Source organism: Mesoplodon bidens (assembly GCF_964165515.1).
Source record: "Mesoplodon bidens genome assembly, chromosome: 4".
Taxonomy (NCBI): Eukaryota; Metazoa; Chordata; class Mammalia; order Artiodactyla; family Ziphiidae; genus Mesoplodon; species Mesoplodon bidens.
In genome coordinates this window covers 100334306-100478484 of record NC_138160.1, presented here as the reverse complement: position 1 = coordinate 100478484, position 144179 = coordinate 100334306, and the positions used below count along the sequence as shown (strand labels likewise).

Below are 144179 nucleotides of genomic sequence, written 5' to 3'. Positions count from 1 at the left end.
ATCAGTTGAAAAACTCCATTCGAAAAATATATGATCTATCAATTTGAATACTGCTATCAACTCTGTCTTTCCTCAGAGTTGCAAGATATCTGTCTTATAAATCAGAATTTTGGAGTCAGCCAAAAAACTGCAATTGTCAAATAGGAAGCAATAAATGACAAATAAATGAACATTTTAAGAACTTTACCTTCTGAGGATCAAGCTTGCCCAAGACTACTTCCATGAAATCTTCATCTGAAAGCGAGATGGTTACATCAGCAGAATCTTTTGCAGGGCCTTGATACACTTTTCCAGAACCATTTTTTAGGTCAATAGCTGGGAAAAATAGGAAGAAACAAATGTCTGTCATTTTTTTCCTCACAATATGAGAATAAAATAAACCAAATAAATGCAGAGATTTTTATAGTTTCCAAGTTACTGTGGTACTTATTCTGTTGGGCTGGCCAAAAACTTGTTTGGGTTTTTCTGTAAGAGATGGAAGACCCGAACAAACTTCTTGGCCAACCCAGTACATTATATATTACCTATCACTTAGAAAAAAATTCTAAACCCTTGATTTTTTGAGATGTCCTCTTTATAAAGAATATGATCTTCAAAATAGTCAAATCCATAATAGTTTTTCTTCATTGAAGAAGTTTACACAACAGAGATATTTGAAATGTCAATCAATGTAGAGTAATATAAGGAAGTTAAGTGGTTGGAAGTTATAGGGTTAAGGCCTTTAGATTCAAATAAAGACTCTGTAGTCAACAAAGGAAGAAAACTGAATTTTAAAACAACTGCATATTGGTTGGCGTGGGGGAAGGGAATGCACACTCTAACTACCTTTCAAAAACCTGAATTCATCAAAGGTTCTGTCATATGAATTAAACGCCAGTCAAATTAAATTTTAAAAAGTATTCTAATTAGTTTGCTATAATTTATTTATAAAATGTTTATTGCCCTAATTGTTGTGAAGAAACGTTAAAATTAAAATCTTTTCCCTTAAATGTTTTTGACAGAAGGATTAAGTCTCCCAGAAACAGGCTGGGTAACTGGAAAAACTATTAAAAATTTGCCTTCATTGCTCTCTATACAACACTTACAGAGCTTTATGTGAAAGTTACATTTTAGAAAGTTTTAATTGTCTCATATATGACTGAGACCAGTCATCCAGGAAGGTAATTCCCCTCATCCAGCTTCAGCCTCTTGAATGTGCTTTCTCTGCTACTGCGAAGGAGCGATGATTGCATCACTCTCCCTAAGAGTGTCAGGAAACTCCCAATTTAGGATCAAGGAAAAGCTACACACACGTAAGCAAAACCATGCATTCTGCTTAGCCAAGCCCTACTCCAAAGAGAAAACTAAGTCACTCCCACTGTCCACAGAAGAGAATCTTGCCAACTAAACTAAAAAATAATAACATGACTATGACGGTTACCTGGGAAGGAGTAAGAGTGACAAGGAGACCTTTTTGCTTTTTATGCTTCATTCACTCATTTCATTGTTAAGTTTCTTCTGTGGGTGTCAGACAATGTACAAGGTACTAAAAGTAAGGCATGAAGAACAAAGGCTCTGTTCTTATTGGTACACACATATTACAAATGTGTTTTATGTATTATTTGTATAGCTAAAAAGAAAGGTAGAAAAAGAGAGGGACGAAGGCAGGCAGGGAGGGAGCAGGGAGAGAATAAGGGGCGGGGGTCAGAGGGCAGAAAGGAATGACTAAAGAAAAGCAAACCTCTGGTATTCAACAGACATGATTTTAATTCTTCACAAGTAAGCGTAAGGACCACTGTATGTACTAGTCTTGCTCAGGAATAAAACTGGACTCACGCGTCTTAATACTTCAGTGTGGAATAAGTCTGTTAGCTAATGAAGGCCCTTCTAATGAAGGGCTGTCTACCTGCCCTCTCACTCACTTGGTTTTACATGCTGCTTCACAGCCATGACGTTTATGAAACAATAAAACATTATTATTATTTTTTTTTTTTTGCGGTACACGGGCCTCTCACTGTTGTGGCCTCTCCCATTGCGGAGCACAGGCTCCGGACGCGCAGGCTCAGCGGCCACGGCTCACGGGCACAGCCGCTCCGCGGCATGTGGGATCTTCCCGGACCGGGGCACGAACCCGTGTCCCCTGCATCGGCAGGCGGACTCTCAACCACCGCACCACCAGGGAAGCCCAATAAAACATTTTTTCTGTGGAAAGCTAATAACTAGTGCTGGTAAAAGAAAAGAAGGCTAAGAAGGGGGAAGTTCTTAGCAAGAATACTGAAATTTGGGGTAAAGGAGTGAAACTCCCCATTCCACAGTGGCTCAAGTCATGGTCTACAAATGGCTCCTGCAGGAGGATCGTCATCCACCAACATCACTTTAGGTTTACAGACACCTGTTAGGTCATGGGTAATCTAAATGAAATGAAGAAACAAGCTATATGTATTTTCTTTTTGTGGCAGAATGTATTTTTAAAGCTTTATGAATTATTTTAGCTCAGTATTTATATAATCATTAATGCACTGAAAAAGTCCAAAACATTTCAGTTATACTTTACAGAATTTAATGGGGGAGGGAAAGGTGTTAGATGAGAACATATATTTGGACTTAGAGATATGTGAAGGTTTTAGAATATATACCTTACAAATTACAACACTCTTACCAAAGTGGGTATACAAGGAACATACCTCAACTTAATAAAAGCTATTTATGACAAACCCACAGCCAACATAATATTCAATGGTGAAAAGCTGAAAGCCTTCCTGCTAAAATCTGGAACAAGACAAGGATGACCACTCCTATTCAACATAGTACTGGAAGTCTATTCGGCATTCAGACAAGAAAAAGAAATAAAAGGTATCCACATTAGAAGGAAAGAGGTAAAATTGGCATTATATGCAGATGACATGATACTAAATACAGAAAACCCTAAAAATTCCACACAAAGACTACTAGAACTGATAAATGCAGCAAGGTAGCAGAATACAAGATTAACATACAGTTGCATTTCTTTACACTAACAATGAAATATCAGAAAGGCAAAGTAAAAAAAAAAAAATCCTTTTTAAAATCATATCAAAAAAATAAAAAACTTAGGAATAAACCTGACCAAGGAGGTGAAAGGTTCATATGCTGAGAACTGTAAAACACTGATAAAGGAAATGGAAGATGATTTAAAGAAATGGAAAGATATCCCATGCTCTTGGATTGGAAGAATTAATATTGTTAAAATGGCCATACTACCCAAAGCAATTTACAGATTTAATACAATCCCTATCAAATTACCCATGACATTTTTCACAGAACTAGAACATATAATTCTAAAATTTATATGGAACCATAAAAGACCGAGAATTGCCAAAGCAATCCTGAGGAAAAAGAACAAAGCAGGAGGCATAACCCTCCCAGACTTCAGACAATACTATAAAGCTACAGTAATCAAAATGGCATGGTACTGGTACAAAAACAGATATTGGATCAGTGGAACAGAAGAGAGCCCAGAAATAAACCCACACATCTACGGTCAATTAATCTTTGACAAAGGAGGCAAAAATATACAATGGAGAAAAGACAGTCTCTTCAGCAAGTGGTGCTGGGAAAGCTGGACAGCTGCATGTAAATTAATGAAGTTAGAACACACCCTCACACCATACACAAAAATCAACTCAAAATAGTTTAAAGACTTACGTATAAGACATGACACCAGAAAACTTAGAAGAGAGCATAGGCAAAACATTCTCTAACATAAATTGTACCAATGTTTTCTTAGGTCAGTTTCCCAAGGCAAAAGAAATAAAAGGAAAAATAAATAAATGGAACCTAATCAAACTTACAAGCTTTTGCACAGCAAAGAAAACCATAAACAAAATGAAAAGATAACCTCCACACTGGGAGAAAATATTTGCAAACAATGCGACAGACAGGGCTTAATTTCCAAAATATACAAACAGCTCATATAATTCAATATCAAAAAAAAATTTTTTTTAATGGGCATAAGACCTAAATAGACATTTCTCCAAAGAAGACATACAGATGGCCAATAAGCACATGAAAAGTTGCTCAACACTGCTAATTATTAGAGAAATGCAAATTAAAACTACAGTGAGGTATCACCTCACACCAGTCAGAATGGCAATCATCAAAAAGTCTACAAATAATAAATGCTGGAGAGGGTGTGGAGGAAAAGGAACCCTTCTATATTGTTGGTGGGAATGTAAAATGGTGCAGCCACTATGGAGCACAGTATGGAGGCTCCTTAAAAAAACAAAAATAGGGCTTCCCTGGTGGCGCAGTGGTTGAGAGTCCACCTGCTCATGCAGGGGACGTGGGTTCGTGCCCCGGTCCGGGAAGATCCCACATGCCGCAGAGCAGCTAGGCCTGTGAGCCGTGGCCGCTGAGCCTGCACGTCCGGAGCCTGTGCTCCACAACGGGAGAGGCCACAACAGTGAGAGGCCCGCTTACTGCAAAAAAAACAAACAAAACAAAACAAAAAAACAAAAATAGAGTTACCATATGATCCAGCAATCCCACTCCTGGGCATAATTCTGGAGAAAATTCTAACTGGAAAAGATACATGCACCCCAATATTCATAGCAGCACTATTTACAATAGCCAAGACATGGAAGCAATCTAAATGTCCATCAACAGATGAATGGATAAAGAAGATGTGGTGTGTGTATATACACACATACACACACACACACACACACAACAGACTACTACTCAGCCATAAGAATGAAATAATGGGGACTTCCCTGGTGGTCCAATGGTTAAGACTCTGTGCTCCCAATGCATGGGGGCCGGGTTCGATCCCTGGTCAGGGAGCTAGATCCCGCGTGTCACAACTAAAGATCCCTCATACTGCAGCTAAGACCCTGTGCAGCCAAAATAAATAAATAAATATTAAAAAAAATAAAAGAGTGAAATAATGACATTTGCAGCAACATAGATGGACCTAGAGAATGTCATACTAATTGAATTAAGTCAAACAGAGAAAGACAAATATTATATGATATCATTTATATGTGGAATCCAAAATATGAACTTATTTACAAAACAGAAACAGACTCACAGACAGAAAACAAACTTACAGTTACCAAAGGGGGAAGAGGAGAGGGGATAAATTAGGAGCTTGGGATTACCAGATACAAACTAATATATATAAAATAGGTAAACAACAAGTCCTACTCTTTTGCACAGGGAACTGTATTATGTATCTTGTAATAAGCTAGAATGAAAAAGAATATGAAAAGAATATATATATGTGTATATACATATGTATATGTGTAAATATATATATATATAACTGAATCACTTTGCTGTACACCAGAAACTAACACAACATTGTAAATTAACTGTATGTCAATTAAAAAAAAAAGTATAGATCCAGTAAACAAACTAACCTAGGGATGTCATGTATTAAATAAATAAATAAATAGATAAACAGATAAGCTATATATCTATTGTATACATTGTACAACACAGGAAATATATTTTATAATAACTATAAATGAAATATAACCTTTAAAAATTGTGAATCACTATGTGGTACACCTGAAATTTATACAATATTGTACATCAACTATACCTCAATAAAAAATTTTTATTTTATAATAAATAATAGATAGTGTTACTGATTTTACTCAACAGGATGACCTTGCTACAATGTTCTGATTTCAGCTCCCAAAACAGCTGAAGAAGTCTACAATGTTTCTCTTTCTGCTTCTTTTTTATTTCATTAATATTTTGCACATCAGTATGGATAAGAAGGTGCAAGTGAGCATTCCAAGATCTGGGCTTCCTTCCCAAAAGCACCTCACTTTTTTTTTTTTTTTTTTTTTTGCGGTACACAGGCCTCTCACTCTTGTGGCCTCTCCCATTGCGGAGCACAGGCTCCGGACGCGCAGGCTCAGCGGCCACGGCTCACGGGCCCGGCCGCTCCACGGTATGCGGGATCCTCCCAGACCGGGGCACGAACCCGCGTCCCCTGCATCGGCAGGCGGACGCTCAACCACCGGGCCACCAGGGAAGCCCTCAAATTGTTTCTATATGTCTAAATCTACAATGAGAAGTCCCACTTCTGAACACATTTAAATTTGTGATAATCATGCTTAAAACTAGGAATATCAGGGCCTCCCTGGTGGCGCAGTGGTTGAGAGTCCGCCTGCCGATGCAGGGGATACGGGTTCGTGCCCCGGTCTGGGAGGATCCCATATGCCGCGGAGCGGCTGGGCCCGTGAGCCGTGGCCGCTGGGCCTGCGCGTCCGGAGCCTGTGCTCCGCAACGGGAGAGGCCACAACAGTGAGAGGCCCGCATACCACAAAAAGAAAAAAAAAAAAAAAAAAAAAAAAAACTAGGAATATCAGAAGGGGCTTATATGCATTATTATTTTACTTAAAACAGCAATAACCACCACGAACATTATAAATCACATATTAAGTATTTACTGTTTGTCAAAACTATGCTAATCACTTTACTTTCATTTTCTCATCTAAACCTCACAACAGCTCTGTGAAGAAGGTACTATTTTTAACCATTTTACAGATGGGAAAATCAAGGTAACTGACACCCAGTAAGTGTCATGACTGACTTAAAAGCCCACACACATCCTCTGTGCTATATTAACTTGGAATTTTAGCAATGAGGAGAAAAGAACTGGTGTTATTTATGTCACTACGAAGTGATTCACATCGGTATCTTGATGGCAACTGCTCATATAAATTATTTCAATTTAAGCCAACTTCATCCTCTAATTTTACCTTTTAGGTGAACAACATTCCAGTTAGGCATACAGTTTTGGCTGTAAAACTAATTTGCCAATGTTAATAGAGCCTTTAGTATGGTCCAGGTGCTGGTCTGAGGTAGGTGTTAGTTTTGTCAACCCTACTAAACCCCTAAGGGGTATAGTTTATACTGCTAGTGAGCATGAGAGCTGGGATTCAAACACAGGCAGTCTGACTCAAAGGCTCCATGTTACTGCTCTATACAGCCCTACAATTAAAACAGGCTAATGAGGGGCTTCCCTGGTGGCGCAGTGGTTGAGAGTCCGCCTGCTGATGCAGGGGACACGGGTTCGTGTCCCGGTCCGGAAAGATCCCACGTGCTGCGGAGCAGCTGGGCCCGTGAGCCATGGCCGCTGAACCTGTGGGTCTGGAGCCTGTGCTCTGCAACGGGAGAGGCCACAACAGTGAGAGGCCCGCGTACCGCAAAAAAACAAAAACCAAACAAACAAAAAAACAGGCTAATGAGCCAATAATGATAATCTTGGGCCTTGAGATCTGAGGGTCAGAGCAGAGTGCCTTGGGGGCCCAGGAGTTCCATCATTTTACAGCATAACATTTCCTCCTTTGGAGCTAAATATTATGTCAGAATTAGGCATCGGAGAGGAGAGGAATGGCCATAGCTATTCAAGTGGCCTAGGGGCCCACAGTATCAGCTCCCACTTAGTGCCACACACTTCCTAAAAGAGCAGCTGGTAAGGTTCACTGAGGGCTTGTTATTTACAGTTTGGGAATAAACATGAAAATCTTCAGAAAAGATAAATTTCTGATTGCCGGTCATTTACAGAATATCTGCTCCTCCTGTCTTACTGAGTCCATAACCTTAGGTAGGTTCAATGCTCTATGCTTGCTCATCTTTGCAATGTCTTATTAATGCCTGAGTGGAAGGCACACTACTAATACCAAATATTAATTATACTTATCTTCAGGATTATAAACGTAACTACAGATTTTAATGAGGTGGCATAAATTATTAACATTTATTTAGGGCTTTAACTTTTCACAATCTTATTTAGAAGGCACAATTTGTAATGTCATTTCCATGTCTTAGTTGCAGAAACAAAGTAACACTTTGGCAAAGTGACTTGCTTAAAGTTATGCAGCATACTGATAGTGGATATTCCTAGCCTGGATAGCTCTTTGACCAAAAGTTCTTATGCCATTGGTGATATAATAACAGTAGCAAAAATGTAACGAGCACTTAACATGTACCAGATGCTGTGCTGAGCACTCTAAGCACATAATCCAATTCTTACAACAACCCCACGACGAGGTTATTATTATTCCTATTTTACAGATGAGAAAATGGAGTCTCAGAGAGGTCAAATCATTTACCCAAGATTGCACGCTCATTAAGTGGCAAAGAATCAGGATCCAAACTCTAGTCTCTCTGACTCCTAAGACTTCCCTCTAAACCCTGCAGAATAAGAGTACATGTGTAAAATATTTCCCTTACCTAAAATTTTTTAAAAAGTGAGAGGATGGGAGGAAGGGTTGCACATCTGTGCCATGAACAAGGAAGTATGGCTATTAGCTTAACCCTCGAAACCTAAGGTTCAAAAAAAAGAAAACAGAACAAAGGTATGACATGTTCCTGTGTCTATCATTAGATTTTACTCTGCTTATGTTCTAAACAAAAACCTACTGGGTTCAGAGCATTGAACTGTAGTTCAGCTGATTTAACTGTAATACTTCTCTCCATGTACAATGTTTACTAACAACGCTACATAGCAATAATAATTAGGAAACCATTAAGTGACAGCATGTAATGTTGGTTTTAGGTTGTAAAAGGATACTACAAAAATGGGAAATGATACTTGTGGGTACACGTATACAGATATATGCACATACACAGACACACAAAGGTAAATTTGTTATTCAGGTATAAGAATATTGGCCAAGTCTAAAAGTCGCTTTGTGCACTTGAATATCAGAATATGACTGCTTTTCAAATTGAATAACATCTGGTTAAAAGTAGGTACATTTGCACAAATTTATGCTTGTCCAGAATGAGGTTTCAAAAATCTGCAGCAACTAGATTGTGGTAGGAGAAGGTATATTTTGAACATGTGGCGTAATTCTTTTCTTAAAGCTAAGTCTTAGGGCAGTTAAAAATATAAGTAAGACTATTTATCAGGGTCAAGATATATTTGTAATAGTAAAAACAGAAACTTTCAGGTAAAACACCCAATTTATTAATCAAGAACTATGCTTTTACCAAATTGCTTCCTTTCCTTTAAATTGCTTTATTCGAGGCAGGGATCAGGGTACCCACATTTCCCACGATAAACTCATCTCTTATTTCGGTCAGCCAATTTTTCTAGCCACCCAAAATGCAAGTCCTTGTGTAACAGGGAAGAGCCAAATCTGACTACATGTTGGATCTGTTTCTCTTACTTTAACTTTCGCTTCCTGTTACTTTTGATCACTACAAGGATACTGTCTATACACCATGGTCTGCCTCAGGGAACCCTGCCCCTCTGCCTGAATGTTAAACCAGAGTGCCTTTGTTCAGGGAACATCCTGACCCTGTCCACCTGTGGATGGCTGCAAGAAAGAAGAAATTAACACATTCCCTCCCCTAGGCCGGCCATTCCAGGGGATATTTGCAAATCTTATGGCCTTTTTACTTTACTTCCTCATCTCCTCCCCTTCTCTGTTTTATAAAAGAAACTGGCATCCAAACCCCGATAAGATGGTTTTTCGGAGACACTAGTCTACCATCTTCTCGGTCTGCCAGCTTTCCGAATAAAGTGGCACTCCTTGCCTCAACACCTCGTCTCCGATTTACTGGCCTGTCATGCGGCGAGCAGAGCGAGCTTGGACTCGGTAACAGAAGGAATGTAGCAGGATTTAAAGTATATATTATAACAATCATCAGAAATATGTAACAAAAAATGTAACAGGATTTCACAGGAGGTAAGTTTATTTACGAAGAACTGTGGTGTGTTTTCAGTGAGAATCAAAGATTTTACAGTATGGAGGAACATCGGATTTAAAGGGGGTCCCCCTAATAACGTGTCGATGTTTCTACTAGATTAGCTGCTGTGACTACTGTCGTTAGACAAAGCACAGTGGGAAGCTGATTATAAATCACAAAAGGCCCGTTCATGTTTAGGTTTCAAAAGAAGAGGTTTCCTTACCAAAGACTTAGTTCATAAAGCTGCTTTTAACAGACGCTATTCAAAGACGTCATTATTTCAGAAGAGCTGGGAATCCACTTTCTGAAAAAGTCAGTGCCATCTAGGATTCTTCGTAATTGTCTTTGTTACTGGCCTGGCAAAGCTTTGAACAGCCTATAGTCTGCCAGGAAGAAAGGGTTTATCTCCTCCGGATATATTATGTCCTAGCTAAAGAACTTTGATAACATTATAAATTCTCTTTGGGAAACTTACAGCGTTTCTGAGCTAAAACAGTAAGTAGAGAGAATCAGTCTTGGGACTTAGATCATCTTTAGAAGACAACAAAAGGTCATCCACATTTTGGTTACATGTAGAATCACAGAAATTTATAGTCTATGAGGTCGTGGTTGTGGAATTGTGAAAAGCAAGAGTGTACCTCTGAAATTCTAAGCATAACTGTCCAGGATAATTACTGATTTTCCCAGGAAAAGGTAAACAAGCATTAACTATTTGATCTAGAGGAAAATGTCAAATGGTGGAATTTCCTGGGAGAATCATCAACTCATCAATAGAAGGTATCGAACAACAGTTTACATCCCAAGACTTGCCCCCAAAGCCTCACCTTGCTGTGTCCACTAATTCTAAACTATAACATCCATGTAATTCATATAATGATCCATGTGCAATCCTAATCAACTCTCCTCTCCGCCTAAAGTTAAAAGACCTGCCTTGAACCAAACTTCAAAATCTCAATAAATATCCCAACTTTGTCCTCTCTCTGAGACACCATTAAGACACTTTTGTGGTAGTGTTCTTTCTTACTGCAGTAAACAATAAACTCAGCTTTGTCGTATCCACAGACTGTTTAGCTGATGTGGGGGAACGAGCATTTGACTGTCCCTGGAGATTAAGGATTATGTCTTATTTATTTTTGTTTTTTACAATACCTAATGAAACTTAAGATACCCAGTAAACACTTTAAAATGTTGCAACTTAATATTTGCTGAATAAATGAATGATTGAAATATTTTTTTTTTTTTTTCTTTTTGCGGTATGCGGGCCTCTCACTGTTGTGGCCTCTCCCGTTGCGGAGCACAGGCTCCGGACGCGCAGGCCCAGAGGCCATGGCTCACGGGCCCAGCCGCTCCGCGGCATATGGGATCCTCCCAGACCGGGGCACGAACCCGTATCCCCTGCATCGGCAGGCGGACTCTCAACCACTGCGCCACCAGGGAGGCCCTGCAATATTTTTGAATTCTTGAATGTTAGACAAGTTGGCAAGGCTCTTTCTAAAAGGAGGTAGTTCTCATGAATGGTGGTACCACCCCTCTAGGGAGACTTTGGATTAGGATTGCCAGATTAAGCATTTAAAAATACAGGGAGGGGTTCCCTGGTGGCACAGTGATTAAGAATCCGCCTGCCAATGCAGGGTTTGAGCCCTGGTCCGGGATGATCCCCCATGCCGTGGAACAGCTAAGCCCAAGCGCCACAGCTACTGAGCCTGTGCTCTAGAGCCCAAGAGCCACAACTACTGAGCCCACGAGCCACAACTACTGAAGCCCGCGCACCTAGAGCCCATGCTCCACAGCAAAGAGAAGCCACGTCAATGAGAAGCCCGAGCACTGCAATGAAGAGTAGCCCCCGCTCACAGAAACAAGAGAAAGCCTGCAAGCAGCAACGAAGACCCAACACAGCCAAAAATAAAGTAAATAAATTCTTAAAAATAAATAAATAAATAAAAATTTAAAAAATAAAAATACAGGGAGCTGGAGCACAGAGGATTTTTATGGCAATGAAACTACTCTGTAAGATGTACGTACTACTCAATACATGTCATCATACATTTGTCCAAACCCATAAAATGTACAACACCAAGAGTGAATGGTAATGTAAACTATGGTCTTGAGGTGATAATGATGTGTCAGTGGAGGTGCATCAGTTGTAGGAAATGTAACTTTCTAGTAGGAGACGTTGATAATGGGGGAGGCTATGTATGTGCAGGGGACAGGTGTATATGGGAAATCTCTGTACTGTCCTCTTAATTTTGCTGTGTACCTAAAATTGCTCTACAAGAAAAAAATCTATTAAAAAAATACAGGAAGCCCAGTTAAGTTTCCATTTCAGACAAACAATAAAGTATTTTTAGTATACGTGTATCCCATATAATATTTGGAACATACTTACATAAAAATTATTCTGAAATGATATGAAATCCAAATGTTATCTGACAATCCTATTTAGGATATGTACAGGGTATACTTGGTTGACATGTTGTGAGATGGGGGGCAGTGGGGTGTGTGAGCCCTGTTGGCAGAGGCCAGGAACACTTAATGTCCTGAAATTATGGGACAGTTCCATGCAACAAAAAACTGTCCCACCAAAAATGCCAATAGCACCATTTGTGAAAACTGGCAGACTTGCTGGGTAGGAAAAAAACTTTTCCTCTACCCTCTTCCGTATACTAATTGGGGGCATGCAAATTAAAGTGACAAAAGACAGATTAACAGGAGAAAAACAGTATATTTGTATGCATAATGGAACTAACAAAAGAAGTAGCTAGCTCATTAAGTCGTTGAAGTTAGAGGCTTATATACCTGACTCAGTAAGAGAAAAGGAGAGAGGAGAAAAGACTTCTTTGGGAAGAATTATAAGTTTATTTAAGAGAGACAAATGGGTTTTAGGAGAACAAAGGAGAGATAGAAGTTTGTGATAATGTTTTTCTAAGCAGGTACCCGTGGTCTTTCCTCTTAAAGGTTATAAATCTCACCAGAGAGGGGATTTATAATAGATTTACTCTTGGCTTCCTTCCTGGGAGTAAAAGCTGCCAGAAGAGGGAATTTATGGCAACCTCATTACCCAAAAGTTTCTGCTTTTAATAAAAGAAGCTCCAAGGCAGCTTCTTTCTTTATCTGTTGAATCTCAAATGTCTTTAGTTTCAAATAATCTTTATACCACCTCTGGGGTTCTGAGTGGATCCCCATAGACTCTTTTGTTTGGGCCGTGCCGTGAGGCATGTGGGGCTCAGTTCCCTGACCAGGGATGGAACCCGCCCCCTGCAGTAGAAGCTTGGAGGCCCAACCACTGGACCGCAAGGAAAGTCCCTTCCATAGGCTCTTATTTGTGAATTTTCTTTCTTCTTTAATGTCTTTTGTGTACAATCTTTGGAAAGAATATTCTTAATTATAAGCAGAATCTGGTAATAACTTTTCCTACTTATCTTTAGAGGAAGTCAGCTGTGATACACTGGAAAAGACAGAAATTGAAGCCTACGGTTTGAATGTGTCTAAATAACTTCTTTTCTATACTATAGACTCTCATAATAGTGCATAGGGTACTCTTTTTAATCAGTCCTGTATTTCCTTTTTTTTTTTTTTTTTTTTTTTTTTTTCTTTTTGCGGTATGCGGGCCTCTCACTGTTGTGGCCTCTCCCGTTGCGGAGCACAGGCTCCGGACGCGCAGGCCCAGCGGCCATGGCTCACGGGCCCAGCCGCTCCGCGGCATATGGGATCCTCCCAGACCGGGGCACGAACCCGTATCCCCTGCATCGGCAGGCGGACTCTCAACCACTGCGCCACCAGGGAGGCCCTGTATTTCCTTTTTTAAAAGTAAAAATCCAAGGGTCAATGTACTCAAAGTTAGAATTATGAACAATTTCTTCATTCATTAATAACATTGAAAAACCAGTGTGGTTCTTTTTCTCAATTTATATAATAAAAAGGTACTGTCAACTGAAAAATATTGCACAACCTAAAAGTTTTTGCCCCCCCCCCAAAAAAAAGGTAGTTGGAACACGAAGAGATTACTGCTAATTAAAGAAAATCAGACATGTCAAATTAATGAATTTAGCACTTTTCTATATATGGGAAGATGCAAGAGTCTGGGCTTATTGAAATTGTTCCTTTGATATGCACCTTAACTATCTAGGGCCAGTATCCTGCTTTTCTCCATCCTGAATCCCCTCAGGGTGCACAGTCGGGGACAGCTGCAGTGGCTGATGGCTAGATGGCCTCAACATCTTTGTTTACTGATATGGCAGGCCCTCAGCCACAGTACAATGAATATTCTTTGAGTTAGGAAGTTACTAATTAGTAGTACTCCTTCACAACATATGACATGGTCACAGTCTGAACGAAAAACAGTTGTTCTGTTTTTCTAAGTTTTTGAGTTTTGCAGGGATCCAAGGTCTGAAAAATTAGGTTACACTTTCCCAAATATCAGCACTTTTTTAGTGTTTTACTTAAAACCTCATTGAGAAGTATAGAGATGCTTAGTGTGACCCAATTCAAAACTGAATGAAAAGAAAAACAAATATCATAATTAGGAGTAGTTGTTAGAAACACTTTCAGCTAACTTATTTGGGATAGAAACATCCATGCCTTTCGTTCCCTTAGGTATATATCTGGGGGTCATACAGGAGAATTCCAGGAAAAGTTAGCTGCTACTACAAGAAATCTGTAGTTCTCCCAAACTGACTGGAATCCAAAACACAAAGCTACCTTAAACAGTTTTATTTTCATAAAATATTTTCATATGCTCATGTTTTGGTTTTTGAAGTTCTGTTTGCTATTCAAGTCTGAGATTTTTCTTGTCTTAGTCCTCAGTTTTTGAGTTTTATCTCAGTTTAAATGAAATCTGCTCATATTGGAAGTTCCTCAAGCAAATATTTTCTGGTTGTATTACACTTTTTCCCAGTGAATAATGTAGCAGACCGTTTGGTAGCCTACCTAAAAGCCATTTCCAGTCCCCTCCTTTCTTGTACTTCTCTATCTAAGGCTAAAAAGCCAGTTATTCATTCACTTCCCAGCCTCCCTTGAAGCTAGGTGTTAGCAATGTGACCCAATTTTGGCCATGGAAATACAATAGGAAGTTTGCTTGGTAACTTCCCAGAAAGATTTTCCTCACTGGTAAAAGAAAAGTAGAAAGTGAGGACAATGCCTCTTTCCTTCCCCATCCTTCCTGCTTTGTTTTCTGGTGAGGAAAAATCTGGAGCTGCTATAGTCAACGTGTGCCCATCAGGAGAAATCCCACATTTTGTTGCTGTACCATCCTGGAACTATTTTTATTGTATGACACACTTATATGTCTTTATTATTTAAGCCACCACTGGCTGCCTAGTCTGTTAAGTACAGCCTAAAACAGACTATATAAATATTATTTATGTATTAGAGTATTTACTATATCTGTCATGTTTACATTTGTTGATAAGGAAACATATGGTTATGTTCCATTTGTTCCTCCCCTGGAATGACTGCCAGAAAGTTGAAAAGGTTCTGTGGAAACCTTTGGAGCAATCTAATATTTCAATAAGAAAGGAAGAGGGGAACATATAGACAATTGCAGTCGCTCTATATAGAAACATCATTAAAGGGATCCCTAACTAGGAACTGCCATATTAATATGAATATGACTTCTAAAACTCAATAAGTTTCTAATCCTATCCCATCTCTTACATGTACTCCTTTTTTAAATAGCTTTATTGAGACACAATTCATATATTATAAAATTCATACTGCCTCTTTGGAAAGGATTAGCATCCCACTTTGCAGAAAAGGTGAAAACTATCAGGTTGAACATTTCTTGCCCCGCCTCTATCCTCTCTAACCAAAGGTCTCTATTTCTACACTTACCATTGACCATTCCAACCCCTCCACCCTGGATTCCTTATATCCTTGGTTTTTAAACTCCATCAAGAACGTTTAATGTCTTTACATTTATGTAAGGAGGTAGCTCTTAGATGGGCCTTTCCAAAGGAGCCATAAGCAATAGGGCGTGACCCAAATGGGGTTAGCTAAGCAGTGTGGTCAGACAGCAAGAGGCCTGGGCAGGGCAAGATTGCTGACTAGACTGACCGCAGCAGGGCTTGGCAAGCTTAGGAGACTCAACAGGCTTTAAGGCTTCTTCAAAAGGTAGCAATCAAGGTCAGAGAAGCAAACTAATTAGACCCTTCAGGACAGTGCTCCAGAGCCAGTGCTACAAAGAACTTGTTCTCTGACTGAAGCCTAGGAAACCATTGCCCTTTTGTCAGTTGTAGTCTAAGTATTCTCCAGTCAGCATCTTTCCCTGTCAGAGCTTTCTAGATATTGGGGAAAACTAAAACAAAAATTAAAACAAAAAGATTTTAAAAAGAAGTATGGGGGAAAGGAAAGAAGGAAGGAAAGAAAAAAGAAAAAGGAAAGAAGGCAAGGAAAAAAAGGAAGATACTGTCTTCATCTATTATAGAGCTCTCAGTGTCCAAGTCAGATTCAAGGCTTGGCTGAAGGACTGAGTCCCTCATGGTGGGCTAATTCTTCCAAGCCTTGTAATTTTCTTCATAGTTTTCCTTTCAGTTTCTGCCTTGAGAAAAGGACAATAAGTACAAAGGCAAAGACAATTTATAGATATTGCTGCCAGTTGATGCCTCCTTATGTCCTTTTTATGCATTTAGAAGGTCACCAGTGATCTAAAATCCTAAATCCAATACCAATGCTCTCTTCTTAGACTAATTATTTTCACAATCTGAGAAGCATACTGTTTTTCAAGCAACATGCTTCTTAAAGTCCCTGCTATGTTTCCTTGATGCCTCTCCCATCCGCCTGACTACATTAGAGGAGCTGACCCCTGATTACTACTATTGGGTAGTCACTAAGCTTTAGTTTTTGGTTCTTCATTCCTTGCTTTCTTCACCCTCTCTCCTTAGAAACCACCTTTCTTCCTGAGGGTCAACTCCTGATACTTTTAATGTCTCTTTCTTGGTTTTATATTACTAGCTCTGTAATCATTCCTTAGCTCCAATCCCATTTCTCCAACTATCTTCCACTATGGGTGTCCCACGATTACTTCTAACACTGAAATTAGTCTTAGTCTTGCCTACCCAAAATGGCTTGTCCTGCTATAGTCTCCTTATGTTTCACACATTAGTAAAACACCAGTCATCTAATGCTGTCAATGAGCAGCCTGTCTCCATTCCTACTCTTCTATGAGAAAAGTTCAAAATCTTATCTCCCTTCTTTTCCAAGATAACAACTTTCTAGGAAGAATAGTAAGCAAACAAATGTACCATGTTCGACACCATACGTCATTATCAACGAGAGAAATTTAGAAACAGGTAAAAAATAACATCCTATATATTTTTAAATTTTTTTGAAAATCACAAACTTGAGGATTTTTTTTTTTCAGAAATAAATACTGTTAAAGTGACCTTTTCATGTAGAGCAAAAGGGCATTTCTTTTATCTACCTCTGGCTCTTAAGATTTAGAAAGAAAAAAGTCCTGTTTACTAAAAATCCATTATTGGTTCAGACAGATGTGCTTTAACTGAAGCACTGTTTACAACCTGGAACTCTCTCTGTGGATGCTTTTGATCCAGAAACTATAATCAAAAGCCTCTGCACTGAGCATATGGCAATGTACTTCTAGAACACAGGAAAATTGTGGCCATCTGAATTCCTGGCAATTTCAGCTACAGAAAAGTGTTTTTTTTAAGAAAGCTGCTTACTGAATTTCCCTCTTAAAAAGGTTCTCTTTTTCTTTCCTCTGTTGTATGGAAAGGAAAAATCAGCAGGTAAAGTCAGAATAAGTAATTTATTCATTTTTCAACTCTGTTTTCTTTTACTTGCTCAGAGCTCTATTATACATTTTCTGTGGAATTAATTTTCTACCTGGTGTCTATACTTTTATTTTTTAAAATCCTACAGGCAAGAATTGAACCAAGTTATGTTGAATTATGTAAAAAGCACTTTTCAGGAATGGTATTCTTACCTTTCTCCCATAGTTAATGCTGTTCCCTCTGCTACTTCACATGTTAATATTTCCCAAAGATTCAGGAAAATTGGAACTCTCGTGCTGGTTGGACTATACGTTACCATGTATTAGCCTTGTGATCCAAAGTGACAGAAACAGAATTAAAACTCAAACTAATTTAAGGGTTGGGGGAAGCAGGTGGGGAAGATTTTGGTCTTACATAATTGGGTAAGATGGGCACTACACAGGACTGGACCAAGGGTTCAAGTGAGATTGTCATGACATCCTCTTATTCCCAATCAAAAATGAACTTTACTTTTCGGTCTTTGTTCTTCCCTAAAACACTCAGACATCATTCTATGTTCAGAGATGGTGGTCCTTTCTTTCAAAAATGTAACTGTTCCCTGCCAGCTACAGCACAGAAATCCCAGAGAAGGGTTCTGATTGACCCAGGGGTCCATCCCTGAGTCAATCACTGTGGCCAGGGAACCTAAAATGAGCAGTATAGCCTAGAGGTTAATAGCATGTACTCTGATGGAATTTTGTAGATTTATGTAATCTCCTTTTAGTGTACTCTCTGATACTTGCCAGGCTCATAATCCCATTTTCATGGGAAGTCCCACTGCCATTTCCCCAGTTCAGTGTAGGGCCCTGGAGCCTAAGCGTTGACCAGTGAGAGGCAGCCCAGGTTCTGGCTGTTCATTGCTCTTTTCATCCATCCCTATATAACAGCTATTTCCACTTCCCTAGGTAGAAGAGGAAAAAAAGAAGGATATACTCTCAGTCCACTTCTCTCTAAATTTGGGATTATTTGTGAGAATTCTAATGATTTGATTTTAACTTTCAAGGATTGCTTCTGGTAAATACAAGTAGAGCCACACTAAGCTTCAGCAAAATCTTCCACTTGTATATTGGTTGTAACTTTTTCTGGTTTATCTCTGTTCCTTTCCTAACGTAGCTGTTACTAAAAAAATTTTGCTGGTAAAAGATAATAATAATAATTTATATTGGGACTTCCCTGGCAGTGCAGTGGTTAGGAATCCGCCTGCCAATGAAGGGGACATGGGTTCAAGCCCTGATCCAGGAGATCCCACATGCCCTGGAGCAACTAAGACTGTGAGCCACAACTGCTGAGCCTGCGCTCTAGAGCCTGAGAGCCACAACTATTGAGCCCACGTGCCACAAGTACTGAAGCCCGTGCTCCTAGAGCCCACGCTCTGCAACGGGAGAAGCCACCGCAATGAGAAGCCCATGCACTGCAACGAAGAGTAGCCCCCGCTCGCCGCAACTAGAGAAAGCCCATGTGCAGCAATGAAGACCCAACGCAGCCAAAAATAAATAAATAAATAAATATATATATATATATATATATATATATATATATATATACTTTTATTTATATATACTTATTTATATATATAAATAAATATGTATGATTTATATAGAGAGTGTTACTTAATTAGATATTGGTGGACAGAGTGTATGACTCAACTTCACTCCCCCATCTTCATGCAGAATTAGCCTCAGCTTATATTGCACAATTAAAGGAGCCACTCAAGTGACTCTCACCTAGACATAGATTGCTTCAAGGGTACTTGCTATGTTGTCCTAGGCAGAAAAGAGGCTGGCAGTTTCTTTTATGGGAAAATTTTGTGTCCTGCCTCATCAGTTATTCTATAATACATACATGAGTGAGTGCAAGCATAGATCTGATAAGCTTTTTTTATAATCTAATTGGGTAAAAAACCTTTTTCCCCCGTGCACACATCTTCTGTTTTCTTTGCTTTCAGAATATATGTCTTTTGTAATTATTCCTTCCTATGTTTGAGAAACATTCCCCAAATGTCTGTTCATTCATTTACCTCCCTATCTTGTCTTACTGTTTCAGCTAGGAGGAAGTGGTAGGTTCTGATCATTTACCGAATCATAGTACCCCCTCTTTTTTTTTAAAGACAGTTTCTTTAGAGAAGTTTTAGCTTCACAACAAAATTAAGAGGCAGAAGCAGAGATTTCCCAAATAGCCCTGCCCTCACACATGCACAGCCTCCTCATTATCAACATCCCTAACCAGAGCGCTACATTTGTTACAACTGATGAACCTACACTGACACAGCATAATCACCAAAATCCATGGTTTGGACAAATGTAGAATGACATGTACCCATTTTGACAGTACAGAGTATTTTCAACACGCTTTTAAAAAGCCTCCGTGTTCCATCTAGTCATCCCTTACCGCCAACCCCTGGCAATGACTGACCTCTTTACTGCCTGCATAGTTTTGTTTCTTTCAGAACGTCGTATAGTTGGAAATCATACAGTGTGTAGCCTTTTCAGGCTGACTTCTTTCACTTAATAATATGCATTTAAGGTTCCTCCATGACTCATCATGGTTTAACAGCTCACTTCTTTTCAGCACTGAATGATATTCCACATTCCTGATGTACCACAGTTTATTTACCTGTTAACCTACTGAAAGACAGAGTGTTTACCTCTAAGTTTTGGCAAGTGTAAACAAAGCTGTTATAAACATTTGTGTGCATGTTTTTGTATGGAAATAGTTTTTAACTATTTTGGGTAAATTCTGAGGGGCATGATTGCTGGATCGCATGGTAAGAGTACATTTAGTTTTGTAAGAAACTGCCAAACTATCTTCCAATGTGACCGTACAATTTTGCGTTCTCGGCAGCAATGCATGAGAGTTCCTGTTGCTCCACATCCTCTACAGCATTTGGTGTTGCCAGTGTTCCAGATTTTGGCCATTCTAATAGACATGTAGTAGTATCTCATTGTTGTTTTATTCTGCATTCCCTCATGACATATGATGTGAAGCATTTTTCATATGCTTATTTGACATCTATATATCTTCTTTGGTGAGGTGTCTTTTAAGGGCTTTGGCCCATTTTTCAATCAGGCTGTTTGTTTTCTTATTGTTGAGTTTTAAGAGTTCTTTATTTGTGATAACAATCGTTTATTAGAAGTATCTTTTGCAAATATTTTTTTCCCAGTCTGTGATTTGTCTTCTCATTCTTCTGACATTGTCTTTCACAGACCAGAAGTTTTTTATTTTACTGAAATTCAGCTTATCCATCGTTTCTTTCATGGATCATGCCTTTGGTATTGTATCTAAGAAGTCGTCATCAATCCAAAGGTCATCTAGGTTTCTCCTATGTTATCTGTTACGAGTTTTATAGTTTTGTATTTTAATTTTGGGTCTGTGATCCTTTTTTTTTTTTCTTTGCTGTACGCGGGCCTCTCACTGTTGTGGCCTCTCCCATTGCAGAGCACAGGCTCCGGACGCGCAGGCTCAGCGGCCATGGCTCACAGGCGCAGCCGCTCCGCGGCATGTGGGATCTTCCCGGACCGGGGCACGAACCCGTGTCCCCTGCATCGGCAGGCGGACCCTCAACCACTGCGCCACCAGGGAAGCCCTGTGATCCATTTTGAGTTAGATTTTGTGAAAGGTGTAAGGTCTGTGTCTAGACTAATTTTTTTGCACATAGTTGTCCAGTTTTTCCAGCACCATCTTTGGTCCATTGTATTGCCTTTGCTCCTTTGTCAAAGATCAGTGGACTATAGATCACGGTCTATTTCTGCATTCTCTGTTCTGTTCCAGTGATCTATTTGTCTTTTCTTTCCCCCAAACCACACTGTCTTTATTACTGTAGCTGTACAGTAAGTCTTGAAATCAGATAGCATCAGTCCTTCAGCTTTGTTTTTCTCCTTCAATATTGTTTTGGCTATTCTGGGTATTTTGCCTCCCATAAAAATTTAGAGTCAATTTGTCAATGTCCACAGATAACTTGCCGGGATTTTGATTAGAATAATCCCTCCACTTCATTACTGTCCCAGAGCCCAATGCTCTCAAGTTGCTCCCGGCTAAACAAAACTGCCTGCTGCTGTCTTCCACATGGCCTCTCCTTTGCCTTTCAAAATTACATCTCTTGACTTCTGCTTCCCCCTTAATGAAAACTCCAGTAGGTGTTAGAAGACCCATAATCTGATGCATGTGACTTATTGGTAGTTCCAAAACATTCCATGAAGTATTTGCCTTTAACCAAGTGAACACCTATAATTGTCTGTGTATCAGGGAGTTTTCTGGTTGGAGATGTTTATTTTACCATTTGATAAAACCTGCCCTTTATAGTCTGGGCGTGGGTCAAGGTAAGGAGGTGAGCTTTCCTTCCATCTTGAGGAAGGAGGAGAAAATTGTTTTGGGAAGATGGTTCTTTTTACCAGCTGATCACTGAAGACTCAACTTAAAGAAGTCCTGTCTCTTCTTATCTTGCCAGCTAGGGAGTAAATAGTAGGCCCTGACTGAATTTGCTTTGGGATTCAGGGGGCTTTGGGGAACACTTAAAGGGCCTTTGCAGCCCAAGAGATCTGAGTTCAAATCTTTGGGTGGCAATATGACCTTGGGCAAGTTATTTAATTTCTTTGAGTTTAGGTTTCTTCATTTGTAAAACAGAGATATTACCCTTAGAGTGTTGTTGAGATTTAAATGAGATAAATAAAATACCTATTACAGTGCAGAGCGGGTGTTTAATAAACACTAGCTTTTATAAAAAATTGCCCTTTAATTGTTTATGGGTGGAAAACCCTCCAGTTGAGCAAGTGAGGGTGAGCCAATAGTATTTAATGGCCAATAGTATTTAATCTTCAAATATTAGAGGTATTGGAATTAATTTTTCTATAGTAACAGTATTATAAATAATGGCTAGGGTCCTATACCATTGCTCAAATATCTATTTAACCTGTAACATTCTTGATGGAGTTTGCTATAGTAAGGTTGCTGTTGGCAATACAGGCAGGCTTCTGGGGCAGTCAATATCTTAGATGCTCAGAGATCCTCATTATTTTTGTGAGATAACGAGTTCAGAATACTTACATGAAATTCCAGCAACACAGTCCCCCTGATTCAGCCTTTGTTATAGGATTAGGAACTCTTTTCTTCTGACCTCCCTCATCTGTTGGGTGTTGGCTGTGGGGATGGAAGCCCCTCTTGGTGGGTCCCTTGGCACAGGTCCTAGGAGGAAAGGGATTTATATTAATGAGTTTAGGATGGCAGGGAGGAGGGTAATGACAGGGATGTCAGTAAATAAGCTAGTGAGAAAGAGGCATGATTACTTCTCCATCTGAGCTGACTTCCTATATGCTCCTCCCCCACCCCAAAAAATCTCAGAGTTTAGCCTGTTTGCTTTTCCTTACACTGTAACCACCCCTCAAGTCTGATAAAAGTCCCCTTTCCCTTTAAGACCAGCACTGAAGAGAGCATATCCCTTTGTCCTGCCAGTCCCCAAAACCACAGTACTTTGGTTTTCTAAGAGATTTTGTTGCTAGCAATAAGGCAAAATAAGGCAAAATTTTATTTTAAAAAAGACTTCCTTTTTCAGACCCATCCTTCCTCTTTTATTTCTTAGAAATAAAGCTGAAGAATAAAACTAAAGAAACTACAGGGAAAAAAAGAATGAAAGAAACTAAAGGGAAAAACCACAAAGGCACATAGCCTTTGAGCATCCAAAGAACAGAATAACAAAATTCAATTACAGTTCAGGGAATAGTTAGATTCAAGAATTCCCCTGGACTTTTTGTGTTAGGAGGTGGACTTGTGGCCTTTGGGCAGAGGGGACAGGGAAGGGAGGATGAAAGACATAATTTACCTCCATCTCTTCCATTTCCTTATCTTACTAATTTTGCTACAAGATCAGAGTTATGCTCAAGTTGCATAAGAAGTCAGGACTGGATTTAGGATTGAATAGAACCTTGTTAAGCGGGAGGTGAGTGACATTACAGGCTGATCTATGAAGAGCAGCAGTTTGAAAGTAAAGGGATTGTCTATGGCCACTTCTCCAAGGTAGTTCTTCAGGGACTCTTTTTATATATATGTAAGTCAGGTCCTGTCTATATTCAGGGTTCAACTATTAGTGAGGATCTACTCTGTGCTATGATAAATATTGGGCAATCAGGGATATAATACATGTATTTAAAGATGCTTGTGTAATCATCAACATGAAATGTTTTACTAATTAAGCTGAGTGGTCATGCAGTACAACAACCAGTCTGCACAGCAAAAACTATTTCATAGATCATAGAGCAGTAGAGGATCCTTCCTATACATCAGGGGTCGGCAAACTTTTTCTCTAATGGGCCAAACAGTAAATATTTTGCTTTGCAGGATATATAGTCTCTGTTGAAACTACTCAGCTCTGCAGTTGTAGTGTGAAAGCAGCCATAGACAATATCTAAATGCCTATGCATTGTTATGTTCCAATAAGTTTTACTAATGGACATGGGAATTTCATATAATTTTCATGTATCATGAGATATTTTTCTTCTATTGATTTTTTTCAACCATTTAAAAATGTAAAAAACATTCTCAGCTAAAGGACTATATAAAACCAGACAGCAGGCCGTAGTTGTAGTGGAATAAATAGATATAGTAAAAGGATTTAGTTGTTTCATTGAAACAGTTCATCTGCTAAACATCAAAGATAGGTTGTTGAATGGGCATTTTTTTCTGAATAAGAGTAAAAGGAATGTCCTCACTTTTCATTAGTTGTTGTACTGTAGTCCCATAGTTTTGGATACAGACTGGGATGGCCTCAGAACATTTGTGGCATCTCAAACATCACTGGAAAATTTGATTTGGACTGAGGTTTGACACTATATGGAAAACTTTAGAAGGAATAAGTATATGTCAAAAGGTTAGATTCAATTTAATAATAATAATAATGAGTAGCTAACATCTATTGAATTCTGACTATGTGCTAAACACTGTGCTCATTTAATCTTCATGATAATTGTATGAAGAAAGTCTATTACTATCCCCACTTTATAGATAAGGAAAGTAAAGCACGAAGAGATTAAGCAACTTGTCTAAATGACTGATTAGGCCAGGAGTCAAACTCTTGTTTATTTCAAGGATGAAGGAATTTAATAAACACTAACAGATGTTTGTATGGAAATATGTTAATATAAATGTTTCAGACATTACATGAAATTTCTAAAAATCTTATATGTTCTGGTATAAGTCATAATTCTAGTTATTACCTTAAAATGTATATCTCAGATAACTAAATTTCCTTGTAAATTGCATTATTATGAACTTTCATCAAATCTTTAACCATGGTCATTTTAAAGTCTTTTGTCATTTACAGACAGTTCTGGGTGTACTCTGACGCTTTTGCAAAAATGTTCCTATAAAAGGGTTTCATCTTCAAGGAATTCATGGAAAAGACTCCGACAAGTACAGGTTTCTGGTAACTGACTATACTGCTGAACTGAATGAATAAGCATTTTCAGAACTCTAATGGAAAACTGATGAATTCATAAAAGTGCTAACAAAAGATCAAGATGAAAAAAAATTAATTACATGGGACTGAGTGAACTGATGAGGATGATTATAATTTTTGTGACTTTCTGTTTGAATAAAAAAAAAAAAAACGAACAGATGTTTATCAGGAATAAAAATGCCAAGCAAAATGTGTTGATAATCAGGTTAAACTTGTTAATTTTACAGACGAAGAAAACAAAGTTTACGAGACATTTTCCACGGTCACACAGCAAACGACAGATCAGGAGTAGATCTCAGATTTTCTAACTACTAGGTCCCTTAGTTTCTTTTATTCTGCTAAACAGTATGCCCTTCAAAACCAAAAGATAGGCAGAATAGAATGAGTAAACATGTTAAACTTTGGGCTATACACAGAATTTATGTGGAATATAGAAAAAGCTTGATTTAAGATCTAAAATATAAAATTAAGTTAAAGTCATTTAAAATAAAATCTGAATTAATAATTAAAACACAAATTAAACTGTAAGTATGTTAGACGTCAATAAAATAGGTTTTTTTTTTTTTAAGACAAGTTAAGTTTTAAATCCCTCATTTTTATGAGGAGGCTGGGATAAATAATGCAATTCATTTACATCTTTCAAATTAAAAAAAGGGAGATGGCTCTTAAATTTATTTTTTAAAAAGTTTTTATTAGAGTTGATTTACAATATTGCATTAGTTTCTGCTGTACAGCAAGGTATATCTGTTATACATATATCCACTAATTTTTAGATTCTTTTCTTAAACTTATTTTTTAAGTAACTTTTTTTATTGCTAAACGAAGTATATGTACACTGCAAAAAACTTAGGGAAAGCAAAAGGAAATAAAATTACCAGTACTCCTCCTATCCAAGTAATAGTGTGAACTTTTTGGGGGGGTGTTTGTTTTGCTTTCTGTTTTTTGTTTTTTTACCACAAGAAAAGTGTATAAAAATCAAAATCAGTTCAGCAATTTTTTTTAAAAAAACTACTTTTATTTTTGGTGGGTGGTTCCTATTTACATTCACTCATTTAACATTTTCTGAACACCTAGGTTGGAAAGGGCACTGCGCTAGACACTTGGGATACAGGACAGTTTGTCCCTAAGAGGGTACCTGGGAGGAGACATAAACAGACGTTTATCAATAATAATACAAATCTTGTGTTAAAATACAACTAGAGTTGAATCTCACAGTTGAGACTGTGACACTAAACATTCTGGAATTGTTAGGTTTTTCCAAAACAGCTCAACGCAGGGCTGGTGCAGTACTGTTAACAGCACTACTTCAAAACGAATGTTAAGTTAAACATTGGTGAAAACCCTTCATTTTAGTACCTGTCAAATGTTTAAACCTTTCAAAATTTTCCTTTTTAGCGAACTGGAAAGGCGCGTCCGGCCGGGGTAACCATTGCGCGGGGACAGAGACACTGCAGGGTTCACATTCACTTGGAGTATTCGCGCGACTCCTAGGGGAGCGGTGCTTGTTGGGGCTTGTAGTCTTTACCAGGACCGAAGACACCGCAACTGCATTTATAATGCACTTCTCCCTTTTAAGCTTTCTGGCCCAACAGTCAGATTAAGCCCTAACCTAAAGCATAATTTGACAACACTTACCACTTCCAAGGCTCTCTAGGTTTTTACTAGGTTCCTTACGTTCAACATTCAAACGCACACCGTCTCTCACAAGCCTCAAAGAGATTGGTCTGTCCTCAGCAGTGGGCGGAGCCTTAGGTGGACTGGATCTCTGGATTGGCCAACATCTCACTCGAAGAGGCGTTTTCCACTTGCCGTTCTGTAGACTGTGGTAAAAAAGTCAACCCTTTCCCGCAGTGTTCCTTTTCGCCGCGAGAATCTCGCGATATTTCCGCCAAAGGGACCTAGCGACGCGTAGAGAGGCGCCGAGGCCAGTGGGGGTGGCCGGCTCCGGAGCAGGGAAGAGTCAGGTCAGGGGGGCGAGGACGAGCGGGTGCTGCTTGCGCCGCTTGGGTTCGGTCCGGGCCAGCCACCCAGAACCCAGAGGAAGTGTTGTGGACGGCGTGTCCCTCCTGGCCGGTGAGTCGGCCCGGGGTCGCGGCCGCTGGGTCGACCCCGAGTTTCACCTGGGCCCGCGCGGGTTGTGACAGGTGCGCGGACGAGCGCGGCGCTCCGCCCGCTCGCCGGTCCGCCCCCTCCGGGCCTCGCCCGCGGGGGCTCGGGATGAGCTGCGGGCCGCAGCTGAGCGGCTCCCGCTCCTGGCGCCTGGCGCTGCCGTCGTCTCCTCCCAAGAGCGGCCGCCGCCCGTGAGGGAAAGAGGGAGGGAAGCGGCCGCTGACCCCGGGCATGAGCCGGACGCGACATCCGTTGCTGGATTAAGGCGCCGACATGAACCTGCACCAGGTGCTGACCGGGGCTGTGAACCCCGGCGACCACTGCTTCTCCGTGGGCAGCGTCGGCGACCAGCGCTTCACGGTGAGTGAGGGAGGCTCCCGCGTCGCCCGTTGCGAGTCCGCGCCCCTGAGTCAGCCGGGCTCGGCCCAGAGTGACGGGCAGAGGCCGAGAAAGCCTCGTCGCCCTCGCGGGGTGTCCCCTACGGAGGTCCCAGCTCCTTAGGGCCGGCGGAACTGGCCTTTGAGAACGAAGGAGGCAATAACGCTTCGGTCATTGAGTTACTTAATGTACAGAGGCTAAACTCGGAAGTTAAAATGTTTTGTAGGATTTTTAAAGTTTTTAATCTGACGTCGTTGGGCTGGGGAGGTTTACTAAAATCGTTTATCCGAGAATCGTTGGTGTGTAATGTGTGGGGGGGCTTTTTATTGCCCCACTCCATAGGCTCTAATTGTCAAGTTGAGGAATAGTTGGGATTGGATTCATTTCTTCCTCTAAGTTTAGGTCAAGTGTCTTTGTAGTTTAAAAGAGTGGGTGTCTTAAAAACAGGTAGCTGTCAACAACTAGCGCTGAGTGAAAACAGTGCTTTTCACTTATTTTTCTTTAAATTCACTGGGAATAACTTTGGAAAGAAAAAACTGTTTTTCGTAAATGGTTCACTCCTGCCATCCTTTGAATTCCATATGTAACAGTTCAGTAGTCCTGGGAGGCTTATATTTATTTTAGATTGTTCACATTAATTACTAAAAGTTGCATTACTGTTTCTCAGTAAAATTCCTCTTTGGTGTGTAGTGGTAATTCCAGGTTAAAGTTTAAATGAAAGTGTCTTGTTTTTCATTTGTTTTCCCCAGATAGTGAAAGGAAGAGGGCCCCAAACTTTTGCTACTTACCAGCATATTGACATTTTCTGCCTTAACTATAGCGTTTTTTTAAAAGAATTAAGTATAGTTTTTATAATAATTTCAAGCTATAAGTCAGTATTGCACATGATAGCCTATATCTGAATATATGTATAGCGCTCATGATTTTTGCTACAACTTGAACAGCTATCTCTTAGTTGTGATTAAAACTTAATTTTGCATAAAAAAGTGAAACAAAATAAACACCTTAATAGATGCCCCAGGTTTTCTTCTCAAACGATTTTGACTTTTTTTGGTCATCTTTATCAGTCGGAATAAATAATAGGAAAAAAATAGTAGTCATTATTTAACATGGCGTAGGCATTTAATACCTGAATTGTGCTTTTAGATCTGTGCCAACCAAGTACTTTGCTTTCGAATAGAGTCTGTACCTCCACTGTAGAGTGACTCATACACACCTTAACTTGCACTTGACACTAGCAGTTTTAGAGATTCTAATTCTAAATGTTGACCTCGCCTCAATGCTCAAGAGGAGAGTGAACTCTGAGGGTCTCAGTGGGCAACCATAGTCTCCCTGCAGTTGAACACTGCTCACTGCTCTTTCTTTATTTAGAAAATAAAGATCATCCTAAGAAGATTTTGCTAGTGGGAGATTATAGGATGGTAACATTACATTCTCTGCCATCTCCTAAAATTATATGAGTGCTTCCTCAAATGTAAGTTCTAACAGCTTTTTCTGAGAAGGCATTCAGAATCTGTGTAAGCAGTGGTATGAACTTCAAAGCATATACAATATGATGGCCTATTGATACATCTAGATGATCCTTCTAAGTGTATATAAAATCTTGGTGAATGCTTCTGTTATTTTAAAGGAGAGATGAGTTAATGTACCAAAGATAAGGCTACCCTACACCATCATGTAGCTTGTTGCACAGTTCTACTGAATTTTAGAGTCTGTTTCGATAGACCAGGCTTTAATCATCTCCCACCAAGCCTACTGTAGATTTCTTCCAGATCTCAGGAAATAAGGTAAAAATAAACATTTTGTTGTTATTTAGTATAAAGAGATCCCAGGTCTCTGTAATTTTGGTGATAGTTTATTAACGATCACCTTTTTTCCTTTGCAGCTAATCCATCCCTGACTCTCTAACATTAAATTGATATTCCGTTATAAACCAAGTTTCTTGCCCTCAGTCTACTGGACACTATATACATCTTAAATTTATCTCTCTTGAAATTACTGTCTTTGCTAAAATGTAGAATCTATTGTTTACTCCTTGAATTTTGTTTTTAACCTCTTTTGATTTTGGCTTCTTTTTCTTTTCATAGAAAGAGAGCAAACATTAATGGTAGATGGTATGTGCAGACTAAAAAACTCTCTCCAAATTCCAGTTTTACTTGAGCTAGGGACGTGAAATCTTCCTCTTGCAGGCCCACTTGAAGAATTACTTTGTTTGTCCTGTTACATTATGCCTTCTCTAAAGACAGACTTTACATTCGTAATTCATCTCTTTGCATGTTTGCAGATAACTTATTTGTTCTTGTTTTGAAAGATTACAAGAGATGAGATCCTGTTTTCTGAATACAGTCTGATAGGTTTTAAATTGAAATGAAGTTGAGTGCCATTTCTCATGGATTCTTGATTTTAAAATATGAAATTACTAATATAGTTAGTATATGTAAGTATTAGATACTTTTTTACTACTTAAACTGGCATCAAACAATTTTGACTTTTCTCTTAATAAGAAAGCTTCTAGTAGGCAGTGACCTTTCCTCTTATACTTTCAAAGCACTTTATTTGCACTTTCATTACATTAGTGACCTGTCTTGCCTTGTGTATGTCTTCCACAGTTTCATTGTGAGTGCCTGGAACAGTGATTGAAGTACTGGTGTCACCTAATAGTAGAGTCATTACCTGAATTTGATGTCCAACTTAGTCCTTATAGTTAGTTATGTATCCGTGGGCAAGTTCTTTTACATTCTTTGAATTTCTTTTTTTCTTATCCGTAAAGTGGGGCTAAAGAACTTATTCATAGGGTTGTTACATGAGAAAGTGCTAAGTTCATTGCTTAGTACCTGTAAAACCCTTAAAAATGTCAGTTATTATAAAGGCTAAACTCATTATAATGCATAGCACATAAAAAGTGCTTGATAAATACTGGTTGAATTGATGACTAATAGATAAAGAAGGCTTATTGCTATATAATTAAAAATTGTGTTTTTTAAAAAATGTTTTTAATAATTTAGATTTGAGTCCAAATAAAATACTTCAATTAAAGTTTAAAATTTTTTTTCCAAAGTCATTTATTACGCATTTTGCCATAAATATCAGGTGAGTAACCAGGAGAGATGTCAGATATCTAAAGCAAAAATTCTTTAATTTTTCTTTATTTACATGAATTTTTCTCTCACTCCTTTTCCCTTGTTAATCTCATACTGTCTTTAGAGCGAAAGTATATGAGCAACCTGGTCCTGATCTGTTGACAACTTTTGTTTTTAGAATAAAAATTTTATTTGTAAAAGACAAATAATAAGTTAAAAACAGGCATAGTTAGTTAGAATCTGGATTTTCTAATGTTTCTGTGCATGCTAGTGACATGTGCTTTAATATACAATAGATTATCCATACTTGGTGTTGAAATTGTGTTTTTACTGAACTGGAAAGGGAGATAATTTCCAAGAGACAGATTGTGTTAATATTTAGGACTTGTTGTCTCTAGTTTGGAATTCAAATGCCTTTGTTATACGAGGGATAACAAACATGTAATAACTCCGGACTCCCTTTTGTATTAGACAACTCTGTGTTCCCAGCCAAGGGGACCCAGATTAGAAGTCAAAAGACTGACTGCAGCTATCTGGGTGTTGGTAGAGAAATGGAGGCTGAATTAGCATTCTCCTTCTTTCTGTAATAGTAAGCATCCTTTAGTTTAACTTTTTGTTTTGTTCACTGTAGGGAAACCTTTATAGGAGGTTCTTTTTTTGGAGAAGCACGTTAATGTTTGTGGATGGAGAGATACAGGAGGGGAAAGTTTGATACTGTTTGTATCTGGAGAAAGAGAATGATTTTTGTGGTGCTCATATGCTATTACGAGTACAAATTGGACTTCTTTTTAAATATTTAGCCTATTTTAAAATTTTATGTTTTAAATAGTATTAACGTACCTTTAAAATTATTGAAGTAATACGAATTCTTAATGTTGTGTTTAAAAAAATGAGAATAACGTTAATTACAACATGCCAAACATAACTCATTTAACCAGGAAGTATACCAGGAAGAAATTCTTTGGGATATTTACCTGGTGTGGTTGGTTAAAACAAAACAGTGAAAACAGGAAATCTAAGTGTTGTACAGAAATCACAGGATTTCCAAATTAGAATGCTGACTGTTGCAGCCTTGGGTAATTTTTGAATATTGGAGAAGGTTGTCTGCCAAATTTAAAGTTAAAAATCATGTTTCAGTTGTATGCTTGAAAGCACACATATGAACTCAGTTCTTTCTTTGCACCTTGTTTGGTCTCAAAGTTAGTAAACCCAATATTATATATGCCTAGTAAAAGGATTTTCATTTCTCAATTTAATTTTCGTTGCTTAGTAATAGGTTATTCTGATTACAGATCTTTTGAGAGAAGCAGCTAGTGTACCAATTACAATATATACATATTAATTTTGAAGCTTAGGTAGTGTGGCAATTTATTTGATAAACCAGTGCTGTTCTTATTGTTTTGATAGTAATAGGGCACCTTGAAATGAATTTTTCAGAACAATTTATTTTGGAAAAAATCTATAAAACTAGTTTTAGATCTTGGTTTAGAAAGTTATGTATAGTATTACATCTTAGGTTTTTATTTAAAACCAGGTAGATGGGTTATTTTTATTTACGAATTTAGTAAAGATGGATTATTTTAAAATCACACACAGCCCATTTTGTTTATTTTTCTTCTTTATTTTGTTTATGTGTGACTTACATTGATTGACTTTTAAAATTGAAGTACAGTTGATTCGTAATACTGTGTTGGTTTCAGGTGTCCAGCAAAGTGATTTGGAGATATGTGTGCGCGCGTGTGTGTGTGTATACACACACACACATATATATGATTATGTTCTATTATAGGTTATTACAAGAATATTGTTCCCTGTATTATAGTAAATCCTTTTGCTTATCTGTTTTATGTATAGTAGTTTGTATCTGTTAATTCCATACTCCTAATTTATCACTTGCCCCCCTCCCTTTTCCCTTTGGTAACCATAAGCTTGTTTTCTATGTCTGTGAGTCTGTTTCTGTTTTATATATGGATTCATTTGTATTATTTTTTAGATTACACATATAAGTAATATCATACAATATTTGTCTTTCTCTCTATGACTTCACTTAGTATGATATTCTCTAGGTCCATTCATGTCACTGCAAATGGCAATATTTCATTCTTTTTTATGTCTGAGTAATATTCCATTGTATATATATACCACATCTTTATCCATTCATCTGTTGATGGACACTTAGGTTGCTTCCATGTCTTGGCTGTTGTAAATAGTGCTGCTATGACCTTTGGGTGCAGAGCCCATTTTGAATTAAAGTTTGTTTTCCTGGTTTCATTTGGTGTATTTCCATGCTTATTAACTCATCATGTTGTATAAACTCTAGAGATTGAATTAATTTTAATAATCTATTAATCTATTAAAAATAGATTAAAAATATCCATAAGAAGATATGTTTTATTTCAAGTGATTTTTGCATGATATCCAGTTTGAATTTTCTGTACAGATTCATCTCTCTATTTTTCCCCCCAAGCTTTATTGACATACAGTTTACATGAACATTGTGTAAGTTTAAGGTGTGCAATGTGATGATTTGATACACATATATTGTGTGAAATCTTTACCACAATAAGGTTAGTTAACATATCCTTTAACTCACATAATTACCATTTTGTTGTTGTTATGATGAGAACATTAAAGCTTTATTCTAATAGCAACTTGCAACTGTACAATACAATATTGTTAACTATAGTCACCATGCCGTACATTAGATCCCTGGAACTTATTCATCTTATAACTGAAAGTTTGTATCCTTTGACCAACATCTCCCATTTCCCCCATCCATAGCCCCTGGCAACCACCATTCTATTCTGTTAGTACAATGTTTCTATTAGTACAGTGTTTTTATATTCCACATATAAGTGGGATACATATGTACATTATTTGTCTTTCTCTGTCTGACTTAGCCTAATGCCCGCAAGGTTGTCACAAGTGGCAGAATTTTCTTCTTTTTTATGACTGAATAGTATTCTTTTGTGTTTGTGTGTGTGGGTGTGTGTAAAACATATTTTCTTTATCCATTCATTCACTGATGGACACTTAGGTTGTTTCCATATCTTGGCTGTTGTGAACAATGCTGAAATGAATATGGGAGTGCAGCTATCTCTTACAGTGATTTCATCATCTTTGGATATAATCCTAGAAGTTGGATTGGTGGAATATATGGTAGTTCTGCTTTTAATTTTTTCAGGACTCTTCCATACTGTTTTTTACAGTGGCTGTGCCAATCTACATTCACACCAAGGGTGCACAAAGATTCCCTTTCTTCACATCTTCACCAACACTTATCTATTATCTTTTTGTTGATAGCATCCTAATGGGTATGAAGTGATATCTCATCCAGTTTTGATTGGCATTTCCTTGATGAGCAGTGATGTTGAACATCTTTTCATGTACCTGTTGGCCATTTGTACGTCTTCTTTGAAAAAATATCTGAGTCTTCTGTCCATTTTTAATTGGATTGTTCATTTCTGGTATTGAGTTATATGAGTTCCTTATATATTTTAGATATTAACTTTTTTTTTTTTTTTTTTTTGCGGTATGCGGGCCTCTCACTGTTGTGGCCTCTCCCGTTGCAGAGCACAGGCTCCAGACGTGCAGGCTCAGCGGCCATGGCTCACGGGCCTAGCCGCTCCACAGCATGTGGGATCTTCCCGGACCCAGGCACGAATCCGTGTCCCCTGCATCAGCAGGCAGACTCTCAACCACTGCGCCACCAGGGAAGCCCTAGATACTAACTTTTTGTCAGATAAGGTTTGCAAATATTTTCTCCCATTTTTAGGTTGCCTTTTCATTTTGTTGGTGGTTTCTTTTGCTGTGCAGAAGCTTTTCATTTTAATGTAGTCTTACTTATTTATTACTGCTTTTGTTGCTTGTGCTTTTGGTGTCCAAAAAGTCATCACTAATTGTCAAGGGCCTTTTTCCCTATGTTTTCTTCTAGGAGTTTTGCGGTTTCAGGTTTTAGGTTTAAGTTTTTAATCCATTTTTGAGTTGATTTCTGTGTGTGATGTAAGACAAGGGTCCAATTTTATTCTTTTGTATGTGGATATACAGTTTTCCCAGCATCACTTTATTGAAGAAACTGTCATTTCTCTGTTGTATATTCTTGGCACCTTTGTCAAAGATTAGTTGACCATATATGTGTGGGTTATGTCTGGGCTCATGATTCTGTTCCTTTGGCCTATGTGTCTGTTTTTTATGCCAATACCATACTGTTTTGATTTTTATAGCTTTGCAACATAGTTTGAAATAAGGAAATGTGATGTTTCCAGCTTAGTTTTTCTTTAAGATTGCTTTGGCTATTTGGGGTCTTCTGTGGTTCCATGTGAATTTTAGAATTTTTTTTCCCTATGTGAAAAATGCCACTGGAATTTTGATAGAGATTACATGGAATCTATAGATGTTTTTGTGTAGTATGGACATTTCAACAATATTAATTCTTCCAGTCCAAGAACAGAAGATGTCTTTTCATTTATTTGTGTTGTCAGTTTCTTTAATCAATGTCTTATAGTTTTCTGTGTATAAGACTTTTCACCTTGGTTACATTTATTCTTAAGTATTTTATTCTTTTTGATGCTATTATACATTGGATTTTCTTAATTTCTTTTTCGAATAGTTTATTGTTAGCATATAGAAATGCAGTTGATTTTTGTATGTTGATTTTGTATTCTGCAATTTTGCTGAGTTCATTTATTAGTGCTAACAGTTTTTTGGTGGAGTCTTTAGGGTTTCTATATGTAATATCTTGTCTTCTGCAAACAGACAATTTTACATCTTCCTTTCTGATTCGAATGCCTTTTATTTCTTTTTCTTGCCTAATTGCTCTGGTAGGACTTACAATATTATGTTGAATAGAATCGGTGGGAGTGTGTGCATCCTTGTCTTTTTCCTGATCTTAGAGGAGAGCTTTTAGCTTTTTATCATTGAGTATATTAGCTATAAGCTTGTCATATATGGCCTTTATGGAACCATCCTTGCATCCCAGGGGTAAATCCCACTTGATTACGGTATCAGATCTTTTTAATGTGCTCTTGAAATCAGTTTGCTAGTATTTTGTTGAAGATTTTTGCATCTATATTCATCAGGGAAATTGGCCTATAATTTTCTTTTCTTATAGTGCCTCGTGTAGCTTTGGTATAACGGTAATGTTGGCCTTGTTAAATGGCCTCTTCAGTTTTTTGGAAGGGTTTGAGAAGGATTGGTGTTAATTATTCTTTAAATGTTTGGTAGAATTCACTGGTAAAGCCAACTGGTCCTGGGCTTTTATTTGTTGGGAAGTTTTGATTACCTTATCAATTAGTGTATTATATTTTCTCAGTTTTGTGAAAGAGTAAATATTGATAGTGATAACCCACACAAACTAAAGCTCTTGGGGAGGGGGAAGCTAGGGTGGTTGTCCTCAGTATTTCCTTAAGTGTACAAAGGATTACTGAAACCAGAGAGTTTGAGAACCATTGCTTTATAGTATTCCATTGTATGATTATACTGCAGTATTTTTTTTAACTTTTTATTTTACATTGGAGTACAGTTGATTAACAATGTTGTGTTAGTTTCAGGTGTACAACAAAGTGATTCAGTTATAAGTATCTATTCTTTTTCACATTGTTCTCCCAATTAGGTTGTTACAGAATATTGAGCAGAGTTCCCTGTACTATACAGTAGGTCCTTGATGGCTATCCATTTAAAATATATATACTACAGTTTATTTATGCATTCTATTATATGTTTGAGTTTGTTCTGCTTCGGAGCTTTTATGAATAGCTATGAATGTTCTTGTACATGTCTCTTAGTGTACATATAGACACATTTCTGTTGGGTATAAACATAGAGGTAGAATTGCTGGATCATTGAGTGTGCCTGTGTTTAGCTTTCCAAAGTAGTGGCACCATTTTATTTTACATTTGTATCAGCAGTTATGGGAATTCTGGTTGCTTTACATCCAAAGAAGTCATTTTTAATTATAGGAAGAAATTAGGGAACAGTTATTAAATTCACATCATGTTTATTTATAAGGCATTGTATGGCAGCATAGCAGAAGGAGTAAGAGTATGTTCTTTCCCATTAGTTATAACTTGCTTTCAGTCTCATTTGTGTCTGATACTAGCTCTGAGACTTGAGCCAATTACTCAGTCTAAGTTCGAGTTTCCTTATCAGTAAAATGGATTGATGAGAGTAAATATCTCACAGGATTTGTTGTGAGGATTAAATGGGATACCAGTGAAAAGCACTTCGCATTTGGCCCTGCCAAAAAGAAAAACTAGGCTCAGATGACTACAGTGAATGAACGATAGAGGAAAGCACAAAAAAGTGCCCCCCTCCCCGCCCCATCTCTTTTTCTGGCTGTTTATCTGTATCCTTTATCACACTGGTAAACATAAGTGTTTCCCTGAGTTCTCTGCACTGTTTTAGCAAATAAATCCAAGGGGGAAGAGGTCATGGGAACCTTTGACTGGGACAGAAGTTGTGGGTAATCTGAGGACCTACTGCTTGTGATTAGCATCTGAAGTGGAGGGCAGTCTCAGTTAAGGCTGAGCCCTTAACTTGTGGAATCTGATGCTATCTCCAGGTAGATAGTGTCAGGACTGAGTTAAATTGTAGGATACTCAGTTGGTGTCACAGAATTGCTTGCTTGGTGTGATTAAAACCCCCACACATCTGGTGTCAGAAGTGTTGTGAATGTGGTAATAATGTGAGAGCAAAGGAGAAACACGGGAGGAAGACTAGTTTTTTCCTTCTCACTCTCCAAGGCTGCAAACATATAGTCAAATTCTGTGTTCATAAGTTACTTAGTTCCTTTCTGCCTTCTTTCTTTCAGTGTAGATATAGTATTTGTTTGAAATGTACTTAGTTCCTTTGTTTCACCTCCCCCCCATTCTGATTGATTTAAATCAATTTTTTGAATATGTATGACGTTAACATGTTTCAAAAGTCATAACTAGTGTCCACTGGTAGATGAATGGATAAAGGGGTGTGTGTGTGTGTGTATACATGTATACACACACACACACAGTAGAATATTACTCAGCCATAAAAAAAGAGTGAAATCTTGCCATTTGTGATAATATGTGTGGACCTGGAGGGTATTATGCTAAGTGAAGTAAGTCAGACAAAGACAAATACCGTATGATTTCACTTATATGTGGAATCTAAGAAAACAAATGAACAAACAGCAGAACAGTAACAGACTCATAGACACAGAGGACAAACTTGGTTGCCAGAGGGGAGGGAAGGGGGAGGTGGGAGGGATAAGTGAAATAGGTAAGGGAGATTAAGAAATAGAAACTTCCATTTACAAAATAAATGAGTCATGGGGATTAAATGTAGAGCATGGGGAATATAGTCAATAATACTGTAATACCTTTGTATGGTGACACATGCTAACTAGACTTAATGATGATCACTTCATAATGTATGGAAATGTAGAATCACGGTGTTGTGCACCTGGAACTAACAGAGTGCTGTAGGTCAGTTATACTTCAATTTTAAAAAGAAGTCATAAGTATATAAAAAGTTATACCCAGAAGTGTTATTCTTTGCTTCCACTCCATCTTCTCCCCCTTTGTAGGTATCCAACTTCACTTTTCCCTAGTTTTATTCTCCCTTTGTTCCTTTTTGTAGCAAGCCAGGTACATGTATTTTATTTTCCTTTTTCCTTACACACAAAAAATTGCCATATGTGCTCTTTTCTACTTTTTTTTTTTCACTTTATAATATCCCCTAGAAATCACTCCAAGTCAGTTCATAGATTTCTTCCTCATTCTTTTTATAGCTGTTTAATACTCCATCGTGGCTATGTACCACAGTTTATTCAACCAGTATTCTGTGCACAGCAGGATTTTTAAGGAGATGTTTATACACTCTTGAAAATGATTAAGAAATGGAACAAAACACAAATATAGTTTGAGTCTTTAATGCATTTTATATTTAATTAATTATACAGTCAAGTAAACTATAAAAGTTAAAATTCTGTAGTCAAGAAAACCAGGAGGTTTTTTTATTATAAGCCCCAAGGATAACAGTCAACTGATGAAGTGTGAACTGCAGCTGGTTATATTCTTTTTTTTTTTTTTTCCCCATTTACCAGTTTATTGCCATCCATTAGTTATAACTCTGAAAGAAGAAAGTGAGGACTGAATGACAGAAATATTCCAGATGAAGATCAATAATTTTTATTCAATTTAAAGTTTACCAAAACTAGGGATAGATAGTTTTGCACCTTCTAGTACCGTCACTAAGGAAAAATTAACTGACAGGCAGTGATAGTATAATAGCAGCAGCAAAAGAACAAGGGTAATCCAGAACTGGATAAGTCTTTGAATGATCAAGGTTTATTTGTATTATAAGTTGGCATCTTTCTATAGGGATAGATGTTTATTTCTGAGGTAACTTTGCATTTATCAAGTTTATAAATGTTTAATACTTGTTGAATTAAACAGTAATTTTGTGAGGTACTTCAGGATTCATGTAGACTCAATTCAGGAAAACTTAGAGTCCTGATTGACAAAAATAGGTGCAACACAATATCTGTAAGTAGATAGATAATTGCAGGTAAACAAAAAGAAGGCAAAGTTATGAACACATTTTTTAAAAAAAATATATATATATTCTAGTTAATGGAAACTGAAAAAATTTTGTTTAGTGATGAGGAAATCTACATTGTAAACATTCCAAATTTAATACAGTATTTTGGTAAACAGCGGCAATCAGTATTTTATCAACATTTAATATTCAGGAGAAAATCAGTTTCTAAAATATTAAGGTATTTTAGAGTATTGTTAATGACATCTTTCATAAATTAGTTTTTGGAATTTATTCTGGCTGTTAGTCTCGTGACAAGCCTTATGATCCTATTGTGGATATTTACACCTAGGTGAGCAGACCATCATGAGGTTTTTTGTTTGTTTACTGAGCCAGTTTTTTCCACTGTGTGACACTAGTAGAAACAGACTTGATTTCCCCTAATTCCTTTTAGGAAAATTCCAGACAAGCATGCTTAATTAGGGAAGTTCTGTTCTGCCATCAAAATAGCACTAGATCAAAAATCAAGAGATCAGAGTTCTCAAGCCCACTCTGCCACTAAGAAGTTGTCAGCCGATTTGGGCCTCATTTTCTTGTTGGTAATGTGAGCAGATTTATTTGTATGTTCTTTCAAGTCCCTTTTCTAATATTTTTTGGTAGCTTGTACAGAACCATTTTGGCTTTGGTAGGAATTACGGTCATGAAGTATAAAGTATAATATTTTTTACATTAAGTAAGGTGTATGTATATGTGCAAAAGTGATGAGAAAGTAAAGAATTACTAAAATTTTAAGAACTTAGGATGGAAAACAGTTTGTGATAGCTATTTTATTTTCAGAATTATGCTGCATGTAATTTCTAGGACGACAGCCACGTACTCTTAAATGGAAGAAACTCCTGTGATCTAAGGGCAGAGAACAAGATAAACTTGAACCCTACCTTTTCATCTTGGACCTTAACTTGTAGTAATGGAAATGGATAACAAGCAAGATATTTACAAATCGTGGTATATGCTATGAAGAAGAAAAAGTAGTGTGATGGAAAGTAATTAGGGGAGGGGGGAAGAATATTGATCAATATGAGTATATTCAGGAACTGAGACATGAATGTTGAAAAGAAGCTAGTTAGACAAAGACCAGGCAGATAGAAGGAAGGTAAACCACTTTGAGGTGGAAAAAGATTGTTATGCCCAAGAAACAGAAAGAAGGGCAATGTAGGGGCAGGAGCCAATTGAGGGAATGAAAGAGTAGCTTGAGATGGATTTGGGGAATTAGGACAATCATTTAGGGCATTGACATTGGTAAGAAGTTGAGATTTTATTCCAAGTGCAATGAGGAAACTATTGAAGGGAAAATTACTTGGTGTAATAAACATTTTTCCAAGATCATTCTTGTCTGTGTGTGGAAAGGAATTAGAGGGAAGCAAGAATGGAAGCAGTCAGAGTATAAACAATAATGCAGGAGAGAGATTATGGTAGTTTAGATAAGGGCAGTAGCATTCAGTGGAGATGGAAAAAGTGAAAGGAATTGGTATATATTTTGCAGAAAGGACTGACTGATGGGACTATATATGGGAGGAAAGGGGAATATTCTCAAATAATAAAGATCTTAAAAAATATTTAAAATGAGTCTGTTAAAACATAATATTTAACGCCAGTGTTCTACATGATAAATATTTTCTTGACAATTTTATCATTTTTATTTTACTTTGTTCTTTTTTTTGTTTGTTTTTAGGCTTATGCATCTGGATGTGACATTGTTATACTGGGAAGTGATTTTGAAAGACTGCAAATAATCCCAGGAGCTAAACATGGAAATATTCAAGTAGGATGTGTAGATTGTTCAATGCAACAAGGCAAGGTTTGTAATCTTGTGGTGATATGAGATTTGTTTTGAATATGGTTTTTGTAAATATAGTCTCTGAAGTATCTATTTCCTATTGAATTAGAGACTTGCTGTGTTTCCAAGACAATGAAGCTACAGATTTCTTTGGCTCTCTAAGATGCACTCTAGAGAACAAAATTCCTGACTCAGATGTATCTTAGAGATTGTCAGGAATTCTGTTCTCATATAATCTTGAAATATAGCATAGTTTTCTCCATGAATTGACAAACAAATATAATATTTATTACCTGTAGAATAGGTGTAAAGCTTACTTATTTAAAAATTGATTGGATTGAGGGAAAGGACTGACAATAAACTTCAGTCTATTTAGAAATAAACCCTGAAAAGAAATTCTTGTTAGAGTCCTTTTTTGTCTGTAAACAGGTAAGTTATCTCCTTGTAACTTCTAGATAAACTTTGTACAAAAATGAACATAAATTGTATAATTTTTTAAATAATTTACTCCCAAGTCTATAAGAAAAATGAAAAATTTAATTTGAACTTCTGTTTACACATGGAAAGTATAAAGTTACCTTGAAAGTAAAAAAGCAACAAAAACAAAAGAAACAGGGCATATGATTTAACATCAGGTTAAATACGGTTCTATATAGTACCAGAGTTGGGAGAGTTATAACTTATAGGCAGTATAGCATATAGCTTAATATAGCACCATATAGGTAGGCATGGATGACCAGGCCTAGGTACAGTTGCAGCTAGACTAGGCTGAACTATGCAAATTTAATTTTTCTGCTAGATACTTAATTAATGTATATTGTTTGATGCTATGATTCTACCAGAACATTTTGTGTGAGAAATCAAAATGGGCCCAACCTTATTTTTTTTTAATGTAATCATTCCTAATAAGCCTGCCATTCTGAAAAGTTACTTCTTGGGACCTAGTTTAAAGATACTCGTAACAAAGGAGTTTCAGCTCTTGTAGTCTTTGCCTACTTTTTGGACTACTGTTCTTTTTGTTATTCCTATGTTCCTTCCTTTCAGTAGAGTTACAGGTATTTCATCTGTCTCTCTTTTGTTCATGCCTTTCATTCTCACTGTACTACAAAAGTGATTTTTATTATGGAATGCTAAAAATCCTTTAGAGTTTTTTCCCTTTCTCTTCATGTTTGACCTCCTAGCTCTGTAGTTCTGTAATCTTGATTGTATATAAAAACTTACTTATACCATTTAGATTCACATAGGGCTTGTTAATGTTGGAAATCTAATTTTAGTAATTTTCAATATGAGTTATCTTTTAATAAGCTATATTACATGAAATCCAGGTTAGAATGAAGAGGTCATTTGGTTTTATAATTATTCTAATAAAGGGTAAATTTCCTTTGTTTCACAGATAACAGTATACTCAAATGATTCCTTAAGGTATCGAGACGAAAATTTGTAGATTTTGGTACTTGGGATTTCTGTTTACCTTTTAGAAGGAAATGCTTCTTGATACCATAGGCATCAATATTTTATCATTACTGTTTTTTTATTTGTAGTACTGCCAGATTAATTTTCCTAAGAAAATTCATCTGCATTTGACTTGTTATTCATTTGCTTAAAACCATTCTTTGTTTCCCATGAACTTAGAAAAGTTCAAATTGTTCACCTTGGTTTGAGACCTTATTTAACCCACTCACATTTGCCTTTTTGGCCTCATGTCCATTATTTCTCTCTTCTACCTGGGCTGATGGTCAGTCACCTCCCAACATACTTTACCTCTTATAATATTTACACTTGTGGGGACTTCCCTGGTAGTCCAGTGGTTAAGATTCCACACACCCAATGCAGGGGCCCCAGGTGCAATCCCTGGTCAGGGAACTAGATCCTGCACGTGGCAACGAAGATTTCACGTGCCGCAACTATGACCCGGAGCAGCCAAATAAATAAATATTAAAAAAAAAAAATTTACACTTGTGTTCATACTATGCCCTATTTCTAAAATTGAACACTCACTGCAGTTTGAAATCCTATTCACATTTAAAGGCGCAAACTAAATACTCCCAGGTGAAGTCACTGCAGATGATTTCTACCTTCTAAGATCTCCTCAGAACACCTTAAAATATCCATTGAAAGTTTTTTTTTTCCATATGTGTGTTACATCCTCATTTCTTACTCTGTCTTCACTAGATTATGTGTTCTTATTTTTATCCCCGATCATTCATTCTATCTATATATCTATCTGATTTCTGATGTTTTAATATTCTTCATTTATGACTCACTCAAGCTATAGTAGTAGCTACCTTATAAAACAGAGCCAGCAAGGGTATGCTTCATTGATATAAGAGTAAATATTTGAAAGGTACTCAAATAAAATAGAATATTGAAAAAATATACTCCTTAGAGGGTTTACAAAGGAATAGATCTAAGTTTTACTTCTAAAAAGTTAAATATACACTGACAGAATTCTGAACTTTGAAGACAGATAACCTAAAAACTTGATTTTTAAGTCATGTCATATTCTGTACTTGACAAGGAATACATCAATACATTTTCTTCTGTGAGGAAGGGAATTAACATTTACTATGCATCTTATATAGATAATTCTTTACCAGATGCTTTACAAATGTTATTTCAACCCTCAAAATAATCCTATTAGGAAGATCATATTATACATACTGTAAATATAGATAGAAACTAAGGTTCAGAGAGCTTAACTTGCTGGTACACAGTGACAGCACTGGGATTGTGATCCAGATATGGTAGTCCCCAAAACTGACATTCTCAAGTATTGGTGAAAGAAATTTTGTGTTGGGTATTTTTTAAGTTATACTATTAATTTCTTTTGTTCTTTTGATTCATAAGTAAGTTAACATATCCGTAAGTTTTCTTTCTTTTTTTCTTTTTTAAAAGATTGCAGCATCCTATGGAAATGTTATATCTGTTTTTGAACCAGTTAGCCTACCGAAGCAAAAGAAAAATTTGGTCAGTAATTCATCTTTTTCTTTTAGAAATGAAAATGTGTTGTGTATTAAAAGATAGCATTTTTAAGAGTACAAAATTAGAGTGATCACATAAATCAGTATAAATTATACACTGTAATTAAAGACATGTTAAATGCCACTTCCTTATTAAAGATGTATGTTTCATTGAAGTAGAATGAAACTAAATTGTGCTTATGAATTATCTTGAAATGCTTTTCCTTTTTTCCATCTATCATTTTTTTTCTTTTATTAAGTATTTGAAGAGTTAAAAACTTGAAACTTATCAGTTACTTTATTGCTAGTGGCAAACATCATTGTCCAGTCATATGTGGCACTTTTTCTTTGTTTCTGTGATCTACTTTTATGTAGTTTTTCTGCTTTATATATTTTGTTCTTAAAGTGACATGTTTTAATTGCAAAGTCTTAACCTACCCCCTGAACTTACTTTCTTGCACTTACTATATCATGTAATAATTGTTAGCGGGTCAGTGAATGTTTTTTTTTAATAAAGAAACTATATTCAGAAATAGTTCCTGAAAGTTGGTTAAAACTTTATAAATATTGAGGTTATGTAGTGGATTTCTTGGGTGTTTAGATGCTCTTTTTTTTTTGTTTTGTTTTGTTTTGCATTTTTTTTTTATTAGTTTCTGCTTTATAACAAAGTGAATCAGTCATACATATACATCTGTTCCCACATCCCTTCCCTCATGCATCTCCCTCCCTCCCACCCTCCCCATCCCACCCCTCCAGGTGGTCACAAAGCACCGAGCTGATGAGCTGATCTCCCTGTGCTCTGCGGCTGCTTCCCACTATCTATCTACCTTACGTTTGGTAGTGTATATATGTCCATGCCTCTCTTTCGCTTTGTCACACATACATCCGCCCTCCAGGCACAGCCCTTCTCAGAGCACACAGAAACCCCAAGCACCACAGCCCCATTCCACAAGTAATGCACCACCGATATTCCCAAACTCACACTGCTCGTCGTACACGCATCCAGCCGCATCCCTCACATACCACAGCCCTCACCACCATACTCCACACTCCTGTATACAGACACCGCTCCAGTATCCCCCCACACGCACATGAAAAGCCCACAGATGACACCAGATACACCGCTCCGTCCTACGGCCAACAGACACCAAGCTCACGACATAGCTACGTCATGCAAATGTCCCTCTCTCGTCTACCACACCTGCTCCCTCAGCTTCCGGCATGGCCCATGCATGTTATTATGGCTTTAATTTCCTTTTTCAGGAATCCGGAGATCACATCGAGACACTGCCCAGCCTACAGCACCCCTAGCCCAGGATCAGGAAGAAGGAGAGACCGCTCCCCCATCACACTGTGTCTCCTCCTCACCCTCCTCACCCTGTAAGAACAATCTGCACCCAGACAAAGAGGAAAGGGGCATGAAAATACACTACATGCAGGTACAAGTGAACAAGGGTGTAGCTGTCTCCTGGAAGACAAAGAAACCCTTGGAGTTGCCTGAAAAGCAGCTGTCGATAGAAGAAGTGATCCTTCCTGAGGATGTGTGCACAGTAGCCACTGACCCCTCTTCTGATGTGTGCACGGAAAGCCTCCTATCTGACAGTGAGCCCACTGGGGAGGAGAAAGAGTATGAGGAAAGGGCAGAGCCAGGCAGCCCATCAGGGTCACCTGCAGTCCAGGAGACACCCAGGGCCAAGACACCGGACTGGATGGTGACCATGGAGACCGGCTTCAGGTGCATGGCCTGCTGCCGGGTCTTGCCCACCTTGGAGATCCTCCAGCAGCACGTGAAGTTCGGCATCCTGGAGGGCTTCAGCTGCCGTGTCTTTCATCTCAACATCGCCCAGTGGATGGGCAATGTGGAATCCGAGAGCACCGCTGAGGAGGAGGGCTATGTGGAATCCGAGAGCACCCCTGAGGAGGAGGGCAGTGTGGAACCCAAGACCACCTCTGAGGACGAGGAGGACGAGGAGGACGAGCAGGACGACGAGGACGAGGAAGAGAAGCTAGAAGGCCCCAGCCCGAAGAGACCCTGGAGGCAGGGTCTTTTCTCTCTTTTGAGTTCCACACAGCAACTGAGATTCATGGGACAGAAGATCCTGGAGACGGTGTGGCCTTGGAAGAGGTAAGGCTTGAGGCTGGCACTCTTCTGAGCCTATGTCACGAGGGCCCAGAGGAGTCTAAGGGAAGGGGCCGCACACATGTGCTGGTTTACCTAATGGCTCTGCAGTTGCATCAACTTGGGACACACCCAGCACTTCCAAAGGAATTGAGCTCTGTTGACTTCGACAAGAAGGTGGAGCCTTTTCCTAGGAATTTTCTCAGGGTCTGCACGATGGGCCTCAACTCTTAGAGGACGTACCACCAGCAGCTCCTTGTCGGCAGAGAGAGCCAGGAGTGGTCTGAAGAGAGGACAGGGGCCCTTGCAGGACCGGAACTTTGAGGTCTGAGAGCCTTTGGCCTGAGCTGAGATCTCACCTGGACCACTGTGCCTAGCCTTCTGTGACAAAGGGGAATATGAAAGAGAGTCACGTGGAAATGAGGTTCCCCGAGATATGGAAGTGTTCCAGAACCTTCGTTGCGTGGTAGTTGATCTGGAGCCAAGCTCACTGTGGTATGTGTGGCTCTGAGCATTAAGGCAACGCTGGAGGGTAACCCTGACCAGCAGAGCTTGGAGTGCTTCTTGTCTCTTCCTGTTCTACCTCATTTGTTTTATCCCTTCCAGGGAGAAGAAAGGACCCTCGGGATAGTAGCAGACAGAACGCCGTGGTCTGAAGGAGGATGAAGGGACCGGCACTCAGTCTAACATCATATGACAATATGAACATCCTATGCAATAAAGGGCATTTTCCAAACCTTTCCTGGAGGTTTTAGTTAATTACATTTTTCTATCTAATCTGTCATCTACATCTGTATCTTTCAAGGTTTGTGAACAAGCTTTCACATAAGCACTAGAGACGTCCGCCAGCATTTTCTAGAAGAGGCCTGCAAATTGCTGGGGACTCCTCACAAATAGGGAATGGCCACAACCCCTGCCACACAGACTATGCCCGTGGCCCTCCTGACCTACTCCCACTCTCTCTCTGAATTTCCCGAGGTCTGAGATGAGGATGCTGGCTGGAGGCAATGATCGCGTGCAGGCTGAATCTTCCCCAGATTCTGATTCTCTTCCTGGGCCTATCGTCCTCAAGCACAGTCTCCATGTCCCTGGCCACACTGATCTCTCTCCTTCAGTCCTTCCCTCCCTCCCTCTCCTGCCTCCCAGTGCAAAGAATACTTTGTTACATTTGAGACGAGATTTATTTTTTGTGCACAGAATTCTCACCTGTTCTACTGTGGCCTCTGTTTTGAACATTCCAAAGCTGAGGATTTTCTTTTTTTCTCCCTCATTTCTGCTGAGTCTTTACCTTCCTAATGCAGTGAACTCAGAGTGCCTAGCTGACCGGAGGGGGAAAAAAATCCAGGGAGCAAAGAGAAATAATAAAAAAAGTGTCAGTTAATTTTTCATAGTGTTATCCAACTATGTATTTTTAAACTTTTGGAAGAATATTAGGAATATTCTCTTTATAAAAAACTGAATTATTGGGCTTCCCTGCTGGCGCGGTGGTTATGAATATACCTGCGAATGCAGGGGACATGGGTTCGAGCCCTGTTCTGGGAAGATCCCACGTGCCACGGAGTAACTAAGCCCGTGCGCCACAACTACTGAGCCTGCGCTCTAGAGCCCGTGTGTCACAACTACTGAGCCCACGTGCCACAACTACGGAAGCCTGCATGCCTAGGGCCCGTGCTCCGCAAACAAGAGAAGCCACTGCAATGAGAAGCCCGTGCACCACAGCCAAGAGTAGCCCCCGCTCACTGCAACTAGAAAACGCCCGCTAGCAGCAACAAAGACCCAATGCAGCCCAAAATAAATTAACTAATTTTTAAAAATTGAATTATTTTCAAGGGGACAATGTATAAAAGTACAATAAAAGTCCCCCTTCATAACCCCCCAAGCCCACTCTCAAGATGTAATAGATATGGTGTGATACAATTTATAGTCGTAGTACTCCTCCTCCTCCTCCCACCACAGCCGAAATCCTCTGAGCCCGGTGCAGCAGCTTCCTTTCACAATGCTAGGACCGGCCACAAAACAGATGATAATCCCTTTGGACATTTCAAGGAGCAGCACCAAGGGAACAGTACCTGGGAAATGCCACTGACAGCTCAGAGTATCCATGGCATTTCTAGGGCCTCGGCACTGCTCTTGCTCTGGGAATGAAGGTCCAAAAAGCACGTCAGAGAGTGTTCGTAATTGTAAACAAGCTCCACCTTTGAAACACAATCTACATAGAACCACATACACAAGCCTGCACAATGGATGAAGCCAACGTCTCCTCCACGATTGCCCTTCTGACAACTTCATTGTCTCCTCAACCATAAAAGGTGAACTTCAAACTCACGACCTTGCCTTGTCACCAGAAACATCCAAGCTTGGATCAGTCTTTCTAAGACCAGATATTTGCTCTGTGAGCTACTACAGACTTGTCCCATACACAGAAGTAGAACAGGATTATTTCTATCTACCCGGGGACCTGGAGTCTTTCACATTGCTCCTGTTAAAACTCTCAGAACACCAAAACTTTACCTACAAAGGGTTCAAGCTATGACACTCCCAATTTTCACAAACCTCCTTATCTCTTGTGAGTCACATGCAGCCAATTCCAGGAATTGGAAACATGGTTGTGAGGATGAAACTGACTTTGGGGCTCCCCTTGGATATGGTCTTCCAGACTTACCAAAAGGCCATTAAGAGGACGGTTTACCCCACCTCAGGGAAACCCGAGGCAGTACTTGCAGTCAAGGGCTGGCCATGGCTTCTGAGCTACCTCCAAAAAGAATTTCATACTGTACCTGGATCTGCTGAAGCCATTCCTGACTGTCCGAGAGCCAGCATGTACCGCTCCTCAACTGCCTCCATTGTGGATCATCAGTAGGGCTGTCAGATTTACTAAATAAAAATGCAGGATACCCAGTTAAACTTGAACTTCACATGAATAATAAGTCATTATTTTTAGTATAAGTAGATCCTATGTACTATTTGGGGCATACTTATCTTCAAAATGTACTCGTTGTTTTTCTGACATTCATATTTAACTAAACAGCCTATATTTTATCTGTCAACCCTACTCATCAGAAATGATGGAGGCTTATAGAGATCCAGGGGATGCCTCAGCGCCTCCTCAGCTTTTATTTCTACATCCTGGACAGCGAGCACGAACTTTCCACCCCCAGTCATTAGCCATAATGGAGGATATTCTCTGTTTTAGAGCTCTTTCTACGTGTCATTGTTATTATCTTCCTTGTTTTAAAGAGATGTTTATTTTTTCCCAAATTTAATAGCTCATCCAAAAGTATTTCAAAGTTCATTAGACAAGGGAAAAACAACATGGTTCTGAAAAGTGAAGGAAACCTCCTGGTGCTTAGTAAAGAAGTAGTAGGGAGACTGAAAAAGCCAAACTTAATAAGCAAATCTCTCCAAGGGTATTTTCAGAGCTTGATACCCTCCCACACCCTGAAAATATCATTACATCAAGAATGTAGAACGGCTAACCAAATGTAAGGCTCCCATATGATTCTATCAAACTGAGGATGCTTCTTTACTAAGCAGTGAACACACTTGCTGCCCCAGGGACCTTGGCAGTTGCAACGTAGGGCTCTTCCCTTTGGGATGGAAACAGCAAGTTCTCCTGTGGTCTACATGCTGGCCCCAAAACTACTACACTCCCAATACTTGTCAACTTGAACTAGTTTTCTACATATCTCCATTTTTCTGTTACTATCTGGACTACATCCTAGACTTGACATTACATAAATTGCATTCAAGAAGCTCTTTTTAAAAGTTGCTAGGAAACCTTAAATCTAGAGCTTGCAGTCCCTGGCTTACTTTCATCCAGGTGCATAAGGGTTTTCAAAAGTAGTCAGGTTAGTTACCCCGTATCACAGCCCCACGCTTGTGTCAGAGATATAAAAATGGAACATGATATTTAAGGTTTTACTTGCCAAATCATCAAGCCTCCCAGACAGAGGCAATAGAGCAAAATGATTACAGAGGCATGGATTTTGATTTGCTCCAGTGTCTTGGGCAAGTCACTTGGCCTCTGTATTTATTTGTACTTATCTGCACTTATCTGTCACTTGGGGGTTATAATTGTACCTGGTCCATGGGTACCTTGTACAAAAGATCTGTAAAGTAGTTACAAGAAACCGACACAGAGCAAGCACTCCACAGACATTGGCTATTAGCTATTGGACGTATTTCTCCATGAAACAGATTACTTTATCAGTGGACGACTCGGTGGGAGACAGTGAATCACAGTATCACAGCATGTTGAAAGTGACCTAGTTCACACTCTTATGTGAGAAAAAGAAAAGTGTGCATGTGTAGAAAATGTCTGAAAGGTTACATAACAGATAGTTAATCATGTTAACTTGGAGGATTAGAATAAATCAGGAAAGGAGGAAAGAAAAACTTGAGTGTCATTCAACTTCTACATCATTTGTGTTTCTACACTGAGACTCTGAATACACTGGAAGTGCAATTTTTTTGAATGTGGCGGGATAAAGGTTTTCAAGTGTTCCTGATACATCCGTATTATTACTTCAGAATTGCTGGCATTTCTTGCCATCTTCGGATCTACACCCATTTGAGTCAGGGGGCCATTCTGGACGGAGGAGATACTAGAGCAGAAGTGAAGTGAGAGGAAAGGAGAGAAAAGATTTTCTCTCTTCTCTTCAAAGAGGAAAGGTCTTTGGAATGGGAGCAACTCACAACCAAACTTTGGGGAAAGGATGTGATGGAAAACGAGACAAACGTCCTACCCCTGTGATGAGAAGGATTCCCTGGGCTGGATGGAGGGAGGTCACAGGTGGCTGGACAAGGAAACCAACTAGGGAGAAACACACACAAGTGCAGAGCAAACACCCTGAGGCCACTCAGCCTGACTCCATGCAAACATGTGTCCAGCAGCCAGCCCTCCACCTGTGGCTCCCCAGCAAGACAGGTACCTCGGGGGTGCCAACTCATTCTGAGTCCATTATGCGTGGCCATTCATAAACCGCTCTCTAACGTGTGAGGAATAAACTCTCAATGTTTATGAGGAAATTGGGGAAGGAGATTGAAAGGTTACTTAAACGGAAAAAAAAGAAGTTCAGGAAGGCAGGATGGTAGAGAGACAAGAAAAAGACCTTAAAAGATAGAAGGGATTTGCCAAAGAAGAGAAAGAAAAAGAAATGATTCCGAATGGGTTAACCTGCAGCTAGGAAGTTAAGGAAGATTACTGATGTGTGAAGACTATGGAATAAAGTGAATAAAATTTATCAGAAGTTGCTGAGACTATGGTAAGAAGCATGATTATCAAATTATGAATTGGCGGCAATGGCATTCTAGGGGGACACTAGGAAGGGGAAGCAAATGTTCACGAGATGACAGTGGCAGGTGGAAAGTTGTTTCAGGGGAAGATCAGTCTTGCAGAGTGTGTATCAGACGAGGGCAAGTGTGAGCAAGCAAGGAAATACTAAGTGTATACGGTTCCTTCACTGAGTGCACCCAGCCCACCCAGCCCCGTGGTCAGCCTTGAGAACAAGCAGGACTTCAGGTACTGGAGCTACATTTCATTCATCAAGCCTTGAGAAGACACCCTTAACTCAGGTCTTCTCTTCAAACGCCATCTTTCCTTCTTGACCTTCATTTGGCCTCTTCCCTTACCCTCAAGCTGTGGACTGAGGCCACAGAGCAAGATGGGTCACTAGTGTCCTCCATCCCCTGGCGACTGTGCTTCACATCAGTGGAGCACCAAAGGCAATAGCCAAGTAACAGACACAAGAGTGTATGAAGAAGAAGAGATTCTGGTAAGGCTTTCTGTGACAGTGTGGGCCGAGTCGGCTCTATATGGCTGGTATCACCTGAATGACGAGCAGCCTTAGGGGAGAAGTGCTCAGAAGGCAGAGCCTGGCTCTCTAGAGGCTCTGCGTCCTCACAGCCCACTCCAAGACCTCAGTTGCAGCTTCGGCCCCCAATCTCTCTCCCTCTGCCTACTCACAGGTTTTGAAGTCTTCTTTCCTCCACATTTCTCTTGAGAGGTGGAGGAGGAAGATGAGGTTCAGGCCAGCTCAGACTCCCCTGGGATCCCAGCAGGATGCCTATCATGAACCTCCCACCTTCTAGGAAGCTCCTACGACCTCCACATTTGGGGGAGTTTTCATTTCAGCTGTGCTTCAAATTGCTGGCTGGAGATGGCCTGTTGGAACGTGGCTAAAAGCAAGTAGCAATCCTTCGGGCAGCCTGGCCCTTCTCGACTGTCAGACATCTTCAGGGATATTCTAGGAAACGTTGTTTGTTCTAGAGAAGGGAGGGAAACAATCCAATTGTCCAATAATGCTTGAATGGAAAATAAATGATGCTATACGCATGTGATGAAATAATACCAAACGGTCAAAAATCAAAGACCTAGATCTATATGGATTCACGTGGATAAATCTTGAAAACATAATATTGATTGGAAGAAAATAAGAGAAGATAAAGAAGGTTAGATTGTGATAACAGGTATGTAAGTATTTAAATATTTAAATCAATTCAACATATTGCTTTTATATAGAGAGATGCAAGAAAATAAACTTTATCTAAAGAACACATTATTTACATTTAATATGCTCATTTATCTAGGAGACCCAAAAGAACCCACAGATAAACTAGCAGGAACGAAGAAGACGGTTCAACAAAGCACACACATACAAGATCAATACAGTTTAAAAATCAATCAGGCTCCTCTACACTGGCGATAACAAATTAGAAACTGTAAAAGAAAATAAGAAAAAAAGAAGATCTAAAAATAGTCACAAGAGCCATATAAATTAAATTTAGAGCTAAGCATACGTAAAAGTAAATATAACTAACAAACTGAGTACGACCACTAAAAACTCCACCCAACCCAAGGATTAGAAAACGACTGTTCTCACTTTATGAGAAGAGACCCTCTTCTTAAGTAGCAGATCAGTACGTGAGAGTGAATCAAAGAAACACAGCATTTGAAAAGTCAGCTAGGCCAAGCCTCTTGCTCGCACATACAGAAGCTGAAGCCCAGACAGGTTGAGTTACTTGGTAAAGGGCCCAATGTCCTGACTCAAGGACTAGCATTTTTCACTCATTCGTAAGACACAATCAAATCCAGTACCTTGGAAAGAGATGGGAAAAAAATGAAGAAATCAATTATATTGTTACTCCTCTTTAAGTACAGAAATAACCGTGACAAAATTACAGGGATTGAGGGAAAACTGAAGTGCAGAGTTTAAAATGTCAATAATCCACAGGGAAACTGGAGACCATTTAAAATATTCATATTAAATCTCTATATAAAAGACATTAAAAGATCTCCAATCAAAATGTTCATTTTATAATAGATACGGTATGATACAATTTATAATGGATATGGTATGAACCTTTCCCTTTCACGGGAAAGGTTCGGCTGGGAAAAAGGAATTGTTCTTGAAAACGGGGCCTGTGCTATTGCAGAGACTGTGCTGAACCTAGGTCCACAGAATGCTCTGATGTCATCATTGAGGTCACAGAATCCTGCTGTGCGCCTGGCAACCTTGGAAACTTAACAGCCCTGGTGAGCACTAGGCAGCACTGCTGGTTCACTAAGTGGTACAAGTTTTTCAGCCATTTAGGAGACTTGACTATTTTTATTTGTATTGAATCATTTCAACGGATTGCCCAAGAGCCAACAAGGGCCAACCTGTAGGGGAGAGGAGGAGTTGGACGTCTCTTGAGGCATCTTCTAAGGGAGACTTCTAGTTGGTACGATGGAACGGCAACAAAAGAGGAAACGCCTGGAAAATGAAGAGTCCCAGGAAACTGCCCAGAAGGGAGGAGGTATGTGGGGGGCAACTTGTCTGGGGCACATGGGTTTCTGCCAAACTGAACCTTCTCTAGGAAGAGGGGGACTGAGAACGTGTCACCTGTGAAGCAGGGAGCGAGAGACCTTGTCTCACTGATGCTGCCGTAGCCATCCGGAGGCTCCCTGTGGTGTGAGACGGCACAGAACGGCCAGATGCCCCTGGGAGATGGGAGGTCAGCTCCGCTGGTCTGAGGACTCTCTCCTGGGGCTGCCGGGCCTGGAGCTTTGTCGGACTCACAGCAGGCTGCATCCTGCTTGCACAGACCTAGAGGTGCAGCTTTTCTCAGTCCCCGATTTCTCTCTTATTCTCTTGGATCTTTCCCTGGGGTCATGAGGTGGGGGATGTGAAGGATGCAAGGATGCTGAGAGAGACCCATGAGTTGCTTGGCCTCTTTTACCAACTGGAAAGAGAAGCCCCATGAGCTGAAGGCCCTGTTGAAAAATATCTTGACAAGTGGAATGCACTTCGAAAGACGATTGTTTGCCTAGGGATGGTGTCATATTGAAAGCAAGGAGGTTTTTTATTCCTTCAACAGGAAGCATCTCCCAAAGGAGACCGAGGGAAGGGAAGGGCTTTCCAGAGACTGAGACCGCGTGGGCGAGGGTGAGAAATGTCCTCAGGGTCCTGCGGGGAGCTCTGAGAGCCACGGGCCACGTGGTGCCTGCGTGCATTAAATGTAGGCGAGTACCTTGCCCTGGGAGGGGGTGGTCACCCCAGAGCTCCAGCTAGAGGTCTCTGCCCCAGATTAGAGCCCAGTAGCTCCTACCAGGCCCAGGGCCCTGGAGACTGTAGGATGGGCCCTGGGAATGGAGCTCTAGACAGCAGGCAGATTTTCAGGCAGTGGCTGGGACAGGCTAGGGAAGGCAATGACTGCCCCTGACCATTCAGAATATTTTTCTCTATGTTCCTGTGGGGGGGGTGGGGGTGGGCGGAGGGGGTAGTGCTGAGAAGAGCAGGATGAATGGGGGTAGAGTGCTTATCAGATATAAACTCTGCGTGGTACAGTTCTTGACACCCTGCCTGGACCTGGCTGACACTCGGTGTATGTAAGAGTGTATAGAGAACTCTTGGTAGGGGTGTTTTATGAGACAGTAACTCATACACCCATGGACACTCTGATACAGCAAAAGTATCACACACCCCACATATAACTTCCGTATTAAACCACACACAGCACATGGAGGTATATACACGCATCCCTCCTGTACTACGTTCTCATACAACCCACCTGTATCACAATCCTCTCCTCCAACACCAAACGCTGGAGATGAGATATGTATATAGACACACACACTATATATATAGGACACACACACACACACACACACTATATATATATGTATCTCAACTCTCGCACAAACACAGCTAACTTCAGCCATTGCTAAATACCTCTATAAGAACCAGTCACGTGTCATACACACCACACTTGTAACACATTCTTGAGTAATGCCAGACCCGCTTTGTACAAACCACAGTAAACCACAGTCTCACTAACCCATGTCAGGGTTGCCAGATAAAATATGGGCTAGCCAGTTCAATTTGAATTCCAGATAAACAACAAGTAATTTTTCAGTATCAGTATGTCCCAAATATTGTACGGGCCATACTTACACTAAAAGTAAGACCAAATACTGCATGGGAATACTTACACTGGAAAATTATTCTGGGTTTATCTGAAACTGAAATTTAACTGGGTGCCCTGTATTTTTCTTCGCTAAGTCTGGCAACCCTTATATACTTGCCACCAGCTCAGGTATTATATATTTATTGTAGTTTTGTTTAGTGTGTGTCTTCCCCTACTAGAATGCGCAAGCGTTACCAGAGACTACAACAATGGAAGAGTGCCGGATACACAGAAGTAGCTGCTTACTGAATCTTGGTGAATCAATGAATGAACACACACCATAAATACAAGCCACACCATGTAATGAGGAAAAGTTACATGTCCCAGAATTCCCGACTTGTGAACAGAAACCATGCACACAAAGGCCACAGACACAGATAAGACACATCTCCACCGTGCTCCCCATGCCAACCCCACACTTACCACAGACTTAACTGATACACATCACTCACTCTTCCCACATACTCACAGTCACCACCGAGGCCTACATTACCAACAAGACAGTGACAGAGTAAGTACTGATTTGAATTAAATACTGGAGTATCCACTGGGAACCCCATCTCAACTGTGTGTATTCACTGCACCTGACACGTGCCAGACACTCGGTAAATATTTGTGGACAGAGAGGACTGATGAACCCACCCTGAGCCTTTCATTCCTCCCTCAGCAATCTCCAAGTCACAAGAGGATCCCCCTCAGCTTGGATCCACTGTGGTGGCCCAAGGCTGCAGCCCAGGGGCAGGGGAGGTCTCCTCTGCCTCTACATACTTCTCCTGTGCTTCTTCTCCGCGCAAGCTCATCTACGCTGGTAAGGGCGCGGGGCTCCTCAGGTGAGGGGGTGTTTGGCTGTGAGGCAGGAGGCACACAGATCCCAGGGAGGCTGAGAGGAAACCCAGGGTCATCAGAGGTGATGAGGGCTCTGTGGAGGAGCCTGGGCAGGATGGCTGAGCTGTTACGAGGGCGTGGATCCCAGCTGAGTCTGGGGCGGGGGGGTGTGAATCCTGGTACTACCATGGTGGGGAAGTCAAGGAGCAGGGGCCGGAAAGGTCTGGGCTTGAGGTGGAGGGAAGAGGGACCAGATTAAGCATCTTCAGAGGAAAATGTAGGCTTTGTCTTTGCCTTGGCTTCCAGAGAAGGACAGAGTTCTACATCATAGATCTCCAGCCTGAGAGCAGCACCATCCAGCTCAGGTCCACACAGCTCACACATACATCCGCCCTCCAGGCACATACCTTCTCAGTGCACACAGAAACCCCAAGCACCACAGCCCCATTCCACAAGTAATGCACCACCGATATTCCCAAACTCACACTCCTCGTCGTACACGCATCCACCCGCATCTCTCAGTTACCACAGCCCTCACCACCATACTGCACACCCCTGTATACAGACACCGCTCCAGTAACCCCCCACACGCACATGAAAAGCCCACAGATGACACCAGATACACCGCTCCGTCCTACGGCCAACAGACACCAAGCTCACGACATAGCTACGTCATGCAAATGTCCCTCTCTCGTCTACCACACCTGCTCCCTCAGCTTCTGGCACGGCCCATGCATGTTATGATGTTTTTAATTTCCTTTTTCAGGAATCCGGAGATCACATCGAGAAACTGCCCAGCCTAAAGCACCCCTAGCCCAGGTTCAGGAAACAGGGGAGACTGCTCCCCCATCACACTGTGTCTCCTCCTCACCCTCTTCACCCTGTAAGAACGATCTGCACCCAGACAAAGAGGAAAGGGGCATGAAAATATACTACATGCAGGTACAAGTGAACAAGGGTGTAGCTGTCTCCTGGAAGACAAAGAAACCCTTGGAGTTGCCTGAAAAGCAGCTGACGATAGAAGAAGTGACCCTTCCTGAGGATGCGTGCACAGTAGGCACTTACCCCTCTGATGTGTCCACCGAAAGCCTCCTGTCTGACAGTGAGCCCACTGGGGAGGAGAAAGAGTATGAGGAAAGGGCAGAGCCAGGCAGCCCATCAGGGCCACCTGCCGTCCAGGAGACACCCAGGGCCAAGACACCGGACTGGATGGTGACCATGGAGACCGGCTTCAGGTGCATGGCCTGCTGCCGGGTCTTGCCCACCTTGGAGATCCTCCAGCAGCACGTGAAGTTCGGCATCCTGGAGGGCTTCAGCTGCCGTGTCTTTCATCTCAACATCGCCCAGTGGATGGGCAATGTGGAATCCGAGAGCACCGCTGAGGAGGAGGGCTATGTGGAATCCGAGAGCACCCCTGAGGAGGAGGGCAGTGTGGAACCCAAGACCACCTCTGAGGACGAGGAGGACGAGGAGGACGAGCAGGACGACGAGGACGAGGAAGAGAAGCTAGAAGGCCCCAGCCCGAAGAGACCCCGGAGGCAGGGTCTTTTCTCTCTTTTGAGTTCCACACAGCAACTGAGATTCATGGGACAGAAGATCCTGGAGACGGTGTGGCCTTGGAAGAGGTAAGGCTTGAGGCTGGCACTCTTCTGAGCCTATGTCACGAGGGCCCAGAGGAGTCTAAGGGAAGGGGCCGCACACATGTGCTGGTTTACCTAATGGCTCTGCAGTTGCATCAACTTGGGACACACCCAGCACTTCCAAAGGAATTGAGCTCTGTTGACTTCGACAAGAAGGTGGAGCCTTTTCCTAGGAATTTTCTCAGGGTCTGCACGATGGGCCTCAACTCTTAGAGGACGTACCACCAGCAGCTCCTTGTCGGCAGAGAGAGCCAGGAGTGGTCTGAAGAGAGGACAGGGGCCCTTGCAGGACCGGAACTTTGAGGTCTGAGAGCCTTTGGCCTGAGCTGAGATCTCACCTGGACCACTGTACCTAGCCTTCTGTGACAAAGGGGAATATGAAAGAGAGTCACGTGGAAATGAGGTTCCCCGAGACATGGAAGTGTTCCAGAACCTTCGTTGCGTGGTAGTTGATCTGGAGCCAAGCTCACTGTGGTATGTGTGGCTCTGAGCATTAAGGCAACGCTGGAGGGTAACCCTGACCAGCAGAGCTTGGAGTGCTTCTTGTCTCTTCCTGTTCTACCTCATTTGTTTTATCCCTTCCAGGGAGAAGAAAGGACCCTCGGGATAGTAGCAGACAGAACGCCGTGGTCTGAAGGAGGATGAAGGGACCGGCACTCAGTCTAACATCATATGACAATATGAACATCCTATGCAATAAAGGGCATTTTCCAAACCTTTCCTGGAGGTTTTAGTTAATTACATTTTTCTATCTAATCTGTCATCTACATCTGTATCTTTCAAGGTTTGTGAACAAGCTTTCACATAAGCACTAGAGACGTCCGCCAGCATTTTCTAGAAGAGGCCTGCAAATTGCTGGGGACTCCTCACAAATAGGGAATGGCCACAACCCCTGCCACACAGACTATGCCCGTGGCCCTCCTGACTTACTCCCACTCTCTCTCTGAATTTCCCGAGGTCTGAGATGAGGGTGCTGGCTGGAGGCAATGATCGCGTGCAGGCTGAATCTTCCCCAGATTCTGATTCTCTTCCTGGGCCTATCGTCCTCAAGCACAGTCTCCATGTCCCTGGCCACACTGATCTCTCTCCTTCAGTCCTTCCCTCCCTCCCTCTCCTGCCTCCCAGTGCAAAGAATACTTTGTTACATTTGAGACGAGATTTATTTTTTGTGCACAGAATTCTCACCTGTTCTACTGTGGCCTCTGTTTTGAACATTCCAAAGCTGAGCATTTTCTTTTTTTCTCCCTCATTTCTGCTGAGTCTTTACCTTCCTAATGCAGTGAACTCAGAGTGCCTAGCTGACTGGAGGGGGAAAAAAATCCAGGGAGCAAAGAGAAATAATAAAAAAAGTGTCAGTTAATTTTTCATAGTGTTATCCAACTATGTATTTTTAAACTTTTGGAAGAATATTAGGAATATTCTCTTTATAAAAAACTGAATTATTGGGCTTCCCTGCTGGCGCGGTGGTTATGAATATGCCTGCGAATGCAGGGGACATGGGTTCGAGCCCTGTTCTGGGAAGATCCCACGTGCCACGGAGTAACTAAGCCCGTGCGCCACAACTACTGAGCCTGCGCTCTAGAGCCCGTGTGTCACAACTACTGAGCCCACGTGCCACAACTACGGAAGCCTGCATGCCTAGGGCCCGTGCTCCGCAAACAAGAGAAGCCACTGCAATGAGAAGCCCGTGCACCACAGCCAAGAGTAGCCCCCGCTCACTGCAACTAGAAAACGCCCGCTAGCAGCAACAAAGACCCAATGCAGCCCAAAATAAATTAACTAATTTTTAAAAATTGAATTATTTTCAAGGGGACAATGTATAAAAGTACAATAAAAGTCCCCCTTCATAACCCCCCAAGCCCACTCTCAAGATGTAATAGATATGGTGTGATACAATTTATAGTCGTACTACTACTCCTCCTCCTCCCACCACAGCCGAAATCCTCTGAGCCCGGTGCAGCAGCTTCCTTTCACAATGCTAGGACCGGCCACAAAACAGATGATAATCCCTTTGGACATTTCAAGGAGCAGCACCAAGGGAACAGTACCTGGGAAATGCCACTGACAGCTCAGAGTATCCATGGCATTTCTAGGGCCTCGGCACTGCTCTTGCTCTGGGAATGAAGGTCCAAAAAGCACGTCAGAGAGTGTTCGTAATTGTAAACAAGCTCCACCTCTGAAACACAATCTACATAGAACCACATATACAAGCCTGCACAATGGATGAAGCCAACGTCTCCTCCACGATTGCCCTTCTGACAACTTCATTGTCTCCTCAACCATAAAAGGTGAACTTCAAACTCACGACCTTGCCTTGTCACCAGAAACATCCAAGCTTGGATCAGTCTTTCTAAGACCAGATATTTGCTCTGTGAGCTACTACAGACTTGTCCCATACACAGAAGTAGAACAGGATTATTTCTATCTACCCGGGGACCTGGAGTCTTTCACATTGCTCCTGTTAAAACTCTCAGAACACCAAAACTTTACCTACAAAGGGTTCAAGCTATGACACTCCCAATTTTCACAAACCTCCTCATCTCTTGTGAGTCACATGCAGCCAATTCCAGGAATTGGAAACATGGTTGTGAGGATGAAACTGACTTTGGGGCTCCCCTTGGATATGGTCTTCCAGACTTACCAAAAGGCCATTAAGAGGACGGTTTACCCCACCTCAGGGAAACCCGAGGCAGTACTTGCAGTCAAGGGCTGGCCATGGCTTCTGAGCTACCTCCAAAAAGAATTTCATACTGTACCTGGATCTGCTGAAGCCATTCCTGACTGTCCGAGAGCCAGCATGTACCGCTCCTCAACTGCCTCCATTGTGGGTCATCAGTAGGGCTGTCAGATTTACTAAATAAAAATGCAGGATACCCAGTTAAACTTGAACTTCACATGAATAATAAGTCATTATTTTTAGTATAAGTAGATCCTATGTACTATTTGGGGCATACTTATCTTCAAAATGTACTCGTTGTTTTTCTGACATTCATATTTAACTAAACAGCCTATATTTTATCTGTCAACCCTACTCATCAGAAATGATGGAGGCTTATAGAGATCCAGGAGATGCCTCAGCGCCTCCTCAGCTTTTATTTCTACATCCTGGACAGCGAGCACGAACTTTCCACCCCCAGTCATTAGCCATAATGGAGGATATTCTCTGTTTTAGAGCTTTTTCTACGTGTCATTGTTATTATCTTCCTTGTTTTAAAGAGATGTTTATTTTTTCCCAAATTTAATAGCTCATCCAAAAGTATTTCAAAGTTCATTAGACAAGGGAAAAACAACATGGTTCTGAAAAGTGAAGGAAACCTCCTGGTGCTTAGTAAAGAAGTAGTAGGGAGATTGAAAAAGCCAAACTTAATAAGCAAATCTCTCCAAGGGTATTTTCAGAGCTTGATACCCTCCCACACCCTGAAAATATCATTACATCAAGAATGTAGAACGGCTAACCAAATGTAAGGCTCCCATATGATTCTATCAAACTGAGGATGCTTCTTTACTAAGCAGTGAACACACTTGCTGCCCCAGGGACCTTGGCAGTTGCAACGTAGGGCTCTTCCCTTTGGGATGGAAACAGCAAGTTCTCCTGTGGTCTACATGCTGGCCCCAAAACTACTACACTCCCAATACTTGTCAACTTGAACTAGTTTTCTACATATCTCCATTTTTCTGTTACTATCTGGACTACATCCTAGACTTGACATTACATAAATTGCATTCAAGAAGCTCTTTTTAAAAGTTGCTAGGAAACCTTAAATCTAGAGCTTGCAGTCCCTGGCTTACTTTCATCCAGGTGCATAAGGGTTTTCAAAAGTAGTCAGGTTAGTTACCCCGTATCACAGCCCCATGCTTGTGTCAGAGATATAAAAATGGAACATGATATTTAAGGTTTTACTTGCCAAATCATCAAGCCTCCCAGACAGAGGCAATAGAGCAAAATGATTACAGAGGCATGGATTTTGATTTGCTCCAGTGTCTTGGGCAAGTCACTTGGCCTCTGTATTTATTTGTACTTATCTGCACTTATCTGTCACTTGGGGGTTATAATTGTACCTGGTCCATGGGTACCTTGTACAAAAGATCTGTAAAGTAGTTACAAGAAACCGACACAGAGTAAGCACTCCACAGACATTGGCTATTAGCTATTGGACATATTTCTCCATGAAACAGATTACTTTATCAGTGGATGACTCGGTGGGAGACAGTGAATCACAGTATCACAGCATGTTGAAAGTGACCTAGTTCACACTCTTATGTGAGAAAAAGAAAAGTGTGCATGTGTAGAAAATGTCTGAAAGGTTACATAACAAATAGTTAATCATGTTAACTTGGAGGATTAGAATAAATCAGGAAAGGAGGAAAGAAAAACTTGAGTGTCATTCAATTTCTACATCATTTGTGTTTCTACACTGAGACTCTGAATACACTGGAAGTGCAATTTTTTTGAATGTGGCGGGATAAAGGTTTTCAAGTGTTCCTGATACATCCGTATTATTACTTCAGAATTGCTGGCATTTCTTGCCATCTTCGGATCTACACCCATTTGAGTCAGGGGGCCATTCTGGACGGAGGAGATACTAGAGCAGAAGTGAAGTGAGAGGAAAGGAGAGAAAAGATTTTCTCTCTTCTCTTCAAAGAGGAAAGGTCTTTGGAATGGGAGCAACTCACAACCAAACTTTGGGGAAAGGATGTGATGGAAAACGAGACAAACGTCCTACCCCTGTGATGAGAAGGATTCCCTGGGCTGGATGGAGGGAGGTCACAGGTGGCTGGACAAGGAAACCAACTAGGGAGAAACACACACAAGTGCAGAGCAAACACCCTGAGGCCACTCAGCCTGACTCCATGCAAACATGTGTCCAGCAGCCAGCCCTCCACCTGTGGCTCCCCAGCAAGACAGGTACCTCGGGGGTGCCAACTCATTCTGAGTCCATTATGCGTGGCCATTCATAAACCGCTCTCTAACGTGTGAGGAATAAACTCTCAATGTTTATGAGGAAATTGGGGAAGGAGATTGAAAGGTTACTTAAACGGAAAAAAAAGAAGTTCAGGAAGGCAGGATGGTAGAGAGACAAGAAAAAGACCTTAAAAGATAGAAGGGATTTGCCAAAGAAGAGAAAGAAAAAGAAATGATTCCGAATGGGTTAACCTGCAGCTAGGAAGTTAAGGAAGATTACTGATGTGTGAAGACTATGGAATAAAGTGAATAAAATTTATCAGAAGTTGCTGAGACTATGGTAAGAAGCATGATTATCAAATTATGAATTGGCGGCAATGGCATTCTAGGGGGACACTAGGAAGGGGAAGCAAATGTTCACGAGATGACAGTGGCAGGTGGAAAGTTGTTTCAGGGGAAGATCAGTCTTGCAGAGTGTGTATCAGAGGAGGGCAAGTGTGAGCAAGCAAGGAAATACTAAGTGTATACGGTTCCTTCACTGAGTGCACCCAGCCCCGTGGTCAGCCTTGAGAACAAGCAGGACTTCAGGTACTGGAGCTACATTTCATTCATCAAGCCTTGAGAAGACACCCTTAACTCAGGTCTTCTCTTCAAACGCCATCTTTCCTTCTTGACCTTCATTTGGCCTCTTCCCTTACCCTCAAGCTGTGGACTGAGGCCACAGAGCAAGATGGGTCACTAGTGTCCTCCATCCCCTGGCGACTGTGGTTCACATCAGTGGAGCACCAAAGGCAATAACCAAGTAACAGACACAAGAGTGTATGAAGAAGAAGAGATTCTGATAAGGCTTTCTGTGACAGTGTGGGCCGAGTCGGCTCTATATGGCTGGTATCACCTGAATGATGAGCAGCCTTAGGGGAGAAGTGCTCAGAAGGCAGAGCCTGGCTCTCTAGAGGCTCTGCGTCCTCACAGCCCACTCCAAGACCTCAGTTGCAGCTTCGGCCCCCAATCTCTCTCCCTCTGCCTACTCACAGGTTTTGAAGTCTTCTTTCCTCCACATTTCTCTTGAGAGGTGGGGGAGGAAGATGAGGTTCAGGCCAGCTCAGACTCCCCTGGGATCCCAGCAGGATGCCTATCATGAACCTCCCACCTTCTAGGAAGCTCCTAAGATCTCCACACTTGGGGGAGGTTTCATTTCATCTGTGCTTCAAATTGCTGGCTGGAGATGGCCTGTTGGAAGGTCGCTAAAAGCAAGTAGCAATCCTTCGGGCAGCCTGGCCCTTCTCGACTGTCAGACATCTTCAGGGATATTCTAGGAAACGTTGTTTGTTCTAGAGAAGGGAGGGAAACAATCCAACTGTCCAATAATGCTTGAATGGAAAATCAATGATGCTATACGCATGTGATGAAATAATACCAAACAGTCAAAAATCAAAGACCTAGATCTATATGGATTCACGTGGATAAATCCTGAAAACATAATATTGATTGAAAGAAAATAAGATCAAGAACGTTAGATTGTGATAACAGGTATGTAAGTATTTAAATATTTAAATCAATTCAACATATTGCTTCTATATATAGAGATGTAAGAAAATAAACTTTACCCAAAGAGCACATTATTTACATTTAATATGCTCATTTATCTAGGAGACCCAAAAGCACCCACAGATAAACTAGCAGGAACTAGTAAGACGGTTCAACAAGGCAGACACATACAAGATCAATGCATTTTAAAAATCAATCAGGCTCCTCTACACTGGCGATAACAAATTAGAAACTGTAAAAGAAAATAAGAAAAAAAGAAGATCTAAAAATAGTCACAAGAGCCATATAAATTATTTAGAGCTAAGCATACGTAGAAGTAAATATAACTAACAAACTGAGTACGAACAGTTAAACTCCGCCCAACCCAAGGTTAGGAAAAGACTGTTGTTACTTTATGAGAACAGACCCTCTTCTTAAGGAGCAGATCAGTAAGTGAGAGTGAATCAAAGAAACACAGCATTTGAAAAGTCAGCTAGGCCAAGCCTCTTGCTCGCACATACAGAAGCTGAAGCCCAGACAGGTTGAGTTACTTGGTAAAGGGCCCAATGTCCTGCCTCAAGGACTAGCATTTTTCACTAATTCGTAAGATACAATCAAATTCAGTACCTTGGAAAGAGATGGGAAAAAAATGAAGAAATCAATTACATAGTTCCTCATCTTTAAGTACAGAAATAGCCGTGACAAAGTTACACGTATTGAGGGAAAACTGAAGTGCAGAGTTTAAAATGTCAATAATCCACAGGGAAACTGGAGACCATTTAAAATATTCATATTAAATCTCTATATAAAAGACATTAAAAGATCTCCAATCAAAATGTTCATTTTATAATAGATATGGTATGATACAATTTATAATAGATATGGTATGAACCTTTCCCTTTCACGGGAAAGGTTCGGCTGGGAAACAGGAATTGTTCTTGAAAATGGGGCCTGTGCTATTGCAGACACTGTGCTCGACCTAGGTCCACCGAATGCTCTGATGTCATCATTGAGGTCACAGAATTCCGCTGTGCGCCTGGCAACCTTGCAAACGTAACAGCCCTGGTGAGCACTAGGCAGTACTGCTGGTTCACTAAGTGGTACAAGTTTTTCAGCCATTTAGGAGACTTGACTATTTTTATTTGTATTGAATCATTTCAACGGATTGCCCAAGAGCCAACAAGGGCCAACCTGTAGGGAAGAGGAGGAGTTGGACGTCTCTTGAGGCATCTTCTAAGGGAGACTTCTAGTTGGTACGATGGAACGGCGACAAAAGAGGAAACGTCTGGAAAATGAAGAGTCCCAGGAAACTGCCCAGAAGGGAGGAGGTATGTGGGGGCAACTTGTCTGGGGCACATGGGTTTCTGCCAAACTGAACCTTCTCTAGGAAGCAGGGGACTGAGAACGTGTCACCTGTGAAGCAGGGAGCGAGAGACCTTGTCTCACTGATGCTGCCGTAGCCATCCGGAGGCTCCCTGTGGTGTGAGACGGCACAGAACGGCCAGATGCCCCCTGGGAGATGGGAGGTCAGCTCCGCTGGTCTGAGGACTCTCTCCTGGGGCAGCCGGGCCTGGAGCTTTGTCGGACTCACGGCAGGCTGCATCCTGCTTGCACAGACCTAGAGGTGCAGCTTTTCTCAGTCCCCGATTTCTCTCTTATTCTCTTGGATCTTTCCCTGGGGTCATGAGGTGGGGGATGTGAAGGATGCAAGGATGCTGAGAGAGACCCATGAGTTGCTTGGCCTCTTTCACCAAAGTGGAAAGAGAAGCCCCATGTGTTGAAGGCCCTGTTGAAAAGGATCTTGACAAGTGGAATGCAGTTCGAAAGAAGATTGTTTGTCTAGGGATGGTGTCATATTGAAAGCAAGGAGGTTTTATTCCTTCAACAGGAAGAATCTCCCAAAGGAGATCCAGGGAAGGGAAGGGTTTTCCAGAGACTGAGACAGCGTGGGCGGGGGTGAGAAATGTCCTCAGGGTCCTGCGGGGAGCTCTGAGAGCCACGGGCCACGTGGTGCCTGCGTGCATTAAATGTAGGCGAGTAGCTTGCCCTGGGAGAGGGGTGGTCACCCCAGAGCTCCAGCTAGAGGTCTCTGCCCCAGATTAGAGCCCAGTAGCTCCTACCAGGCCCAGGGCCCTGGAGACTGTAGGATGGGCCCTGGGAATGGAGCTCTAGACAGCAGGCAGATTTTCAGGCAGTGGCTGGGACAGGCTGGGGAAGGCAATGACTGCCCCTGACCATTCAGAATATTTTTCGCTATGTTCCTGTGTGTGGGGTGGTTTGTGAGTGTGTGTGTGTGAGTGTGTGTGTGTGTGAGTGTGTGTGTGTGTGTGTGTGTGTGTGTGGTAGTGCAGAGAAGAGCGGGATGAATGGGGGGAGAGTGCTTACCAGATATAAAGTCTGCGTGGTACAGTTCTTGTCACCCTGCCTGGACCTGGCTGACACTCGGCGTACGTAAGAGTGTATACAGAACTCTTGGTAGGGGTGTTTTATGAGACAGTAACTCATACACCCATGGACACTCTGATACAGCAAAAATATCACACACCCCACATATAACTTCCTTATTAAACCACACACAGCACATGGAGGTATATACACGCATCCCTCCTGTACTACGTTCTCATACAACCCACCTGTATCACAATCCTCTCCTCCAACACCAAACGCTGGAGATGAGATATGTACATAGACACACACACTATATATATATATATCACACACACACACACACACACACACACACACACACTATATATATGTATCTCCTCAACTCTCACACAAACACAGCTATCTTCAGCCATCTCTAAATACCTCTATAAGAACCAGTCACGTGTCATACACACCACACTTGTAACACATTCTTGAGTAATGCCAGACCCGCTCTGTACAAACCACAGTAAACCACAGTCTCACTAACCCATGTCAGGGTTGCCAGATAAAATATGGGCTAGCCAGTTCAATTTGAATTCCAGATAAACAACAAGTAATTTTTCAGTATCAGTATGTCCCAAATATTGTATGGGCCATACTTACACTAAAACTAAGTAAGACCAAATACTGCATGGGAATACTTACACTGGAAAATTATTCTGGGTTTATCTGAAACTGAAATTTAACTGGGTGCCCTGTATTTTTCTTCGCTAAGTCTCGCAACCCTTATATACTTAGCACCAGCTGATGTATTATTTATTTATTGTAGTTTTGTTTAGTGTGTGTCTTCCCCTACTAGAATGCGCAGCGTTACCAGAGACTACAACAATGGAAGAGTGCCGGATACACAGAAGTAGCTGCTTACTGAATCTTGGTGAATCAATGAATGAACACACACCATAAATACAAGCCACACCATGTAATGAGGAAAAGTTACATGTCCCAGAATTCCCGACTTGTGAACAGAAACCATGCACACAAAGGCCACAGACACAGATAGACACATCTGCACTGTGCTCCCCACACCAACCCCACACTTACCACAGACTTAACTGATACACATCACTCACTCTTCCCACATACTCACAGTCACCACCGAGGCCTACATTACCAACTAGACAGGGAGAGAATAAGTATTGATTGGAATTAAATCCTGGAGTATCCACTGGGAACCACACTCTCAACTGTGTGTATTCACTGCACCTGACACGTGTCACACACTCAGTAAATATTTGTGGACAGAGGACTGATGAACCCACCCTGAGCCTTTCATTCCTCCCTCAGGAATCTCCAAGTCACAAGAGGATCCCCCTCAGCTTGGATCCACTGTGGTGGCCAAAGGCTGCAGCCCAGGGGCAGGGGAGGTCTTCTCTGCCTCTACATACTTCTTCTGTACTTCTACTCCACGCAAGCTCATCTACACTGGTAAGGGCGTGGGGCTCCTCAGGTGAGGGGTTGCTTGGCTGTGAGGCAGGAGGCACACAGATCCCAGGGAGGCTGAGAGGAAATCCAGGATCATCAGAGGTGATGAGGGCTCTGTGGAGGAGCCTGGGCAGGATGGCTGAGCTGTTACGAGGGAGTGGATGCCAGCTGAGTCTGGCGGGGGGCGGTGTGAATACCGGTACTACCATGGTGGGGAAGTCAAGGAGCAGGGGCCGGAAAGGTCTGGGCTTGAGGTGGAGGGAAGAGGGACCAGATTAAGCATCTTCAGAGGAAAATGTAGGCTTTGTCTTTGCCTTTGCTTCCAGAGAAGGACAGAGTTCTGCATCATAGACCTCCAGCCTGAGAGCAGCACCCTCCAGCTCAGGTCCACACAGCTCACACATACATCCGCCCTCCAGGCACAGCCCTTCTCAGTGCACACAGAAACCCCAAGCACCACAGCCCCATTCCACAAGTAATGCACCACCGATATTCCCAAACTCACACTGCTCGTCGTACACGCATCCAGCCGCATCCCTCACATACCACAGCCCTCACCACCATACTCCACAACCCTGTATACAGACACCGCTCCAGTATCCCCCCACACGCACATGAAAAGCCCACAGATGACACCAGATACACCGCTCCGTCCTACGGCCAACAGACACCAAGCTCACGACATAGCTACGTCATGCAAATGTCCCTCTCTCGTCTACCACACCTGCTCCCTCAGCTTCCGGCATGGCCCATGCATGTTATTATGGTTTTAATTTCCTTTTTCAGGAATCCGGAGATCACATCGAGACACTGCCCAGCCTACAGCACCCGTAGCCCAGGTTCAGGAAAAAGGGGAGACTGCTCCCCCATCACACTGTGTCTCCTCCTCACCCTCTTCACCCTGTAAGAACGACCTGCACCCAGACAAAGAGGAAAGGGGCATGAAAATATACTACATGCAGGTACAAGTGAACAAGGGTGTAGCTGCCTCACAGTGGTTAATAATCTGCCTGCCAGTGCAGGGGACACAGGTTCGAGCCCTGGTCCGGAAAGATCCCACATGCCGCAGAGCAACTAAGCCCGTGAGCCACAACTACTGAGCCCACGTGCCACAACTACTGAAGCCCGCGTTCCTAGAGACCGTGCTCTGAAACAAGAGAAGCCACTGCAATGAGAAGCCTGCGCACCGCAACGAAGAGCTGCTCCCACTCACCACAACTAGAGAAAAGCCCATATGCAGCAACGAAGACCCAACGCAACCAAAAATTAATTAATTTTAAAAAAGGTGCTAAGAATCAGTGGGGTTAAAAAAAAGCATGAAGACCTGTGCACTGGATCCTTCTGAGGCATTTGTGCTGCCTAATATGTTCCTCCTCTCCCCCTGCCAAGCAGGAGTCAAAATTTAGAGGCTAGGGAAGAATGCTGTCTCTTTAAAAACAGCATGGAAAATTTTTGGACACAGGTACATTGGTCTTTAACAAGAATGAGTTCCAAAGTGAAGAATGGGGTTTATGAGTGAGCTGGGAATAAATTCCATAGCCTGTGATAAGTATTGAGAAGAAACAGACTAGAAACTATTAAAGAATGATCAAAGCACTCAAGGTGACATTATCTAAAATGCCTTCTACAAGATACATACAAATGCACACACACACACACAAAATGTTTGTAGAGCTAACAAAGATCGATTTCTTATTAGTGAGGTGGGCTTTGGAGGAGGCAAATCGGACGCAGCGGGGCAAATCTTTTAAGGGAAAGGCTAACTCACCAGCTGGCTGTTTTCTGAGACCTGTTCTCCCCTGGTATAAGGGATAAGGAAATAGAAATTTCTTTCCTTCTATGGGAGGGTTACCTAAGAAGTAGACATAAGAATCCTCATTCAAAACAGTATTTCCTCCCCAAATGAATTTGCTCTGCTACTAAGAGCTCAAGGAAAGTCACAGGGAAAGCATTTTACTCAGTTTGGTTATAATTACAGGTTCTATACATATTTTTTGTGCAAGTTGACGAGGGCCAACTTGTACAGAAAGGCAAACACACACATACACACATCATGGGCACCTGAGAAGTTAGAATTAGGCTAGGAATTCATTTGAAGACAAAAAAACATTTAGCAATATCCCTTATTCACTCGGATTTGTTCACCGCCTACTAGCTATTTTCATGGAAGGCTAATTTCTCTATCCATTAACTCATTCGTTTATTCAAGAAATATTTAAGAGTTCCTGTCATGTACCAAGACTATGCTAAGCACTGAGGCTAGTGAGCAATAAACATATAACAGACCGAATTCCTCCTGCACTCCTGGATTACCCTCCAGTGGAAGAAAGAGGTGAGAAACAGGTGAACAAAATGTACACGAGTGAAACGCTTAGAGACAAAACAAGGCAGGGCAGAGAGAGTAAGAAAGAGAGGACTGTATTTTCCATAGGGTGGTCAGAGGACAGCCACCCCCTCATCTTTAAGGTGACTGACTGAAAGAAGTAGAGGCCTAAAAGATTACAGGTGAAAGAGTATTCCAGGCAGAGAGAAGGACAAGGAAAAGGCTCTGTGGCAGAAGCATCCTTTGCAGGTCTGGAAAAGATAGGGTAAGAGGGAGGAGAGGTGACGTATTCAGGGAGGTGGTGGAGAACGAACAGCAGCCCACAGAAGGCTCTAGAAGCCACTTTAAGTGGTTTGTATTCTAAGTAAAAGAAGCCACAAGAGAATTTTGAAACAAGAACATAACCTGACTTAAAGTTACAAAAGATCACTTTGCCACCTAAAGAACAAACTGTGGGAGGAGAAGGGTGGCAACAGGTGACCAGTACAAAGACTATGCAATAATCCTGGAAAGAGATTTCCAACTGGGACCAGGTGATGGACAGCACAGGGCTGGTGAGAAGCAAAACAGATCGAGAGCCAACCACAGGAACTCACGACTGCTTGGTTCTCACCTAAATTTCTATCTGGGTTGCTGAATTCATCAACCAAAGCCTCTCTTCTCTTTCTGTATGTTTTGTATCTCGTTTGAAGAATGAGAACATGCAAAGTCACAAGTTAACATGAACGGGCTAGAGCGAAAGTTTACTAGAAATTTGAGTTCCAACTGCATATTCAAGGTATTGAAAGCTGTGTTTTTCAAACTTTGTATCACGACCCACTGAAGAAACAGCATTTATTTCACAACCTAGATACACAGGTAGAAAAGTATACATTACTAAAACGAAGCTTGAATGACCTATATCTAACCAATGTCTCTTTTCATGAAATCTGTTCCCACTGGCTCTCACACCACTCACGCCATCGCCCAGAGTTTCTGCTGCAATGTGTTGTACTCTTCCTAAGAAACTCTGATATTTTCTATACTATTTTATTTCATTAAAAAATCACACGTAGGGCTCAATAAATTGGCATTATAATCCACTAATGGCAGGGAGGGAAATCTGAAAAAGAACACACGAGGTACAGCAAGATACTGTCGATTTACAGTTCTTTTACAAAATAATTTAAAAGGACCTGAAACACACTGTTTAGAAAGACCAGAGACATCCTCTCGTGTCCCACAGGAATTGCAAAAGTCTGGTCCCCAAACTCAGGGAACCACCTCAAGAGGCCCAAAGCCTTGAAACACCGGGGCACAAAGACACGCGCAGAGAAAGGCTGTCCTCACCCACTGAGACCAGGTTCCGGAAGTTTTCCACCATCACATCCTGGCACAGCTTCCTCTGGGCCGAGTCCAGCAGCCCCAGCTCCTCCTCTGTGGAGGCCACGGCCACGTCCTTGAAGGTCACCGCCTCCTACGACAAACAACACCACCTCAATCTTATACCCAGTGGCCAGTGGAAGAGGGGCAGCCCCGAGGAGACGAGGAGGATGGGAAGTTGCTCCGGCTCCTGTGAGGTGTGCAGACTTCCCAGCACCCCCTCCTTCCATCCTGCCAATGCCACACACTGACTTTCCTCAGCCTCACCGGACGTGCAGCTATGAAAGAGAAAGCTTTGTGTATTTACCTGGGGCTCTCAGACAACTCATAAGTAAACTCCCTAGAATTCTAACCACTGGATCCTGAACTAAAAAGCTTTCACTGTTTAATTATTATTGCCAAGTGCCCCAGAAACAGTTACCAATTTAGCCCTGGCAGTATTTGATGGCACCTGCTTTCTCATTGAGGTGGGAACCAGCTGAGAAGGAGTGTTATAGGTGGAAATTAACCAAAAGGCCATGCCAGGTCTCTGAATGAAAACTCTCTCTTTCCCCGTTTCTGTCTTTCGCTTGAATGCAATACTCTGACTCCAGACCCTTGGTTTTCTGGGTGAGTCTGAGTTGGTTCCTCCTTTTTTCACAACCCCTATTCTTTATATTTAAAACAAAAATGAAACCAAGCACCTCTTTATACAATTGTTCTGAGCTGTCTATGCAGTGACAAGTGCTTTAAGTACCACTGGACTTTTTAAACTAAGGTCATGTATTACTCTGATTAGAAAAAAATATAAGACGGAAAAAGAAACAAACCAGTAAATAAAATACACAAAGGGTCTGACTCAAGCATGGGGAAGACTGAATCTAACTCTGGTCGTGAGAAAACTTCTAACAATACATTATTTTTTCTGCGTGAAGCAGCCGTTTGATCCTGCTGTGCTCTGCCGTATTTGGATATTCTACCAAAAAACATCCAAGGCACCACATATAAAACATACCTCTTAAATTCTGAATACCTAAACCTACTATGTTAAGGGCAAAAAGGGGCAATATTCTTCAGAACAGATATTTTGAGAAAAAGGTTAAATCAGGAACACTGTCACTGTAGTGCTCCTAAAACAGGAGAAGTCTTTAAACTAAATGTCTGTGAATAAAGAACAGTTTAAAAAATAGGTGCAGGGCTCCCCTGGTGGCACAGTGGTTGAGAGTCCACCTGCCGATGCAGGGGACACGGGTTCGTGCCCCGGTCCGGGAAGATCCCACATGCCGCGGAGCGGCTGGGCCCGTGAGCCATGGCCGCTGAGCCTGCGCGTCCGGAGCCTGTGCCCCGCAACGGGAGAGGCCACAACAGTGAGAGGCCCGCATACCGGGGGGGGAAAAAAAAAATAGGTGCATAAGTTTGCAGGAACATGATAAAGCAATTAAAAGTGAATGTTAGCTAGTATTAAATGAAAAAAACAATTTAAAACTGTATCTATGTTATAAATACAAATACACATCCATGAATACATATGATGAAGAGATTACAGAAATATAAAAGCAGCTAATTTGTAAGCAGGTAAGCAGTAGACTGGAAGATGTCCTTCATTTCCCTTAATTTTTCTTTTACTTGTAAAATTAAAAAATGATGAAATAAAACAAAAATTAAAACCGAAACCAATTAAATTTAACAGGAATTTTAAAAAAAGCACACATGGCACACTCAGGTCCTCATATGCTTAGACTCTCCTTGAAAGAGAAAACCCATATGGAACTATACCCAATATTTTGTAATAACCTATGAGGGAAAAGAATCTGAAAATATATGTATATATACGTATAACTGAATCACTTTGCTGTACACCTGAAATTAATACATTGTAAATCAACTATACTCCAATCAAAAAAAAAAAAAGAAAAAGAAAAAAAAAGAGGAAAACCTGTGTCCAATCTGAGTACAAAAATGGCGTTTTTAACAGCAAGAAAGGCAAGCTCTACTCACCTGGAATGTGCTCATTTTCCCTCTCCTTCTGGGGAAGTGCAGAGTCCTAGCAAGACAGACAGGGAAAGAAGAAGTCAATGGAAACTGGTTTAAAGAAAAAGAAGTCACTAACCCACGTGGTGCTCATTGTGAATTACCAAGGCTCCCAGTCCTCGGGGTGGCTACAGCTGATTATGCTTGATGAGCAGAGCCCCACGCAGATACCAGATGCCCCCGTGAACCCCCTCAGTGGCTGTGTGAGGAATGACCTGCCCAGCCATACACAGTGGCCCCCTCACAGTGTGCCTGCAGCTTCCACAGGGGTCATTCTTATTCTGGGTATGGTGTAAACAGAGACCATGTAAGTCAGAGTAGGTCTTGGAGTCAATATGCATGGGCTGTGATCAGGCTACGCCATTCACTAGCAGTGTCACCCTGGGCAAATTATTCACATCTCTTCGCCTCAGTTCTGTCCTCTGCCAGTGGGGGAGAACACGGGCATCCACCTCGTGAGATCGTCCTAAGGTAGGAGGCTCTGAGAACACCACTGTCAGGGTTTCTTATTTCTTAGCAACTGCGGTAAAGCAGATGATATTTTGGTTAGAAATTATCCTTAGAGATGTGATTTCTACCAACAGAAGACTGTCAGACATGTGGAGGTCATACGTTGTTGCCCTGTTACGTGAGAGTCTTTAGACTTCTGAAAATCTCTGCTTGTCTTCCTAAAGATTTTGTGACTGCAACAATAATATTTAAATTGACATGGACAACTTTTTACAAAAGGTATAAAAATACGTTAACTTTCTTTTTAAACAGGAAGTACCCTTTTGACAATTATGCACAGAGGTAAAGAGACCTAATAAAAGCCAGGATTCTGCAACAACAATAAAAAATAGTTTAACAGTCCATACCTAATTCAAATGAAAAAAGACAGGAATCTGAATTGTAACTATATCATTATAAATATAGGAAAGTTTAAGAAATAAATGGGAGACTTCCCTGGTGGTGCAGTGGATAAGACTCCACATTCCCAATGCAGGGGGCCCGGGTTCGATCTAGTACAAAAGATGGCAATGATTCCACTCCCCAAAGCTTGGGAGAGATATATCTTCACAACTTCTAACGACCTCCATTTTGACTCTACACTTGCTAGCTGTCTTCTGCTCAATTCAGGATTCTGAAAGGGGCCCTGACAGTTGACAATAATTAGTGGGGGAATAAAATCATTGGACTAAGTAGGGCTTTGGTGAATCCAGCTCAGTTTTATCTGTGACATCCAGCAGGGTCAATTTCCTCAGCCTCAGTTTCCACAAAAGACCCTCTCTTGAGCTTCTCGAATTTTCACGTGCATGTGAATTACTGCGGGATCTTGTTGGAGTGCAGCCTCCTGGGCCCCCTACGCAGAAATTATAAATCAGAAGGTCTCGAATGGGGCTCAAGGCTGGGCATTTCTATCCAAGTGATGCCAATGCCGCTGGTTTGTGGACCACAATTTGAGTAGCACTGCAGTGTAACATCAGTCCCACAAAAAACAGCCTCCACTACACAGAAACATACACAAAGAGCAACCAGACAAAAAGGCACTAAAACATTAACAACTGTTATCTTTACATCCTAAAGTTATAGATAATTAAAATTTTTCTTTATGTATATATCTGCATTTTTCCATGATTATGCTACTTCTATGATATACATATTATTTGAAATAAAATAAATGACCCAGTTGAGAAAACTATCTTAAAAACTCATAAAATAGCCTAAACCTTGCTCTCAAGGTCCCCACAATTAAGTCCCAACCTACTTTCATGATACGATTCTAGCCAGTACCCTATGCTCAAAGAGAATATACCAAAGGGATTAGCAAACTCAGGTGCTGGACTCAAACTGCCTGGGTCCCAACCCCAGCTCTGCCTCCTACCATCTGGGCGAGGATGGGCCAACAGGGTTGTGTTCCCTGCCCCCAGCTCCTCATCCTTAAAGTAGAGAAAACAGCAGTACCAATTCACAGAGCCACTGCCTGATGGAAATGTGTTCATTTGCACAAAGCTTTTAGAATGGAAATTAGTGACCAAGGCTCAGTTATCATCGTTACCCATGTCCCATACGTTCTACAATTTATAGGAATACCTTAAGTAGAAGAATGCCAAGTCCTACTCACGTGGGGCTCTGTTGCCTCTTCCTCCGTGCAGTGCTTTTTGAGAAGCCAGGGCTGGGGAAGGAAAGGAGACTGTGAAATACCAGGGCTGTGTTTCCATCCCCACTAATTCATACCGCACCCGCTTCCGCCCCCGTACCAGCTAGAAGTCCTCTCCTTCCAAAACAGGCCAGGAGTCCAGGACAATTCAGCTTCCTGGGCTCACAGAATCCCGCTGCGAAATGGGTGCCTCCCGAATTAGCGTAGTATTAATACCAACAATGTATCAGGCAGTTGTAGACCTTTTACTTGTGCTATCTCGTTTCTTCTCACAACACTATAATAACAAGGCATTCCTTTTTCCCCCCTTTTACCGAACAGCAACGGAGGCACAGAGGAGTTAAGCAACTCACCCAGTGTGACGCCGTATGAAGCGGTAGGGCTAGCTCATAGGTGGGGGACGGGGTCAGGTTAGGGGTGAAGAAAACCGGGGAGACCCTCAAACCCCAGGAGGCACGACCTGAGCCCACCCCATCCCGGGTACGTTACCAAACGCAAAGAAGCTCCGCCCGCGGGACATACATCACCACTCCAAGCCCTCAAGCCTCCGCTTTTAGCCGCTCCTCCTCTTTCTCTCCAAATGAAAGGTCTGCAAAGGTTGGCCCCAGGCGCATGTCGGGGAAGCTTGAATGGGTCGTGAAGAGCGGACCTGAAACACCGTCAGCAAGCAAAACATGGCTGCTACGTGTCCTCCTGGGGCGGAAGTGCCGGAGACTAACCCGGAACTCCTGCACCACATTTCCCAGAATTCCGCGGGTAAACCTTTACAGCGAGGCCTTACTGTAGCTGCAGTATATGGGACTACACGAGTTTACGAGCTCTGGACTACATGTCCCAGAATGCAAGGGTGGGTGCGGGGGTGTCTACCGGCACGAGCTCTGGACTACATGTTTTCACGCTGGTTTTCACTTTCCGGAATCCCTGAGAAGGTCTCAGGCAGTCTTGCCGTTCTACTGTGTAGGCCTCAGAAGAGTGTAGATTCTGTTCATTGAAAGGCGTACAAACTCAGTAGAATCTTGGACGTCTTCAAGAGGCTAAGCCACAGAAAAGCATTACCAGCCACGAAGGCTTCCTGGTAAACCCCAAAGAGTTTCACCATTGGAATAAGGGGAGAAGGAAACTGGGCTTTCTTTGGCAGGGACTGAAGCCAAACGCCAAAACACCTCATTCCCTGAAATTGTGTAAAGGTGAACGTGTTTTGTTAGCATCTTACAACCCGTGCAAAAGCAAGGGAAAATCCTTTCTAGAGACACACATCAACATCCTAGGTCTCAAGTTATTTCTGTAATTATAAAATCTGTGACATTGCTATTTGACCAAGTGAACTTTAAGGGGAAGAAAAAAGCATTACTTGACATACGGAGGGACACTTCACAGTCATAAAAGTTTCAAATTATCAGAAACTAATAACTTCAGCTGATACTTTATAAAGCAAAAATTGACAGAACCATGAAGAGAAACATTCAAATTCGTAATTGGATCTGGAGATTGGAACACATACATAGAGGGAAATGTTGAGCCTTAAAAGCATATATTAAAGTAGAAAGGGGGGCTTCCCTGGTGGCGCAGTGGTTGAGAGTCCGCCTGCCGATGCAGGGGACACGGGTTCGTGCCCTGGTCCGGGAAGATCCCACATGCCGCGGAGCGGCTGGGCCCGTGAGCCATGGCCGCTGAGCCTGCGCGTCCAGAGCCTGTGCTCCGCAACGGGAGAGGCCACAACAGTGAGAGGCCCGCGTACAGCAAGGAAAACAAAAACAAAACAAAAAAAATAAAGTAGAAAGGAAGTTGAAAATTGATTCAGAAAACATCCATTTCAGGAAGTTAATAAATGAATAATAAAACTGAAGAAGGCAGATGGAAAAATATAAGATCAGATTAATGAAATACAAAATAAAGTAGATCCCACACACACCCACAAAACAGAAATTAAAGAAACAAACAAAACAAACAAAAAAAGATCATCCATAGTATAAACAAAGATTTTTTCAAAAATTTGTTCCAAATTCTTTCAGGAAAATATCCTCCAAGAACTATTTCTGACTTAAGCCAACATAGCACACAGGATTTCTTTCCACTACAAGTAAAGTGAAATCTTGGATATAGCATGATGAAATACGGTAACATGATTAAGTTTTATTTATTCACCTCCTGTTCCCTATGGCACCCTCCACTCCCTTCTCTACCCCGTAAGCTACCATTCTAATTTGTTTGATGTGTTTTCTTTTGGGTGTGTTCTTGTGCAAAATGTGCACTTGTGTATATTTTCAATTTATATAAATAATATTGTGTCATAAAATTCATTCTGGTGTTTATTTCCTTCATTCAGGAGTATATTTTTAAGATTCACCCATCCGGGCTTCCCTGGTGGCACAGTGGTTGAGAGTCTGCCTGCCGATGCAGGGGACGCGGGTTCATGCCCCAGTCTGGGAAAATCCCACATGCCGTGGAGCGGCTGGGCCCGTGAGCCATGGCTGCTGAGCCTGCACGTCCAGAGCCTGTGCTCCGCAGCGGGAGAGGCCACAACAGTGAGAGGCCCACGTACCGCAGAAAAACAAACAAACAAAAAAAACATTCACCCATCCATCTAATTTGTTTCATAGAGTTCCATTTTCTGCACCCACATTTTACCTGTACTCTTCCAACTGCCATGCCAATGATAATAAAATAAACATCTTCTTACATTTGTTTATAGACGTATCTGAGAATTTCTTTGGAGTACATACCCGAGTGAAATTATTTCATAGCAAATGGGTATACTTTAATAATATAGCCAGATTGACTTCCTGAATGGCTACACCAGTCCAGATTACCAAAGAGTTGCACGTCAGGTTTTTGTGCAACCACTTACCTTCATTTGGACGACTCATCACCGCTTTGCTAGTGTATTAAATGTATAGTAGTATCTTGTTTTAGTTAAATTTCTCTGATTTCTAATAAGTTTGATCTTTTTTTCAAATGCTTGGTAGCTTCATCTATAAATGTCTACTTAAAACTTTTGTCCCATTTTCTAATGTGGATGCTATCTTTTTCTTCCTCATTTCTATTACATATTCTGATTATTAATACCTTTTCAGTTTTACCAATTACAAGTATCCTTTCCTAATTGGGCACGTGTTTCTAAAATTTTTCTATTGTGTTCTTCATGGAATAGAAATCTTTAATTATAAGATAATAAACCAATAATTTCTTAATATCTGTGCTTCTGAAACTCCTCAGGTGAAAAAATATATTTCTACCTTTTAAAAATTAACTTTCTAGACTTATCTTTCACATGTAGGTCCTTTAAATATTTTGGAGTCTATTTATGTACATTTTATTACATGGGATCCACTTTTATTTTTCTCCAAGAGAAATTCTTAAAAATAGTGATATTCATGGCTTGAAGATTCAATATTACAAAGATATCAGTAATCCTCAAAATGATCTATAGGCTCAATCAAACCCCAATAAAAACATCAGCATTTTTTCCCTTGGAAATTGATGAGATGTTTACAAATATTATGTGGGAAAGCAAAGAGCTACAAGAAGAGCTGGGGGCTTCCCTGGTGGCGCAGTGGTTGAGAATCTGCCTGCTAATGCAGGGGACACGGGTTTGAGCCCTGGTCTGGGAAGATCCCACATGCCACGGAGCAACTAGGCCCGTGAGCCACATACTGAGCCTGCGCGTCTGGAGCCTGTGCTCCCCAACAAGAGGCCGTGACAGTGAGGCCCACGCACCACGCTGAAGAGTGGCCCCCGCTTGCCACAACTAAAGAAAGCCCTCGCACAGAAACGAAGACCCAACACAGCAAAAATAAATAAATAAACTCCTACCCCCAACATCTAAAAAAACATAAAAATAAAAAATAAAAGAAGAGCTGGGACAATCTGAAAGAAGAATGAAAAGAAAGATATTAGTCACATTAAATCTTACTATAAATCTACAATATAAGATAGTCTGGTGTTTGCTCAAGGATAGACAAGATAATAGACATCAAAATCCATGTTGAAACAGACATTAAAACAACGTGTAAAAAGAAAACACTGCAGGGAGTTCCCTGGTGGTCTAGTGGTAAGGATTTGGCGCTTTCACTGTGGTGACCCTGGTTCAATCCCTGGTCAGGGAACTGAGATCCTGCAAGCCACGCAGCATGGCCAAAAGAAAAAAGAAAGAAAAGAAAACACTGCAGCAGAGAGGGGAAAGAACTCTTGTTAATACAGTTGATCCTTGAACTAGGGTTCAAGGGGGTTAGGGGTGCCAACCCGCTGCTAAGTTGAAAATCCAAGTATAACTTATAGCCAGTCCTCTGTACGTACATGGTTTCTCCATAATCGGCAATTCTGCATCTGAGGATTGAACCAACCTTGGATCGTGTAGTAGTGCAGTATTTACTATTAAAAAAAATCCTCGTATAAGTGCACTTGTGTAGTTTAAACCCATGTTGTCCAAGGCTCAACTATTGGTTCTCAGTCAGCTGGATATCCATATGGGAAAAATATTAATCATTACTGCATAAGATATAAAAATATAAATTCCAGAAGATCTGCAGACTTAAATTTGAAAAGTAAACAATGATGCTTTAGGAAAGAAACGTAAGATAACAGCCTTTTTGCCTTGGAGTAGGAAGAATTCCTTAAGACCAAAAAAATCACCAACTGTGAAAGAAAAAATTGAAAAATTGGACTATTTTAAAGTTAAGAAACACTGTAAATCCAAACGCAGCACTCTTGGGCCAAAAGTGAGAGATATTTTAAAAACATCTATGGAATAAAAGACTCAGATGCATCCCTCATGCCCATGCATTCTTCAAGGGTCAACTGTATCTACCAAAGTTGAACATATACCCTATAACCCTTTGGTTCCACCCATAGAAATATCCCTCAAACAAGTGCACAAGGCACATTCTAGATTGCTCACATCACCACTAACTGTGATAGCCAAGAATGGGGAAGTACCCAATACCCACCAATAATGGGGTTAATAAATAGATTTTGATATGTTTACACACTGCAATAATATCCACCAATGAAAATGAATCAAAGGTATCCACTCCCAACAATATGGATAAATGTCATGGATATACTGTGGAGCAAATGAAGCCAACACAAAATAGCACCTATTACATGACTCCATTTATATAAAGTACAAAATAGGCTAAGTGAATCTACACCATTACAAATTAGTGGCTACCATATGGAAAGGAAGGTTACTGGAAAGAGCCAAAAAGGGATGCTTCTAGGGTTTGGGGTTTGTCCTGGTCCTCCAAGAACTAGACGGCAAAGTGCTGAGAAAGACTTTAATGAACAAATCTTTCATTAGGGAAAACATCGGAGAGAAAATGGCAGGGAGCTCTGGAAGGCTCGCAGAACTATCAGCTCATAGTGCAAGTCTGACCCTGAGTGAAGATTTGGAAGAAAGATTTGGTAAATCATCCGAGACTGCCTTGTAATCTACGTAAAATCCTTCAAGGCTGTCAGAGTCCTTGAAAAAAGGTCACTGGACAGAGGAATCCTGGTCTCCAAGAAATGGCCTGCCTTAGGATCCCTGCTGTGCTGACTAGGAGCAATCAGGGGCAAGGCCGGCCTCCAGGCAAACGTGGTGATGGATTTAAGAGCAGCAGCTGGGACCTTTGGCCAGTTATGCTCCCTGTGGTCATAACTGTGAAACAGGAGACTCTCAACGTGGATGCTTCCTTGTGATAAGATCTGGTTGTTTATTTCTGTCAGTAATAATACTGAAGCAACCGTTGCGTCCTTCTCAGGATATCATACCCCAGAGATCTAAAACGTTCGTTTGTTCTGTTATTGATAATGTTCATCTCTTGGCTAAGGTAGTGTTCACCAAATTTATACCTACTGTATTTCTTGTTGTGATTAATACTTTGTGGAGAGATATTTTGGGTTTTGTAGCATCCTGCTCCTTGTAAACTTTCAACCAGTAGTTTTATAATTCATTGATTACTCTTGCCAGAACCTATCATTACTATGATGGTTGTAAATAATGATTTTTACATTACATCATTCCTTCTATATACTTATGGTTTGGCATCCTATTATGAGAGCCCTTCCTTCCCTCCCTTCCTCTTTTTTTATTCATATTCTGTATGATAATTATTTATTTTATGGTCAAATTGCTCAGATTTACCCAGTGTGAGTCTCTTCAAGCTGGATCTTTTTACACGTCCCACCACTCTTTCCTACTTTCTGGCACAGTAAATTTTCTCCAGGATCATTCTACGCTTTCCTTGCTCCAGCCCTGAAATAGAAACGTGGATCTACGTGCTTATATACATCACATACACGTGTGTGTTTGTATATCCTCACACTTCCATATCTACTTCTGTAAATACCTAGCACGTGCACTCACTCCCTCTCTCTCTCTCCAGATGGGTGGACGGATGGATGGATGGATAGACAGATCTGTATAAATAACTTATGGTCAGACTTCCATATCCGTGGTTCCTCTGTATCTGCAATTCTGCAACCATGGGTTCAACCAACCACAGATCATGTAGTACTGTAGTAATTACTATTAAAAAAAACCCTGCATATAAGTGGACCTGCCCAGTTCAAACCCATATTGTTCAAGGGTCAACTGTAACTTGCTAAATAAAGCCCTTTAACCAACTATATTAAAAATACCACCATTGGTCTGCATATGGAATGCCATCCAAACCTGCTTTGTCCTTACTGGTTCCACATCCAGAGGGTCCTCTGCTATTATGCTCAGTTCTCTCCTCATGTGCATCTTTTCAACAAGAGAAACTTTTTTTTTTTAAACCTCCACAATGTAGGTATATCCACTTTTGTTTCTAGCTCCAGGATTTTCCCTCTCCCTATTATGGATCTGTAGTTAAAGCACAGCATAAATAATAAAGCTTCAATTGTTGAAACTCATGAATTTTTCTGTGTACGCAAAATAATCTGAGAACTGTTTTGTTTTTGAAATTGGCTTCCAGAGTTCATACCATAATTTTGATCTTATATGCCTTATGACAATATAGAACAATCATATGAGGTCTTAACAGCAAGGGGTAATTATTTAATACTTTTTCAAATTCTATTAAAATAATTTCCTGCTTTGGCAATATCCACTATTCAATGAAAAAAATATAACATGAAGTTATAAAATGGAAAAATATCACAAAATGCTCCTTGCCTAGGAAAACCACTCTGGAAGAGTATCCCTTTACACATGATCTTATGCATGTACACATACATGTGTGCACATGCACACATACACAAACACTAACAAAGATTTATGGTTGATTATACTATGAAGGCTACAATCTGTGACCTCTCAAAGCCCATATTGTGTATCTCCTGCGATTATGATATGTCATACATTTTTAAAATAAATTTATTTATTTAATTTATTTATCTTTGGCTGCATTGGGTCTTCGTTGCTGCGTGCCGGCTTTCTCTAGTTGCAGTGGGTGTGGGCTACTCTTCGTTGCGGTGCACGGGCTTCTCATTGCAGTCGCTTCTCCTGTTGTGGAGCACAGGCTCTAAGCACGTAGGCTTCAGTAGTTGTGGCACACAGCCTCAGTAGTTGTGGCACACGGGCTTAGTTGCTCCACAGCATGTGGGATCTTCCTGGACCAGGGCTCAAACCCGTGTCCCCTGCATTGGCAGGCGAATTCTTAGCCACTGTACCACCAGGAAAGTCCCTGTCATCATTTTACTGGCTTCAGATTAATATAGGAATCTATCAAAACTCAAATTCTTACAGCTGTACACTAATTTCCATTAAAAAATTTAGTGACATCATTGATGTGGTGTTCATCTTTTTGGTATTTTAATCTCATAATCAATAACTTCCAATTATATGATTTCTAAATCAAAGAGATCTAATATATTCTGATATATATACTCCTTTCCTGAAACCATGCTTTACTGCAACCAATAGGGAAAAGCACATAAGTGTCAGTCTTGTCTCAATAATACATTGGATAATTTTATCAAATTCCTACAAGTTTTCTGGGTATTTGCCTCATGGATGTGGGGGAAGAATATGGCATAGCCCCTACCTGAGAAGTTTAGAAGAAATGCTACAATAATTAGAAGGCAAACATTTCAAAGTCTGGATGAAAATGCAGAGAATTAGAAATCAGTAAGTTCAAGGTCAACTAAAAATTTTTTTTTCTAGGGACAAACAATTTTTGTGACACTTTCAAAGTGTTACAGTAAACCCTGCCTTAATATTGACAGACAAAAAATCAATTGTATACTATGCAGTTACTGTTGTTGCAAAGTTAATCATGTTTTTTCACTCTGTACCATCAGAAAAAAAAAATCACAAGATAGTTCAATTTCTACTGAACACAGTCCTTGGAAAACTAGACGGGGTCTCAAATAACCACCCAACTTGAGAACAGAGGCTGCGGGAGGCAAGGAGCCAGTTGCGATAGGCTAATAGCATATTAATATTGAAGACTGGGGGGCTTCCCTTCCCTGGTGGCGTAGTGGTTAAGAATCTGCCTGCCAATGCAGGGGACACGGGTTTGAGCCCTGGTCCAGGAAGATCCCACATGCTGCACAGCAACTCAGCCACGTGCCACAACTACTGAAGCCTGCACACCTAGAGCCCGTGCTCCACAAAGAGAAGCCACTGCAATGAGAAGCCCACACACTACAATGAAGAGTAGCCCCCACTCACTGCAACTAGAGAAAGCCTGCGTGCAGCAATAAAGACCCAACGCAGCCAAAAATAAATTTAAAAAATATATATTGCAGATTGGTTTTCTGCAGTGGTTTTCAGTATTTCAACAAAAGTTCATGTCCTGAATTAATTTTATTTTGCAGGTTTCCCCATCTGGATACAACTTTCATATATTATACATTTCCCCCTTTTGGTTTATTTAAAACACAAGTACTGAGCACACCTAAAAGCACTAGTCAATGATAAGGTTGTGTAGATTCAGCAGCCAAGTCCCTGCCCTCATGGAGCGCACATTCTCATGGACATCAATTTTGACTAGCTCATCCTTACACTTTTGTTAAAGCCCAGACCAAACTCTTTTCCTTTCTCAGTGCTATCTCCTAAGTGACATCTGATAAATGTCAAAGTTCTGAATGCAGCCCTTACTGCACCACTCAGAAGGCATCTCTGCTGTGTGGTCTGCTGAACACTAGGATCTGTTTAGCTACTGCTTCAACACCAACTAATTTAAAATACTTTCTCTCCTATGAGACCTGACGCTTGCAAGAATTCACGTTGCACGTGAGTTTTTTGAAAACATCATTTTGTAGAACTTCTTTCCTCTGACAGTTCCTTGATGTTCTTACCACTCTCGCTGCTTTCATAAAATGTATCCCCAGGATGCATTTTGTGATGACTTATAAGACTGGAGCGCCAACTGAAGCTTTCACCACACGTCTCACACTGGTAAGGTTTCTCCCCTGTATGAACTCGCCTGTGATACTGAAGCTGTGAAGACCGACTGAAGACTTTACCACACACATCACATCTGTACGGCTTCTCTCCAGTGTGGATGCTCTGATGAAGCTGAAGACTTGAGGCCTGACTGAAGTGCTTCCCACACTCCCCACACTTATATGGTTTCTCTCCTGTGTGGACCTACTGATGCATGTCGAGGTTCAGGCTCCACTGGAAGCCCTTCCCAGTGTCTTGGGCAAGTCACTTGGCCACTGTATTTATTTCTACTTATCTACACTTATCTGTCACTTGGGGGTTATAATTGTACCTGGTCCAAGGATACGTTGTACAAAAGATCTGTAAAGTAGTTACAAGAAACCGACACAGAGTAAGCACTCCACAGACATTGGCTATTAGCTATTGGACATATTTCTCCATGAAACAGATTACTTCATCAGTGGATGACTCGGTGGGAGACAGTGAATCACAGAATCACAGCATGTTGAAAGTGACCTAGTTCACACCCTTATGTGAAAAAAACAAAAGTGTGCATGTGTAGAAAATGTCTGAAAGTTTACATAACAAATAGTTCATCATGTTAACTTTGAGGATTAGTATAAATCAGGAAAGGAGGAAAGAAAAACTTGAGTGTCATTCAATTTCTACATCATTTGTGTTTCTACACTGAGACTCTGAATACACTGGAAGTGCAATTTTTTTGAATGTGGCGGGATAAAGGTTTTCAAGTTCTCCTGATACATCCGTATTATTACTTCAGAATTGCTGGCATTTCTTGCCATCTTCGGATCTACACCCATGTGAGTCAGGGGGCCATTCTGGACGGAGGAGATAATAGAGCAGAAGTAAAGTGAGAGAAAAGGAGAGAAAAGATTTTCTCTTTTCTCTTCAAAGAGGAAAGGTCTTTGGAATGGGAACAACTCACAACCAAACTTTGGGGAAAGGATGTGATGGAAAACGAGACAAACATCCTACCCCTGTGATGAGAAGGATTCCCTGGGCTGGATGGAGGGAGGTCACAGGTGGCTGGCGAGGAAATGAACTAGCGAGAAACACACACAAGTGCAGAGCAAACACCCTGAGGCCACTCAGCCTGACGCCATGCAAACATGTGTTCAGCAGCCAGCCCTTCACCTGTGGCTCCCCAGCAAGACAGGTACATCGGGGGTGCCAACTCATTCTGAGTCCATTATGCCTGGCCATTCATAAACCGCTGTCTAACGTGTGAGGAATAAGCTCTCAATGTTTATGAGGAAATTGGGGAAGGAGATTGAAAGGTTACTTAAACGGAAAAAAAAGAAGTTCAGGAAGGCAGGATGGTAGAGAGACAAGAAAAAGACCTTAAAAGATAGAAAGGATTTGCCAAAGAAGAGAAAGAAAAAGAAATGATTCCGAATGGGTTAACCTGCAGCTAGGAAGTTAAGGAAGATTATTGATGTGTGAAGACTATGGACTAAAGAGAATAAAATTTATCAGAAGTTGCTGAGACTATGGTAAGAAGCATGATTATCAAATTATGAATTGGCTGCAATGGCATTTTAGGGGGACACTAGGAAGGGGAAGCAAATGTTCATGAGATGACAGTGGCAGGTGGAAAGTTGTTTCAGGGGAAGATCAGTCTTGCAGAGTGTGTATCAGAGGAGGGCAAGTGTGAGCAAGCAAGGAAATACTAAGTGTATACGGTTCCTTCACTGAGTGCACCCAGCCCCGTGGTCAGCCTTGAGAACAAGCAGGACTTCAGGTACTGGAGCTACATTTCATTCATCAAGCCTTGAGAAGACACCCTTAACTCAGGTCTTCTCTTCAAATGCCATCTTTCCTTCTTGACCTTCATTTGGCCTCTTCCCTTACCCTCAAGCTGTGGACTGAGGCCACAGAGCAAGATGGGTCACTAGTGTTCTCCATCCCCTAGCGACTGTGGTTCACATCAGTGGAGCACCAAAGGCAATAACCAAGTAACAGACACAAGAGTGTAGGAAGAGGAAGAGATTCTGATAAGGATTTCTGTGACAGTGTGGGTCAAGTCGGCTCTATATGGCTGGTACCACCTGAATTATGAGCAGCCTTAGGGGAGAAGTGCTCAGAAGGCAGAGCCTGGCTCTCTAGAGGCGCTGTGTCCTCACAGCCCACGCCAAGACCTCAGTTACAGCTTCGGCCCACAATCTCTCTCCCTCTGCCTACTCACAGTTTTTGAAGTCTTCTTTCCTCCACATTTCTCTTGAGAGGTGGAGGAGGAAGATGAGGTTCAGGCCAGCTCAGACTCCCCTGGGATCCCAGCAGGATGCCTATCATGAACCTCCCACCTTCTAGGAAGCTCCTAAGATCTCCACATTTGGGGGACTTTTCATTTCAGCTATGCTTCAAATTACTGGCTGGAGATGGCCTGTTGGAAGGTGGCTAAAGGCAAGTAGGAATCCTTCGGGCAGCCTGGCCCTTCTCGACTGTCAGATATCTTCAGGGATATTCTAGGAAACGTTGTTTGTTCTAGAGAAGGGAGGGAAACAATCCAATTGTCCAATAATGCTTGAAAGGAAAATAAATGATGCTATACGCGTGTGATGAAATAATATCAAACAGTCAAAAATCAAAGACCTAGATCTATATGGATTCACGTGGACAAATCCTGAAAACATAATATTGATTGAAAGAAAATAAGAGAAGATAAAGAAGGTTAGATTGTGATAACAGGTATGTAAGTATTTAAATATTTAAATCAATTCAACATATTGCTTTTATATAGAGAGATGCAAGAAAATAAACTTTACCCAAAGAACACATTATTTACATTTAATATGCTCATTTATCTAGGAAACCCAAAAGAACCCACAGATAAACTAGCAGGAGCTAATAAGACGGTTCAACAAGGCAGACACATACAAGATCAATACATTTTAAAAATCAATCAGGCTCCTCTACACTGGCGATAACAAATTAGAAACTGTAAAGGAAAATAAGAAAAAAAGAAGATCTAAAAATAGTCACAAGAGCCATATAAATTATTTAGAGCTAAGCATACGTAAAAGTAAATATAACTAACAAACTGAGTACGACCACTTAAACTCCACCCAACCCAAGGATTAGAAAACGACTGTTCTCACTTTATGAGAAGAGACCCTCTTCTTAAGTAGCAGATCAGTAAGTGAGAGTGAATCAAAGAAACACAGCATTTGAAAAGTCAGCTAGTCCAAGCCTCTTCATCGCACATACAGAAGCTGAAGCCCAGACAGGTTAAGTTACTTGGTAAAGGGCCCAATATCCTGACTCAAGGACTAGCATTTTTCACTCATTCGTAAGACACAATCAAATTCAGTACCTTGGAAAGAGATGGGAAAAAAATGAAGAAATCAATTATATTGTTACTCCTCTTTAAGTACAGAAATAACCGTGACAAAATTACAGGGATTGAGGGAAAATTGAAGTGCAGAGTTTAAAATGTCAATAATCCACAGGGAAACTGGAGACCATTTAAAATATTCATATTAAATCTCTATATAAAAGACATTAAAAGATCTCCAATCAAAATGTTCATTTTATAATAGATACGGTATGATACAATTTATGATGGATATGATATGAACCTTTCCCTTTCACGGGAAAGGTTCGGCTGGGAAAAAGGAATTGTTCTTGAAAACGGGGCCTGTGCTATTGCAGAGACTGTGCTGAACCTAGGTCCACAGAATGCTCTGATGTCATCATTGAGGTCACAGAATCCTGCTGTGCGCCTGGCAACCTTGGAAACTTAACAGCCCTGGTGAGCACTAGGCAGTACTGCTGGTTGACTAAGTGGTACAAGTTTTTCAGCCATTTAGGAGACTTGACTATTTTTATTTGTATTGAATCATTTCAACGGATTGCCCAAGAGCCAACAAGGGCCAACCTGTAGGGGAGAGGAGGAGTTGGACGTCTCTTGAGGCATCTTCTAAGGGAGACTTCTAGTTGGTACGATGGAACGGCAACAAAAGAGGAAACGCCTGGAAAATGAAGAGTCCCAGGAAACTGCCCAGAAGGGAGGAGGTATGTGGGGGGCAACTTGTCTGGGGCACATGGGTTTCTGCCAAACTGAACCTTCTCTAGGAAGAGGGGGACTGAGAACGTGTCACCTGTGAAGCAGGGAGCGAGAGACCTTGTCTCACTGATGCTGCCGTAGCCATCCGGAGGCTCCCTGTGGTGTGAGACGGCACAGAACGGCCAGATGCCCCTGGGATATGGGAGGTCGGCTCCGCTGGTCTGAGGACTCTCTCCTGGGACTGCCGGGCCTGGAGCTTTGTCGGACTCACAGCAGGCTGCATCCTGCTTGCACAGACCTAGAGGTGCAGCTTTTCTCAGTCCCCGATTTCTCTCTTATTCTCTTGGATCTTTCCCTGGGGTCATGAGGTGGGGGATGTGAAGGATGCAAGGATGCTGAGAGAGACCCATGAGTTGCTTGGCCTCTTTTACCAAAGTGGAAAGAGAAGCCCCATGAGCTGAAGGCCCTGTTGAAAAATATCTTCACAAGTGGAATACAGTTCAAAAGAAGATTGTTTGTCTAGGGATGATGTCATATTGAAAGCAAGGAGGTTTTATTCCTTCAACAGGAACAATTTCCCAAAGGAGACCAAGGGAAGGGAAGGGTTTTCCAGAGACTGAGACCGTGTGGACGGGGGTGAGAAATGTCCTCAGGGTCCCGCAGGGAGTTCTGAGGGCCACGGGCCACGTGGTGCCTGCGTGCATTAAATGTAGGCGAGTAGCTTGCCCTGGGAGGGGGTGGTCACCCCAGAGTTCCAGCTAGAGGTCTCTGCCCCAGATTAGAGCCCAGTAGCTCCTACCAGGCCCAGGGCCCTGGAGACTGTAGGATGGGCCCTGGGAATGGAGCTCTAGACAGCAGGCAGATTTTCAGGCAGTGGCTGGGACAGGCTGGGGAAGGCAATGACTGCCCCTGACCATTCAGAATATTTTTCTCTATGTTCCTGTGTGTGTGAGTGTGTGTGTGTGTGTGTGAGTGTGTGTGTGTGTGTGTGTCGTAGTGCAGAGAAGAGCAGGATGAATGGGGGGAGAGTGCTTATCAGATATAAAGTCTGCGTGGTACAGTTCTTGTCACCCTGCCTGGACCTGGCTGACACTCGGTGTATGTAAGAGTGTATATAGAACTCTTGGTAGGGGTGTTTTATGAGACAGTAACTCATACACCCATGGACACTCTGATACAGCAAAAATATCACACACCCCACATATAACTTCCGTATTAAACCACACACAGCACATGGAGGTATATACACGCATCCCTCCTCTACTACGTTCTCACACAACCCACCTGTATCACAATCCTCTCCTCCAACACCAAACGCTGGAGATGAGATATGTATATAGAGACACACACTATATATATAGGACACACACACACACACACACACACTATATATATATATCTCCTCAACTCTCGCACAAACACAGCTAACTGCAGCCATCGCTAAATACCTCTATAAGAACCAGTCACGTGTCATACACACCACACTTGTAACACATTCTTGAGTAATGCCAGACCCGCTTTATACAAACCACAGTGAACCACAGTCTCACTAACCCATGTCAGGGTTGCCAGATAAAATATGGGCTATCCAGTTCAGTTTGAATTTCAGATAAACAACAAGTAATTTTTCAGTATCAGTATGTCCCAAATATTGTATGGGCCATACTTACACTAAAACTAAGTAAGACCAAATACTGCATGGGAATACTTACACTAAAAAATTATTCTGGGTTTATCTGAAACTGAAATTTAACTGGGTGCCCTGTATTTTTCTTCGCTAAGTCTCGCAACCCTTATATACTTACCACCAGCTCAGGTATTATATATTTATTGTAGTTTTGTTTAGTCTATGTCTTCCCCTACTAGAATGTGCAGCGTTACCAGAGACTACAACAATGGAAGAGTGCCGGATACACAGGAGTAGCTGCTTACTGAATCTTAGTGAATGAATGAATGAACACACACCATAAATACAAGCCACACCATGTAATGAGGAAAAGTTACATGTCCCAGAATTCCTGACTTGTGAACAGAAACCATGCACACAAAGGCCACAGACACAGATAAGACACATCTCCACCGTGCTCCCCATGCCAATCCCACACTTACCACAGACTTAACTGATACACATCACTCACTCTTCCCACATACTCACAGTCACCACCGAGGCCTACATTACCAACAAGACAGTGACAGAGTAAGTACTGATTTGAATTAAATACTGCAGTATCCACTGGGAACTACACTGTCAACTGTGTGTATTCACTGCACCTGACACGTGCCAGACACTCGGTAAATATTTGTGGACAGAGGACTGATGAACTCACCCTGAGCCTTTCATTCCTCCCTCAGGAATCTCCAAGTCACAAGAGGATCCCCCTCAGCTTGGATCCACTGTGGTGGCCAAAGGCTGCAGCCCAGGGGCAGGGGAGGTCTCCTCTGCCTCTACATACTTCTCCTGTGCTTCTTCTCCGTGCAAGCTCATCTACGCTGGTAAGGGCGCGGGGCTCCTCAGGTGAGGGTGTGCTTGGCTGTGAGGCAGGAGGCACACAGATCCCAGGGAGGCTGAGAGGAAACCCAGGGTCATCAGAGGTGATGAGGGCTCTGTGGAGGAGCCTGGGCAGGATGGCTGAGCTGTTACGAGGGCGTGGATCCCAGCTGAGTCTGGGTGTGTGTGTGAATCTTGGTACTACCATGGTGGGGAAGTCAAGGAGCGGGGGCCGGAAAGGTCTGGGCTTGAGGTGGAGGGAAGAGGGACCAGATTAAGCATCTTCAGAGGAATATTTAGGGTTTATCTTGCCTTTGCTTCCAGAGAAGGACAGAGTTCTGCATCATAGACCTCCAGCCTGAGAGCAGCATCATCCAGCTCAGGTCCACACAGCTCACACATACATCCGCCCTCCAGGCACAGCCCTTCTCAGTGCACACAGAAACCCCAAGCACCACAGCCCCATTCCACAAGTAATGCACCACCGATATTCCCAAACTCACACTGCTCGTCGTACACGCATCCAGCCGCATCCCTCACATACCACAGCCCTCACCACCATACTCCACAACCCTGTATACAGACACCGCTCCAGTATCCCCTCACACGCACATGAAAAGCCCACAGATGACACCAGATACACCGCTCCGTCCTACGGCCAACAGACATCAAGCTCACGACATAGCTACGTCATGCAAATGTCCCTCTCTCGTCTACCACACGTGCTCCCTCAGCTTCCGGCATGGCCCATGCATGTTATTATGGTTTTAATTTCCTTTTTCAGGAATCCGGAGATCACATCGAGACACTGCCCAGCCTACAGCACCCCTAGCCCAGGATCAGGAAGAAGGAGAGACCGCTCCCCCATCACACTGTGTCTCCTCCTCACCCTCTTCACCCTGTAAGAACAATCTGCACCCAGACAAAGAGGAAAGGGGCATGAAAATACACTACATGCAGGTACAATTGAACAAGGGTGTAGCTGTCTCCTGGAAGACAAAGAAACCCTTGGAGTTGCCTGAAAAGCAGCTGTCGATAGAAGAAGTGATCCTTCCTGAGGATGTGTGCACAGTAGCCACTGACCCCTCTTCTGATGTGTGCACGGAAAGCCTCCTGTCTGACAGTGAGCCCACTGGGGAGGAGAAAGAGTATGAGGAAAGGGCAGAGCCAGGCAGCCCATCAGGGTCACCTGCAGTCCAGGAGACACCCAGGGCCAAGACACCGGACTGGATGGTGACCATGGAGACCGGCTTCAGGTGCATGGCCTGCTGCCGGGTCTTCCCCACCTTGGAGATCCTCCAGCAGCACGTGAAGTTCGGCGTCCTGGAGGGCTTCAGCTGCCGTGTCTTTCATCTCACCATGGCCCAGTGGATGGGCAATGTGGAATCCGAGAGCACTGCTGAGGAGGAGGGCTATGTGGAATCCGAGAGCACCCCTGAGGAGGAGGGCAGTGTGGAACCCAAGACCACCTCTGAGGATGAGGAGGACGAGGAGGACGAGGAAGAGAAGCTAGAAGGCCCCAGCCCGAAGAGACCCTGCAGGCAGGGTCTTTTCTCTCTTTTGAGTTCCACACAGCAACTGAGATTCATGGGACAGAAGATCCTGGAGACGGTGTGGCCTTGGAAGAGGTAAGGCTTGAGGCTGGCAGTCTTCTGAGCCTATGTCACGAGGGCCCAGAGGGGTCTAAGGGAAGGGGCCGCACACATGTGCTGGTTTACCTAATGGCTGTGCAGTTGCATCAACTTGGGACACACCCAGCACTTCCAAAGGAACTGAGCTCTGTTGACTTCAACAAGAAGGTGGAGCCTTTTCCTAGGAGTTTTCTCAGGGTCTGCACGATGGGCCTCAACTCTTAGAGGACGTACCACCAGCAGCTCCTTGTCGGCAGAGAGAGCCAGGAGTGGTCTGAAGAGAGGACAGGGGCCCTTGCAGGACAGGAACTTTGAGGTCTGAGAGCCTTGGGCCTGAGCTGAGATCTCACCCTGACCACTGGACCTAGCCTTTTGTGACAAAGGGGAATATGAAAGAGAGTCACGTGGAAATGAGGTCCCCCGAGATATGGAAATGTTCCAGAACCTTCGTCGCGTGGTAGTTGATCTGGAGCCAAGCTCACTGTGGTGTGTGTGGCTCTGAGCATTAAGGCAACGCTGGAGGGTAACCCTGACCAGCAGAGCTTGGAGTGCTTCTTGTCTCTTCCTGTTCTACCTCATTTGTTTTATCCCTTCCAGGGAGAAGAAAGGACCCTCGGGATAGTAGCAGACAGAATGCCATGGTCTGAAGGAGGATGAAGGGACCGGCACTCAGTCTAACATCATATGACAATATGAACATCCTATGCAATAAAGGGCATTTTCCAAACCTTTCCTGGAGGTTTTAGTTAATTACATTTTTCTATCTATGCATCTATCTGTCATCTACATCTGTATCTTTCAAGGTTTGTGAACAAGCTTTCACATAAGCACTAGAGACGTCCGCCAGCATTTTCCAGAAGGAGGCCTGGAAATTGCTGGGGACTCCTCACAAATAGGGAATGGCCACAACCCCTGCCACACAGACTATGCGCGTGGCCCTCCTGACGTACTCCCACTCTCTCTCTGAATTTCCCAAGGTCTGAGATGAGGGTGCTGGCTGGAGGCAATGATCGCGTGCAGGCTGAATCTTCTCCAGATTCTGATTCTCTTCCTGGGCCTATCGTCCTCAAGCACAGTCTCCATGTCCCTGGTCACACTGATCTCTCTCCTTCAGTCCTTCCCTCCCTCCCTCTCCTGCCTCCCAGTGCAGAGAATTCTTTTTTACATTTGAGACGAGATTTATTTTTTGTGCACCGAATTCTCACCTGTTCTACTGTGGCCTCTGTTTTGAACATTCCAAAGCTGAGAATTTTCTTTTTTTCTCCCTCATTTCTGCTGAGTCTTTACCTTCCTAATGCAGTGAACTCAGAGTGCCTAGCTGACTGGAGGGGGAAAAAATCCAGGGAGCAAAGAGAAATAATAAAAAAATATATCAGTTAATTTTTCATAGTGTTATCCAACTATATACTTTGAAACTTTTGGAAGAATATTAGGAATATTCTCTTTATAAAAAACTGAATTATTGGGCTTCCCTGCTGGCGCAGTCGTTAAGAATATGCCTGCGAATGCAGGGGACATGGGTTCGAGTCCTGTTCTGGGAAGATCCCATGTGCCACGGAGTAACTAAGCCCGCCCGCCACAACTACTGAGCCTGCGCTCTAGAGCCCGTGTGTCACAACTACTGAGCCCACGTGCCACAACTACGGAAGCCTGCGTGCCTAGAGCCCGTGCTCCGCAACAAGAGAAGCCACTGCAATGAGAAGCCCGTGCACCACAGCCAAGAGTAGCCCCCGCTCACTGCAACTAGAGAACGCCCTCTAGCAGCAACAAAGTCCCAATGCAGCCCAAAATAAATTAATTAATTTTTAAAAATTGAATTATTTTCAAGGGGACAATGTATAAAAGTACAATAAAAGTCCCGCTTCATAACCCCCCAATCCCACTCTCAAGATGTAATAGATATGGTGTGATACAATTTATAGTCGTCGTACTACTACTACTCCTCCCACCACAGCCGAAATCCTCTGAGCCCGGTGCAGCAGCTTCCTTTCACAATGCTAGGACCGGCCACAAAACAGATGATAATCCCTTTGCACATTTCAAGGAGCAGCACCAAGGGAACAGTACCTGGGAAATGCCACTGACAGCTCAGAATATCCATGGCATTTCTAGAGCCTCGGCACTGCTCTTGCTCTGGGAATGAAGGTCCAAAAAGCACGTCAGCGAATGTTCATACTTGTAAACAAGCTCCACCTCTGAAACACAATCTACATAGAACCACATATACAAGCCTGCACAATGGATGAAGCCAACGTCTCCTCCACGATTGCCCTTCTGACAACTTCATTGTCTCCTCAACCATAAAAGGTGAACTTCAAACTCACGACCTTGCCTTGTCACCAGAAACATCCAAGCTTGGATCAGTCTTTCTAAGACCAGATATTTGCTCTGTGAGCTACTACAGACTTGTCCCATACACAGAAGTAGAACAGGATTATTTCTATCTACCCGGGGACCTGGAGTCTTTCACATTGCTCCTGTTAAAACTCTCAGAACACCAAAACTTTACCTACAAAGGGTTCAAGCTATGACACTCCCAATTTTCACAAACCTCCTCATCTCTTGTGAGTCACATGCAGCCAATTCCAGGAAGTGGAAACATGGTTGTGAGGATGAAACTGACTTTGGGGCTCCCCTTGGATATGGTCTTCCAGACTTACCAAAAGGCCATTAAGAGGACGGTTTACCCCACCTCAGGGAAACCCGAGGCAGTACTTGCAGTCAAGGGCTGGCCATGGCTTCTGAGCTACCTCCAAAAAGAATTTCATACTGTACCTGGATCTGCTGAAGCCATTTCTGACTGTCCGAGAGCCAGCATGTACCGTTCCTGAACTGCCTCCATTGTGGATCATCAGTAGGGCTGTCAGATTTACTAAATAAAAATACAGGATACCCAGTTAAACTTGAACTTCACATGAATAGTAAGTCATCGCTTTTAGTATAAGTAGATCCTATGTACTATTTGGGGCATACTTATCTTCAAAATGTACTCGTTGTTTTTCTGACATTCATATTTAACTAAACAGCCTATATTTTATCTGTCAACCCTACTCATCAGAAATGATGGAGGCTTATAGAGATCCAAGAGATGCCTCAGAGCATCCTCAGCTTTTATTTCTATGTCCTGGACAGTGAACCCGAGTTTCCCACTCCCATTAATTGGCTATAATGGAGTGTATTCTCCATGTTAGAGCTTTTGCTACTTGTCATTGTTATTATCTTCCTCTCACAGCAGTGAGAGGCCCGCATATTGCAAAACAAACTAACAAAAAGGAATAAGCTTGAATAATTCCTCCAAATCTCAGTGGTTTAAAACAACAAAGGTTCATTTCCCGCTCCTTGTACATGCCCATCATGGGCTGCCTAGGAGTTCTGCTCTTCATTTTCCTTATTCCTGCCCCCAGCAGGACAAAGCCACCTCTCTCAGTCATCTTTGTAGACAGAAAGAATTCTGGAGCCTCACACTGGCAGTGTGAGTTCTGGCCCAAAAGTAACACACATCACTTCCACCCAAAATTGTTGACCACAATCTTATTTTTAGGGAAACCACTGCCCAAAACTGCCTGCCCTGACCAGGCCCGATAGTAACCACTTGCACGAGTTATCTTAAAACAGGAGGTCCTGCTAAGGAACGCGGCACTAACCAACTACCACCAACCGGAAGAATTCGGGAAAGGTCAAAAGGAGAGAGGAGACTCCTGTCCATATGTCCTACCAACCTCCCAGAATCCTTCTCGCTGGAACCTATCTTAGCTGAGCAATGTGTGCACCACCAGAAAGGATCCTGAGTCAGAATGACTGGCCGGAGACAACCCAGAAACTAACCCCATTACCATAAAACCTGAGACTGCGAGCCACATGGCAGAGCAGTTCTCCTGGCTTCCCTTCCCCTGCTGCTCTGCACCCGGACACCCCTTCCCAATAAAGTCTGTTGCTTTGTCAGCACGTGTGTCTCCTCAGAAAATTCTTTTCTGAGTGGTAGACAAGAGCCCACCCTTGGGCCCTGGAAGAGGTCCCTCTTCCTGCAACATTATCATGTGTCTCTCCATTTTCTAAACTCCTTAGGCAAAAGTAATTGTGAACAATACTACTGAATAGTACAGAAAACATACAGAAAAATTCTAATCCCTCCCTGTTAAATAGGAGACTTGACAAAACCACCAAGCTATGCATTCACAAAACTGGGTCTAGAACTCACATCTCTTAGGTCATGATTCAGAACCTTTTCCCACTATGCTATATGTTAGGATTTTTACACCAAGACAATGTAGTTGGGTTAATAATGCCTTTCCTTCATTTTTTGTTTTTGTTTTTTTTTTTTTTCATAAATTGATTCAGGAGGGAGGCTTTGGAAGCCCCTAAAACACTTGCCTTAAACTGAAAAGCAACTGGAAAATAATCCCACTGCCTTTTGAAATGTTTGACCTAGTAAAGATTAGATGTCTGGGAGGCTTTTATGTTCTGAATATAAGGAATAAAAAGGAAACAATCTTCCTAAGACTTTAGGAAACAGGCGGAAAAACTCTTGACTCCCACTTTGCTATTTTGATTAGCTCGTTGACACTTCAGTTCTTTGACTAATAGCAGTGGCAACAGCTGGAGTTTAGCCAAGATAAAAGTATATATAATAGGGTGGCGGCCCCTGCAGAACCACATACCACTGTAAATGCTTTAGCTCAATCCTATTTGCTCATAGGTCTGTGCAAAGTAACAAATGGTTCTGAAACATTTATTCCAAATAGCTTTCTTATTACTTTAAAGATAACTTGGCTGCCAAATACTTGCTCCCTGGTGAAAAAGAATGCATATATGGGAGGAGGATTTATGTATCAAGATATGCTGCTTATTTCCCTCCTGCTGATACAACGCACATCTAATGAATTAGAGATAATCTTCCTCTCTTCCCCAAATTGTAGATAAATGAGTATGTCGTTTCTCCCTCCCTTCAATTCATCCTGGTCATAGTTATTTTCTTTAAGAATATTATTCCCCTGCTTAAATCTTAAATGGCTTCCCAATGCGAGAAGAAGAAAACCGAAAATAGTCAACCGAACGTTCAAAGCCCCGTAGGGTTGAAGACCCTGCCGAGTTTTCCAGACTAAGCGTAACACTCACCTTCCCGCCTCCACTCAACTAGGCCAGACTTCCCTCCCTCCATCAGAGGACAGGCGCTTGCTCAACTCATTTCTTTCAAGAGTATGATTTTTCAAAGTACAAATTGTTTTTAAGTTCAATTAAAATCCCACTTTCTACAGGAAGCCCTTCCAGATATCCCAGTGAGAATGGACCACACATTTTCCCAGCATGTTAGTTGTACCTCTGTGATAACTCTTTTCACATCCTTCAGTCGGGCAGACTCTTAATGAATGTGTCTGATTTCCCCCACAACATAGAGTAGGAGCCCTTGGAAAGTAGAGGCCATGATTCCTTATCTCTGGATTTTCCACATCTCCTTGCACTGAGTATGATCCCTAGCAGGACCCTGTGGGCTCCTGGGCACAAAGCCTGTATCGGTGTCCCCCATTTCTTGATTACAGGAAATAGGCTTCATTCAGCCTCCATGACCTTCCCTGAGTTCCAAGGAGCAGGTTCAAACAGTTGCTAGTTAGAGAAGGGAGGGGATGCGAGACAAGGGAGGAATAGTCAAAAGAAACACTAGTGCAGCCTTGGGGCAGGGTCTTGGTTCCCCCTTAAGGGATACACATAACAATATCTTTGAGCTGTTTTGCAGATACTGAAACCCCCACTAGGTGGGAGAAGTTAATGGTGTGCTACCCACAAACACGCAGACCCCAGAACCAGTTGGAACCGTAAGGTTGATGATGCTGACACCCACTTACCTCACCACCAACCAATCAGAGAAATGTCCATGAGCTGATCATGCTCTCCTCTTTGAACGATTACTATAAAACTCCTCACTACCCTCTCCAGGTCAGGGACACAGAGTTTTGAGGGCAATCGCCTGCTCTAGCCCCCTTTGCCTGGCAAAGCAATAAAGCTATTCTTTTCTACTTCACCCACAACTCTGTCTTGAGATTTAATTCAGTGTCAGGGTACGGAGGCCGGATTCGGCTTCAAGTATGAGCTCCCCTACTTGCTCCTCTATCCCGCAAAAAAAAACAAAAGCTTAAATAAATCACCAAAGTACTGGATCTTCTTCCTCCCTAGGCAAAACAATGTCCTGACCAGTGGCCTCTCTTCCTTTTCCCCATACCAGCACAGGAATGCCATCTCTGCATTTATGCTTGCCTGTCACCATGTTCATGTAACTGAACAAAAGTGACAGCCCTCGGGCTTCCCTGGTGGCGCAGTGGTTGGGAGTCCGCCTGCCGATGCAGGGGACACGGGTTCGTGCCCCGGTCCGGGAGCATCCCGCATGCCGCGGAGCCGCTGGGCCCGTGAGCCATGGCCGCTGGGCCTGCACGTCCGGAGCCTGTGCTCCGCAACGGGAGAGGCCACAACAGTGAGAGGCCCACGTACCGCAAAAAAAAAAAAAAAAAAAGTCACAGCCCTGTTCATCCCATGTCCTGTGTAATCCACCCAACTCCCTTCGTCTCCATCTAAAACTATTTTTTACACTGCCTAAAATTTAACCATAGAGAATCAGGACTTTGAATGTTTACCCTTCCAAGATTTTTATTAAAATACAAGTAACCTCATGAGAAGTGGTGCCTTAACTTAAACCATCATCAGCCACTGTTTTAGCAAGGACTAGGGGAAAACAGGCTGAGAATTGGGCCATTTTTTAATGGCATTGGAAATGTAGAGACAGGAAGAAGAAGAAATGGTATCTGATCAGGAGGCAGATGTTGGGGAGGTGGTGAAAAAGTACCAAAAATAAATATTCAACTTCCTCATAAATTTGCAACAGACAAAATCTTCCTGAGCTGGTGTCCCTGTGTGAAGCAATGTATTAAGGACATAAGACATAGAGATCCACTGCAAATTAATCATGTTAATAAACTGAGCTGAGACTCACAGAGTTCAAATAACTAGGGTTGAGAAGAATATTCGAAGTTTATTTTTAAAGGAGCCCAGAGATTGAGGTAAAACCCACAGCTGTAAAGAACACCTTTGCATCAAGGACTTAGCTTCTGGGTATGAATTGTAAGTAAGGGAAGCAGCCTTAGAAAGCAGAATCAGATGATTACTGGTGCCTAGGAAAACCTCTGGCCTAAAGAAGTCATCTGAAGTTAGCCCCATCTTCCTCTAAACCCATTCGGTAGGGTTTTGAAAGTCTCTTCCATGAACATAATACACTTGACATGAATTCATGGAAGTAAATGAGGTTAACAGGATCTGACCAACACCTTAGTGTCTCTTCCAAAGGATGGGCAGTGTATCCATAATGAGGAAAGGGATATGAAATGCTCACAAATCCCATGATGAAAATGCCTCTTGGTCTATAAATCATGTTTCCCTGCTCTTCATAGCTCTGAAAAGGATTAGAGAGAAACCTACTCCTGGGTGTGACAACTGGGGTCATGAAGATTAGATGTTGCCATGAGCCCACAGAGTCTGCCCTGCAGAAAGCAGTAAAATGATCAAACCCCCACTCCTTCTGCTGGAATATTTACTGTTGACACAAGAGTTCAGCTGTAGACTATGAGCAAAAACCTTCTGTCAATCACTTTCAGTCCTTAATTGGATAAAAAGAGCTAGAGATCTTTCAAAACAGTTGAAGATTGCTACCTGACAGGGAGCTGGGAGTAGTGCAACTGGCATATGGGTAATTTTTAAGGCTACTTTTAAGTGTGAAGCCCTTTGACTGGTTCTCTGTCTCATGGGTGTCCCAAAATTTCCATCTCACTGAAATTTGGAAAAGAATTCAGGTTCTGTCTTTCCCCAGAGAGGGGAGGCAGCCACAAGCTTTACAAACCTAGAGTTTGTACATACAGCGAAGTTAGATTCGCTTACTATTGGAGCCTGACAATACTTGATACCTGATAAAAATCACTGTCAAATAACATTTATAAGAACCCAATTGCATGAGATGGGGTACGATGTTGAGGATCACAAGCAGTTACAGCAAAGGCCCCCAGGTGCCCAGAGTTTAGGGCAAGCAAATGAGTATATAGGAAAGGCAAAATTTTAAAATGGCAGACCAAATTTGAATGGACCAAGTAACTGCTTTGCCATTGTACATTCTTCCTATTCCCCGTCACCCATCCATCTATCCATCCCCCCAAAACATACCCCAACCCTAGTGACAAAGGTGGAGGCAAAGCCTGGAAGGACAGTCCACAGGTACTGAGATGCTCAGGGTTGGGAAGGACTTTGATGCTTGTGAAATCCAATCCATGGTACCTTTGAATTTCCTCTGCCATGGCTCCACCAAGTAATTACTTGGCACATGTCCTAGGACCTTCAGGGACTGGGAATCCACCACTTTCTAAAACAACAACAACAAAAAACTCAACATATTTAGGCAGATAAAACATATTTAGGCAGATAGAACAAAAAATTCTTCCTTGTAAGGACAAATCCACTTCCCCAGAGCCTGTGGCTTCTGGTTGCATCTTTTAGGGCCGCAGAGGAAAAAAAAATCAACATTCCTCTTCCACAAGACAATCCTTCTAACATTTGAAGACTGTTATCTCAGCCCTTCAAGTCTTTTCTGCAGCTGCACAGCCCTATTTCCCTAAACGTCCAGATTTCATTTCCACATTGTGATTCAAACTTTCTCCTGAATGTGTGTCCTAGTTGCTTTATATTTATCTTAGTCTACAGTCCCCAGAACTTAACACAGTATTCCAACTAAGGTCTGACCAAGGCAAAGCAGAGTGGGGTTCTTACCTCCCCCACCAGAGATACTTCTCTTAAGACTGGCTTTTTGGTAGCCACATCAAACTGCTAACTCCTACTGAGCTGATACAGCCACTTTAAAGTAGCCAAGTCATACTTCAAAACCATTATTTCTCACCAAGTAATGGAGCTATCTGGGTTATCCAGACCTCTTCTATCCCTCACCCAAAGACCATCCATAAACCTCACCCCACCAACATAAAAGCACAAGAAATGGGTAAAGTTTTCTGTTTTGTACATTCCTTGGAAAAAGCTGAAAATTATTTGATTCGCCCAAGGCTCTTGAAAATACCCCAGGTCAGGGGCTTCCCCGGTGGCGCAGTGGTTGAGAGTACGCCTGCCGATGCAGGGGACACGGGTTCGTGCCCCGGCCCGGGAAGATCCCACATGCCGCGGAGCGGCTGGGCCCGTGAGCCATGGCCGCTGAGCTTGCACGTCCGGAGCCTGTGCTCCGCAACGGGAGAGGTCACAACAGTGAGAGGCCCGCATACCACACACACAAAAAAATACCCGAGGTCAAAAATTGTCATCTCAAAACGTTATGCAACTCGGTGAGCTAATTTCATGAATCTTTAAATCCCATGAAGGATACCTAATACGTTAGACCATTAAGTGGATCCTGCCTAATTAACAGTAAATCCTAGGGGAAAGAGTGCAAGTCTGTCATTAGAGTCACCTGAGTCTGAATCTCAGCCGTATTCATAAAGTGCTGTTGGCCCAGGACAACTTATTCTGAGTCTTGCTTTCCTCCCCTAGAAATGGGGCTAATACATCCATCTTGCCATGGCCTTGTATAAAGTACTTGACACAATGCCTGGCCTGTGGCAGATGGGCAGTAAATGCTATGTTTCCCCTCGCAGCACAGATTATTACAGCTTACACCCCATTTCCCTTAGTAGATTCCTAGCTCTTAGACAAAGGGCCCAGGACTTGCTTGTCTTCACATCCCCCAGACCCTCAACACCAGCGTTAAGTAGACACACATTCCTCTTGAATATAAATGTGAGCATTTGGCTTTAAATTCAGTTGTGTATCATATAGAAATAATTACATTTCTGCTCTGGCCTCTCAGTTTCAAAGGGGTATTTTTTAATTCCCAGGGAATAGCTAAGATTACCTATTATTAAAAAGAAAAAAGAGGGCTTCCCTGGTGGCGCAGTGGTTGAGAGTCCGCCTGCCGATGCAGGGGACACGGGTTCGTGCCCCTATCCCGGAAGATCCCACATGCCGCGGAGCGGCTGGGCCCGCGAGCCATGGCCACGGAGCCTGTGTGTCCGGAGCCTGTGCTCCGCAACGGGAGAGGCCACAGCAGTGAGAGGCCCGCGTACAGCAAAAAAAAAAAAAAAAAAAAAAAAAGATAGACTCTACTCAAGTCTCGGGCAATCGTGTTCAAATGGTGCTCTAAGTCTCGGAGAACAGGTTGACATTGACATTTCTAATATTCTTAATGCTGACCCAATTTTAAGCTCTATTCCTCTCCTCAGGTAACCGCGTTTCAAGACACAGCCAGAAACAGGAGGGACAAGACGAGGCTCTGACGGGGAAAGCCAACCTCTGATATATCCAATTTCTGACCTATGGCTCAGTCAGCTCAAGGAAACTTTTGTGGGTCCCCAGTGTCTTCCCAGGGCGACAGACACTCCCACACGGCCTCAACCAGGCTGAGGTAATTGTTACTGTTACGGCTTTAACAATGTGAGTGGGAGAACATGAGAATTCTGAAAGAGATTTATTTACTGCAAAGCATCCCAAATATCTCATTAATCTGCTTTTCATTTGGCAAACTCTTCCTTCGTTAAAAGTGCCACGCTCTGCTCTGTGATTTATGACAAAGCAAAAACGTCTCTGGGAGGCAAAGCAGCAAAATGGAAAGAATGGGGGCTCTGGAACAAGTCAGACGTGAGTTTGATTTCCAAGTGTGCTACTTACTTGTTCTGTGACTGTGGGCAGTTTTCCTTAGCCTGTTAGAACCCCATCTTCCTCATCTGTCAAGAGAAGATGATTGTCCTGTCCTGGTTTATGAATATTGAGATCAGCCCTAGGCCCTAGGGCACTATGTTTGTTTCTCCTTTAAGGTTCAGTGGTCACCTGCAAAAGGAAGATCATTATATTACCAACTTCATACACTTCGTGATGAGGATTTAAATGGGTGAATGTATGTAAACTAATTAGAACAGAGTCTGGCACAGAGGAAGTTCTATACAAGCGTGTGTTATCATCATTAAGGATTAAATGACACACATAAAGGACGCTTTGAATGGTGACTTGCACCTGTTACATATGAGGTGCTCAATACATGTACGGGAAAACATCTCCCCTCCCAACTAGAGACTTTTCCTCGGGGTCTGAAGAAACTCCTTGGGTGGGAGGAGCTTTTCAAAATTATATACTCAGGGCTTCCCTGGTGGCGCAGTGGTTGAGAGTCCGCCTGCCGATGCAGGGGACACGGGTTCGTGCCCCGGTCCGGGAGGATCCCACATGCCGCGGAGCAGCTGGGCCAGTGAGCCGTGGCTGCTGAGTCTGCGCGTCCGGAGCCTGTGCTCCATAACGGGAGAGGCCACAACAGTGAGAGGCCCGCGTACCGAAAAAAAAAAAAATTATATACTCAGAACTTTAGAGAAGGAGGGATCACGTAGATAAAAACTGTTTACAAAGAAACAGACTGACGGAGGTAGAGGGGGAGAGCAGGGATGAGAGGTAGGAGAAGGGAGCTTCCCTGGTAAGGTGGCACAGTTGTCAGAAAAGAAAATTCCAGGTCTCCTGATACCCAGATGACTACATTCTTTTCCCCGGGTCATGCTGCCTTTTAAGTGTTGTCTTGATTGAGAAACACCTTCCTACAAACAGAGTTCAAATTGTCAGGTGATCTCTGATCTTCTTTGAGGTTCTAATAAAATGAGAATAAGGAAAAGACATGGACTCAGGATGGTTTAGGAAGATACTGGGAACGTAAAGGGAGAGAACGGCTCCCCCCCAAAATCCCAATTCAGAGCAGGGACTATTTACCTCACTCTGGACAGTAAAATAGGGGCAGTGCACCCGGGTACTTGCCACCCCCAAATCCAAATCCAGGAAGCTCTGCCTCCCTTGGTTAATTTTAAACGCTGCTTTCATATCGCAGTTTAGATTTGTTTTGTTTTGTATGTACAGTATCAGTGAGCTCCAGATTCCTTATTCCTTAGCTCTAGGAATGAGAGCCCTTTCCAGCTGATTTGGTGTCACTCACCACTGAGGGAGGTAGAATATTCCTCTTCTGATTGGAAATACTCACTTTATTTCAGTGAGTCTCCTTCATGTCTTTCCCTTCAATCAGGGAGATAGATCTCACCTAGGGCGTTCTGCCTTTCAAAGCAGTTTTCACTTCAATAACTAAGATTTTTTAAATTTTTTCAAGTAACCAAAGAAACAGAAGCCAAGAGTACAAGAAAGAGAGCACAGAAAAATAGAAGGGAAAAAAAATCAGCCCCAGGGTGAACACAAGTATTGATATATGGGGTCCCCTAAGCTTGAGTCTAGGCTCTATTTTGTGCTTAAATCCTGGGCTCCTCTGGCAGCTAATAGGTATTAATGTCTGCCAAAAAACACTAGTAAGTATTTTCATGAGGAACCAAGGGGAGGATAAGGTGATGGTCTTAATATAGTTTTAATGTTCCCCAGCTCTGTCCGTGGCCTACCTACCCTCATGGACTCAGTGCTAAAAAGAGAAGGCTGTCCATCTAAAAATAAAGAGAAGGCATACTAACAACCCTGCCCTGCTATGAGATCCATGCATATCCCGAAAGGGAGAGGACTCCATGTCCTGCTTCTGCCTGGCTCACATCAAGAACTCCAAGAAGGGCTTCCCTGGTGGCGCAGTGGTTGAGAGTCCGCCTGCCGGTGCAGGGGACACGGGTTCGTGCCCTGGTGTGGGAAGATCCCACATGCCGTGGAGTGGCTGGGCCTGTGAGCCAGGGCCCTGAGCCTGCGCGTCCGGAGCCTGTGCTCCGCAACGGGAGAGGCCACAACAGTGAGAGGCCCGTGTACCGCAAAAAAAAAGAACTCCAAGAAAGAAATCAGAGGCAGAGGCAAGAACGGTACCAGGGAAGGCTGCCAACTGAGAGCAAAATCTGTGTCCCCTATGAGGGCAACCAGCCTACCACCACGGGGGCTGAAGTGGAGGAGGAAGGAAACGTATCCTGGAACCCACAGGAGGTGGACAGAACGGGAGCACATGTAGGAGACAACCCCTGGGACTCTGCTGGGGCTGGGTGGGGAGGACATGGAGATTTGTAATAGCCAAAGAGATAAAAAGCTAAAAATACGGGTTATTACCATTGCTGTGACCCCTTTTAAAACTCCAGGCTAGCGTGGCCTGAGAAAATGGGTTGACATTGGTAATATCAACTCCTTCTGTTATTTCTCTACAGTTTAATCTGCACACAGTGTTGTAACGAGGATCCCTAGTGGGCTGTATTCATCCAGACTAAATCTCTTCTGATGCAGGTGTTCCCAGTAAAAGAAATACGATTCTTGAATCTTAGAATTTAATTATGTGCTGCTCTTTGTATATTAAAGTAATTCAAACTACTGTACCACTGGGGTATATAATTTGTATTACTTTTCTTATAAGTGGAATGGGCTGGTAAAGAATCATGCATTTTCTCACGAAGGTTCCCTTGCAACTAATCACACACGTTTGAGAAATAGCAGGTCAGGACTAGAGTCACCATGTGTGTCCATGAGACAATTTCTCTGCAAAGAAGCAATAATAATATAAAGAACAGTTAAATCAATTAAACAAGGAGACCATTAGACTGAGGCAGCTCTAATACATTAGCAGCCTACGTAAGCAAACCAAAACCTAAGCCTGTAATGCCTCAAGGTTAAGAAAGTGAAACCTAAGGACAACCAATCGCAGACAGCCAATTCAGCTTTTCCAAATAATGCAAATGCTACAGCCAGTCAGATAATTCCCTCGCTTTGCTCCCCCTGCATCTTCTCTACAGAAGTCTTTCTCCCAGCTCCTGTATGGGGAGCATCCTAACCGTTTCCCATTCGGTGCTGCTCGATTCAAATCAATTTTTGCTGAAATAAACTCTTAAAATTTGAATATGCCTCAGTTTATCTTTTAACAGAACTAAGCAACACTAGTCCAGAAGATACACTGAAAAGCCTTATTATTAGCTAAAGCCTAGCCTTAACCTGTCTGGGTCTCAGTTTCCTCATGAGTTAAAAAAAAATTTGCAGTTAAAAAGATTTCATATGCCTCCCCTTGGAGTTCTTGTGAGGGCCAAAAGAGAGTGTTTGAAACATTTTCTAACCTGTAAATTACTATAAAAATAAGGGGCCACCTAGTCCATTGGAGTAATGGAACTTTGTTTTCAGGTAAGTTAAAATACCAGCTTCAGCAAAGAAAAAGACCAAATCCCCTTCAATCACAGTATCTGGGCAGTTCTGGCTCATATTAGAAATCTCTGTATGATGTTACATTCTAACATCCGATATTAAGCTTTCTTTCAGAGAATAAAGAAAATATGTGCTAATATTAAGTTATTCTTGCCATTGTTGTCTTAAATGAATGTGGGTGTCTTCTTAAGGCACTTTATACAAATCAATATGCCACCAACCTAGTGAAATGTGGCCACAACACACACCAAAAGAACGACTAGAGAGAAACGTCCATCCCATGAAAAAAACTAGTGACTTTTAGTGAACAGAATAAGGAAGAACTTAAATTGGAGTCTGTGGGTGGTGACAGCAGAAGAAGTGGGTCATCCTTTTAAAGCTCATTTCCTCCGAAGTTTTATGTTAATAGAGGCCCAACCACCAAAAAGTGAGTTTCCATATTGCCTAGGGAAAATATGTGAATATTTTTCAAATAACTTTCCTTAATACCCTATGCAACTGAGAAATCCCACAGGCCTGTAAATCTTAACAAAGCCATTGTTTCCAGGTCTAAACCCTGCCTTTGGGTTTGGCTTTCTCCCCTTCTTTATGGACGAATAACATTTTCAATCAAGTTGTTTTTCTTCTTACTCTGGGAACCAAGCTCATTTTGCATAAACATAATCCTCTCTGGCATAAAGCCAGAGATTTTCAGGCTCTCTGGCTTTACCTTCCCTTTCTCATCACTACTAGAACATGAAAGTCACACTCCAGGAATCTCAGGGGGTGCAGGAGAGATGCTGTGCAGTGGGATGCAAGTTGCTTCTGAAATCTTAAGAGCAGGGTCACCTCAGAGAAGATGCTTCACACCCAAGTCAGGTTCTCAATTGTAAACCATGTATAATAGTGACACTGGTAAGAATCAGATAAGACTTCACTCAATGACTGCTCTTCTATGAATGCTCTTCTGTCCACTTTCCCCCTCCCTTAATGAGAATGGGCCACTCGCCACCTTTGCCTCCACAACTAAGGTATATACGAGCTTCGATCACAACGTTTCCGTCATTTACTTGCTTTTTTTGGGGGGCCGTGCGCCTTGTGGGGATCAGTTCCCCGACCAGGGATGGAACCTGGGCCCCCTGAAGTGGAAGCACAGAGTCCTAACCACTGGACCAGCAGGGAATTCCCTCATTTACTTGTCTGTATTTCTGTCTACCCTCACCAGACTGAAGACTTTTACAGGGCAGTACCTTTGTCTTATTTATTTCAGAAATCCCCAAACCACGCTTGCCAATGTTTGTTATGTAATAGGCTCTAAAGAAATGTCTGTTGAAGGATTAATTTGTTAATTGACTGACTAGTTGATTGATTGAATGAATGCCACAGATGAAAGCACCTTAGAAACCTCCTATCGCTAGACAAATGTAAGTCATTATTATGTGGAATTCCATAAATTAGCTTTGAACGTGAGGTAATTAGGCAATTGTTCAAAGTCAAGAGGTAATGGACCTTTTAAATGTTCTTATTTCATATCATCCTTTGTTTTTGTTTATTTATTTAATCCAGACAGCTGCCAAGAATTTACACATCTTAAGGTAATAACACACTAAAAAAAACACAAAAAACACTCCCTGCCACAGAAATACTGAGAAATATTCTGCTGGCTAAATTAGAACTGACTCTTAGAGACACAATGATGAAATTACAGACTTTAAGTTCTTCCTCGAGTACAAACTGGTGTCCTGGGGAGACCATTAATGCTAATGCCAACACAGAACAATGAGGGGACTGTCCTCAGATGCCCATTTTGTTTTTACCAGTTGCTCTCGGTATGAGAGTACTTACAGGAAGTAGCTGGGTGTTTGGGTTTTTTTTTTCACTATTCACTTCATAAATATTGGACACTAGCTGTGTGTTGGCTAACTATAAGAGATGCAAACAAGGATTTCAAGGTGGCGCGCAGGTTGCATGAAAGGTTCTTGACAAGATTACATATACCATAACCAAGGCAGAATGAAATGCCATAAGACAAACAGAAATACAAAACTCCCCAGTGCAGTAACAGGCCCCTGGAGAAGATCAGAAAAGACTCCATGGAGGAGGTGGTAACTGTGATGAAAGTTAGGCTTTGGACAATACGTCAATCCACATAGACAAGGAGAACAGCATGGTGGGACTGGGGAAGAGTGGGGATTCCAAGGAGGAATGATGCTATACAGAAATTACGGAAGGGAGTGCCAGCTCCCATGGCTGTTTTTAGTCTTCATTTCCAGAAGTTTCCATTCCATCTGCTCCTGGTATGCTAATTTGACTCTGGTAATAACCAATTTGACATTAGTGTATTTAATGTAAAATAACACTGATATCATTACTATAAGTCTCTCTCTTTTCACAGCAGCAATAAATAGTATCTTGAAGCAATAGATCAAATACTACATTTATATAATATCCCTAGAGAAATTATTCAAAATTGAAGCACATTTTGAGTATATAGTAATTATATTTTCTTTAATTTTCCTTGGAATTCAAAACAAATACTTCTCAGCATTTTCTGAAAATGATCTGTGCTTAACATGGAAAAACCTTTCAATTACTATAGCATAACATCTTGCCAACTTCTACATCATTTAATCCTTGCCAGATTCTAATTCTAGCATTAGAATTAGCTTCTCTGGAATATTTTTACGAGCTGGGAATGGACATGTTTAACTGTATAACATTTCTTAACTTCATCAAATTCTAGAACAGCCCCTTCAATCTGTGATAGAAATAAAGAATCAGTTTAATGGTATATCTCTCAAACTAATGTTCTGAAGGATATTAACAGGTGTTTCATTAAAAAATGAGAAATGTTAATGGAACAAAGTAAATATTTCCACACTTATGTGTGGAATCTAAAACATTCAACAAACTAGTGAATAAAACAAAAAGCAGGCAGACTAGCAGATATAGAGAATGGACTGGTGGTTGCCAGTGAGGAGAGGGAGGGGGAAGGGGCATTATAGGGGTAGGGGATTGAATATGGGGTTCTTATCAGATTATATGAAATCATGTGTATGAAACTTTTGCAAATTGTAAAGCATTGTAGAATTTAAAGAATCTTTCATTCAATAAAACTAATAGTTAAAATTTTTTTAATTTTAAAAAATATTCACTTAGATTTGAATAGGGAAGATTACCTGAATATATATTTGGACTGCTCATAGAGTAGGTGATTCAATACCTGACAAAATAAAGGGTACACCTTTTCCAACTAGACACCTCAGGAGTCTATAACTTTACTCCAACAATATCGCCTTTATTCAAAATATTTCTGAACACCTCTTTTAAATTTTCCTTTAGTTTATGACATAGACTCAGTGGTGACAACTTTTCATCATTTATGGGTAGATTTTATTTGGAGAATAGACAAAGACATTCAGTGCCAGATCTGGAAAATAAGGTAAATGGCCTTTTGATCACCTGGAATCTTCCTATGAAGTAATGACACCAACTTTCTTGTGTAACTTATGAAGTGGTTACAAAACCAGTAAGATAGGAAGAATTCCAAAGTGTTTTAAATAATGGTAGCATCATTAGAAAAGATATCTTTCTCCAAAAAGAATGTGACAAATTAAACTTTTTGTATGAACATTTAGATATGGTTGTTCAAAATAGTTCTCAATCCTTTTTTTCTCATTTTGTTCAAAAGTAACTTGTCAACTTAAGGCAAATTCCTAAAGATACCTACCTACCTACCAAATGGGTTATTTCCCTTTCAAGGATTGTTTGAAAGGAGAAGTGAGACTTACTCCGTCAGTTCTGGCTCCCTCCCCTTTACAGGGTAGAAAAAAACCTGAGAGGAGAAAAAGACAAGACAAGATTGGGGGTGGGGATATGGGAGGTAGTCAGCAGATATTATTAATGGCCTGGAAGTCAATCAGATTCACAAGGCAAAAGGATTGTTTCAGAATCTCCCAATACCTCTCAAAGCAACTAGGCAAACCTCTGATGGTTTCCAGTCCTAATAGTTACATTACATGGATTTTAAATAACCTCAAAGCTATGGTCCTTTTGGCACTGAGCAATACAGCAATGGGCATTTAAGACACCTGGCTTCCAACATCCATCCTGCCCCTGCTGGTGGGGCCTTAGCACCTGAGGTAGAGAACTCTGTTTTGTTCATTAATGAATCCCAAGCATTTACAATATATACTCGTAGGTGCTCAATAAACACTTCAAGTAAGAAGGCTTACTCTCACTAGGCCTCAATTTCCTTATGTGTTAAAGAAGGATATTAGCTTAGACCAAGAGATTCCTATCATAATCATGAACTTACTAATGGAGACTCATCATTTTTTCTTTCCTCTGCTTTCCAGTGGCAAAAACCTTTCCCCAAACTATACCAAAGAGCCAATGGTCAGCTGTCTCTTCCTCATGCCTGACTACCATCTATATTATCAACAGACATTTTGCTTTCATAAACTCAAGATTTTCCAGAAATGAGGAGGTGTAGCTAAGATGATGGAGTAGGAAGAGGTGAGCTCACCCTGAGCTCACCTCCTCCCATGGGCACACCAATACTACAACTATTTACAGAGCCACGATTGATGAGAATGATCTGAAGACTAGCAGAAAAGATTTCCCAACTAAAAATATAAAGAAGCACAGTGAGGACTTCCCTGGTGGCGCAGTAGTTAAGAATCCACCTGCCAATGTAGGGGACACGGGTTCGATCCCTGCTCTGGGCAGATCCCACATGCGGCAGAGCAACTAAGCCCATGAGCCACAGCTACTGAGACTGCACTCTAGAGCCTGTGAGCCACAAACTACTGAAGCCCACGTGCCACAACTACTGATGCCTGCGTGCCTAGAGCCTGTGCTCTGCAACAAGAGAAGCCACCACAGTGAGAAGCCCGTGCACCACAACGAAGAGTAGCCTCCGCTCACCGCAGCTAGAGAAAGCCCGCACGCAGCAATGAAGACCCAACACAGCCAAAAATAAATAAGTTAAAAAAAAAAAAAAGAATCACAATGAGATGGGTAGGAGGAGTGGATATGTAGTAAACTCAGGAGCCACACCCCTGGGGTAGGTGACCCACAACTGGAAGGATAACCACAACTACAGAGGTTCTCTCCAAGGAGCAAGAGCTCCAAACCCCACATTGGGCTCCCCAGCCAGGGGGTCCTGCACTGGGAAGATGAGCCCCCAGAACAACTGGCTTTGCAGACCAGCAGAACTTGTATATGGGAGAGCCAGAGGGCTCTGGGAAATAGCCTAAAGGGCACATGCACAATTTCACATACTCCAAATCCCTGTGCAGAAGCAGTAATTTGAAAGGAATTTGGGTCAGACCCACTTGCTGATCTTGGGGAGCCTCCCAAAGAGGCAAGAGGCTAATGGGACTCCCCCTGGGGACAGAAACACTGGTGCCAGCCATTTTGGGGAGCTCGTTCTACCATGAGGACACTGGAACTGGTAAGCACCACTTTGGAGTCCATCTGCTAGCTTATTAGTGCCAGGGGCTTACCGGCCCACCCAGTGCCAGCCCCGAGCCTCCCCAGCCCCACAGCCAGCCTAATAGGGACCCAGCCCTGACCATCAGAGAGCCAACACTGGCCCCAGGACCCACAAGGCCACACAGCCAGCCATGCTGAGACTTATCCCCACCCACCAGCAGGTCAGCATCCACTGCACAAGGTAAGCCTGGCAGCCAACCTGGCTGGGAGGTGTGGCAGTCAAACCCTGTCTACTAGCACACCCACAATAGTCAGCCCCACCATAAAGAAGGGCCCACACAGCCCACATAAGAGTACTCCTAAAGCATATATCTCTGAAGACCAGAGGGGAACGTGCTGCTAGGCCCCATAGTATGTCTCTAATATGGCCACTTCTCCAAGATTGGGAAGCATAACCAATCTACTGAATACATAGAAATAAACAGAGAATTAGGCAAAATGAGGAGACAGAGAAATATATGCCAAATGAATAAACAAGGCAAACATCAGAAAAAGAACTAAATGAAGTGGAGATAAGCAGTCTACCCAATAAAAAGTTCAAGGTAATGATCATAAAGATGCTTAATGAACTCAGGTGAAGAATAGAGAAACATAGTGATAAATTTAACAAAAAGTTAGAAAATATGAAGAAGAACCAAAGAGAGCTAAAGAATACAATAACTGAAATAAAAATACACTAGAAGGAATCAACAGTAGATCAGATGATACAGAGGAACAGCTCAGTGAATTGGAGGACAGAGTAGTGGAAATCACTGAAGGTGAACAGAAAAAAAAATTTTTTTTTAAATGAGGATAGTTTAAGACACCTCTGGGACAACATCAAGAGTACGAACATTCACATTATAAGCGTCCTAGAAGTAGGAGAGAGAAAGGAACAGAGACTTTATCTGAAGAAATAATAGCTGAAAACTTTCCTAACCTGAGTGAAGGAAACAGACATCCAGTTCCAAGAAGCACAGGGAGTCCCAAACAGGATTAACCCAAAGAGGTCCACACCAAGATACACTGTAATTTAAATGGCAAAAATTAAAGATAAAGAGAGAGTCTTAAAAGCAGCAAGAGGAAAGCAGCTAGTTACACACAAGGGAACTCCCATATGACTGACTATCAGCTGACTTTTCAGCAGAAATTTTGCAGGCCAGAAGGGAGTAGCATGATATATTCAAAGTGATGATAGGAGGGAGTTCCTTGGCAGTCCAGTGGCTGGGACTCCATGCTCTTGCTGCCGAGAGACTGGGTTCAATCCCTGGTCGGGGAACTAAGACCCCACAAACCACATGTCACAGCCAAAAAAAAAAAAAGTGATGAAGGAAAAAACACAACCAAGAATACTCTACCTGTCAAAGTTGTCATTTGGATATAAAGGAAAGATAAAGAGTTTTACAGACAAACAGAAGCTAAAAGAGCTCAGCATCACTAAACTCACCTTACAAGAAATGTCAAAGGGACTTCTCTAAGCAGAAAAGACCAGAATTAGAAATATAAAAATTATAAAAGGAAAAATTCCATTGGTAAAGGCAAACATACAGTAAAGGTAGGAGATCAATTACTTATAAAGCTAGTAGGAAGGTTGAAGACAAAAGTAGTAAAAATCATCTTTATCCACAATAAGTAATTAAGGGATACATAAAAAGATGTAAAATATGATGTCAAGAACATTAAGCATGCACAGGGCAACAGAGGGTGAGTAAAAATGCAGGGTTGTAAGAATGCATTCAACCTTAAGAGATCATAAACTTAAAATAAACATATATATATATATATATGGCCACCACAAACAAAAACCCATAACAGATACAAAAATAGAGAAAAAGGAGTCCAAACACAGTATAAAGGTAGCCATGAAATCACAAGAGAAGGCAGCAAAAGAAGAAAGGAAAAAAAAGAACTACAAAAACCACCCCAAAACAATTAAGAAAATGGCAAAAAGTACATACCTATCAATTCTTACTTAAAATATAAATGGACTAGATGTTCTAGTCAAAAGACATAAGGTACCTGAATGGATTAAACAAAACAAGACCCATATATATGCTGCCTACAAGGAACTCACTTCAGATCTAATGACACACAGAATAAATGTGTGGGGATGGAAAAAGGTATTACACGTAAATGGAAATTGAAAGAAAGCCAAAATACAATACTTAAATCTGACAAAATAGACTTTAAAATAAAGACTGTTAAAAATCCACAAACAATAAATGCTGAACAGGGTGTGGAGAGAAGGGAACCTGTTGGTGGGAATGTAAATTGGTGCAGCCACTATGGAGAACAGTTTGAAGGTTCCTTAAGAAACTAAAAAGAGAGCTAGCATGTGATCCTGCAATCCTACTCCTGGGCATATACCTGGAGAAAAACATGGTTCAAAAGGATACAATGTTCATTGCAGTGCTGTTTACAATAGTCAAGACATGGAAGCAACCTAAATGTCCATCGACAGAAGAATGGATAAAAAAGACGTGGTACATATATACAATGGAATATTACTCAGCCATTAAAAAGAATAAAATAATGCCACTTGCAGCAACATGGACGGACCTAGAGATCGTCATACTGAGTGAAGTAAGTCAGACAGAGAAAGAGAAATATCGTATGATATTGCTTATATGCGAAATCTTAAAAAATGATACAAATGAACTTATTTACAAAACAGAAACAGATTCACATACTTAGAGAATGAATTTATGGTTACCAGGGGAGAAGGGTGGTGGGAGGGATATTAGAGCGTTTGGGATTGACATGTACACACTGCTATATTTAAAATGGATAACCAACAAGGACCTACTGTATAGCACAAGGAACTCTGCTTAATATTCTATAACAATCTAATTGCGAAAAGAATTTGAAAAAGAATAGATACATGTATATGTATAACTGAATCACTTTGCTGTACACCTGAAAGTAACACAACATTGTTAATCAACTATACTCCAATATAAAATAAAAAGTTAAAAAATAAAATAAAGACTGTTACAAGAGACAAACAAGGACACTACAAAATGATCATCGATCAATCCAAGAAGAAGATATAACAATTGTAAATATATATGCACCCAAAATAGGAGTGCCTCAATATATAAGGCAAATATTAACAGACATAAAGGGAGAAATCAACAATAACACAATAATAGTAGGGGACTTTAACACCCCACATACATCAATGGACAGATCATCCAGACAGAAAAATCAATAAAGAAACACTCGCCTTAAATGACACATTAGACCTCATGGACTTAATAGATATCTATAGAACACTTCATGCAAAAGCAGGAGAATACACAATCTTTTCAAGTTCACGTGGAACGTTCTCCAGGATAGATCACATGCTAGGCATAGAACAAGTCTCAACAAGTTTACGAATACTGAAATCATATCAAGCATTTTTTCTGACCACAATGCTATGAGACTAGAAATCAACTACAAGAAAAAACTACAAAAAAACACAAACATGTGGAGGCTAAGCAATAGGCCACTAAACAACCAATGGGTCACTGAAGAAATCAAAGAGGCAATCAAAAAATACCTAGAGGCAAATGAAAATGGAAACAATGATCCAAAATCTATGGGACACAGCAAAAGCAGTTCAAAGAGGGAAGTTTATAGCAATACAAGCCTACCTCAGTAAACAAGAAAAATCTCAAGTAAACAACCTAACTTTACCTAAAGGAACTAAAAAAGGATAAAACAAAGCCAAAATTAATAGAAGGAAAAAAATCATAAAGCTCAGAGCAGAAATAAATGAAATATAGAGACTAAAAAACCAAAAGATCAATGAAACTAAGAGCTGGTCTCTGACAAGATGAACAAAGTTGATAAACCTTTAGCTAGATTAACCAAGAAAAAAAGATAGGGCCCAAGTGACTAAAATCAGAAAGGAAAGAAAAGTTACAACAAACATCACCAAAATAAAAAGGATCATAAGAGATTACTATAAACAATTATATGCTAAAAATATGGACAACCTAGAAGAAATGGATAAATTCCTAGAAACACACAATCCTCCAAGACTGAATCAGGAAGAAATAAAAAATATGAACAGACCAATTACCAGGAATAAAATTGAATCAGTAATAAACAAACAAACAAACAAAACTCCAAACAAAGAACAGTCCAGGAACAGATGGCTTCACAGGAGAATTCTACCAAACATTTAGAGAAGAGTTAACACTTATCCTTCTCAAACTATTCCCTAAAACTGCAGAGGAAGGTACTCATTGTGAGGCCAGCATTACCCTGATACCAAAACCAGGTACCAAAGACACCACAAAAAAACAAAACTGCAAGCCAATATCACTGATGAATATAGAAGCAAAAATCCTCAACAAAATATTAGCAAACCAAATTCAACAATACATTAAAAGGATCATCCACCATGATCAAGTGCGATTTATTCCAGGGATTCAAGGATGGATCCATATCCACAAATCAATAAGGTGAACACCACATTAACAAACTGAAGAACAAAAACTATATAATTATCTCAATAGATGTAGAAAAGGCTTTTGATAAAACTCAACATCCCCTTAGGGTAAAAACTCTCCAGAAAGTAGGTAGAGAGGGAATATCCTCAATATAATAAAGTCCAAATATCACAAGCCTACAGCCAACACCATACTCAACAGTGAAAAGCTAAAACCATTTCCTCTATCAGGAACAAGACAAGGATGCCCACTCTCACCACTTTTATTCAACATAGTATTGGAAACACTAGCTACAGAAATCAGACAAGAAAAAGAAATAAAAGGAATCCAAAATGGAAAGAAAGAAGTAAAACTATCACTGTTTGCAGATGACATAAAACTATATATAGAAGATCGTAAAGATGCCACCAAAAAAAATCAGAACTAATAAATAAATTCAGTAAAGTTGCAGGATACAAAATTAATATACAGAAATCTGTTGTGCTTCTATACACTAACAATGAACTATCAAAAAGAGAAATTAAGAAAACAATCCCATTTACAATTGCATCAAAAGAATAAATACCCAGGAATAAATCTAACCAAAGAGGTAAAAGACCTGTACTTGGAAAACTGTAAAACACTGATGAAAGAAACTGAAGACAACACGAACAAATGGAACAATATACTATGCTTATAGATTGGAAGAATGAATATTATTAAATTGACCATACTCCCCAAGGCAATCTACAGATTCAATGCAATATCTATCAAAATACCAGTGGCATTTCTCACAGAACTAGCACAAATAATTCTAAAATTTGTATGAAAGCACAAAAGACCCTAAATAGCCAGAACAATCTTGAGAAAGAAGAACAAAACCGGAGGTATCATGCTCCCTTAATCCAAGCCGTACTACAAAACTATAGTAATGAAAACAGTATAGTACTGCCACAAAAACAGACACATACATCAGTGGAACTGAATGCAGAGTCCAGAAATGAACCTACATGTATATGAACAATTATTCTACAATAAAGGAGGCAAGAAAAGATGATGGGAAACGATAGCCTCTTAAATAAATGGTGCTGGGAAAGCTGGACAACTGCATGCAACAAGAATTAAACTGGACTACTTTCTCACACCATATACAAAAATAACCTCAAAATGGATTCATGCCTTAAATGGAAGACCTGAAACCATAAAAATCCTAAAACCATGAAAACATAGACAATATGCTCTTCGACACTGATCTTATCAATAATTTTTTGGTTATGTCTCCAAAGGCAAGGGAAACAAAGACAAAAATAAATAAAAAACAAATGGGACTACATCAAACTAGAAAGCTTTTGCACAGCAAAGAAAACTATCAACAAAACAAAAATGCAGCCTACTGAATAGGAAAATATATTTGCAAACAATATATCTGACAAGGGGTTAATATCCAAAATATACAGAGAACTCATGCAACTCAACATCAAAAAAACAAATAACCCAATTTAAAAAATGGGCAGAGCACCTGAATAGACATTTTCCCAAAGGAGAGAAACAGATGGCCAACAGCCACATGAAAAGATGCTCAACACCACTTATCATCAGGGAAATGCAAATCAAAACCACAACCCAATACCACCTCATACCTGTCAGAATGGCTATCATCAAAAAGATAACAAATAACATGTAACGGCAAGGATATAGAAAGGGAATCCTCACGCCTCATTGGTGGGACTGTAAATTGGTGTAGCCACTATGGAAAACAGTATGGAGGTTCCTAAAGAAATTAAAAATAGAACGACCATACAATCCAGCAATTGCACTTCTGGGTATTTATCCAAAGAAAACAAAAACACTGATTTGAAAAGATATATGCACTCCAATGTTCATTGCAGCATTATTTAAAATAGCCAAGGTATGGAAGCAACCTAAGACAGACATAGACAACTGTATAAAGAAGATGTGGAATATTACAAAATTATAATGGAATATTCCTCAGCCATAAAAAAATTAAATCTTGTCATTTGCAACAGCATGGATGGACCTAGAAGGTATTATATTAAGTGAAATAAGTTAAAAAGAGAAAGACAAAAACCACCTGATCTCACTTATATGTGGAATCTAAAAAACAAAAACAAACAAAACAAAATGAAAACAGAATCATACACACAGAGAACAAACAGGTGGTTGCCAGAAGGAGGGGTGGGGAGGTGAAGCAGGTGTAGAAGATAAGAGGTACAAACCTCCAGTTATATAATATATAAGCCACAGGAATATAATACACAGCATAAGGAATATGGTAAGTAATACTGTAAAAAGTTTGTACATGAAAAGATGGTTACTAGAGTTATGGTGATCATTTTATAATGTATGCAAATGTCAAATTATTATGTAGTAACCTGAAACTAACATAATAGCATACATCAACTATGTTTCAATTTACAAGAACCGTTTTCCAGAAATGAAAATAAAGTGGGGCAAAAACTACTTGTTGCCTACAAAATACCTATTCTTTTCTTCTTTCTCAGTAGCAGAATTCAATTTTGTTGGGACTGTGATATGTTCAGCTAAAACAAAAAACATTTCCCCACCTCCCTTGTGGTTGCTATAGTTATACGACACAGTTCTGGCCTAAGAAATGAAAGCAGTAAAATTTCCTAACAGAAGAACAGAATCAGTTGGTAGTGCTGCATTCTGCTGAAGCATGGGCACAGTGCTGAGATGCTGGAGGTGGGAGCACCATTCTACAACCTCAAGTAAATAGAAGGTAAGGGCCATTTGCAACAACATGGATGGATTTGGATCCATGTTATGCTAAGTGAAATAAGTCAGACAGAGAAAGACAATACTGTATGATATCACTTATATGTGGAGGAACCTAAAAAATACAACGAACTAGTGAATATAACAAAAAAGCAACAGATTCACAAATACAGAGAACAAACTAGTGGTTACCACTGGGGAAAGGGAAGGGGGAGGGGCAATATAGGGGTAGGGGACAAAGGGGTACAAACTGTTATGTATAAAATAAGCTACAAGGACCTAGATATAATCATACTAAGTGAAGTAAGTCAGACAGAGGAAGACAAATATCATATGATATCACTTATATGTGGAATCTAAAAAAAATGATACAAATGAACTTATTTACAAAACAGAAACAGACTCATAGACTTTGAAAACAAACTTATGGTTACCAAAGGGGAAAGGACGGGGAGGGATAAATTAGGAGGTTGAGGTTAACATATATACACTACTGTATATAAAATAATCAACAAGGACCTACTGTATCTGGAACTCTACCCAATATTCTGCAATAACCTAAATGGGAAAAGAATCTGAAAAAGAATAGATACATGTAGACGTATAACTGAATCACTCTGCTGTACACCTGAAACTAACACAAAATTGTAAATCAACTATACTCCAATATAAAATTTTTTTTAAATTTTGGGACTTCCCTGGTGGCGCAGTGGTTAAGAATCCGCCTGCCAATGCAGGGGACACGGGTTTGAGCCCTGGCACAGGAAGATCCCACATGCTGTGGAGCAACAAAACCCGTGCACCACAACTACTGAGCCTGCATTCTAGAGCCTACGAGCCACAACTACTGAGCCCGTGTGCCACAACTACTGAAGCCTGCGTGTCTAGAGCCCGTGCTCTGCAACAAGAGAAGCCACCGCAATGAGAAGTCCGTGCACCACAGCAAGGAGTAGCCCCCGCTCACTGCAACTAGAGAAAGCCCGTACACAGCAACAAAGACCCAATGCAGCCAAAAATTAAATAAATTTATTTAAAAAAATTTTTTAATGAAAAGATAAAATAAGCTACAAGGATACAACATAGGGAATATAGCCAACATATCATAATAACTATAAATGGAGTATAACCCTTAAAAATTGTGAATCACTATATTGTACAGCTGTAACTTATATAATATTATACATCAGCTATATTTAATTTAAAAAAATAGTAGGGAAGGGCCAAGAGAAGCGCTGTCAGGACCTCCAGGAAGCAGACACTGAATCAGAGTTAGGAGTGCAACTCTGGCATTATTGGGAGGGTAAAGACCAAAAGTGGTATTGGAGGAGGGTAGGGGATTGGGCCACAAAGGCCTTCAGATTTTTTGACTTGAAAATCTGACCACGCTTTTGAGAGGAAAGGGGCAAGAAGGCAGTTTTGAACGAGAGGAGCCTTCAATTAAGATGCAAATCTCACAAAATTTCAGCAAAGCCAACAGGAGCCTCCAGAGCAGAGACGGGTCCATTTGATGAATCCTATATCAGAGAGAATGGCCATGCCCAAGTGTCTTCTGGTATGCTCAGTCATTACTTGGGGGCTGCCTGGGAAAAGTGTGGCCCTCCATCAAAAGCTGAGGCAGATCCTGAAAGCGGTGCATTTGGAGTCTCTCAAGACGGCAAAGTCTTCCTTGAAGAAAGATCTAAGCAGTAGACCTGCATGGCCACCACCACAGTGAAGGTCTCAGCCCCGACATCGTTAAGCTGGGATTACTGCCGGCAACTCCCCATTTCTGGCTTCCCATTGTGTCAGGGAAATGAAACCACTAATTTATTTAGTCCTGTGTTTGGGGGTTTCGGTTCTCTGTGTTTCTATAAATTATCAACTCAGATTCCACTGGGCGAGTCTCTAGTTAACAGTAAATTAGGTGCCTGGGGAGATACATTCACCACCATTCCAGGCTATGAGAGCTCTAGTCAATGAAACAACAGCCTGGGTGCAATGCTGTTCACCAGGCAAATATGAGCACCAGTTTCCCGGGAGAATTTTAGTGACAACAACTTGAATAATTGTTTGCAAAAAACAGAAATAATAGGCTTAATGAGTGTCTGCTTGGGGGGCTGATGTTTGGGCATTAGTGTAAGAATTTTCAGATAGATACTCACATCAAAGAAATTACTGTTTTCTGACTTCTGGATTCGTAACCGCATTGTCAGTGCTTGAAATGCTAGAAGTTTGACTTCCAGATAGCCTTAGGAAGCACACTTTTATCTCTCTGGACTTCAAATTCCTCTTTACAAAATGAGGAGGTTGATTATGTACCACTGCAAGTATTTAAAACAGAGGGGATTGAAGGCACGGAATGGGTAACACAGGTGATGGAGAAGCGGAGAGTTGAACAGGTGATGATGTCATAACCCAGATATTAGCAACAACAGGAAGCCAATACCACCTTTAGGGTGGAGAACAAAGAGAAGAGGTGGTACTGCTGGAACTCAGGACGGTCCATAAGCCAACAAAGCCTGAAGCATGGAGAGCCTGTACAGTGGGAGCTGGAGCCACGTGATAAATTCACCTGCTGCCAGAGCATCAGCCCAAGGCCGAGGGAGGAGGGAAAACACCCTGGCTTCTCCCAACCTCCCTTGGGGCTCTCACCAGTGCCTCCGCTGGCTAAAGTCAGTGAGAAGCTAGCAAACACAAGACTTTGGTAAACCACAGCCTTCGTGGGTCAGCCCCTCCGTGATAGAGAACACAGCAGCAGAAGCACACAAAAAAAGGAACTCAGGCAGAGCAGGTCCAAGACCATCATAGTCTAGATCAAAGGCATCTACATTTTTTTCAGAAGTAGGTCACAAGAAAATAACATAATTGGGAAGACTGTTTGAACTGTTGATAATGGTAGCTAGAGAAGATCAATGATTATCATATAAACATGGACTTTACTCAGAAATAAGGCAAATGTATACCAAGGCATTATTCATACTCATGATCTCTTGATTCATCAGATGGGTCTGGTGTAACTAGCTGAATTCAGATAGTTCAAAATTATATAATTAATAAAACTCATTTCCATCATATCTGCTAACATGATTCCTGTTAGCTGCCACCCATTCAGCATGAGCTAATTTGTGTGTGTGATTTTGTTTCATCATTTTGTGTGTGTGTGTGTGGTACGCGGGCCTCTCACTGTTGTGGCCTCTCCCGTTGCGGAGCACAGGCTCCGGACGTGCAGGCTCAGCGGCCATGGCTCACGGGCCTAGCTGCTCCGCGGCACGTGGGATCTTCCCAGACCAGGGCACGAACCCGTGTCCCCTGCATCGGCAGGCGGACTCTCAACCACTGTGCCACCAGGGAAGCCCCTGGTCATTTATTTTAAGTTAACCAAAAGCTCCAGGCAGCCAGGACCCAGAGCGGGGGTAGCTGCACTGCTCTGAGGACCTCTTACTGGATGCTGGGCCAAGACACCTCAATTCCTCCTAATTTAATAGTCCCTATTTCTCCAGGGTAAGAGCACCTTCCACTGAGGAAAGGCTCCCAAAAGCTTTAAGGAGGTGGTGCATCTGTCACATGGTCATGCCAACATTGTCAGCCCCCACCAGGCCAAGGGGTACTGACTCTTGCCTAGGAAGTTCTTTAAGCCTAGTTCTTACAGTCACACAAATGATTCATAAGGGAGCTCAGAACCGCTGAGAACTTCCTGGAGCCATAAACACTTATCCATCTCTAGACCTTTGGGGCACCAAACTTCTAAAATGAAATCTTTGGATGTCAAATAAAGCTAAGCCAAAAGTGAAACTCCTCAACCCCATTATCCTGGTTTGTTCTCTAGAATAGGGGTCCCCAACCGGTCCACGCCCTGTTCGGAAATGAGCCGCACAGCAGGAGGTGAGCGCTGGGCCAGCGAGCAAAGCTTCATCTGTCGCTCCCCATCGCTCGCGTTACCGCCTGAACCATTCCTGCCCACCCCCCCGCCACCGGTCCGTAGAAAAACTGTCTTCCACGAAACTGGTCCCTGGTGCCAAAATGGTTGGGACCGCTGCTCTAGAAGCCTGCTGGGCACTGCATGTCAGCCAACTATGCTGAAGGCACACAGTTGAAGCCTAGCACTTCTGTGTTTCATGAGCAGCACTTTAATGTCCCCCCCAAAAGGATATGAGTTAAAAATGACCAACATAAACACGAGCTTGTGTTTTTCTCTATTCTCTTAAGGAAAGGGTATAATTCCATAACTACAAAGCCCCTGTTACCATCCTTCAGATTCTCCTCCTCTGAATCCAGAGTTCCAGCCAAGGGTGACGTAGTAACTTTGGTTCCAGGAGGGCAATGAGATGGCTGAGTGGAGAGCATCGCATTTCAGCCTTAGCTCAATAAAGTCGACCCAGCAAAAACAGAAGCACTTATCAGTGAGGTGACAGACAAACAAAATTTTCTTTGTGGCTTAAAAACTATACTCCCATGCACCCCATTTTAAGAATTTAGGAAAGAGTGAAGCAACCTAAATGTCCATAGACAGATGAATGGATAAAGAAATGTGGTACATATATACAATGTACAATGGAATATTACTCAGCCATAAAGAAGAATGAAATAATGCCATTTGCAGCCACATGAATGGACCTAGAGATGATCATACTAAGTGAAGCAAGCCAGAGAGGGAAAGACAAATATCATAGGATTTATATGTGCCATCTAAAAAAAAAAGATACAAATCAACTTATTTATAAAATAGAAATAGACCCACAGACATAGAAAGCAAACTTATGGTTACCAAAGGGGATGGGGGGGATAAATTAGGAGTCTGGGATTAACATGTACACACTACTATATATAAAATAGATAGCGGCTTCCCTAGTGGCACAGTGGTTAGGAATCCGCCTGCCAATGCAGGGGACACGGGTTTGAGCATTGGTACGGGAAGATCCCACAAGCTGAGGAGCAACAAAACCCGTGCGCCACAACTACTGAGCCTGCACTCTAGAGCCTGCGAGCCACAACTACTGACACTGCATGCCACAACTACTGAAGTCCGCGTGCCTACAGCCCGTGCTCTGCAACAAGAGAAGCCACTGCAACGAGAAGCCCATGCACCGCAACGAAGAGTAGCCCCCGCTCGCCGCAACTAGAGAAAGACTGGGTGCAGCAACGAAGACCCAATGCAGCCAAAAATATAGAAATTTATTTTTAAAAATAAACAAAAATTTTAAAAAATAGATAACCAACAAGGACCTACTGTACAGCACAGGGAGCTATACTCAATATTTTGTAATAACCTATAAGGGAAAAGAATCTGAAAACATAGAGAGCTGAATCACTGTGCTGTACATCTGAAACTAACACAACATTGTAAATCAACTATACTTCAATTAAAAAAAAAGAATTTAGGAAGGAGTAAATATGGCCAACTGTCAGGTTAAGGAAAGAAATCCATGAAACTAGGTGGGAAAATTTATCTGAGAGGAAATTTTTTAAAGGAAGGTATTTAAGGCAATATAAAGGTTTATCTTGTTTAAATTTAACATTTAATGGTTGGAAGGTTAAAGTTTGGGAACAAGAATTGCTGCTATTCGCCTAGAAGCAAATGATTATATTTTAAAGAACTTTACCCTCTCAAAGGTCTTTGAGGAGACCTGTCATAATGTCAAGCCCTGATCTTTTTCTTGAAAGGAGGCAAGAGACATAAGAATTAACTCTATAGAATGGCACTGTGTCACAGTGCTCTCAGGGCAGCTAAAAAGAAGGAAAGAGCAGACAGCAAGTCTGAAAAGGACAGAGGGGAAGGGGCCTCTCAGATTTCAAGATAAGTTCACTTGACAGAAAAACAGGATGTTGACTCTGTGATGAGGGGACTTCAGATCATTACCTCTGTTACAGGCTGGTGTCCTGCAGTTGATTTCTCTCCCTCTCTCTCTCTGTCTCTCTGTCTCTGTCTCTCTGTCTCTCTGTCTGTCTCTCTCTCTCTCTGTCTCTCTGTCTCTGTCTCTCTCTCTCTCTCTCCCCTTATGCCCTTCCTCCACCCAACCTCATTTTTCTCTGCAGGAAGGAGATAATTAACAAGCGTCCCTAAATGGAGGCCCCTGTAATCATTCCTTAATGCATTTTCCAACGAAGTTACCAAGAATCTGGGACTTTCTAAACCAGTTCAACATATGGGCCCAAAAAAGAAAATTTACACTTACGGCTACTGTCAATGGCCTTTCCACAGTTAAATGTGTTTTCTTCAATCTTGTGCTACTATTTAAAAGAGCCAGTTCTACAGAAAACTGTCCCTCTGGAGAAAGTGCTGTGATTTCCAGTGTGAGAGGGCAACAGCGCACTTTAAGGCAATTGATCTCAAAGGGAGCAAAACACACCAACACCCAAGAGGAAGAGCGGCCACAGGAGAGGCAGCCACCTGCCTTCCACAAAGATGTTCTGGGTGGACACAGGGGAGAGCTTAGCTGAAAGAAAACATGGGGAGGAAAAGGAGTTCAGCATCAAAAAGCACCTAAGCACCGACTTGATACCAAATAGGAAGTTAATATCATCATTTCCAAGATGAAAGGAAGAGTTTTAAGTCGTCAGACCCAACTTTCTTAACTTTAATTTTTTTTCTACAGTAGACTCTCTCAGCTCTGGGGGCACATTGGAATCACCTGGGGAGTTTTAAGCTTTAAATCTGATGTCTGCTCCCATGTCGAACCAATTAAAGAAGACTAAATGAGGGAAAGGCACAAGCACAGGGAGCTTTAAACAACTCCCCAGATGATTCTAATGTGACAGGAGGGTCGAGATCCACGAGACTCCACCATCCTCGCCTTGATCAAGCAGCCACACTTGGAACATCTCCACTGACAAGGAATTCACTACCCTCCATGGAAACCCATTCCATGTTAAGACCATTCTGATTTTTCAAGGTTTTTCCTACGTTGAAGTTAAACCTGCATTTTGTACCATCCCTCAATTTGTCCTTGTTCTGCCCAGAAGCACCATGGAAATCTACCCAATCCGTATATCAAATTCTGGAATGATACAAACCCGGAGAGCTTCTTTGATAGCACAGTTGACAGGCTGAGGACAAATTGAACAAAATGAAATCCAACAGGTATCCACAACCTTTTTTCCTTGGGGCTAAGAAAGTATAGCACAAGGAGAGGATGGGAGAGAAAGGGCGTTAGCAGCAGGAGTTACATGATGGATTTCTGGGGTAGGGATGGAGGGCTGGGGGGCAATAACTCCACCTGAGTCATCAGGGTGATGTGGCTGCCGAAACCCCTCGTGCTCTCCCAGGCTGCATCCATAGACATGAGATCTCCAGAAGAGGGTTAATGAGGAGACACACCGGTAGGAGAGAATAGGTGACCACGCTTCAAAAGCGATAGAGAAATACAGAGAGAAATGAACCCAACAGTGAAAGATTTTTGAAGGTTCAAATAAAGAACTGGTAGGGGGAAGGCCGATGAAAAAGAAAGCATTAAAGTGAGGAAGAGGAAACTAGCATTTGAGTATATACTCTGTGCCAGCTGCCCTACATACATCACTTCAGATAATCATCAAGACAGCCTCTGATACATATAACTGATTCACTTTGTTATACAGCAGAAACTAACACAACATTGTAAAGCAATTAAACTCCAATAAAGATGTTAAAAAAAAAAAGACAGCCTCTGAAGTTACCTAATTAATGATAAGATATTTACAGAGCCTCAAGGGATAAAACTAGAAAGAAGGGGTGGGTTTGGAGCTCTAAAAAAGACAGGTATCTTCAATTTTTTTGCTTTCCTTTTCTTTCTGGGGCTCCTTCAAAGACTGAGATGATTACACGCCTCACTTGGTGGGACTCAGTTTATTGGTCCACACAGACTCCTCTTTTATTCATTAACTCCTTTGTCTCTTCACATGTATATTTGTAAATCCCCATGGCCCACCAGCATTTCTCTGCCTCTTCGTAAACAATGTATATTCTTTTATTTGCATATGTTCTTGTAAAATTTTGTATGTATTCTGTAAATTTTCTCTTCCCATACTTCACCATTTTCCACTAGAGTTTGTACCTCTTTCTTGTTAATTTGCAATAGTTTTCAGATATCAGTCCCTTGTTGGCATTAGCACTTTATTTATAATGTCTGTTAACATTCTAATCTTTGTATCAACAATAACATTGCCCAGGTGGAATCGAAAACAACTTTTTTTTTAAAGATTTCACATTTGAGGATTTAGTTAATAAATCCTTCCCCACCTTAAGATCACAAAGAAATTGTACATTTTCTTCTAATAACTGTATAGTTTAAACTTTCACATTTAGGTCTTTCATTCTTCTGGAATCTGCCTTTGTATATGGTGTTACAACAAGGTCAATCTTATTCTGTTCTGTATAATATGCCGGTTCATCCAGTAGTATACTACACAATCCTTCCTTTCCCCATTGACTTGTGGTGCCACCTTTACGATATATTAATTTCCAATCAATATACAAATCACACTGAGCTCTCTATTCTGTTCCATTGCTCAATTTGTCTGTCCTTGTACCAATATCACACTGTTTTCATTACTATGGCTTTGTAGCATGTCTTAATATCTGCCAGGGAATGTTATTCCATTTACTTTTCTTTTGCAAGATTGGCTTACGATGAAAAGGTGCGGGAGATCGGCTGTACGACATTCTGCTTATAGTTAGCAATACTGCACCGTACATTTGTTAGGAGCATAGATCTCATGTGTTTACAATTTTTAAAAAGATATTGTTTTACTATTTGTGGACTTTCATTATTCTGTATAAATGTTCAAGTAAAGGCTATCAAATTCATCAAAAAATCCAAATAGAATTTTTATCAGGATTGAATTGAAATTATAGATAATTTAGGGAAAATTGCCATCTTCATTATATTATTAGTCATTTCATCCAAGAGCATGAAATGTTTCTCCATTTATTCAGATCATCTTCTATGCCTTTTCTTTACATTTTAATTTTTTCCCCACAGAGCATGTGCATAGTCTTGGATAAATTAACTCCTAGATACAGTCTGTCTTGCAGAAATTCCTACATATGCACCGATAGACAAATGATATCAGTAGAACAGAGAAGCCTCTGGCTAATATGGGATTTTCCCAACACCGTTCATATCCTATGCTATCCAGCCACAGCAGCTGTATGCTAAACAGCTAACCCAGCTGCCTTTGGCTCCTCCAGTCAAGACCCTTCACTATCTTGGTCTGTCCTTCATCTGCTTCAGGTCCCCAGTGTGTGGTAGCCAGTACCTCCCTAGACCTCAGTCTTTAACCCTAGCACCACAGATAGGTCAGAAGACCCTGTTTCTTCCCAGCCAGTTGTTTACCTTCCCAGTTGAGCGGTTCAAGCAGGTCCTGTTCTCAGGGAGTGCCCCAGGGAAGCAGATTTCAACTCAGACCAAGGAAGGGCTTTCTCACCCAACTGCCCTAGGAGGGAGCGGTACAGTCCCTTCTCTCTGCCTCAGTTTCCTCTAATCGGGAGGTCCTGGTGTGGCATTGAGTCTCCACATACCAGCCGAGGTCTCCAATCCTGAGTACACAGAGCTCTCGCCTGCTGGGGAGGTTGAGGAAGAAGGGAGCGGGAAGAACCTGGCACCTTGGTGACACACCTTTGGACTCAGTAGGCAAAGGCCAGGCTCCAATGTCTGCCCACTGCTGAGGGAGCCGCCCCTCCTGGCAGAGGGTGCGCTCATAGACACACTGTGAAGCTTAGTTCTTAACTCTGGATCCATAAAATGAGTCAGGCAGTTTTTATTCTCTTCCATTGTCTGGAATATCCAGTGTAGGTTAGAAAACAACTGTTTCTTGAAAGTTTCTTAGAATTTACCTGTAAAACAATCTAAGCTTGGGGTTCCAGGGAGGGGAAGTTGTTAAATGCCATTGCAATTTATTTCATATGTATGACTCTATTTCAGTTTTCTATATTTGTGCTAGTTGTGACATTTTATATTTTTCAAGGAATGTATCCATTTCATCTACATTTTGAGTTCACTCACATACAGTCATTCACAGTAGAGAAAAAGCCATAATTGGATAAGTAGCATGCAAACGTTAGAAATCAGCCATGTAAATGAAGAGGTGTTTAATTGTGAGACTAAATGAAATGTCCAGGACGAGCTTCTATAACCATGGACGGAGAGTTGCAGAGTTGCACAGTTCAAATTCATCCTGGCTAGCTGCATTGTGATGCCATCTAGTGGTAATTGTCCACTAGGGCTTCATTATAGATGGTAACAATGCTAGGACTCAGGCTAGCCAAAACTTCCAGGTCACTGGCAGAAATGCTAGGAATTTCCCAGTTCGCTGGTTGCCCATTGTTGCAGATTTGGCCTAATGGGACTTCTCCCTTTGAGGCCCCTTCAAAGATTGCTGTTGCCCCCCAACCCTACCCTCACACCCCCAACATGGTCCTCCCAGAAAAGATAAAACCTTAAGCCCACAGCCATTTGAGAACATGGGCAGGATACATCATCAATACTGATATATCAAGCTCATACTATTGTGAGATGTTTCTGTAATCTTTTATTACTATTTTTTAATATTCCTGTTGTATCTGTATTTATCTGACCATTCTCTTTCTGTATCATATTTAATTTTATCAACCTTCTTTTTCCTCGACACTTTTGTTAGAGTTTGTCAATCTCATTTATCTAGTCAAAGAAACAGCCTTTGACTTTGTTAATTTTTCTATTGCTTTATTGAGCTATAAAGGGTTTTTTAATTAGTATATAATTCTTATACCAACAAACTCATCCTTTTTAAAGTGTACAATTCACTGGTCTTTTGGTATATTTACAAGAATGTGCAACTATTATCACTATTTAATTTCAGAACATTTTTGTTACCCCAAGAGAGCACCCATACACATTAGTCAGCATTTTCCATTTCCTTCTTTTGCTCACTGATCTGCTTTATGTCTCCATAAATTTCCTATCCTGGATCAATCACATAAATGGAATCATGCAATATGTAGTCTTTTATGGCTGGCTTCTTTCACTCAGCGTAATGTTATAAAGGTTCACCCATGTTGTAGCAGCTATCAGTGCCTCTTCCTTTTTATGGTGGACTATTATTCCATTGCATGCATATAGCATATTTTGTTCATCCATTCATTAGTTGATGGACATTTGAGTTCTGCTTTTGGGCTATTATGAATTATACTGCTACAAACATTCATGTACAAGTTTTTGTGTGGACATATGTTCTCAGTTCTTCTGAGTATATAACTAGGAGTCAAATGGTTGGGTCATGTGATAAATCTATGTTTAACTATTTGAGGAACTGCCTAACTTTTCCACAGTGGCAAAACCATTTTACATCCCCATCAGCAAAATGAATAAGGGTTTCAATTTCTCCACATCCTAGTGGCTATGAAGAGGTATCTCATTATGGTTTTGATTTGAATTTCCCTAATGACAAATGATGTTGAGCATCTTTTCACATGCTTATTGGCATTTGTATATCTTCTTTGGATAATGGTCTATTCAAATTCTTTGCCCGTTTTTATTTGGGTTATTTGTCTCTTTATTGTTGATTTGTAAGAGTTACTTATATATTCTGGATACTGGACTTTTATCCACTTCCTTTGAACAATTTCTTTGGCCAAGATTTTATGAGTAAACTCAGGGAATAGCAGCATTTAGAGGAGGCAGTAAATGAGGAATAGTGCCAGTCAGCTTACGTATGTTTTTATCAACTGTTTACCCCATCAGGGCTCTGGCATTGCCTGGATTTTACCATCCCAGCACCGAAGATTTGGGTCTTCGATAAGATTTCTGCAATAAACCCCTATTTTTAGTCCATGATCTTGAGGATATTCCTGATCCATCCGTACTTCATCCGTAAAATGGAGATACTATCCTTGATGCTTCTTTTGAGGACTATATGATATAATGCACTCGGCTTATAGTTGAAATAATAGATCCTCCTCCTCTCATTTTAATGTTTATTCCCACATTCTGCCTTCCAAATTCTTAATCTCACATATTCTCACTGTTTAAATATAATGAAGGTTTTCTTCCCATACTGACTTTGTTTGGCCTGCCATGGGAAGAAGTACTTTTGCCTAGTTAGATATGTATGTTGGATATATAAATATTATGTATGTATGTAGCTATCTATCACCAGCCTTCTAGCATGACTTTATGTCCCACAAAGTTAAAAACCAGCCCTAAGTTAAAAGCTAGCCTTCTTTTCTGATTGCATTTCTGAATATGGCCTGTAGCTTATCATTTATTTCCCAGACATTGCTGAATGAACTTTTATCCTGAAGCTTCATGTGTTTAAAAGAATATTAACATAAAAGAATCCTCACTAGAGCTCTGAGGAAGATATATTACTCCATTTTTTTCTAGACATCTAGTAGCAGAAAGCACATATTTTATTAAAAAGATTCAAAAGACTATTGTTTACAAAAATGACTCACGAGGGCTTCCCTGGTGGCGCAGTGGTTGAGAGTCCGCCTGCCGATGCAGGTGACACAGGTTCATGCCCCGGTCCAGGAAGATCCCACATGCCGCAGAGCGGCTGGGCCCATGAGCCATGGCCGCTGAGCCTGCGCATCTGGAGCCTGTGCTCTGCGGCGGGAGAGGCCACAACAGTGAGAGGCCCGTGTACTGCAAAAAAAAAAAAAAAGACTCACAGAAACCTGATTCAAAATTGATTTCTTAAACATTATAGTGGGAAAAATAAGTCATAGAGTGGACATATGAGGAACTGGGGAATCCTTTTTTAGTCAGTGTCTGATATACCCAATCTTCTAAAAATCAATTTCAGTCTTGACCATTCTGGGATAGTTTGATAGGGAAGCTATTCAGCCAAAAAGGATGCTCAATAAGGAATCGTTAGCTCAGCATATAATATCCACACAAGGGAAGGGGTAATTTTAGAAAATTAAGAGCCCCGATGGACTTAGTTGATATTTATAGGATATTCCATCCAAAAACAACAGAATACACATTTTTCTCAAGTGCTCATGGAACAGTCTCCAGGATAGATCATATCTTGGGTCACAAATCAAGCCTCGGTAAATTTAAGAAAATTGAAATTGTATCAAGTATCTTTTCCGACCACAATGCTATGAGACTAGACATCAATTACAGGAAAAGAGCTGTAAAAAATACAAACACATGGAGGCTAAACAATACACTACTCAATAACGAAGTGATCACTGAAGAAATCAAAGAGGAAATCAATACCTAGAAACAAATGACAATGGAGACACAACGACCCAAAACCTATGGGACGCAGCAAAAGCAGTTCTAAGGGGGAAGTTTATAGCAATACAATCCCACCTTAAGAAACAGGAAACATTTCGAGTAAACAACCTGACCCTGCACCTAAAGCAATTAGAGAAAGAAGAACAAAAAGCCCCCAAAGTTAGCAGAAGGAAAGAAATCATAAAGATCAGATCAGAAAGAAATGAAAAAGAAATGAAGGAAAGGATAGCAAAGATCAACCAAACTAAAAGCTGGTTCTGTGAGAAGATAAACAAAATTGACAAACCATTAGCCAGACTCAACAAGAAAAGAAGGGAGAAGACTCAAATCAATAGAATTAGAAATGAAAAAGGAGAAGTAACAACTGACACTGCAGAAATACAAAAGATCATGAGAGATTATTATAAGCAACTCTATGCCAATAAAATGGACAACCTGGAAGAAATGGACAAATTCTTAGAAATGCACAACCTGCCAAGACTGACTCAGGAAGAAATAGAAAATATGAGTAGACCAATCACAAGCACTGAAATTGAAACTGTGATTAAAAATCTTCCATCAAACAAAAGCCCAGGACCAGATGGCTTCACAGGCGAATTCTATCAAACATTTAGAGAAGAGCTAACACCCATTCTTCTCAAACTCTTCCAAACAATATCAGAGGAAGGAACACTCCCAAACTCATTCTACGAGGCCACCATCACCTTGATACCAAAACCAGACAAGGATGTCACAAAGAAAGAAAACTACAGGACAATATCACTGATGAACATAGATGCAAAAATCCTCAACAAAATACTAGCAAACAGAATCCAACAGCACATTAAAAGGATCATACACCATGATCAAGTGGGGTTTATTCCAGGAATGCAAGGATTCTTCAATATACGCAAATCAATCAATGTGATACACCATGTTAACAAGTTGAAGGAGAAAAACCATATGATCATCTCAATAGATGCAGAGAAAGCTTTCGACAAAATTCAACACCCATTTATGATAAAAACCCTGCAGAAAGTAGGCATAGAGGGAAGTTTCCTCAACATAATAAAGGCCATATATGACAAACCCACAGCCAACATCGTCCTCAATGGTGAAAAACTGAAACCATTTCCACTAAGATCAGGAACAAGACAAGGCTGCCCACTCTCTCACCACTCTTATTCAACATAGTTTTGGAAGTTTTAGCCACAGCAATCAGAGAAGAAAAGGAAATAAAAGGAATCCAAATTGGAAAAGAAGAAGTAAAGCTGTCACTGTTTGCAGATGACATGATACTATACATAGAGAATCCTAAAGATGCTACCGAAAAACTACTAGAGCTAATCAATGGATTTGGTAAAGTAGCAGGATACAAAATTAATGTACAGAAATCTCTGGCATTCCTGTACACTAATGATGAAAAATCTGAAAATGAAATCAAGAAAACACTCCCATTAACCATTGCAACAAAAAGAATAAAATATCTAGGAATAAACCTACCTAAGGAGACAAAAGACCTGTATGCAGAAAATGATAAGACACTGATGAAAGAAATTAAAGATGATACAAATAGATGGAGAGATATACCATGCTCCTGGATTGGAAGAATCACTATTGTGAAAATGACTCTACTACCCAAAGCAATCTACAGATTCAATGCAATCCCTATCAAACTACCACTGGCATTTTTCACAGAACTAGAACAAAAAATTTCAAAATTTGTTTGGAAAACAAAAGACCCCGAATAGCCAAAGCAATCTTGAGAACGAAAAACGGAGCTGGAGGAATCAGGCTCCCTGACTTCAGACTATACTACAAAGCTACAGTAATTAAGACAGTGTGGTACTGGCATAAAAACAGAAAGATAGATCAGTGGATCAGGATAGAAAGCCCAGAGATAAACCCACGCACATATGGCCAACTTATCTTTGATAAAGGAGGCAGGAATGTACAGTGGAGAAAGGACAGCCTCTTCAATAAGTGGTGCTGGGAAAACTGGACAGGGACATGTAAAAGTTTGAGATTAGATCACTCCCTAACACCATACACAAAAATAAGCTCAAAATGGATTAAAGACCTAAATGTAAGGCCAGAAACTATCAAACTCTTAGAGGAAAACATAGGTAGAACACTCTATGACATAAATCACAGCAAGATCCTTTTGGACCCACCTCCTAGAGAAATGGAAATAAAAACAAAGATAAACAAATGGGACCTAATGAAACTTCAAAGCTTTTGCACAGCAAAGGAAACCATAAACAAGACCAAAAGACAACCCTCAGAATGGGAGAAAATATTTGCAAATGAAGCAACTGACAAAGGATTAATCTCCAAAATTTATAAACAGCTCATGCAGCTCAATATCAAAAAAACAAACAACCCAATCCAAAAATGGGCAGAAGACTTAAATAGGCATTTCTCCAAAGAAGATATACAGACTGCCAACAAACACATGAAAGAATGCTCAACATCATTAATCATTAGAGAAATGCAAATCAAAACTACAATGCGATATCATCTCACACCAGTCAGAATGGCCATCATCAAGAAATCTAGAAACAATAAATGCTGGAGAGGGTGTGGAGAAAAGGGAACACTCTTGCACTGCTGGTGGGAATGTGAATTGGTACAGCCACTATGGAGAACAGTATGGAGGTTCCTTAAAAAACTAAAAATAGAACTACCATATGACCCAGCAATCCCACTACTAGGCATATACCCTGAGAAAACCATAATTCAAAAAGAGACATGTACCAAAATGTTCATTGCAGCTCTATTCACAATAGCCCGGAGCTGGAAACAACCTAAGTGTCCATCATCGGATGAATGGATAAAGAAGATGTGGCACATATATACAATGGAATATTACTCAGCCATAAAAAGAAACGAAACTGAGCTATTTGTAATGAGGTGGATAGAACTAGAGTCTGTCATACAGAGTGAAGTAAGTCAGAAAGAGAAAGACAAATACCGTATGCTAACACATATATATGGAATTTTTTAAAAAAATGTCATGAAGAACCTAGGGGTAAAACGGGAATAAAGACACAGACCTACTTGAGAATGGACTTGAGGATGTGGGGAGGGGAAGGGTAAGCTGTGACAAAGCGAAAGAGAGGCATGGACATATATACACTACCAAACGTAAGGTAGATAGATAGTGGGAAGCAGCCGCAGAGCACAGGGAGATCAGATTGGTGCTTTGTGACCGCCTGGAGGGGTGGGATGGGGAGGGTGGGAGGGAGGGAGATGCATGAGGGAAGGTATGTGGGAACAGATGTATATGTATGACTGATTCACTTTGTTATAAAGCAGAAACTAAAAAAAAAAAAAAAAAAAAAAGAGCCCCGTATCTCAAAGGTAAGGCATTCCTAAGGTGATATTTTTTGTTTTGTATATGGTTTCTCTTTTATGCACATAAGGTTCTCATTTTCAAAAGCGTTGGTTTGGCTTGAGGTAAAATTCGGTTACTTTTAATTTTGTATCTTTTCCATAGCGGTGTAACTCTGTGGTCAAAAAATCTTATTCACCCTTCATATGAATGTGGCTGACTCTTTTTTTTTTTTTTGAATTTTTGAATTTTATTTTACTTATTTTTTTATACAGCTTTTTCTTATTAGTTATCTATTTTATACATATTAGTGTATATATATCAATCCCAATCTCCCAATTCATCCCACCACCACCACCCCCGAATGTGGCTGACTCTTCCTAACATTGTTTGGAGGAGGGGTGAGAACACTATTACTATTCTGTCCACATGGTAGCCACCTAAATTCTGGTTACACTGATGAAAGAAAATATTCATAAAATTCCATATTCCAATTGGAATTCCTTATACTACCAAATGAATTGACCTTAACGTGAAGAACACGTTACACATATAATGATTTGCTAGAGGGCCTTCATATCTACTCTTTATACCATTTGATTCTCATCACAAACATGCTATATAACTGATCCAAGGCTAAAAATGACTAAAACTCCCATGACTCTTCCTGCTGATGGTTTCTCTGAGCTGGTACAGAGTTAAAAATGTAATTTCTACAAATGAAAAATTGCCTTTACTGAAATTCAACAATTTCATGGTAATTATCCATCCATATTTCCTTTTTATTTGCTTTCATTTGGATAAAATTTCATTTAATATCATCAAATAAGTTTTCTTTGGGGCACAGTGATTTTCACATTGTCAACTAATAACCAGTCAGGTGTGTGTCTTGGTGTTTCCCAGAATCACCCTTTTTTCCTTTTCCTTTTCAAGTCAGTACTTTCCTTCTTAGCTTCAGGAATATTTTATACTGAAGAGGCAAAATATCTCCAAGATTTTTAGAAAAAGAAATTTTGTTCTTAAATCTGTGGCCAACTTTAGCTGCCAAAACTCAACCTCCTATTTACTCATTCACTACAGGAGAGCTTACAAACCAAGCTCTAATCTCACCAATTCACAAAGAGTTCTGGAAATCCCACATACCTGTGGGTGGGATCCACTGAAAGGAGGTAGACAGGTGGCTCTCCTACTTAAGCAGGCATCAGAATCACCTGGTAACTTGTTAAAACAAACTGCTGATTCAGTAGGTCTGATCTGGGCCCAAGAATTTGCATTTCTAGCAATTTCCTGGATGATGCTGATGCTGCTGATTCCATGACCATGATCTGAAAACCGCTGCATAAAATCCCTGTGCATTAACCTCCAATCTGGAAAGATACTGACTTTTCTCAACACACACCAACTTTAAGGTTAAAAAGATTAGAAAAACAGCGAAAACCCTCAAGAATTCGTTTGCAGCCCTCACCTACTCTAGAGATCCTGGATTCCATAATCACTTGCTAAAGTCACTGCTACTGATTCTATGGCCTTCTGGATTCTGGATCCTCTTCCCTTGCCAAGATTTTCAGAATTTTTCACATTCCCTCTGCTTCATTACTAGACCACTGTTGCCCTTGTCTCAGTATCACATTACTGTTACTGATCTTCTGATTCGGATAAAAGCCCAGTGAAGGAAAAACTTAGCTCCTTTTCTGAAGGCAGATGCAAACTGCTCACCAGGTCATGATTTCTCTAAAGCACTTTTAAGAGTTCAACACTTATTAGCAAGCCAGTAAGTCCCTCTTCATTTTAAAATCTCTCCATACTCAGAGGGAGGGGGCAACCTGGTATTAGCCTCTCTGGTTGCAAACACTTTAATAGCTTGTGAACAATTCTGAGAGGTAAAAACACATCCTCAGTAGACTAACGACTGCAATAGAGACAGCATAAGGGCAGGAAAGGTGGGAATGTGGCTGGACTCACATCCCCTTACAGTCATCTTAATTTATTCCTCTGCACTCCAAGCCATTTACAATACACTTAAAACATAGCTTAGGCTCTATTAGAGTCCCTGGCACAAAGCAGGTTTGCACAAAGCACGGTTTTTTTGGTCATGGAGCAAAATCATGTACTGATTACCTTATGTCTAATACTGTATGTGAGATAGTTCAGGGAGCAGTCATGAGTAATCGTTATCAAAGCAAAAAAACAAAAAACAAACCCTTTCTGAATGATCTTCTCACAGCTAACACAATGATTTAAGACAATGACAAAGCATATTAACAACTACAATTAATTTATGGTAAAAAGCAAGGATTTAAAAGCACCTTGTTAATACAAGGTAAAAACACACTGTATTAGATATCAGAGATCACCTGTTTCACTTGTGCAGCCCAGTCTCCATGTAACAGAGTCCGCGAGGAAAACTCAGTTGTTACAATATCCAAAATGATGTGGCCATCCTAGCGCCTAAGTAGACAGAGAACACGTGTCAGCCATGCTTGCTATTGTCTGGTTTTAGCTCCCTAATTTACACTTGCCATCTCTGAACCTCTAAGGCCTCTTCCCCTGTCACATTTGGAAAAAAGAAAACCTCATACTGTAGAGCAATGAAATTGATTTCCATTGGCCAAATATAACAGGAAGCCTTCTTGCTTCAAAAGCTCACCTCGGGGTTTCCCTCAGGGTCTTCCCTACCTCAGGCACCAGAGGCCACAGAAGCAAGAAAGGCCTTTGTCAGTCCACACACAGACCAGAATGAGTCAGGAGCGGCCTCTTCCGCTTTCCTCACCACCTTCCTCCCCTCTCGTTAGGAAAAGCTCTCATTTCAACACTTAACACTTGTTGACTGATGAGACCTCAGGGTAAATGAATGCCAATGCTTCATCTCAACCAGGTGTTTACTTTTATATAGCTTATCATGGGTTAGAGATTGAAATGCTTTCTCGCCTTACGGGGATTTTAGCCATCAGCAAGTAGATGGAGTTTGTAGGGAGCACCTAAGAACCACTTTCTGGAAATGGAGGGGAATGTGATGGGTAGGAGGCAAGAGCCACAGGACAGCAGTGCCCCAGAAACACAGCCTCAAGGACTGGAGCCCTTCTTTCCCCAGCACGAATATCTCGTGCAGTCTCAGCCTGAATGCAGAGGGTTTCCTTTCCTTTCCCACCCTTTGACCCCACCCAGCCCTACACCAAGTACTCAGATGCCAGCCTCCTAGGCTCATTTGGACACATGGGGGTGTTTCTGGTTGTCACAAGGACTGCGGAGTAACCCTAGCATTTTCTAGACTTCCTTGCTCATCTTTCCAAACTGGGCAGAGGGGGTCGGGATCACTCTATGTGTGCGGATCAAAGGCGGTAGCTTTGCATTATGGCGTGCATGTGTATGAGGGGGCTAATTTTATTTTCCTTCCAATGTTATTGAGATATAATTGACATATAGCACTATCTAAGTTTAAGGTGAACAGCGTAAAGATCTGCCTCTTCTACATCATGAAATTATTACCACAATAAGTTTAGTGACAACCATCGCCTCATATAGATAGAAAATAAAAGAAACATTTTTTTCCTTGTGATGAGAACTCTTAGGGTTTACTTTAACAACTTTCATATATAACATACAGCAGTGTTAATCATATGTATCATGTTGAACATTACATCCCTAGCACTTATTTATTTTATAACTGGAAGTTTGTACCTTGTTACCACCTTCAGATGCCCCCTCTCCCTACCCCTGCCTCTGGTAACCACAAATCTGATCTCTTGTTCTATGAGTTTGTTTGGGTTTGAAGTATTATTGGCCTACGACACTATGTTAGTTCCCATTACACAACATAGTGATTCAATATTTCTATACGTTCAAAATGATCACCACAATAAGTCTAGTTGCCATCTGTCACCATACAAAGATATTACATTACTATTGACTATATTCCCCACATTGAACATTTCATACTTGTGACTCATTTATTTTGTAACTGGAAGTTCATACTTCTTAATCTCCTTCTTTCTCTCATCCCCCTTCTTCCTTCCTCTCTGGCAACCACCCATTTGTTCTCTGTATCTATGATTCTGTTCCTGTTTTGCTATGTTTGTTCATTTGTTTTGTTTTTTAGGTTTCACATAAAGGGAAATCATACAGTATTTGTCTTTCTCTGTCGGACTTTTTTCACTTAGCATAATACCCTCTAGGTCCATCCATGTTGTCACAAATAGCAAGATTTCATTCTTTTTTATGGCTGAGTAATATTCCATTGTGTGTGTGTGTGTGTGTGTGTGTGTGTGTGTGTGTGTATATATATATCACATATTCTTTATCCATTCATCTATTCATGGGCACTTAGGTTGCTTCCATAACTTGGCTATTGTATATAATGCTACAATGAACAGTGAAGTACATACATCTTTTTGAACTAATTTTTCATTTTCTTTGAATAACTACCTAGAAGTGGAAATGCTGGATCATACAGTATTTTTATTTTTATTTTTCTGAGGAAACTCCATACTCTCTTCCATAGTGGCTGCACCGATTTCCATCCCCACCAACAGTGCACAAGGATTCACTTTGCTCCACATCCTCGCCAACAGTTTTTATTTGTTGTTTTTTTGATAGCCATTCTGGCAGGTGTGAGGTGGTGGTATCTCATTGTGGCTTTGATTTACATTTCCTTGGTGATTAGTGACGTTGAGCATCTTTTCATGTGTCTGTTGGTCATCTATTTGTCTTCTTTGGAAAAATTTCTGTTCAGGTCCTCGCCCCTTTTTTAATTGGGTGGTTTGTTTTTTAGATATTGAATTGTATGAATTCTTTGTATATTTTGGATATTAGCCCCTTATTGGATCTATCGTTTGCAAATATCTTCTCCCATTCAATAGGCAGTCTTTTCATTTAATTGATAGTTTCCTCCACTGTACAAAAGCTTTTTAGTTTGATGTAGTCCCATTTGTTTATTTCTGCTTTTGTTTCCCTGGCCTGAGGAGACATATCCAAAGAAATATTGCTAAGACCAATGTCAAAGAACATATACCTAAGTTTTCTTCTAGGAGCTCTATTGTTTTAGGTCTTACATTTAAGTTTTTAATCCATTTTGAGTTTATTTTTGTATAAGGTGTGAGAAAGTAGTCCAGTTTTCCCAACACCATTTATTGAAGAGGCTGTCTTTTTCCCCTTTCTATCTTCTTGCCTCTTTTGTCATAGATTAATTGCCCATATAAGTGTGAGTTCATTTCTGGGTTCTCCATTTTGTTCCATTCATCTATGTGCCTGTGTTTGTGCCAGCGCAATACTGTTTTCATAACTAAAGCTTTGTAGTTTAGCTTGAACTCAGGGAGCATGATACCTCTTGTTTTGTTCTTTTTTTCTTAAGATTGTTTTGGCTATTCACGGTCTTTTGTGTTTCTATACAAAATTTAGAATTATTTATTCCAGTCATGTGAAAAATGCCAGTGGCGTTTTAATAGGGATTTCATCAAATCTGTAGATTACCTTGGATAGTATGGTCATTTTAACAATATTAATTCTTCCAATCCATGAGCTTTTTATCATGAAAATGTTCAAATATGCACAAAAGAATAGTATAATCAACTAGCATATCACTTCAGTCCTACATGATTCAGTGTGCACTTCTATAACGTAAGAACATTTTCTTACATAAGCACAACACCACTGCTACCCTTGATAAAATTCCTTGATATCATCTAACATCCAGTCCATATTCAATCCTGAACTGGAGAGAAATATTTTTATTTTGTATGGATAGCAGGAAAACTAATGATATAGAAAAAATGATTATAGTAATATGATTATAGATACTGAACAACTATCAAAGGGAAATGAAACTTAAAAACATTTGGTTTGTTTAGCTGTATTAAAACAATACTAATTAAGGCAACTTATTCAACTGCTTGATATTTATCCCCAGTGACAACAGATCATCATAACAATTATGCATGTCATTAAATGTGCCCAGGATTACAGCTGGAATCAAATGGAATGCACACAAGTAGTACAGGAATCTGCTTGCAACTTGGAAAATGTTTACTTCGAAAGAAATAGAATTGACCTGGATAATCTGCGTTCAGACCCAGGGAAGTGTAGCTGATACCAAGAGTACAAAAAAAATTTTGAACTTCATCAAACTCCTGACAACCTTCTCTCATTACCTTTGCAATGATACATTATACTCTTAGCTAGGCGAGAAAAACGCTGATATGAAACTACAGCACCAGTAGGAAAATGCAATCGTTCTGGGACCTCTGAGGAAGAACTCTTTTCATATGAAAATCTTGGAGCCTGGAGGACCAGTTTCGCACACTGTAGTTGTTTAATAACTCCTCTTCCTTCTCCTTCTCCCTATGCCCACCTCAGTTTGCAGGACTGCACAGGTGAGGGTTTAGAAAACCGACCTGGAGCAAATTCCTTCTCATGACACAGTCTGTCATTTGGAAAACACTGATGGTTACATCAAAAGGCTTTCTGCAATGTTACTGCACTACCTTCACAGCAAATTTGCACAGTCCTTTCTAAATTTAGATTTAAAAAGGATGTACTTATTTCAAAGGAAAAAGGATTAAACAGAAGGTGAGGGGGAGCTCCAGGCACTTAAGTCTCCTTCCCTTCTGGCAGTGAGTGCTTGCCATTAAGGCAGCCTCAGACCCTTGTTCTCATCCTCTCCAGGCCTTGTGTCCACTTGGTTCTTTGGACACAGAATCTAGTGAACTCAGGGACGCCAACTTACCCCAGTGGTCAACCAAGACTGTCTTAGAATCCTTCTGGCAAAAGTAACCTCGGAAACGTTGACCTCAACTCATTACTGAGGTTGTAAGCATAACTGAGCAGCTGTTGTTAAGTTCACATTAGCCACAGCCTTCTGCAAAAAGGGGAAGAAAGAAAGAGGGAGTGAGGGAGGGAGGAAAGGAGAGAGGGAAGGGAGGGCTGAGCTTGGAAATGGACTCTCTGAAACCAAAATACTGGTGAACTTGTTAAAGACTTTTAAGTCTGACAGGCCAGCTTTCCCAAACCATGGCAGCTGTAAAGGGAATATAATTATACTTAGCAGAAGCCACCAGAATTTTGAGGTTACCCTAAATTTAAAGCTTCTGGGAGACTTAATTAAATTTAATGAAAACCATAGCTGCTAAACAAAGATGTTGTAGCTCCCACTTAGTTATTCCTGAGAAAATTAAGTAGCAATCAGGAAGACATACCTCAGCTTTCACAGTTAAGCCACTAGGTAGTAATGCCCAAAGTCTATAAACAAGGTAATGCTCTCTTCTTTTCATTAGCTAGTAGTCAAACTACTCATCTGTTCCTGTAAGAGAGAACATCAGAACTAGAACAGAAGGAAAAAATAAGAGGAGAGAAAAAGGAAGTACAGGGAAGTTATCCTGAGTGTGATATAGGGTAATATCCTAGCCGACTTCAAACACTTGAGCTCCTCCACCATCCCCACCACTCCCTCCTGTGGCATTTCT

At 41.3% G+C, this 144179-nt stretch overlaps 4 protein-coding genes and 2 long non-coding RNA genes across 9 annotated transcripts in view; 3 read left to right on the top strand and 3 right to left on the bottom strand.

Moving 5' to 3' along the window:
• Positions 1 to 26574, bottom strand: part of LOC308615725 — a 35428-nt gene extending 8854 nt beyond the window's left edge. Inside the window, exons 1-3 of one of the 2 annotated variants that reach the window (XR_014015621.1) lie at positions 26521 to 26574; positions 22482 to 22619; positions 188 to 315 (exon numbers count right to left, since the gene is read on the bottom strand). This is a non-coding gene — a long non-coding RNA (uncharacterized lncRNA). Of the gene's footprint in view, positions 1 to 187; positions 316 to 22481; positions 22620 to 26241; positions 26284 to 26520 lie in introns of those variants that run through there. The other variant, XR_014015622.1, reaches the window with a different exon arrangement.
• Positions 26575 to 26789: 215 nt separating this feature from the next.
• Positions 26790 to 45100, top strand: LOC308615717 (dmX-like protein 1). Of its 2 annotated transcripts, XM_081231368.1 has the most exons (4): positions 26790 to 27354; positions 40696 to 40821; positions 43696 to 43767; positions 45024 to 45100. In XM_081231368.1, exons 1-4 carry the CDS (start codon positions 27268 to 27270, stop codon positions 45069 to 45071), a joined length of 333 nt encoding a protein of 110 aa, XP_081087494.1. In that variant the 5' UTR covers positions 26790 to 27267; the 3' UTR covers positions 45072 to 45100. The 2 variants fall into 2 exon arrangements, with proteins under 2 accessions (XP_081087494.1, XP_081087493.1); XM_081231367.1 differs by lacking the exon at positions 45024 to 45100 and having other exon boundaries at positions 43696 to 43999.
• Positions 45101 to 55526: 10426 nt separating this feature from the next.
• On the top strand, positions 55527 to 94594 carry LOC308615700 (protein FAM170A-like). The gene is made up of 2 exons (XM_081231334.1): positions 55527 to 58194; positions 93825 to 94594. The coding sequence occupies exon 1, from the start codon at positions 57073 to 57075 to the stop codon at positions 57778 to 57780; it is 708 nt and encodes a 235-aa protein (XP_081087460.1). The 5' UTR covers positions 55527 to 57072; the 3' UTR covers positions 57781 to 58194; positions 93825 to 94594.
• On the top strand, positions 64870 to 93755 carry LOC308616344 (protein FAM170A-like). Its single transcript, XM_081232607.1, has 6 exons — positions 64870 to 65551; positions 71775 to 71950; positions 76230 to 76301; positions 76496 to 76664; positions 91642 to 91791; positions 92583 to 93755. The coding sequence occupies exons 1-6, from the start codon at positions 65480 to 65482 to the stop codon at positions 93408 to 93410; spliced, it is 1467 nt and encodes a 488-aa protein (XP_081088733.1). The 5' UTR covers positions 64870 to 65479; the 3' UTR covers positions 93411 to 93755.
• On the bottom strand, positions 71217 to 76609 carry LOC308615719 (zinc finger protein 221-like). Its single transcript, XM_081231370.1, has 4 exons — positions 76398 to 76609; positions 75873 to 75923; positions 73736 to 73781; positions 71217 to 71852 (listed from the first exon to the last, which is right to left on the bottom strand). The coding sequence occupies exons 1-4, from the start codon at positions 76430 to 76432 to the stop codon at positions 71661 to 71663; spliced, it is 324 nt and encodes a 107-aa protein (XP_081087496.1). The 5' UTR covers positions 76433 to 76609; the 3' UTR covers positions 71217 to 71660.
• A 764-nt stretch (positions 94595 to 95358) lies between the features above and the next one.
• Positions 95359 to 143658, bottom strand: LOC308615726. 2 transcript variants are annotated; one of them, XR_014015623.1, is made up of 5 exons: positions 143444 to 143658; positions 139080 to 139173; positions 104144 to 104302; positions 101717 to 101801; positions 95359 to 96281 (listed from the first exon to the last, which is right to left on the bottom strand). It is a non-coding gene; the product is annotated as an uncharacterized lncRNA (long non-coding RNA). The 2 variants fall into 2 exon arrangements; XR_014015624.1 differs by lacking the exons at positions 139080 to 139173; positions 143444 to 143658 and having other exon boundaries at positions 104144 to 104883.
• Between the last annotated feature and the right edge of the window lie 521 nt (positions 143659 to 144179).

Coding starts and splice junctions, on each gene's coding strand:
- LOC308615700 (XM_081231334.1), top strand. CDS start 57,073: ATGAAAATATACTACATGCAGGTACAAGTGAACAAGGGTGTAGCTGTC.
- LOC308616344 (XM_081232607.1), top strand. CDS start 65,480: ATGGAACGGCGACAAAAGAGGAAACGTCTGGAAAATGAAGAGTCCCAG. Junction 76,665..91,641: donor CATTTCCCAGAATTCCGCGG/GTAAACCTTTAC, acceptor ATTCCTCCCTCA/GGAATCTCCAAGTCACAAGA. Junction 91,792..92,582: donor TCATCTACGCTGGTAAGGGC/GCGGGGCTCCTC, acceptor AGATCACATCGA/GACACTGCCCAGCCTACAGC.
- LOC308615717 (XM_081231367.1), top strand. CDS start 27,268: ATGAACCTGCACCAGGTGCTGACCGGGGCTGTGAACCCCGGCGACCAC. Junction 27,355..40,695: donor TCGGCGACCAGCGCTTCACG/GTGAGTGAGGGA, acceptor GTTTGTTTTTAG/GCTTATGCATCTGGATGTGA. Junction 40,822..43,695: donor GTTCAATGCAACAAGGCAAG/GTTTGTAATCTT, acceptor CTTTTTTAAAAG/ATTGCAGCATCCTATGGAAA.
- LOC308615719 (XM_081231370.1), bottom strand. CDS start 76,432: ATGTATGTCCCGCGGGCGGAGCTTCTTTGCGTTTG. Junction 75,924..76,397: donor GCGGAGCTTCTTTGCGTTTG/GTAACGTACCCG, acceptor TTCCTTCCCCAG/CCCTGGCTTCTCAAAAAGCA. Junction 73,782..75,872: donor AAGAGGCAACAGAGCCCCAC/GTGAGTAGGACT, acceptor CTGTCTTGCTAG/GACTCTGCACTTCCCCAGAA.